The sequence below is a fragment of the Canis lupus genome, chromosome 9 (assembly GCF_003254725.2).
Source record: "Canis lupus dingo isolate Sandy chromosome 9, ASM325472v2, whole genome shotgun sequence".
Lineage (NCBI taxonomy): Eukaryota > Metazoa > Chordata > Mammalia > Carnivora > Canidae > Canis > Canis lupus.
The window spans coordinates 52,507,727-52,616,206 of record NC_064251.1 but is presented as its reverse complement, the minus strand read 5'-3'; the positions used below and the strand labels follow the sequence as shown (position 1 = coordinate 52,616,206).

Below are 108,480 nucleotides of genomic sequence, written 5' to 3'. Positions count from 1 at the left end.
AGGCCCGGGGAGCGCCGGGGTGCTGCGTGCGTGCAGGGGCGGCGAGCCTTCGAAGCGCAGTCTCCTCACGCCTGCGTCTCCAGACTCGACTCCACTCGGCCTCCGCGCGGGGAGCAGCGGGGGAGCCCTTCCCGGAGCCGCGCGTGCAGGGCCGCAGGGGCCCCCCGCAGACCCGCCGGAAACCCACTCAGCGCCGGGACGTCCCACGCCGGAAGTGTGTCTCGGGCCCGCCCCCGAGCCGTCATTGGAAGGAGCCCCGGGGGGGGGCGGGTCTCTTCCCAGTTCTGCTTCCTCATTGGCTGACGAGTCTGAGCTGGCGAGAAAGGGTGGAAGCCGGCTGTCCCGGGACGGGTTGCCATTGGCTGAAGTCGAGAGCTGGTCCGCGGGTTGCTAGGAGCGACATGCCCTTGCCCCGCCCCTCGGGCTATCTTCCTTCTTTTTAAATCCAAAATTGAGGCCCAGGTGGCCCTTCACCCCGCAGCCTGGGGGCCTGCCCGCGGGTCTGCGCTTCCAGGGGCCTCGAGTCTGGAGGAGCCCAGGGATACAGAGACTCGCGGGCAGCCGGGGCGCCCGGAACGATTCTCTCGCGGAACCATTGCGGCGAGGCCCCTCGGAGCACGCGCAGGGCCGGGCCGCGGCGGGCCGGGCCACAGGGGCAGGGATGGCGGCGACGGTGGCTGCGGCGGCCGCCGACGCGGGGCCGGGGGTCGCGGTGCCCGTGGACCTGCGGCGCGAGCAGCGCATGGTGTGCGTGGAGTACCCCGGCGTGGTGCGCGACGTGCCCAAGATGCTGCGGACTCTGGGCGGCGAGGAGGGCGTCTCCCGGGTGAGGAGCGGCCGGGACCGCGGGGTAGACGGCGTCTCGAGACCTCGGCCGGGGGGGGGTGGGCGGGGGGACCACCCGGGGGAAGCGCAGTTTCCTTGGCAACGGCGCTGGGGGCGGTCGCTGGACGCCAGTGGGCGGGCACCTACCTCCCCTCGCCGGGGAGGACCGCCTGCCGGGCGAACGCCGGGAAGGGGCTGTAGTGGAGACCTGGGCGGGGCGTCCTTTCCATCCTCTTCTCCGGGATCCGGGGAGTGCAGCTCGGCTGCAGCCCCCGCGACCTGCTGGGCTGCCCCTCCCTCCTTCATAGAGTAGACCCAGGCGCGGGAGAGGGGACCAGGGGCTGCGTTGTTAGGGTTAAAGGTGGTAATGAGGAGCGCCGCCTCCTTCCGCTCGGGTCGTGACCTCAGGGTCCCGGCATCGAGTCCCACGTCCGGCTCTCTGCTCAGCGGGGAGTCTGCTTCTCCTCTCCCTCTGCCCCTCTCCCTGCTTCTGCTCTCTCTCTCTTTGTCAAATAAATAAAATCTTAAAAAAATAAAGGTGGTGATGACCAATGACGTCTTCCGTAACAGTCGCAATTCCAGGTGCTTTACTCCTATATCATCCTCATTAGAACCCTGCTGGGTAGCAAGTGACGTGGTCTGCATTTTACCCAGGTAACTGAGGCAGTTTGTTCAAGGTCTCTGGAAAAATGGGGGAGCTGGGATGAATTCTTACCTCGTGCAAGGCTGGGGGGAAGTGATTTTCATGCGTCAGAGCTTGAACCGTCTCTTCTGTAGAGAGTCCTTCTCTGACTGCTGTAATTGAAGTGGCTTCTAGTAGTTCGCATCTGGCTCCTGGACCTGTTAATCCCACCCTCCCCCCACCCCTCTCTTGTAAAGATTTGGTTTATTAGAGCAGCATGCCTAAGCACAAGTGGGGATGGGGGTGGAGGGGCCAAGAGAGAACGAGAAGCAGACTCCCAGCCAAACAGGGAGCCTGAGGCAGTGCTCATCCCAGGACCCTGGGATCATGACCTGAGCTGAAGGCAGGTGCTTAACCAGCTGAGCCATCCAGACACCCTGACCTGTTACTTCCAGCCTGAAATTATGTTTTAACATGTTTATCGTGTCTTGGCCGTTTGGCTCTGAGACTGTAAACTCCATGAAAGCAGGACCTTGTCTCATTCGCTTCTGTAGTCCTAACATCCATGATAGTACCTTCTTCCAAAAATATTTGTCAGGTGCACGACTGAATACTCACGACAGTCTAATGAGTTAGGTACCATTATTCCTATTTTTCAGATGAAGACTCAGGTAGGCAAAGTTGGGTCAGACAGTACAGTAGGGATTTGAACTCATGCATGTCTCCCCTTTGAAGTCTGAACTCTTTTACCTGCTGCTTTCTCATCCTTAATGAATATTGAAAACCTGTCATTGAACACAGGAAGCCACAGAGGCAGTTAGTCACGTTTGGTTCTTTTACCCTGACTTACTCATTTTACCGTGGCATTGACAGGACCCTTGCTCCCACTGACCCCAGGGGTATTTGTATCCGGCTACAATGTGAGCCCTTTGGAAGAGACTGGTCATTGATTCATTCTGTTCATGCTGCTTGTGCACTTCCTCTGCCAGGCCCGCATCTGGGATTATTCCCAGCCTCATGGTCTCGTAGATAATGTGTTTCATGAGAAGGGAATCCTGAAGGTTGAGGCTTCTTTTAACCTTCTTTCCCTCCATGTTTTCTGAGCACCTACTAAAGGCCAGGCTGTGTCCTTAGTGTTGGGAGCCAGCAAGCTAGAAGGCAGATGCTCTTGGCCCAGTGAGCATCGTTGAAGCTTTCATACACACACAGCTGACACTTACAGGGTCCCTCCTGGCCTGTTCAGGGCAAGCACTTGTGGGTGGGTGACCCATGTAGCATGTTCATCACGAGTTAGACACCAGACTAAGCGTGTTACATATCCAACGATTCAGTGATTCGTTTAATCATTGTAACAATCCTGTGAGTAGGTACTAGTCGTATCTCCATTTTAAGGAGAAGGAACCAAGCTTTGGAAAGGATAAGTGATATCCTGTCAGAGTCTTAGTGCTTGCTACTAATTAATTTCCTTTGGACCTGGAAACATTTGCCTGTGAGACTGAATAGCAAGACCCTTTGGGGCAGGTAGTTCCTAGAGTAGGAAGTCAAGACAAGCCACCCACCCCTGCCGGCCTCAGTCCCCTCCATGGTAAACCCGGGGTTGAAAAGACCACCATGGATTGTTGCCAGAGGAGGCTTATGATTCCCGGCACTGAACAGGCACAGGGAGGAGGCGGGAGGTGGGGGGAGGCTTTACTTAGTTGGCAGTTAGTGTCTCCAGCCTATTAGAAGGTAGAGACTATCCTTATTTTCTCTGCTAGGTAAACACTAAGATACTCAGGTTAAAAAAAAAAGGGTCTCTTGAGAATTAAAAGCTCAGAATGAACCATAAGCCTCCTGGCCCTTCCCTTAGCAGCCAGGTCACCATTAGGCTTTTGCTGAGAGGGGAGCAGCCCCCTACCAGCTGCTTAGCTGGTCACTACTTCACTGTCTTTGTTGGCCACAGATCTATGCAGACCCCACCAAGAGGCTGGAGCTCTACTTCCGGCCCAAGGACCCTTACTGCCACCCCGTGTGTGCCAACCGCTTCAGTACCAGCAGCCTGCTGTTCCGGATCAGGAGGAAGACCAAGCGGCAAAGGGAGGTGTTGGGGCTTGAGGCCCAGCCGGAGGTCACATTTGACATCGAGATTCTTGGCATCATCTCCACCGTTTACAAGTTTCAAGGTAACTGCAACTTTCTGCGTTGGATTATGTCAGGGCCTGCGTCCACATTCCTGCAGGTGCTCTGTGGGTCATCCACAGGGAAGGGGGCCAGTCTGTGCCCAGGAGTGAGGGGCAGGGGAGGAGCAGAGCGGGGCAGCGCAGGCCCAAGAGGCACACGTTCCTCCCTCCATGCAGCAGTTCTCAGTGGACTGTGGGCTCACTGCTGCCTCATCTTCCACATCCCTAAGGAATCCCTAAGTCTCTGAGTCCATTATGTGGGGGCCAAATACAACTGCTTAGCAGGTCTCTGGTTTTTGACCCTCAGCGTTTTGGAACCCCCACTAAGTCTTGGCTGGTACTGGTCCTGCTTTTCCTCAGCAGCCTTCCCAGATCACTCAGCCTCTTGGGACCTCCTGTTTCTTTGAAGTCTTAGCCAATTGGTGTCTTCCCTGAGGTCCCCAGTCAGTTTGCTACCCGTAGGGAACCCCAGTGAGGAGGCCGTAAGGGGTTGAGTGGGACAGGCAGTAAGAAGGAACGAAAGGGCAGGGGCAGGGGCTCGGCTTCCCTCAGCCTTGGGCACTTGTCTGTAGTGTGGGGCCCTGGGTTTCTTAGGCCCTTGTGAAGGGTGGGGGTCAGGGGGATGGTGTTAAGGGACCGGCTCATGCACACAGGAGGCACTTGGCAGGTTACTAGCGAGCCTTAGGGATGCACAGTGCCTGCTGCTGTTCTGAGAGAGAACCTGCAGAGAACACAGATGGGCAAGGAAGAGGGGCTGGAAAGTGGAAAGAAATGAAACCAGGACCAGGGACCCTGCACTGTGCATGTTGAATGTCAGTCATTCTGGTGGAACATGGTATCCCCCTCCCCCCAACAGAGAGAGGGCTGCCCCTCCTCCTGGGGGGAGGTCTCTCAGTGATGCATTTTCCATCTGTCTGATTGAGCCGGCACCCCACTGCTCAGTGCACCAGCAGCACCCGCCCCCCCACCTGGGAGCTTGTCTGAGGCACAGCATCCCAGAGTCTTTAGCTAGGTCCCAGGTAAATCGTGTGTGCTCTGTATTTCAAGAAGCACCAACCTAGACCAGACTTTTGCACACTGCACCGCCCCCCGCCCTTCTAGGAGATGCCCAAGCACATGGAGTCAAATGCATGGAAGTATTTCGTAGGTGCCATTTCGGCTCCCACCCCCATTGCCCAGAAGTGTCCACTGCCCAGCTGTCTTGGCACCCCGAGAACATGTGGGTGTTGATATGCAGCAGCTGCTGTTTCCTGGGAAGGTGTAATAGGGTGTCCACCGTCTGGCTGCCTCTCTTTCCAGGGATGTCCGACTTCCAGTACTTGGCTGTGCACACAGAGGCCAATGGCAGGCACATGTCGATGTATGACAGAGTGCTCATGCTCAAGCCTGAGAAGGAGAGTTTCTTCCACCAAGAGCTGCCGCTCTACATCCCCCCGCCAATCTTCTCCCGGCTGGATACCCCAGTGGACTATTTCTATCGACCAGAGACGCAGCACCGGTAAGCCCCTCCAGTCCCCCTGCTGCTGCAGCATCAAGACTCAGAGCAAGGGCTCTGTGGTTAGAGCTCCTGGGTCCAGGGCTCAGCTCTGCCACTCCCGAATCAGGCCCTCAGCACTGCTGGCTTTGCAGGCCTGTGGCTCCAACACCTCTGGAGGTGGCGTAACTGGTACCTGTGCCCCAACCCAGAGATCTTGCTCAGAGGTCCCAGGACACGGAGAGGGTAACAGGATGTCACCTTAAGACTTGAGAGACCTACGCCCAAAAGCATGTACCCGAAATACTTAGAGCAGTGAGTGTTCATTGATAGAATGAAGTCATCAGTCCATTAATAGGGATGTGGCTGATGAATTTACAGCCCCTCTCTGCTGGGGAACACCATGTAGTGTCTGAGAGAGCGGGCTCGTGGACCAATGTGGCACTTGCCCAGGGTACCCTGCTCTATGAAAAGGCAGCACCTTTTGTGGTATGGAAATAAATTGTGGCATGACAATAGAAACCTAGAAAAATCTGGAAGGTAGGGCCCAGAGCAGTTATCTGTGGAGGGGCGAGAGGATGAGAATGTTCTCTTTCCTCACTAAATGTTTTCATCAGCAAGTGCTGACCACGGGTCATGGATCCCGGCATCGGCAGAGAACAGACCTGGACCACACTAGGCTGGGTGGGGTGCTGGATGGCGCATGAGTGAACCGTGAATGAGCGATGGGCCTGTGGTCAGGTGTGTGTCTTAGAGAAGACAAAAGGGGTGCGGGTCATAAGGGCAGTGAATGGGGTGAGGTCTCAGCACCCTCGAGGGGCTGACGTTTGAAACAGACCTGAATGATGACAGAGCTGGGCAGGTAAAGATCCGGGGAGAACGTTCTAGATCAGGGGACTGGCACCAGCTGAGGAGTGGTTGCAGAGGGAGTCCAGGAGAGTGGTAGGGCTAAGGGTCTCAGACTGAGGTGAAGGGCTTAGATTTGATTCTATGGAGAAGGTGTATTGTCCCCTTTAAAAAACACAGAGGTTCCCAAACACAGCCCGAAGTAGGAGAGTGGCTCCGTGGAGGCCCAGCTGTGGCACAAGCTTCAGTGATGGGCATCTGTCTGCCACTTGCCACACCTGCCTCGGCCCCCCGCTTCCCAGTGCATCCTCGAGAAAGCGGTCTGCGTGCCTCCCACGGGGAAGGACTCATGTTCTCCCACGAGCCTGTGTGCTCTTGCCAGGGCCAGGGACAGCACCTGACCCTTCCTGACCACAGGAGCTAGTGGTGGTTTGAGGGGCAGAACGTGACAGACTATAGGAACAGAGCAGGTCAGGCCCCACCGCCCCCAGCCGAAGCCCTCCATGCGGGGTGGCAGGGTTTTCTGCATGTGTGGTACTTGGCACAGGAGTCTCAGGTTGGTGGAGGACAGACAATTTGCATATTTCTGAAATGCTTTGAGTATTTCCCTCATGGCCAGAAACAGACACGAAGCATTTGCCCTCATGGCCAGAAAACAGACACGAAAATAGGCAGAGGAAATCAGACCCTCCGCACTCTGGGTCCTGGCAGGGGCTGGAGCAGCTGAATCCCCCCACTGTCCCGTGGGGCTGGGAGGCAACTGCTCCCAAGCCTCTGGGAGGGGGACAAGGGAGGAAGGCCACCTACCCTTGGACCACACATCCTGTTCCCCTCCCCATGTGGCTTATTGATTTTCTAGCAAATGGAAACAACCTGCCTTTTTTCCCAGGGCCACTATTGATTTCTCAGCTCTGCTGGCCTTCCTGGATCTGCCAGGGCTGGCGGGGAGGCCAGGCTGCAGCCTTGCTGGACCTCGTCTGTTCTCTGCTGATGCCAGGCTCCACGACCCGCGGTCAGCACTTGCTGATGAAACACCCCCTCTAGGGTTCAGGACGTTGAGCCTCCTACAGGACTGTGGGCAGAGGACGGCCTGGAGCCTGGCCTGAAGGGGGTCCTTCCTTCCTCCTTGAGGGAGTTAGTAGGGCAGCTGGCGAGGCAGCCAAGGAGCCATTTCCCCATGGTGACAGGCCCCAGTGGACTACCTGGGCTGGAGTCAGTCACTGAGGCCTTCCCTCTTGGGGGTGTCCAGGGTCTTGGGGGATGTCTTTGAAGACAGGGCAGTAGTACACCTGTTCAGGGTGGTTTCTAATAGAGTCACTGTATAAAAAAGGCACAGACTCGCTCCCTTCTTAGTCATTTTATTTCCCAAAGTAAAAAATCACTTTGTCTTTTATAAGTATGCAGGTAGTTTATACTCATGTTGAAAATTAAGGTAGAAATGAAACAATTTTAAAAGGTAATAATCACCGGGGGGATGGGGGGGTGCCTGGGTGGCTCATTTGGTTAAGCGTCCAACTCTTGACTTTGGCTAGAATCATGATCTCAGCGTCATGAGATCAAGCCCCAGGTCAGGCTCCTTGCTCAGGGTAGAGTCTGCTTAAGACTCTGTCTCCCTCTCTCTCTGCCATCACCAACCCCCAAAATAAATAAATAAGTCTTTTTAGAAGTCTTAATTAAAAATAAGTGAAACAGGGATCCCTGGGTGGCGCAGCAGTTTGGTGCCTGCCTTTGGCCCAGGCGCGATCCTGGCGACCCGGGATCGAATCCCACATTGGGCTTCCGGTACATGGAGCCTGCTTCTCCCTCTGCCTGTGTCTCTGCCAATCTCTCTCTCTCTCTGTGACTATCATAAATAAATTAATTAATTAAAAAAAATAAGTGAAACAATATATTTCAAAATAATTTTGTAGGTTTGGAGTAGGGTATGGATGAAATTAAATTGGCTGTGTGGTGATAATCATTAAGGCTCACGATGGGTTGTGAGGCTTCTTGAGACTCTTCTCTCTGTTTTAGTATGGGCTTGACATTTCTGACATCCCACCTTTTTTTTTTTTTTTAAGATTTTATTTATTTATTCATGAGTGACTCAGAGAGAGGCAGAGACACAGGCAGAGAAGCAGGCTCATGCAGGAGGCTGATGCAGGACTCAATCCCAAAACTCCAGGATCATATCCTGAGCCGAAGGCAGACACTCAACCACTGAGCCACCCAGGCATCCCTGACATCCCACCTTTTAAAAAATACATATATATTTTTTAATTTATTGATTAGAGAGAGAGAAAGGGCATGCACAAGTGGGGGAGGGAGGGGCCAAGGGAGAGGGAGAAGCAGATTCCCCGCTGAGCAGGGAGCCTCATGTGGGGCTTGATCCTAGGACCCCAGGATCATGACCTGAGCACCCCCAGCTCCTCTACCATCCCACAGGAATAAGGTAGCCACCTTAGCATCTCAGCCTGGCGCCAAAAGAGAGGGGCCTGTGCATAGCTGGTGCTTAACCCTCACTTTGCCCTCTGTACTGCTCAGTAATGTCCCTCATTCCTTCACCTAGCTGTTGTCGAGATGTTTCTGGGTCAGACATGCTCTGTCAGAGGTGGTAGGTTGGGGTTCTCAGGGCCCTGGAGTCCCAGCTCTGTCCTCATGAGCTCTGACTCAAGGTAGGTATCTAGCTGCTGCTGGTTACTTCATAGGAAATTGATTCCCTTCTTATAGGATTGTTTTGAAGGTTTAGTGAGTGAGTCGTAAAAGTCAGCAAATGTAGGTATTGCCTGCCAGCTGATGAAGTGGGTCCTGTGTAGCCACACCATCCTGAGCTCACCATTCCTGCCTGGTGGACACTTGCACAGTTTCCAGTTTCCACAGGCTATATGGCGCTGTGCGTACACTTCTCAGACCAGCAGCCTCACCCCTTTTGGCCTCCCTGAGCTGTCCTCGGCAGTCGCTGTCCCTGCTCCTGCCTGGCCATCAGCCTGAGAACACAGGTGCTGAGAGTCTTCCCCAACCCCTGACCCAGGTTCCAGGGAGGGGCCCCTACATGTGTGCTGCTGGCATCATCACGTGGTGGGCTCCCTGCCTGGTCCGGCCTGGGGTCTTCCCAGTGCTGCAGCCCACACCAGCTCTCTCTGTCTCAGGGAAGGCTACAACAACCCCCCCGTCTCGGGAGAGAACCTGATTGGCCTGAGCAGGGCCCGGCGCCCCCACAATGCCATCTTTGTCAACTTTGAGGAGGACGAGGTGCCCACGCAGCCGCTGGAGGCTGCTGTCCAGACATGGAGGAGGATTTCCACCAACCCCATTGACCAGAAGGTGGAGGAGGATTTGAGAAAGGTGAGCTTGGGGCCTGCCTCCTCACTGACCACCTCCCGTTTGCCCACCTGGGTCCCTTCCCTCCTTTTGCTGTTGGCTGTAGTGACTTTAAAACTGGTTCATCAGCATATGGGAACGTCTCCTCTTCAGATGTCACATCTCAAAGCCACATCAATATAAGCCCTACATTCCCAGGGTTGAAAATACTTCTTAGAATTCTTGAAAGGTCCCTTAGGGGGTGGTAAGCAGTCGGTGCATTGTCTGCTCGTGACTTCACAGTGGAGCTTTGGGGTTCAGGAAGCCTTCATTTCTCTATCACTGGTGGTAAGAAACCAGATGGAGCACATACTCTATTCCACCTGATGCTTCGTCCCTGCTAGTGCTGGAGTAGACAGGAGTGGCCTTACACTGTCCCCCCAGCTGGCAGGTCCTGGGAGGAGCCTGCAGTGGCCTCTGTTACTAATGCCTCCACAAGCATGGATGGCAGGTTCTCAGTGAGGCCACACTGCAGCTGACTGAAGCTCTCCTCTGCCCTTGTGAAATTGACTCTTCCCTTGTGGTATGGGGGCATATTTCTTAAAAGACGTGTGGACACCTTACTGGTTTCCAGCAGTTGCTGGACACTGGAGGGGAGACGTAGGGGACCCTACTTGTCTTCTGGATCCAGCCCAGTCTTCTGCCTGGCTGGAGCCCTTCCTGCCATGGCCCCCTACCCTCCAGCCACCCTGGCCTTCTGCACGCCTTCCTTGGGCCAGGCCATCCTCTTCATCCTTCATGACATCCCAGTTGAGGTTCCACCCTTGAGTTTGGGGCTCAAGGTCTCAGAACTCTGGCACGTCCCCCTCTTGGCCCTGCTGTGGCTCCTTTGGTTGTCTGCCTCCCCACTGTCCTGTGAGTTTCGTGAGGACAGAGACCATGTCCTTCGTGGTCATCTCAGGACACCCAGGCCGGGCAGCAACAGCTGATCCAGGCGTGCAGTCCCCTTCTGAGGGTAGGGAAAGTGGGCACAGCATTTCCGAGAGGCCACTCCTTGCCGGGTCAGCCGCTGATCTCCACCAGTTCCTCTCCCCAAAGGTCTGCTGGGGGCCAGATGGGCAGGAAGCAGCTGGTGCTCGTCTCACTCTCTGCCTTGACAACCCCCCCCCACAGCTGTTTGAAATCCGGCCCATCTGGTCACGAAACGCCGTTAAGGCCAACATCAGCGTCCATCCTGACAAGCTCAAGGTCTTGCTGCCCTTCGTGGCCTATTACATGGTGAGTGCCTGCCCAGCCTCTCACCTTGGCACCCACCAGGGCCGCCCTAATGGCTGATGTGATCTCTCTGAGCTATGGCAGGAGCATAGGCCTGTCCCTGGCCCTCCAGAGCCTCCTCCGTAACACTAGCCATACTGGGATGATTTTAGGCATAGAGAGTAATCACGTAACTCTTAAGTAACGAGATTATACATTTTTAAATGATCTTTTATTGAGAATGTTCTAAGGACCAAGCACTGGGTTAAGTGCTGTGGACCTGTTATATCATGTTTCCCTCCCGAGGGGTGACAAGCAGGATTCCCTTCTTACCTCAAGCAGAGTCAAGGCTCAGAGAGACACATAGAGACTCTGTGCCAGGGTCCTCTAGCCAGCATGGACAGAGCCATTTGGGACCCCAGCCTGTTTGGCTGCAGAGTGCAGGCCCAACCACGGGGCCACCAGGCTAGGCTCATTCTACCTGGGCTGAGTGGGTGTGAGGGTGGGAGGGGCGGATCCACCTTGGGCCCAGTCCAGGAGGGCCTGGAGATGAGGTGTCATTACTGAGGTTCCCAAAGGTGCTGGAGGAAGTCATCCTACCTGCCAAAGATCCCCACATGGTGCCCTGGGGAGGCAAGCCTGAGATGTGACCATGACAGTGATGACAGGTGGGGCACAAGGGAAGCTCATCCTTCCTGTGCTCCGACCCTAGCCTTCAGAGAGCTGCTGTCTGTCTTTCAGCCTTGGCTTTCTAGATAGAAGCACTTCAGGAGGACTGGTTGGGGACAGTGTGTCCCCCCATTGGGATGGCAGTAACACCGGGTACTTCCTGTGCTAAAGGCTCCCGGGGCATCATCTCATGTAGTCCTCACAGAAGTGATAGGAAAGGGGGTTTCTCTGACCTCCAGCAAGAAGACCAAGGCTCAGAAAGGCCAAGTGACCTGCCCTACGGCAGAGCTGAGGTGGGGTTCCAGAGCTGTGTTGCCATCTCTTGGGGTGTTTGGCTGCCACCACCACCACCACCCCTGCCCAATATGCATCTCTGAGGAAACCAGGGATGGACCTTGGCCCCACTTCACACCTTTCGTCTCCAGATCACAGGTCCCTGGAGGAGCCTGTGGATCCGATATGGGTACGATCCCCGAAAAAACCCAGGCGCCAAGATTTATCAAGTCCTTGATTTCCGAATCCGTTGTGGAATGAAATATGGTAAGAAATTACTAAGATCTTGGCTTTCTGAATTTCTCTCTCTCAATATCTTTCTTTTGCTGGCATTGCCTTCGTAATAAAAATGTATCTTGGTGACGGTAGAAGTCTTTCTCCCCTGGTGAGATGTATGCAGAATAGCATAGAAATGAGGCTCCCAGCTTGTGTCCTAGCTCTACCCTTCGCCCTCTGGCTCGGTACTCATCCCCTCCGTCCCCTCTGTTATTCTGCATTATTATAGTTCCTGTGGTGGGGGCCAGGCACCTAGTCAGTGTCCTGTCCCCGGGCCCTCAGTGAGCTGCCGCACATGGAGCAGCAGCACGCAGTCCTGTGGGCCGGGGGGGGGGGGGGGGGGGTTGGGGGGGTGCGGAATGGTGACTGCTGGCACCTGGGGGCACAGTGACCCTCTCTCAGGAGCCAGCCCCAGCAACCCTGGTGCACCCCCAGTGCAAAGCCAGTTCTGTTTGCCAGATGGGGCTCTGCACCCATTTCCTTGTCTGCAGGTTATGCCCCGAGTGACATGCCCGTCAAGGCGAAGCGCAGCACATACAACTACAGCCTTCCCATCACTGTCAAAAAGACGCGTGAGTGCCTCTGCTTGCCCCGCAGATTGAGGCTGATTTGCCCTCATAGAGACACCAAGGGAGATGGGTGTTGGGATGGTGGGGTGTGGTGGGGTGAGGTGGGGTGGGGTAGGATGGGATGGGGCTTCCCAGGGGCCGCTCCAGGGTACACAGGCCAGCACCCTGGGGAGGGGGATGGGGAACATCCTGCCGTATTCCAAGTACTGCTACTGTCCCTTGCAGCCAGCCAGGTTGTCACCATGCAGGACCTGAAGCAGGGCCTGGGCCCATCGGGGACAGCCAGCTCACGGAAATCCAACTCCAACAAGTACAAGCTCAAGGTGGGCACCCCCTAAGCCCCTGAGAAAGGTGGCCGCCCACCCAGTTGGAGGTCTGGGGGACAGTGGAGAGGAGGCCCCTCCGTTGTGCGGGGCGGGCACATACACACTCCCAGAGTCCTGGGTCTGGGCCAATGGGCAGGACTTTGAGAGTCACCTTTGCCCGTCAGGACCATTGCATGACTCCCAGCCTCTAGGAGCATTTTCAGGGCATTGACGACCATCTGGGCAAAGAGGCGGTAGCAAGTGTCAGAGGGAAATGTGACACTGGCAGCTGTACGTGGCTGCCTTATTTGAGGCTGTGGCCACCACCCAGATGGGCCAGATGGGGTGCTCGCGTGTGTGTAGAGCCACGGCAGACCACCGGGCCCTTGCCGTGGGTGGGGCGGGGAGCTGCCAGCTGCGCCCCCAGCCCTGGCTTCACTGCCTCATGCAGGGGGGCATGGGGGCACAAAAACCGGTGCTGTCAGCATTCTCTTCTCATGGGGGCAGCCACAGCATCGCCTCAGTGGCTGTCCTCCCCCTTAAGCACTCTCACTCTCACCATCCCTACCTCTAGAAAATGGACAGTTGGTCAGCCCTGCTTCTCAGAGGGTGGACTGCAGGGCCACAGAGCAGAACCTGTTGGTAGGAGGTGGTGAGGAATGAGGGCAGACTGCAGAGCTGGCGTGAGCCCACGCTGTAACACGTGCTGGCCACATAGCTCGTGGCTGCAGGGCGGGGGGTGCCTCAGAGCCTCTGCACACCTGCTCCTGGCCTCTGGCCTGTCCACACCCCCTGAACCCGGGGAGAGGTGGAGGAGAGCCAGGCCTGCCCGGTGCAGACCATCTGGGGAGAGCTCTGAGCTCCGGCTCACTGTCCCATCCTCCTGTTCTCTCCCCAGGACTCAGTCTACGTCTTCCGGGAGGGGGCCTTGCCGCCCTATCGGCAGATGTTCTACCAGTTGTGTGACTTGAACGTGGAAGAGTACGTAGTGAGGGGCCCTGAGGTGCCTGGGTAGGGCTGGGGACCAAAGCCTTCCCTGCAGTTCTTCCCCTACATTGGTGTCAGTGGGGCGCCCTGCCTGGGGCGGCGGGTGCTGGCACCCCTCCATCAGTCTGATGGCCCCCAGGAGCAGTTTCCAGGGTCTGCATGGGCCACACCTCCAAGCCACTGCGCTGGGCAGAGACCTATGGTCTTCCTCCTTCGCCTGCGTGGAGGCTTGGGTCACAGTCCTGAGCCTCCCGGCCACTGGAGCCCCGGCAGCCTCTCAGCCAACTCTTAGTAATGTTTAAAGAAGGGGCGAGGAGTGCTGGGATGGGAAGAGCAGGAGCACTTAGACACGGCTCGAGTTAGGTGAGAGCCGGGGTGCCCGCAGGGAAGTGTGCGTGGCCACAGCCCACATTGTGTGCGGCCCAAGGGAGGGAGGGTCCGGCGTCCGTCCACAGCTTTTCTTCGGTGCTGGGCTCGGCCCCCTGTGTGGCCAGCCGAGTGCTGATCCTCTGAGCACTGTACCGCCTCCGCTGGAGCGCGGATGGAAACCCTCCCAGAAACTCCGTGTCCTGGCGCCCAGGTTGCAGAGGATCATCCACCGCAATGATGGGGCAGAGAGCCGCTGCACGGAGCGCGATGGCTGGTGCCTTCCCAAGACCAGTGACGAGCTGCGAGACACCATGTCCCTCATGATTCGGCAGATCATCCGCTCCAAGAGGCCTGGTGAGAGCCGCTCGGGTGAGGGGAGGCCCCACTCTGGGGCCAGAGCAAGTATCCCTACAGGACTTGCTCCCCGAGAAATTGCACCCAAGAATCATCCCCCTCAGGAGCCAGATCTCCAGGCTGCCTGCCTCTGCCTGGGTGGGAGTCATGGTGCTCGGCCCTGGGCCCTCTGGCAGGAGACAGGCCCTGGGGCAGGGCTAGAGCTGGGCTGGCTCTGCCGGGAGCCACCACTTTGTGTCCTGGCACCACCCTGCCTCTTCCTGCTGCTTGTGAGCATGTTCAGTCTCCCTGTCACCCCCACACTGCCGGCCCCTTTCCCAGGACCAGGCAGCCCTGGCAACTGGCTGGTGGTGAGGACTGTGAGGAAAGGGAGCCCTTGCTAGGCTGTGGGCCTGATGAGGCGGGGGCTGGGGGGAGTGAGCAAGAGGGCCCCTCTCATGGCTTCCCCAGACCCCTCCATACGCCGCAGAGCTGGCAAGAGGAGGGGACAGGGCCCCATCTGAGAATTTGCTTGAGGTTCTGGACCCTCCCTCCAGAAAAAAGCACTTACCCAACATGTCCTGTGCATTCTCGGGGTCCCTTGGACCCAAGAAGCCGCCCAGCCTCCTCAAGGAAGTGGTTTTCCAAGCTGTTGGCTTCAGTATCTCCCTGAAGTGCTTGTTAAACAGTAGAGTGCCAGGTGCCCCAGGCCTCTGTACTTCCCGAGGCAGCTTCTCTGGGGCTTGAGCCCAGACACCCAGAGCTGTAGGTAGGCCTCCAGCAACCTGATGGCTGGTCGCAGGGCTGGGCTGTCTGGCACCTCTCTGGGCCTCAGACCTGCAGTAGCTGGGGATCTGGGGGCCACGCAGGAAGTCTGTGCTGGGACACACATGGCCTTGTCTCCTGGCCCCAGCTCTCTTCACCAGCCCGGCCAAGGCCGACAGAGAGAAAGAGCAGCTGACGTATGAGTCCGGGGAAGACGAGGAGGACGATGAAGAGGAGGAGGAGGATTTCAAGCCATCTGATGGCAGTGACAATGAGATGGAGACAGAGATTCTGGACTACGTGTGACACAGCCCTGCCAAGGCTGGGCCTCCTTGATCATGCAAGACTGACGGAGCCAGGACAAGCCGTGGCTCCCCAGTGCTGCCCACGGTAACCAGAACAGCCCTAGGAGCACCCCCAGAGGAAAGCTGGGGTCTTGGCACTGGGTGCATCTGACCCTGCTCCTGCCTGTCTGCCTGTGACACCTGCTGCTTGGGGTTGCCCTCGGGCCCCCAGTGCTTGGGGAGATCCCCAAAGGACTGGCAGCCATGAACCAGTCCATTGTCTAGCAGGCTGGGCCGGTGCATAGCACCTCTCTGTGGCTGAAAACAACAAAAGCTGGAGGTGGAGATGATGTGACTAGGGGAGGTGTCAGTCTTGCTTTGGAGCTTATGACTGATGGCAGTGATGGCTGATGACCAGTGAGGAAGCTGGTCCGTGGTCACAGATGGGCGAAGACTGTCCTTGGGTTTGCATCCCATTCATCCGGGGCCCAGTTGTCCTTATCAAATATACTTTTTCAAGGAGTCTCAGTGGCTCAGTGAGGGTTTTGGAGCCAGAGAGGAGTTTCCTCTTGCAGGTCAGGTAAGAGCAGCTTCGAGTACCCCAGACATCACGTCCCAGGGGGTCCTGTAGCCTCGACCTCATCCCTTGCTGTGCCAGATGTGTTCTTGAGAGGCTTGCAGGGACACGGTCCCTGTTGCTTCTCAGCTGCCTGACGTGAAACCTGTGGCAGTGCAGAGAGCTCTGGTAGGACTGAACCTGCCCTCCCACCCACACCATGGGGCAACTGTTCCACAGTCCTGCGGAGCAGCCTGAGCCAGAGATGAGCCCAGTCACCCCTTTCCTCAGCCAGCACACTGGGCACCTAGTGTGACAAGTCCCTAGGTCGCATTGATTCTAAAGTCAGCTGCCTCAGGTAAGCCCCAGCCCACCGTGCAGGCTCCTGGGGAGCCTCGGAGGATGGATCAGAGGCTTGGTGGCTCACGGTTGGCCTGCAGTGGCTAGTCCCAGGCACCTGCGTGTAGAGAGGAAGCTGGCCAGGCTGACCGTCCCCGATGGCCTGCTCCCTGCTGCTGGGGACCAGGAGAGGTCCCCTCCTCCCATGCTCAGAATAACTTCCTGTAGAACAGGTTCTCAGAATTGGAGCAGTGGACAGAAGACGTGGGTTCACAAACCCCTGTCCTTGGCTGGGGCAGCAGCCTCTCCCCACCTGTCCTCATACTGGAGCCCCAGCCTGGCTTGCACAGCCCCTCCCGGCTTCCTGACTCCTCCCTCCCACCAGCAGCTGCCCACCCCTCCCTACCTACCCCCTGCTTTCTCCAGCCTCTTGTGTACTCTGTGTCCCCAAAGATTTAGACTAATAGGTGGGCTTGGTGGCGGCAGTAGGCATGATAGAAGTGGAGCCATCGCCTGCATCAGAAGTGCTGGCTCTGGGGCAGCAGAGGGCCTGCCGGGGCCCATCTGAGGGGCCGTTGGCCCAACAGGGCTCTGGCCGTCCCCTGGCTCCCGAGCGTGCCCCCTCTCTGGAAATGGTTGAGCTATGGAACATAAGTGTCGGCCGTGAGCCCAGGAGCAGCCAACCTCAGAGGCACGATCACAGGCCTTATCCTTGGTAGCCTGCCTTGTCTAATAACCTCTGTTACCACAGTCCTGCACAGCCCCAGGAAACAGTGGTGGCCACTTTTGCTTTCCCCCTACTTCTCTGCTTGGTCTTCTCTCCCTCCCACTCTCTCTGTCTTGGTCTCTGTCCCATCCCTGGTCTGTTGGTCGGTCTGTCTCTGCTTGGCTTTGCCCCAGGATCTTTGCTTGGCCCACCTCTGGCCAGGAAGCGCGGCTTTTCCTTTTCCTTGAGGAAGCCCTCAGGACTGGGCTGGAGCCCCACTCCCCCTCTCCCTTGTCCACCTGAGCCTCCTGTCTTCCCATTCCAGGACTTGTCATACTGAACGTGAGTTCCCTGCACACCCCAAGGGCAAGATCGCCTGTGCTGCTATGGGTCCCCACACCTAGTTAACACTGTACACCCTGTGGGCCTTGGGAACAGGGTCAGCCATACAGCCATCTGTGCCCCAGAAATCACATGCCTGGTCCCCCACAAATCCTCTGTTGAGCTGGGGATTGGTGGCAGGTGGGCCACAGAGTCAAGCACGCCCATCTCTCTGAGGGTGGAACCGAGTCTTTGTAAATCAGTGAGCCAGAATGCAGTGCACTGCTCACCCAGCCAGGGCAGCCTTCTGCCTCATGCCATCTGCCTCTGCTCCCAGGTAGGCAGTAACCTGCACAGGTGTGCTGTGGCACCAGGGCATCAGGGGACAGCCAGTCCTGGGAAAGAGCGACTGTCCCTGCACCTGTGCTTGTGCGTGTGTGTGTGTGCGCGCGCGCACATGTACATGCGCACGCGTGACCCACTGTGTGACCTTGGCCCAGTCTGAGGCCAGCTGGAAACAGCAGCTGTCTCCTGTCCCCTGATACACTACCTGGAGAGTGGCCAGGCTGGAGGAAGGGGCAGAAATAGGAGGAGGGAAACGGGGCCCTCTGTGGGCAGCTGCCAACTCGGACTCCGGCCAGCTCCAGCCCCATAAATAACCTGTGGGCCAGAGGGAAGGCCACACTCGGGCTGGGCACACGCCATGGGGCGCCTAGAGCTGGTCGTCTTGGGGCTCACCTGCTACTGGGCACTAGCAAGCACAGCAAAGGTAAGCGAGGACCCAGCAGAGGGCAGGGGCGCCTCTCTCCTCTCACTAAGCAAGATCTGGAATCTGGACAGGGCACAGTGGACAGAAGCTGCGCAGGGTCACTGGCAGGAAGAGTCAGCCTGAGAGACACCCCAGTGATCAAAACAGCACTTCCCAGGCACTTCATGCTGTGTGTATATGCTCATTCACCTGATGATGGCCTGCCAGATAGAATACAGGATGCCACATTAATTAAATCTGAATATCATATAAGCCACAAAAGTTTTTGATGCAGGTATGTCCCAAGCAAAATTTGAGATCTGCCTTTTTTTTTGTTTTTAAAGGTCAATCTATGTGAAATCACATGTAACTGAGAGTCCTGAATTTTTCTTTGCTAAGTCTGGGAACCTGACCCACAGCACCCCTCTGGCTCCTTCCTCCCCAGAGGTGTCAATGTCGTCCCCTTTTTACAGAAGGGGAGATGGGTCCAGAGCAGAGGAGCACCTTGCCCAACCTCCTACAGCCACCAGTGGCTGCAAGCCTGGAACTCCGGTCTAGTCCAACCTCAGTCTGGCTCTCAACGCCACCCCCCTCCCGAGAGGGAGTTCCCCACCTGCTTGCTAGTAGCCAGTCCCTCCAGGGTGAGAGTCGAGGCCCCCTGGGGCCTATTTGCCATCTGCCCTGTATGAGGAACAAGGCAGGGAAGGTGCTTCGGGGTTGAAACCCCTGCAGACACGTGACCCGCATGCTGCTCACCTTCATCCTGCCGTCTCAGTCCCAGCTGCCTGGCACCTGCCCCTTGGTCCTGGAGGTTGCGGTGCTGACCTTGGGCCCCTGCTGCCCCCAAGAGGAGGTCACTGTCTCCCGGGGTCTTCCCTGAAGGCAGAAAGGACCAGGATTGCCCCCCGCTGCCCCAGGAGCCAGTGGCACCCTCCCACACCTTGCCCCTCACCCAGGGCCCTCAGGCCGATCTCAATTCTGAGAGGCAACTTCCCAGTCCCCAGGCACTGACCTGGCCTGCTGCCCCAGCCCAGCAGCCCCGAAGCCCGTCAGAGAGATTCCGGGAGGCCTGCAACAAGGCTGCTCATCCTGAGACGAGAGACGGGGTAGGGGTGGCGGTGGGGGAGCAGACCTGCACCTGCCCCTGGGCCCCTGGGCCCCCGGCCCCACCCCTGAGGCACCTGGCAGGGGTTGCTCGGGCTTCCTCTCTGCTTCCAGCCTGCCCACTCCCCTATTAGACTGGACCTTACAGGGTGCTGGGACCCCAGCTGGGCCTGGGGGGGCGGGGCTGCCCTGCCCTTGCCCCACCCCCGGGAAGAGCCGAGAAGCAGACACCTGCCACGGGACCAGACGGATGGGGAGGCAGCCCTAGGAGATGAGAGCCGGGCTCTGAGGTCAGGTAGCTCTCCCATCGGGTGACTTTGAGTGGGACAGCCTCAGTGCCCTTGTGGGACAATGGGCAGATGACCATCAGCCCCCAGGACCCTGGTGAAGGGTGGATGTGTTGTTCGCCATGGGGCCAGCTCCGTGCCAGGGCTGGAGACACAGCAGTGGTTCTGGTGGCCCAGGGGGCAGGGGTCTTGGCAGTGAGTGCAGGGACTGTGAGGACTTGGCACCAGACCACCGACTCCAAGCCAGCTGGACACTGGGGTGGCAGGGGGTACCCAGAGGGAGCAGACAGGCCACGAGGGGAAGCATTGTTGCTGCCCATCTTAGAGACAGAGACCGGGCCTTGTGGTCACAGCTAGGCAGCCACAACTGGGATCGGAACCTCCACCCTCCCTCTCCTGGACTACTTGGAAGGCTTCCTGGAGTGGGAACACACTGGTTGACCCAGCTTCCTCCAGCAATCAGGGAGCAGGACACCCTCGGGGACTGGGACCAAGGCAGTACGCTGCTTCTCCAGTAACGTGGGCAAGTGGCAGGGCCCTTGGTCTCGGAGGCAGATTGGCTCACCTTTGAAGCGGTGTCGGGGGAGCCTCTGGGCACCCTGGGGCCTGCCCAGCTTACCCTCCACCCCATTCTGGGGACCTGCCCAAGCCCGCCTGAGCCTCGGCCTTTACCCCCAGCTGGGCGCAGTGTACACGGAAGGAGGCTTCGTGGAAGGCGTCAACAAGAAGCTCGGCCTCTTTGGTGACTATGTCGACATCTTCAAGGGCATCCCCTTCGCCGCCCCGCCCAAGGCCCTGGAGAACCCTCAGCGACACCCTGGCTGGCAAGGTGGGAGCGGGCAGGTGCTGGTGAGGTCCCATGCCTGGGGAACCCCGGGGCGGCTGCCGTCCTCACACTGGCCCTGGCCACACCCACAGGAACCCTGAAGGCCAAGGACTTCAAGAGGCGGTGCCTGCAGGCCACCATCACCCAGGACAACACCTACGGGGAGGAGGACTGCCTCTACCTCAACATCTGGGTCCCCCAGGGCAAGAAGGAAGGTGGGTTCGCCCTCCCCACACCTGCAGGGCGCCACCAGGCAGCCCTGCCCTTTGGGGACTCCAGAGCCCAGATAACCCGAGATCAGCGCAGGGTGCGTGTGGAGGGGCACCTGAGGGGAGCATCTGGGGTCACAGGACCTGTCCACTCTGCCTCAGTGTCCCGGAACCTGCCCGTCATGATCTGGATCTACGGAGGCGCCTTTCTCATGGGGGCTGGCCACGGGGCCAACTTTCTCAGCAACTACCTGTATGACGGGGAGGAGATCGCCACGCGGGGCAACGTCATCGTGGTCACCTTCAACTACCGTGTTGGCCCCCTGGGCTTCCTCAGCACTGGGGACGCCAACCTGCCAGGTGCGCTGGGTGCTCTGGCCGCCGGGGAGGGGAGGCAAGTGAGCTCTGAGCCCCGTGAGGATGCGCCTCCGCTCCCATCCCGTTGGAACAGCTCCTGACAGGTCCCCTGAAAAGGCGCAGGATCCTATTTGCAGAGCTGGGGGCGCTGGAGATGCGCTGCGAGATGCAGGGGCCCCTTGGCAGCCGTTGTGAAAGAACAGAGGCTGCCAGACAGACAGACGGACTGGGACCCAGAAGCCCTCGGGAGCAGGTTCAGGGGCCCAGTGAAAGGAACAGAACATAAGACATTGAGGCGGTAACACAAGCCGCAGGACAGGAGCCAGACAAGGACTGTGGCAGGGAGGGAGAGAAGGGAGCAGGCTGGCCCTCCTGCTTCCCCAGCCCCCCCGGGCCCCATCCCCATCCCCAGACTGAGCCCCACACCTGCTCCAGCCTCCAGGGGACCCATCATTCCACATCCTGGGGCTCAGCCAGGGTCTCCACACAGCCAAGGACACACTCATCACACCCACGCGGATGGTGTACCTCGCGTGGGCCAGGCCCTGGCACCCCCAGCCTCGGCCAAGGGTCCCCAATGAAGGCCCATCCCCCACCCTGCCCCCAGGTAACTATGGCCTTCGGGATCAGCACATGGCCATCGCTTGGGTGAAGAGGAACATCGCAGCCTTTGGTGGGGATCCCAACAACATCACTCTCTTTGGGGAATCAGCTGGAGGCGCCAGCGTTTCTCTGCAGGTCTGGGGTCCCCAGGGATGTGGGAGGGGGCCAATGGGGCAGGGACAAAAGGGGCGGGAGCTGGTGTGTGGGCAGGGGGTGCGGAGCCTTGGTGACAGAACCTCTGTGTGTTGCAGACCCTCTCTCCCTACAACAAGGGCCTCATCCGGAGAGCCATCAGCCAGAGTGGCGTGGCCCTGTGCCCCTGGGTCATCCAGAGGAACCCCCTCTTCTGGGCCAAAAGGGTAAGGAGGAGCTGCAGGGGGCAGGGCAGGGGCCTCCCTCCTTCCCACGCTGTCCTGGACTCCATCACCCTCTGCCCGGAGCACCTGTCCTCACCTACCTGCCTACCTCTCACTCCAGATTGCTGAGAAGGTGGGCTGCCCCTTGGACGATACCGCCAGGATGGCCAAGTGTCTGAAGGTTACTGACCCCCGTGCCCTGACGCTGGCCTATAAGATGCCCCTGGCAGGCATGGAGTGTGAGTGGAGACTGCTGGGCGGGGCCCCGGGGGCTCCGGGTCAGGGGAGGGGAGGCCAAGCTCCAGGAAAAGAGAGGAACTGCGGGTCTGAGGCTGGCCCTGTCACCAGATGGCCGGCGTCCCCAGGCAGCTTGCTGCCGCCACCGCCCTTGCAGGCTCAGTGGCTCCGGCCATTCTTTCTTCTTATCCTTGGTGGGTCACGACCCCCGTGAGAAGCTGAAGAATGAGTGGGTCCCGGCCCCTGACAAAGCACACATCTGGGGTCACCTGTGTGCAATTTGAGGGAGATCCATGAACCCAAGACCAAGAGCCTTTGTCCTAGACAGTCATTCGTTCTTGCTGCAACTCATGCATTGCACACTCACCCACTGAGCACCCTCGGGAGCATCTGGCCCCCCCAGCTCTGCTCCTCTGCCCCTCAGGATGCCGGGGACCTCATCAGTCCGGCAGGCTGGGATCTGCTCTTGCTCACCCTTTTGATGCTAAGAGGCCCCATCACTTGCTTCTCTACCTGATGCAAATTCAACCATAAGCGCTAAGCAAAGCACAGAAGCAAAGCAAACACGTTGCTGCAAACGCAAACCAGTCATTTCCTCTGGTGTGAACTGGAAAGGGAAGCCAGCTGGGCTGGGCCTCATACAGGCCAATGTCTCTCCCTTCTGGGGCAGTTCTATGGTCCTTTTGGGGCCAGTTTAGGGGGTCTGGAGGGCAATGTGGACTTCACACAGTTTCTGGTGAACACCCCAGAACCCAGCCCTGAGAGGGGGTGCCTCTTTCTCTCTGGGTCCTCTCAATACTTCCAGGTCTTCCTTCTCCCTGATTTAGGCTCACTGAGAAGAGAGGCTGGAGGGAGGACAGGCTTGGCCTCTAGACCGGTGGTTCTCAGCCTGGGTGGCTTTGCTCCAGGGCACATGTGGCAGAGTCTGGAGATAGTTTTGACTGTTACAGCTGCAGAGGGGGTGCTACAGGTACCCCGCGAGCTGAGGGGTGCTGCTACACAACCTGTGTCCTGGACAGCCCCCACAACAGAATTATCCTGCCCTAAACATCAGTAGTGCTGAGGCCCAGCAAGTTTGGTCTAGATCAGAGGAGGCAAGAGGGCTCCCCTGCAGCCTTGTCGGGATGGCAGGATGGCTCCAAGCCCTGCCCCAGAGGCTGAGGGGAGGAGCAGCGGGGACCCCAGGTGTCACAGCCTACTACTCTCCCACTCAGATCCCATGTTGCACTATCTGGGCTTTATCCCTGTCGTGGACGGAGACTTCATCCCTGATGACCCCATCAACCTGTATGCCAACACGGCCGACATCGACTACATAGTGGGCACCAACAACATGGATGGCCACATCTTTGCCAGCATTGACATGCCGGCCATCAACAAGAACAAACAGGAGGTCACCGAGTAAGCAGCGGGTGTGGGGCTCAGGGCTCAGAGCCCAGGGGCGGCGGAGAGAGGCCTCAGCCCAGGAGGTCAGCACCATGGGGGGGAGGGTGGCTATGGCCCTCTGCTGGGTGGGTGGGTGGGGGGCGGCGGCACATACTCTCCCACCAGTGCTGGGTGGAAGGTCCAGTGCTGGCCTGGTCCCTGCAGTGAGGACTTCTACAAGCTGATCAGCGGGCTCACCATGATCAAGGGGCTCAGGGGCGCCAACTCCACTTTTGACGTCTACACCAAGCCCTGGGCCCGCGACGCAACACAGGAGACCAAGAAGAAGACTGTGGTGGACTTTGAGACCGACATCCTCTTCCTGGTGCCTACCGAGACTGCTCTGGCCCAGCACAGAGCCAATGCCAAGTGAGGACCTGGGCAGGATCCCTGGGGAGGCCCACCTGGGATGGTGCACCTGCGCCATGAGGGCTCCCGGGAGGGTGGCTCTCAGGTGTCGGTGGGGCCTGAGGCCTGGGAAAGCTGGGCTCGGGTCCCCACCCATGCCTGCACCACCTGCCTTGCCTAGGCCTGACAAGACCTGAGAGGGCCCCTACTTACCTCCCAGCCTCAGGGGGCTCTGCAAGACCCTCCCATGATCCTCTGCCCAGCCCAGGACTGTGTGCGCCCCCTCACCCCATGGTCCTTCCCATTGAAAGTTCTTGAATCAACCTTCCACCCCTCACACTGTGTAGAAGGAAAGAACAATGGATGATGATAGTCTCTGTTGTGGGTTTCAACACTGGCCAACTTTCAAAACAACTTACGATTGGGACCACATTAAAAGTCTCCATATAATAATAGCCAGCAAAGTTTTAGAAAGTTAGGAATGCTTAGCAAGGAGGAAGACAATATCATACCTAGAATCTAGAACGAAGGCTTCGTGGCAACTAAGCCATAAATGTAGCTCTGAGCTTCCCCTCAGTCAAGGCAAAAAGGGAGAGACATCTGAGGGTATGTACCTTGTCCAATTAAATTAAGAGACAAATAAATTTGCAGAGCAAAGAAAGATCTTTCTTGATACTGAATTGCAGGAGGAAGCTGCCTCAGTGTGTTTTATGGAGGTGAATTATAAACACAACTGAAATCGTAGAAGCCCTGAATCTGTGGATTTGGCCCACAGCTCTCCCTTCCCAGGTGTCAGGAATCCTCCAGACCCCCTCCCTGCTGCCACCTCGGCTCCCTCTGGGGCCCGTCCCTGTGCTGGTGGCCCCAGGTGAGCGCCTGGCCAATTTGGGTGCTGTCCCCTTCCTTCCCCAGGAGTGCCAAAACCTACACCTACCTGTTCTCCCACCCTTCTCGGATGCCCATCTACCCCAAATGGGTGGGGGCTGACCACGCAGATGACATCCAGTATGTCTTTGGGAAGCCCTTCGCCACCCCCCTGGGCTACCGGCCCCAAGACAGGACTGTCTCCAAGGCCATGATCGCCTACTGGACCAACTTTGCCAGAACTGGGTAAGGCAGCGGTGAGGCTGAGCCTAGGGCCCCTGCCACCTTGCCCTGCAGGCCTGGGTTGCAGGCCCTGTTCCCTCATTTACACTGAGCCTCCCCAAGCCTTGGTGCGGCAGTCTGTCTGTACATGAGGATAGAACTACTGCCTGAGGCCTGAGCCAGCACCTCTTCGGGCTCTACCCAGCCAGTGTCCAGGCACCATACAGTGAGGTGCTGCGATTGTAAGGGTCCGCATAGATGGGGGAGGACTGTGCAGGCAAACCAGGGCCAGGTGGGCTAGGGGCACAGGTGTCCAGCCTCCTGTGAGCCCCCAGCCCCCACCCAGACTTTTCCTCTCTGCAGGGACCCCAACATGGGACATTCGGCTGTCCCCATCCACTGGGATCCCTACACCGTGGAGAGTGGCAACTACCTGGAGATCACCAAGAAGATGGACCACAACTCCCTGAAGCAGCACCTGAGGACTGATTACCTGCGCTATTGGGCCGTGACCTACGAGGCACTGCCCACCGTGACCGGAGATGAGGCCACTCCCGCTCCCCCCTCTGGGGACTCCAATGCCACTCCCGCTCCCCCCTCTGGGGACTCCAATGCCCCTCCGGCTCCTCCCTCTGGGGACTCCAATGCCCCTCCCGCTCCCCCCTCTGGGGACTCCAATGCCCCTCCCGCTCCTCCCTCTGGGGACTCCAATGCCCCTCCCGCTCCTCCCTCTGGGGACTCCAATGCCCCTCCCGCTCCCCCCTCTGGGGACTCCAATGCCCCTCCCGCTCCCCCCTCTGGGGACTCCAATGCCCCTCCCGCTCCCCCCTCTGGGGACTCCAATGCCCCTCCCGTTCCCCCCTCTGGGGACTCCAATGCCCCTCCTGCTCCCCCCTCCGAGGACTCTGAGGGGGCTCAGATGCCCATAGTCATTGGCTTCTAATGCCCTTGGCTCCAAGAAGACCCAGGGGACCCACCTCCCCTCCAGAGCTTTTCCTGAATAAAGCCTCAACTCTCTGTCTCGTGTTTTCCTTTGCCCCCGAGGCCCCAGCTGGAAGAAGCAGGGCTCTCAGCTCCGTTGCAGTACTAGCCACTGGGCCCACCGCCTTTCCCCATGGTGTCTGTCTGGAGAACCACCCTCATTCTAGAGAGGAGGAAACAGGTTTGAAGAAGTAAAGTGTCAGAGCAGGACTGCTGGTTCCCAGGGAGCAGGGTGGGCCATGGCCACAGGGGAGAGAGGAGCTCTGCAGGCTGTGGCCTCCCCTGCATGGGTGGATCCAGTTGTACCAAGTTCTTTGGGGTGCAGGCAGTGACCTCTAGGTTCTAACAAGGGCCTGGGTGCCTGGCCTGCAATGAGAAATCTACTCTGCTTCCAGCTGGATGTGAGTTGAAGACAGAATAAAGCATCACACTGGAAGGTCAGAAGCAAAAGTTGCAAGAAAGCTGAGCATGGGGATCCCTGGGTGGCGCAGCAGTTTAGCGCCTGCCTTTGGCCCAGGGCGTGATCCCGGAAACCCGGGATCGAGTCCCACGTCGGGCTCCCGGTGCATGGAGCCTGTGTCTCTGCCTCTCTCTCTCTCTCTCTCTCTCTCTCTCTCTCTCACTGTGTGCCTATCATGAATAAATAAAATAAAAAAAAAATTTGAAAGCTGGGCATGGGGTGGCTCGGCAGATTTTGGGGGCAGGAGGCAGAGGTCAGAGTCAGGGCCATACCCACATCCAGGAGTCTGAGCACAGGCATCCTGCAGAGACCTTGAGCAGCCTGACATCACCACAGCTACAGGGGGTGGATGCTGAGGGGGGGGTGTCACATGCCCCAGGTCATGAGAGCAAAGATTCATACCCAGAAACTCCAAAGCTAGTGCCTGAAATGATGTTGGGGGTATCTTCCCCACCCCTCACCCATTCTTCCGTCTCTGTGGGCTGGTGCTGAGGGCTCAAAGGAGGGAAAGTTCTGGAGTCCTGAGCAGCTCTGCCAGGTGAGGTGGGGACAGCAGCCAGCATGTGTTCCCTCTCCAGCCTCAGATGGGAGACGGAGGTCTGAGGAACTGAGCTGCACAGAGGGCAAACCTGTCCCCGCAAGGAGAGGGTGCGCTCTGACTGGCCTGTGACCACCTTGGCCACCATGGGCTTCCTGGGTTGGTCATGGCTCTCAGGTGTGAAGAGAGGATTTCTTGTCAAAAATGAGGGGATAGACCCTCATGGCAGGGTGGGCCTCTCCTGGTGACCATCCCTGCTCTTGGCCAATGGAAGTGCAAGGATGCAACAGTGTGACCCTCCTCTGCCATGTTAGTATGAACAGGACTTCTCTAAGTGTCCCTGTCTGCTGGCAGGAGCCTCCCGGCACTACAAGAGAAAACCTTGGTCCCCGGTGCCTCTGACTGGTCCTGGGCGGGCCCTGGGATGGGGTGCTTCTAGCCCTTGTTGGGGGAAAGTACAGCTGTGCCTGCCTGTCATTCAGAAAATCACATCTCTGGTGGGCTATGCCACATCCAAATGTTGGTGGGGGGCATTGGGGTGGTTTTCTGGCAGAGGCCAACCTTGCTGTATGTCTGGGGGACATCTGCCACTGTCAGGTCATCTCACAATTCGTCAGGCTTTTGCTTTCACAGTCTGTAGGCAGAGGATGAAGTTGAGAATACAGCTGAACTCTGAACAACACGGCGGTCAGGGTGCTGACCCCCCACACAGTAAAAAATCCACATATAACTTTTGAGTCCCCCCAAACTCAATGTCTAACAGCCTTACCGTTGACTAGAAGCCTTACCGATAGCATACACGATTAACATGTATTTTGTGTATATATTATAAATTGTCTTACAACAGGAAAGCAAGAGAAAGGGGCACCTGGGTGGCTCAGTGGTTGAGCATCTGCCTCTGGCTCAGGTTGTGATCCCGCGGTCCGGGGATCGAGTCCTGCATCGGGCTCCCTGCAGGGAGCTTGCTTCTCCCTCTGCCTGTGTCTCTGCCTCTCTGTGTCTCTCATGAATAAATAAATAAAATAAAATAAAAATCAAGAGAAAAGAAAATGTTAAAGTCACAAGGGAAAGAGAAAATACATTTACAGTCCTGGACTATACTGAGAAGCCATGGGAAGGTGGCCGGCAAAGTTCAAACAGGTGTTTGCTCAGGGGTCAACTCTAATGACTGAGGTGCTGTCCACGGTCCTGGAGGTTCCCCAACGATGGGCCAGGAGTTAACCCTTTCTGTTAACCTTTCAAGGTGAAGCCCAAGGACAGCGTATGGGGAAACTGAGGACAGCCCCCGTTTACCACTCTGGTGACACGTGTCACTATTTTGTTGGCGAGGCTGTGCCCTAGGGTCTTGGCAGTTGTGGCGGGATTCCTGCCCCTCTCTCCCATGTCTCATCTTTCAACCCTCCCTGCAGGAAAGGTTCAAACCCCCCACCTCCTCAATGACATAACCAAATCACAGACCTGACCAAGAACACAGCTGATCTCTACTGTACTCACCATTTGCTTCGATGTGGATGGAACTGGAGGGTATTATGCTGAGTGAAGTAAGTCAATCAGAGGACAATCATTATATGGTTTCACTCATATGGGGAATATAAAAAATAGTGAAAGGGATTATAGGGGAAAGGAGGGAAAATGAGTGGGAAAAATTAGAGAGGGTGACAAAACATGAGAGACTCCTAACTCTGGGTAGTGGAAGGGGAGGTGGGTGGGGGACGGGGTGCTGGGTGATGGGCACTGAGGGGAGCACTTGACAGGATGAGCACTGAATGTTATATTATATGTTGGCAAATTGAACATAGCCATCCTAGGAGGGTACAACCTCTAAGGGCTCTGGCCTAGCTACCTTCTAGGACAAGTCTACACCAATATGACTGCGGCTATAGGTAGGTGGTTGCCCAATACGATAGGCTTCAGAACTACGTGATCCCGGAACTCATACTGGCCAGTGAGGGGGAGGGAATGTGGTGGTCTTTCATGGGAAGGACTCAGCACCCTTAACCTCACCAACCAGCACTCAGCTGGGATTCATCAGACCCCAACCAGGATGAGTGACCACCATGTGCCTGGCAGAGAGGTGGGCAGGGTGGGTGAGTGTTTCCGAGTGTTTCTGGGCAAAATCAATTCTATGTAGGATTGTGGGGAGGCTGGAAATCCTAGTTCATAGGTAGCAGAAATACTTATGGAATAAGGCTGCCCTGCACGTCCTCCTTGGGCTTCACCATGAGAGGTTAACGTAAGGGGTTAACTCCTGGCCCATTGTCGGGAGCCTCCAGGACCCTGGACAGCTTCCAGCTGGCGCCTCAGTCGGTAGAGTTGACCCTTGAGCTGTAGCCTGGAGCCTGCTTTAGAGCTCTCTCCCCTGGATTCAAAGCAAGCAGAAGGTCTAAGGACAGGGGTGAGGATGCCGGGGGGCGGGGTTCCAGTCCAGGTAAAGGCCTGACCATGGGCCCCTACACAGAACGGAGGATGCGGAGGCCTGCCTGACCATAGTCCACTGGCTCAAAACCTCCCCGCGACCTTTTCTCTCCCACATTGCACTTTTTGATCTGTTTACAATCCCCACCCCCACCACTTAATGCTGATGGAATTCAAATTTAACCCTAAAATCTCCAAGCTCCTAATTAGCAATCAACAGGAACCTCAATAAAACAAGCAGAAAATGTTTCCTCTTCCTCCAAAGCTGTAGAACAACAGCAGCCACCGTCCTGGGTCAGGAAACGGTCCTTGCAAATCTTCTCAAAATCAGCGTAAAATACATGTAACACAAAATATGCTGATTTAACTACTACTGAGTTCGATTTAGTGACATAAGTGTTGTTCACACTGTTGTGCAACCATCACCACATCGAGTCCGAACACTTTTTCATCACCCCCAACTGAAACTTTGTACCCATTAATCAATACTGCTCCCTTCTCCCTTCTTGCCTCCTGCACCTGGTGGGCTCTTCTACTTTGTGTCCCAATCAGTTTGCCCATTCTAGGTGTTTCTTGTAGGTGGGATCACAGCGTCTTTAAGGGCCGCCCATGTTGTGGCATGCGTGTGAGTTGCATCCCTCTCAATGGCTCACTTGTATTCCAGTGTGTGTCCCAGGCACACAGTCAGGCATTCCCCTTCCTTACAAGCCATTTGTTTCTGTACAATTGGTAGTAATGTTCCTACTTTCATTGCAGATTTTAGTACCTCTTTTTTCCCCCCTTGGCCAGTCTCTCTAAAAGGTTTGTCAGCTTTGGTTGCTCTTTTTCTAGTTCCTTAAAGTGTATTGTTATTAGGTTACTGACTTGAAACCTTTTTTCTTGTTTAACGTAGGCATTGGCAGCCAGAAATTCTGCCATTAGCACTGCGTCTGCGGTGTCCTGTAACTTGTGGTACGTTCTGTTTCTATCTCCCCTTGTCTCAAGGCATTTACTGACATCCCCTAGGACTTCTCTGACCCATTGGTTATCAAGGGGTGTGTTGCTTAATTGCCACATACTTCTGAGTCTTCCAGGTTTCCTTCCACTGTGGCCTTCTGCTTCTATCCAATTGGAAAAGATACTTTGTAGGACTTCAATCTTTAAAATGTATTAGGACTCGTTTTGTGGTCTCATAGTGTGTTCCAGTGAATGTTCTATTTGCATTTGGAGACGCATGTGTGCCCTGCTGCTGCTGTGAAGGGTTCTGCATCTGTCTGCCAGGTCCAACAGTGTGGTTCAAATCCTCTATCTGTAGCCATCTTCCGCCTGAATTTTTCCAGCCATTACTGGAAGTGAGGCAGTAAAGTCTCCGACTCACTTCGAAGATGTCAATTTTTGCTGTAGGGATGGATGTGTACAATTGTTATTTTTTCTTGATGAATGGAAATTTTTGTCAATGTATATGGACCTTGTCTCGATACTTTTTTGACTTAAAATCGATTTTGTCTGATAATAATATAACCACCCCCAGCTGTTTCCTGTTTTTGTGGAATATCTTTTCCCACTATTTTACTTCTAACCTTTTTGTATGTCTTTCAAAGTGAGTCTCTTTGAATACAGCACACTGGTGGAGCACATTTTTTAAATCTATTCTGCCAAACTGGAGAGTTTTATGGAGAATTTTATGTGGAGAGTTTAACCTAAGTATATTGCAGTAATTACTGATGAGGACTTGTTTATCAAGTCCATTAGCTATTTGTTTTCTGTATGTCCCATATGCATTTTGTTCAATTCCTCCATTACTGCTTTTTATGGATTTAGCTGATTTTTAAATAGTGCACCATTTTGATTCCCTTTCTTTTTGTATATATTTCTAAAAAAAAAAAAAAAAAAAAGATTTTCTTATTGGTTACCTTTGGGATTACAATTAACATTTTAAATTTAGAACAACCTAGTTTGAATAATACCAGCTTCATCCGGTAGTATACTAACACTCAGCTCTTATAAATCCTCATCCCCACTTTGTGTTGTTATTGGCACAGATTATATCTTTGTGTATTCTGTTCCCATTAACACAGATTTACACTGCTTAATACATTTGCTTTTCACATGATATAGAAAAAAGGAGTTACAAACCCAAAGTAAAACGTTTCCAGCTTTTGTAATGACCTATAACTTACCTCTACTAGTGGTCTTTATTTTTCATATGGCTTTGAGTTACTGTCTCGTGTTCTTCCATTCAGCCTGAAGGGCTCCCCTGTAGCATTTCCTTTAGGCAGGTCTACTGAAAACAAAATCTCTTAACTTCCTTTATCTGGGAATGTCTTCATTTCCCTTCCCCCTGAAAGGATAGTTTGCTGGATACAGAATTCCTCTTCCTTTCAGTACTTTAAAAATAAATATGTTATCCCACTGCCTTATGGCCACCATGGTTTCTTTTAATCTTATTTGAGGACACCCCCTTGTACATGATGAATTGCTTCTTTCTTGCTGCTTTCAAGATTTTCTCTTTGTCTTTCAACAGTTTGATTACAATGTATCTTAGTGTGGGTCTCTTTGAGTTTATCCTGCTTGGAGTCCACTGAACTTCTTAATGTGTAGATTTATGTCTTTCATCAAATCTGAGTTTTCAGCCATCATTACTTCAAATAATCTCTCTGCTCCTCTCTCTTCTTCTGGGACTCTCAGCATGTGCATGCTGTTACATTTGATGATGTCACCCAAATCCCAGAGGGAATTGTTCATTTTTCTTCATTCTTTTTCCTTTCTGCTCTTCAGTAGAATAATGTCAATGGCCTTATGGTCAGGTTTACCAATTCTCTCTGCCTGTGCAAATCTGCCATTGAACCCCTCTGTTGTTATTATACTTACAGCTCCAGAGTTTCCATTTGGTTCCTTTTCATAATTTCTATTAAATTTCCTACTTGTTCTTACATCATTTTCTGGCGTTCCTCTAGAGATTATTTGCTTTGTTTGTGGTTTCCTTGAGCTCACTGAGCATATTTAAGACTGTCGACTTAATGTCTTTGACTAGTAACTTCAATGCCTGGGCTTCCTCAGGCAGTCCGTCAAATTCTTTTTTTCCTATACCAGCACCGGGTTCCTATTTGTCTGTATACTTTGTCATTTGCTGGGAGCTGGATATTGAGGATGACAATGTGGTAACTCTGGAAACCAGATTCTCCTCCTCTTCTGGGCTTACTTCTGTTGCTCGAGAGCCACAGTCTTCTGTTTCTATGGTGACTTTTCCAAACTATGTTGTCCCGCATATTCCTTGTTGTTCCGGGATTAAAGCTTCTGTCCTGCTGCCTTGGTAGCCAGTGTGAGGCCTGGCAGAGATCTCCTTAACTGCTCAAGTCCTGAGGCTCTGTTCGTCATTAAGCACTCCCCCGACTGTTGTGCTGGATGAGGTTCCAGAGTCCACAGACTATCCAACCTGATCATTTTTCCCTTCCAGCTGAGTGAATGATCTCTATGGAGAGACTGACCTTGGAGCTTCTTATTTCACAATTTTCTCTCACAAATGTGATTTTTAAAGACACTCGAGTTTCAGGGCTTGTTGCTATGCCCTGTGAAAGCGCCTACAGCCTTGAATCCCAGGGGTGCTGGGGTGCTGACCCAGCTTAGTGCCCAGTTTAATGACTCTGAGGTGAACATCTCTGTGAAATCAAGTAGGCTTGATGTTTCCTTAAGTGAGCCAGAGAAGGGTTGCTGGCTCTTTCCGCTTCTCCTGCATACAAATAAACTGGTAACCATGCAAGACTTCCTATTTGAACACAGAATGGGAGTCTGTATCTCATTCAAACTAGCACAGGAAGTGAAAGAAGAAAACCGCAACTCTCAGGTTATAGTAGAAACTGGATTTTAATATAATATTCAAGTCTAGCATTTGCTATTTACAACAAATAAATATTGCCCCTCCCCAACTGGTAAACTTTTTTTTTTGTTTTTTCCTTTTATACAAATATTCAACATCCCTCCCCTTCCCCCAAATTCTCCTTTCCCACTAACCCCCGTCTCTTGTGGTCTCGTGAAGCCCAGGGTGCAGTGATGAATGGCACTTGCAGTGTCTTGAGATTCGACGTGAATGGGACTCGTCTGAAACCATTCTCACTCACCAGGCGGAGTGTGATCTGTGAAAAAGGGTCCCCCTCCTCCTCTCCTGGGGGAGGGCTGGATGGGGGTGGGCGAGACTCCCTCACTCTGTTGGCCCCAATGGTGGAATCTTTGGTGCAGCCTGGGAAAGGCTAGCGTGGTGGAAAGAGGGGCCAGGACCCAAGAAGGGCGCGGGCCGATGCCCGTGGGCATGAGGAGAGCAGTGCAGTGGTCGGACCCAGTGGATGAGTGGGTGCCCTGGGGTGCTCATGGGCACAGGTGGCAGTGATCCACACCTGAGCAGGTGTGAGGGAAATGCACAGAGGGCAGTGCCCAGCAGCATGCAGGGCTCCATGCCCATTGGCAGTGCTCCTTGGCAAAGTCAGCTAGTGCTCTGGTTCCAGAGAGCGGAAGGCACCTAAGGCAGCGAGTGGTCCACGGGAGGCCAGGTCAGCCTTGCAAACAGCAGGCGTCAATCCCGGCAGCAGGAGAGATTCAGGGTGAAACTGGAGTCTGGGGGTGGCCTGAGCTGAGTTCAGACAGCAGGTGCCTGCCTGGCCTGGGCCACTGGAGTCTGTAAGTGCTTAGTTACCCAGCCTGCCAGCCCCTGACAGAGCGGTCCTGTGGCTGGCCAGTGCTGGGGACTCATTAGAAGATGCCCTTGGCTATCTTGAGTCCTTTCTGCTTCATGCGAGGGAGAGTTGAGCTGGCGCCATGCCTGACCTTTGTCCCCTTTGTGAAGGTCCGTTTCTTTAGGACAAAGTCATAGTTGGCCGTAGAGTTCATGGCGTAGAATACGTTGGCGTTGTCAGGGATCTTCAGCTCTGGCGGGAGAGGGACAGAAGGAGGGTCAGTGATGCTTGAGAGCCCTCCCAGGGCTAGCCTGAGACAAAGACCTGGGAGCCCCCAGTGCAACCTCAGGAGTACCAATGATCACTCTTAGTGACACCTGCTGAGGACAGACTGCCGGACACTCAGGAGATCCAATGACTCTTATTTAAAAAGGGACTCTGAATGAAAAGTCCTTACCTCAGTGTGGAGCTGGCAAAGGGTCATCCATCCCAACCCCCCTGCAGCCTTCAATGACCATGATCTCAAGTTGGAAGAAGCTTCCTAGAATCCAGAATAGCTCCCCTAAATCCTGTCCTACTCAGGATCAAGGTTGGTGGCCTAGCAAAGGGCAGGCCTTGCCCTGGGTCTTTTGTGCCAGGGTCTAGGAGGCCTCCCTGACCCCCTGGGTAGCTCCTCTTCTCCCCGACCTGCTGCGGATGGGAGCCTGCAACAACCCGGACCCGCTGAGCTTTGTGCTCCTGCCTCACCTTCCCTACCCTGCCTTAAGCCTCAGTCCTCCTGTCCTGTAAGATGGGGGTCACACTTGTCCTGCTCCTCCTCCCCACCAATATGGTGTGAGAAGGTGAGAGAAGGTTCAGGAAACAACTTCTGGGGATGCTGGGGGTCACTACGAACTGTCTGAGCTAATGGGTGGCAGGTCATGGGAAAAAGTGGGTGAGGGCAGTGTCTACAGTCACCTTTACTGCATGTACATCTAGGTGTAGATATGGATTAACCCCTGGCTTGTTATCTCCTTTGTGGCAATGAGGAAACAGGCACAGATGGCATAAGGGCCATGCCCAAGCTCTCCAAGCCCTGCCATCCGGCTCCTGGTCTCTGCTGGCTCTTGGTTCTGTCGCTTTCCCTGCTCTTACCCACTGAGTTATATCCTCGTAGCCTGTTTTTAGTGTCTGCTATGGTCTGATTGTTTGTGTTCCCCTAGATTCATGTGGGAATCCTCATGCCCAAAGTGAGGCTCTGGACCGTGATAAGGTCGTGGGAGTGGGAGCCTCAGGAATGGGACTGATGTCTTATAAAAGAGGCCACCCAGGAGGCCCTTCCTTCTGCCACGTGAGGGCACAAGGAGAAGGCGGCCATCTGCCCCCTAGGAGAGGCCCTCACCAGAGCCTGACCACACTGGCACCTTCCTTGTGGACTTGCAGCCTCCAGAACGGTGAGAAATAAATCTCAGTACCTTATCAGCCCTCCAGTCTATGGTATTTTGTTATAGCATCTGCAGCGTACTTAGATAGTGTCACACGTGCATGGATTTTTTTGAGGCTTAGGTCCACAGCAAGCATGACTCTTTCGGAAACATGCATTTCCCATTTCAGCCACGGTGCCCCTGGGAATGGCCCACGGGCTTGGCCATCTGGCTGCTTGGCCCTGGAAGAAAAGCCTTCTCTCTCTACTCCGGGTGCTGCTAGCTTTGAACTACAAGGGCACATGCCAGGGGCTGGTGAGGAGGGCAGGGCAGGGTGATGTCGGGGCAGTATCTGGGAATGTCCGCCTGGGGCCGGGGTGCGGCGTGTGGTGCTGTTTCCCCCTGGCCCACCCGCCTGGCCCCCCACCTCGCCAGCCCTGACTTACTTCGATCATCTGAAATGACTTGCACTAGCTCGTAGTCATCTGGCTCGTCCTCATCCAGGTTGTGTTTGTCCATGGCCTTCCGGATTACGGCCGGAGCCTTATCTTGGCTGGTTACCTAGATTGGGAAAGGGGGAGACTGTCAGCCAGGGGCCTGGAGAAACCCTGCCACAGGGCAGCAGCAGGGGCCCTGCACACAGAGGCTCAGCTTCTGGCTGGGTGCTAGGTTTGTGGGGGCCTGGCCGCCTTGTCTGGCCCTGGGAGGCCTCTGTGTGGTCACAGGGGGCTTCTCCCAATTGTTCCTGTCCCCCCATTTTCCTACAAGCCTGCCACCTCCTCCCGTGCCACCTTGGAAAACTGCCTGCTCTGGGGGGCTGCTCCCCTTGATCCTGCCCCCTGCAGAACAATGGGACCAGTGAACTCAGGGGACAGACAGCATCTAGGCCCAGCCCCGGAGGTAAGAGAGGCCCTGGCCAGATGCCCTGTGGCCGCCTCTGGCCAGGCCTGCAGAGGCTGGAGGCTGCAGTAGTGCGGTGGGTTGCACAGGCCGATCCCTCTTGCCTCGACTCCAAAGGCCAGAGTGCAGACAGGCCTTGGACATGGGATCATACGGGTAACTGTTAATGGCAGTCAAGCTAGCACAGGGTGGGTATGTAACGGGGCACCTGACCCAGTGTGAGCGGATGGGGGCCTCTGGGGAGTGCAAATAAACGGCTCCTCTGCAGGGTGAGTTCTGGAACATGAGAGGAGTCCCTCCTCTTGCCACCAACACACACAGTGTCTAGAGACACATCCCCTTGGCTTGATCTCAAGCCCTAAATGACATCCACTGCCTGACACTGCTGGCCACCACCACGGCCACCAGCCTGGCATGGTCACTGCCCACCCTGCCCACACTGCCTCCTAACCAGCCTCCCTACGTCTCCTGGCCCCAGCCCACCCCTAGAGATAAGCCCTAAGTTACGACTGCCCCCTGTCTGCTCCAACCACCGGTGGTGCCCATCTTCCTCTGAGGAGATCCAGGCCCCAAGCCCTGAGCCCTTGACCTCAGGCTTCTGGTTGCTCCTCCAAGCCCCACAGCCTCCCTGCCTCCCTGCTTCCCCAGAGGCGCCTTCTTTGTGGAGCTCTCTCTGGCCCTCGATCTCCACGGGAGCTTCTGACCATTTGTCCTCCCTGGCTCCTGAAAGGTTAGCTCCAGGACGGCGGGCAGGGGATGGCGCTCAAGACACGTGCTGCCTGGCAGAGCAAGGGCGCCCTCGTGGCTCACCAGGATGCTCTTGTACATGTTGCCGTTGTCCACGTCCAGGCTGACGCGGATGATGCAGCAGTCGCCCACCTGCTGGTTGTAGAGCGGCAGTGAGGAGCTGTAGCTGCAGACCCCTGAGACGGAGCGCTTGTGGGTGCGTGTGGCGGACACGGGCGTGGTGGAGGCTGAGGAGGAGGAGGTGCTGCTGGAGGCTGAGCTGATGCCGGAGGTCTCCGGGGATGACTGGGAGGTGGACTCCCAGAACTGTGGGGATGGCATGATCAGCAGAAGCCCTGGACCCTGCAGGGCACCCAGGGGATCCTAGGAGCTCTGTTTAGGAGCTTCTTGGCTACTTGTGGGTGGGGCGTGGCGACCTGAGCCCGGGCAGGACCATCAGGGGGAAGGGGTGGGGCAGTCACCTTTTTTTCCTGACCGTCGGGGGACTCTGGGACAAAGCTCATGTTGATCTCATCCACATCAGAGCTGGAGGAGCCGGCTGAGTGGACGCTGAGTGCGTCGGCAAGGTCCCCGCTGCTGAGGTAGGGGCCGCACCTGAGCTGGTCGCAGGACTTGGAGTGAGAGCTGCCACTGGTGCTGAGCTCTGTGCTGGGGGCCTGGCGGCTGCATGGGAGGATCAGCTCACTGGGGGGCCCTCCCCCGGGAGAACGTGCCCAGGTAGGGAACGGTGCCCTGGATGTGCCCGGGGACACATCCCACCCCAGGCCCTACGCTCCACATTCCGGGCTCTGCACCTAGTGCTCGGTCAATCACCAGCCCCGCATCCGTCCCTGTTTTGGGAGTAGTCAATTTAGGATCACTCTACTTTGCGGAGGAGAAAGCAGGCCCAGAGGGGGAAGACAAGGGGGCCAAGGCTTCCCTAAGCCAGGGGGGAGCCCTTCCTGCCAGCCCAGGCACTCACTCGCTCCAGCGCTTGACAATGGCCGTGTTCTTCTTGGCTTTAAGGGTGTTGCTGGCCGACTCGGAGGGGGGCTCCAGCTCACAGGACAGGTTGTAGCTACAGGACAGATGGGAGCCGTGAGGCTGGCAGGGGGGGCACACCCAGGTCCCCCTCCTGGAACCTGCCCGGCAGCGGAGGTCCAGACACCCCAATCTAGCTGACCAAGATCCCACACCACTGGCTCCCTGGGCTGGCCCGGTTCCTGCGCAGCTATACCTCTCCGTCTCGCTGAGCCGCTCCATGGCCCGGAACCAGGCCCCAAAGTGCTCCTCGGGTGCGATGCTGTAATTGTTGCATGCTGACTGGAGCAGCTTGATCTGGGCGATCACCTCAAATTCCTGGGGCCAGAGGGAAGGGCAGGATGGTGCGAGGTGTGGATGGGGTGCAGGGTGTGGCCTGGGGCCCTGGGTCTCTACATCCCCTCCTGCTTTCTACTCCTTCCCGGGCCTACCCTGTCCCTGGAGCTGGGTCCAAACAACCCTTTCCAGGAAGTCGTCCCTGCCCTGGCCTCCCGCGCCCACCCTCCTGTGTATCCAGCTCTCCCAAATATAACAGGAATCGGGGTGGGTGGGTGGGTGGGTCTCTGGTTTCCACATCCTGGCCAACACCTGTGGCCTGCAGCTGCTCACCTTCCTCCTCTTCTCGAAGTTAATCAGTCTTCCCTGGAAGGCAAACAGCCAGAGACCATCAGAAAGTGGCCCCTTGCCTGCGACCACCCTTCAACTCCTCTCCGGCTGCACTACCCACAGCACACACCAGGGGGCAGGTGGGTGCACATACCCGTGGCCCTGGGTCCTGGGGGGTGGTGGGCAGAGTCTCAAGGAACTTCTTGCCCAACTCTGACGAGGGGTGGGGATACTGAGGCCTGGGGCAGGAAGGCCCAGCTTGGCCACACCGTGCCTGACCCTGGAGGGCGGGGGCCACGACCTGAGGGAGGGCTGTGTGGAGCTGGGCCAAACCCTCCTGTAGCTCTAGGCCTCACCAGCCGGGCACCTACCTCTTCACACATTGGTGAGGCGGGCAGGTGCCCTGGCATGTGGTACCTGTGAGGTATGCCTAGAGCTGAGAGCTCCGGGCTCAGTGGGAGTGCTTCCCCCTGGGGCTCTAGGACCCCGGCCCTGCTCCCACCCTGGCCAGGCCCCCAGGGCTCACTCACATACAGATAGTCCTTCATCGCGGTGTCCAGCATCACCAAGTCTGTGAGGAACGTGCCCAGGTAGGGAACAGTGCCCTGGATGACACCCTGTGACATGAGGGTAGGGCGGATGAGCCAGGGCCAAGACTTCCCTCAGCCTCAGCCTCACCCTAGCCTCCCACTTAGAGCTGCCTGGGGACCTTTAGCTGCCTCCCCCAGACTCTCCCCTAGTGTCCATGGACCCCAAACTCCCTCTCATCACCTGCCGGGCCTGGTGTCTTGCACACGGCCAAGGTTCTGTGGCTCTCGGACCCTCCCCACCCCTAAACCCACCATGAGCTTGGCCCTCCTGGACCATTGCCCTGGTGGCCGCCACCAGCACCGTTAAGTCACCAGGTGGTCAGGGTGTGCCCCCCCCACCAGGGCCCAGAGGAGGTCAGATGTAGGGGGCACAGCAGGCACTGCAGCAGCAGGGGGCGGGCTGGGGGTGACCTTCCTCTCCTCACCCGGAGGCCGGCCCCTGCCTCTCTCCAGATTTGCGTACACTCACCGTCTCCTTTGGTCGCTTCTGGGCTCTCTTGGGGTTCATCTCCAGAGTGGCAAACTTGGAGGTCCCCTCCTGAAAGGGTTGAGGGCAGGGTCAGTGAGGCCTTCCCCTCCTCCCCAGCCTGGGCCCCGGTCACTGGTACAAATGCTCTGCCACCACCCGGGTGGCACCTGGCCCTCACTGGGTGTGGGAACGTGGGCCAGCAGCCTGGCCTCCTGGGGGGCCTCCAGGAACTCAGCATCCCATCCCACGTCTGTTCCTGTCACTGTTCTGCCCTCACCCGCTCCGAGGTGGGGGCTCTGCACAAAGCTCCTGTGCATTCCTTTTCTCCTTGCACCTCATTGCCTCCCCATGAGTCCTGAGACCAGAGGGGCCCCAAGCTCCTCATTCCTCCATTTTCCGAGACGGGCAGTAACTCAGAGGAGAGTCCCTCCCGGCGGGAGACCAGCTTCTGCTAACTGGTCTTCCGGCTCATTTGGGGCCCTGTGGTGAGAGCCCAAGACTCCCTGGGATCCTCTGTGGCGTCTGGCCCAGGGCAGAGTGAGGATCCCCTAGTGCACCCAGAGCTGCCTCCCGGGGCTACTCATTTGGTTCCAAGGCTGGTCAGCCCCTTTGGGATTTGGCCTCCCTCTGTGGTTCCTCATCCCTGGGCAGGCAGGCAGGCAGGCAGGCTGGCTGCCCTCCCCTTGAGCTGCAGTGTAGACAGAAGGAGCCTCCCACCCCTGGCCCATCCACCCAGCAGCATGGAGGAAGCAGGAAACCTACTAATCCTGCCAGCTCACCCATCCCTTCTGGAACACCCCAGCTGCTCCCACATCATCCCATTGCCAGGGCCTCCTGGTCCCCAAACTGCTCCCCACCAATGGCCACAAACCAAAAAGATCCTCCTCTCCCCAAAGTCCAGACAAGACAGGACTGGAGTTCTTCACACAAACTTTCACTGAGAACTTTCCTCCTCTGGCCAGGCCTTACCTTGATGAGCAGCTCTCTGCTCAGAGAATAGTTGTTCTCATCCGAGAAGATCTCTGACAGCTTCTGGAAGACTCGGAAACTGTCCCTGACGGAAGGAAGGACAGGCTTGGGAATGGCACGATGGGCATGAGCACTGAACTGTTTCTAGAACCCACAGACCCGAACTGCCTGGACGGGTGGTTTGCACCCAGGGTCCTGCGGGGCCCTAAGTGCTCTGTGGACCTGGTGGGGGAGAACTCCGTGTGTGTGGTTGTCCTGATCCTGTGTGTCTGTCACCAGTACACACAGGAAAATCTCCAGTGTGGCTCTCCCCGATAGCTGACAGATAACTGAGTCCCAAGGCAGAACTACTGGCCTGAGGCCAATGGATGCTTTGGGGTCCCACCAGCAGGCCCACCCCAGAATTCGCAGCCTCCTGGCAGGTCCCGGGTCCCTCCTGGTGCTCCTGCAGAGAGATGCCTGCCCACCTGGAAACTTCCTCCCATGTCTTCTTCAGCCGGTGGACAGAGTTGCTCTGTAGGGCTGACAGGATAGCATAGAGTGACGAGAAGTTCTTGAGGACCCGGCACTCCTGGCGGAGGGACAGAAGGGCCGAGGTATGGCTTCAGTCCCTACAGCCGGGACCTCCCGTCCTGGGTAAGACGGACGCCTGCCCGCAGAGCCCCCGGGATGCCCCTGGGCCTGGTCAGGAGAGGAGGATGTGGGGTCAGCCTAAGGGAGGGGGTTACAGGGGAGTGAGCACCCAGGTGGCGGGATGTGCAGGTCAAGCCTGGCGTGTCCCTTGGAAGGATGGGCCTGGGGTCTCTGCAGGGCCTTGGAGTTCAGACCACAGCCCTGGGGTCAGATAAAGTGAGAAGGGGGTTCCCAGGGTCCCTGTGAGGCCTACCCTGGCCACCTCGATCCAGTGCTCCACTACCCTGGCCCTGTCCCGGGCTGTCACACTCCGGTCCCCCAGGCAGGTGGTGATGACACAGTTGGCCACACTGTTGAACTGTGTGACAGTGGCGCGGACGGTGGGTGCCAGGTGCTCCTTGCCCTTCTTGTCCCGCTGGGACCAGATGGAGCCCAGGCAGTGGTAGGGCACCACCTTCTTGAACAGCTCCTGGGGATCATGGGGAGTGTCACCCGGCTCTGCCACAGCCCAGGGCAGTGTCCACGCCTCCCCAGTCCCTGGCAGGGTCCCTGGTCAGGGCTTGAGCCTTGCAGGGCCGGGGGTGGGGAGGGGATGGTGCAGGTCCCTGGACTTTGTTCTCTGCCCACCGTGCGTGCCCAGCATGAGTGACCCAGGATGACTCGCTGGAGGAAAGAGGCTTTGGCATTTTTGGCAGCTCATCCTCACTAACTGCAAGCACAGAGGTGGCTCACTCATAGCTGCGCATACTGGGTGGCACCTGCCACTCCCTGTCAGGTCTCAGGTCTGCCCCCCTCCTGCACCCCCACCCAGATGCGCACTCGCTGTGGCTGCTACGCCTATGGGCTCCGCTGTCTGCCATAAGCTAGTACACAGCAGGTGCCTCATAAGTGCTGAGGATGGTGAGGTCTCAGGGAGATAGGAGGGCGACCCGTGGAGCTGGATGCACCTCAGTGAGCTCCACTCCTCTCCCCACCCAGCCTTCAACTGTCTTGCCTCCTGTAATCCGCAGTCCCTGTGTGGAGGGTTGGGCTGGGGAGAGTCCCATCTATATGTCCACAGTCCAGAGACCACACGCTGAATCCTGGTGGAACTGGGACATGGACCCCGACATCAGTTCTGGACCAGGGAATGGCAGGGAATGGACCGGATGCCAGGGGAAGGTGCCCTGCCTGCCCTGCCCAGGAAAGGAGCTCACCGCATCCATCAGTGTAAACTGCTCCGCCACCAGGTCGGGAGGGAACGTCAAGACATGAGGCTTCTCATTCAGGCCATTTTCTGCAGCCACAGGCGAAGGCCAGGGAGGCTCGGGTGCGGGAGCTGCCTCTAGCTCTAGAGTTTGTGACAGAGCTGGCTCTAGCTCTGGAGCTGGTGCTAGAGCTGGTTCTAGCTCTGGAGCTGGTGCTAGAGCTGGTTCTAGCTCTAGAGCTGGAGCTGGTTCTAGCTCTGGAGCTGGTGCTGGTTCTAGCTCTGGAGCTGGTGCTGGAGATGACTGTAGCTCTAGAGCTGGGGCTGGGGCTGGTGCTGGAGCTGGTGCTGGAGCTGACTGTAGCTCTGGAGCGGGCACGAGAGGTGGTGCTAAAGCTGGCTCTAGTTCTGGAGCTGTTTTTAGAACTGGCATTGGAGCTGGCGACAGAGCTACAGGAGGAGAGAAGTCTCCATGTGTCTTTGCAGAAACAGAACATGTCTCTGAGCCTCCCAGGGGAGCCACAGTCAAGACCCCTACAGAGGTGTCCCCGCAATGCCGTCCCCCAGCTGGGTGCTCTGAGCCCGGTCTTGGATCCTGGCCCCACCCCAGCCTCTGGGGGCTCCTCCCTGTGGGGTCCAGCACCCACCCATGCTCAGACACCCACAGACACCCTGCCCAGCTTCTCACCCTCAGGCTCGGCTTCAGTGAGTTCTGAATGCTCCAACTGGGCCAAAAGAAGGTGGGCACGGCGCTCCAGGTCGGAGCCGGGCATGTTGAGCTGCACATAGGCCACCAGCTGCTTAAGGCAGGGAAAGTCTGGGGGCTGACAAAAGTCTTCCGAATACTGGTCCAGCCAGGTGCCCAGAATGGAGGAGATGGCACTAGAGGCAGGAGGGCAGACAGCAGCTCAGGAGCCTGGCCCTTCCTCCCACACAGACCCCTGAGCCCCTGGGGATGGTCCAGCCCGACCCCGGGCCCACCCCAGCCACCCCCAAGGCCACCCAGGTAGGGGCAGGTCTGGGCAGCAGGCGGGGCTGGATGTCCCCACAGCGGGGAGCCCTCCATGCATGGTGTGAGCGCCCCTGCCTGCCTCAGGGGAGCAGACCCCCCTCCCCTTGTCTGAGTCCCCCCTCTGCACTGGAGATGCCAGGAGGGTGGACTGGGGGCGCTCTCTGACTCCTGTGCTCCTGCAGGAGAGGCCCCCACACCTCTGCCCTGCAGCAGGAATCACAGGATATGGGGGGCCAGGCTCGGCCCAGCACCCCTGCCACCCCAAAGCCCCGCATGTCCTCCACCTGGGAGACAGGGGGCCCTCCCATCAGACCCAAAGTCCACTCACTTTTTTAACTGGTCCTGGGGTCCACCGTCTTCATCAGAATAAGGGAGAATGCATCCGTATCTAGAGGAGGCCGTGAGGGCGTCACATCTACCGTACCTGCTATGATGTCTAGGGTTACCAGCTGACTCCCCCGACTAGAGCGGGAGCCCGGAGCCCAGGGAGTTGTGTCTGCCGTGGACACTGAATCATGCACAATGTCCTGAAGGGGCTTCATGTCCATTTGGCAACTGAATGAAGCCCACCCAGCAGCTTCCAGGTGGCTGAGTGGGTCTGGGGCCCCCTGCCAGCCCCCAGGACTCCCTGCTCTGGCGACACCCAGGATGGGGCCCCGGATGGAATCTGTGACCTTCTCACAGCCAGACTGTGAGGACAGCGGCTTTGCCCCGACACAGGATCCAGGGCCTGAGGCAGAGAGCTTCTCCGGGCGGAGAGGACCCACCTCAGCCCCAGGACCCCCCTCTCCATGGGCTGGCCATAGGGTCAGCACTGTGGGGGACTTGTCCCAAAGGTCAGACCAGAACCCTCTGTGTGGGGGCTCAGGCCTCATGGCACACAGGGTCCACACAAGACACCCGAGGCTCAGAGACGGCAAGTGCCAAACCAAAGACACAGCCAAGTGTTGAGTGGGGAGGTGCTGTGGGGCACAGAGGCCCTGCTCACCTTTTGAACAGAAGGTCCAGGACCTGCTGGGTGGTGGTGAAGGCTCGGTAGGTGCACAGGAAGATAGTGACGTAGGAGAGGTCGCTGCCCTGGAAGGCAGGTACCAAGTGTTCCACCAGCTTCTCCAGCGTGCCTGCCTTCACCGTTCGCACCTTGCAGGTCTCATACAGGTGCAGGGCCGACTCGTTCTCACACTGGAGCGGGGACAAAGGAGGGGTGTATGGTCAGTGGTGGCACCAGGGACTGCCAGGAGGGTGGCAGACCAGCGCTCAGACAAAGCCCCAGGTGCCCCGTGTGTGGCCAAAGAGGAGACGTGTGTGCCCCCAGCAGGAAAACAAGCTCAGCTTTGGAAGTGGAATTTGAGATGGGGAATCACAAAAAACACAAACACGACCGTTCCAGGTCAGTCTGTGGGCTGGACTGAATGACAGCACCTCAGTGGAAAAGCACTGCCCCCATGAGTCCTGGAAAAACATGCCCATTCTAGAGACGAGGAAACGGAGTCTTCTGGGAAGATACACGGGATGCTCAGTGCAGCACCGGGGAATGGCTGCAGCAAGGAATCAAGTCAAGGCCCTCAGCACTGAAAGGCCGAATCGCTGTGACAACTCGCCTCCCTTCTGGAATGTTCCGCAGCTAGTGGAGTCAGGCCCTGCCCCTGACCTGGAGGGGTCACATGGCTGTGCTCCAGGAAGCAGTAAATTATATAGGAGCCTGAGCCTCGGCCCCTTGGGAGTAAAACTAGCCCTTTTAAGTGTGGTGACGTGGAAGGCTTGCAGGTGTGCAGGGAGGCAGGCGCTGACTGCTAGCTACTACCTGAGACAGCGGAGGGCAGGATCAGACTGAGGCAAAATCCAAAATCACCTGGGGCCCAATGTGAAGGGGAAACAGTAGAAAAGTGTCTTTTTTTGATGTTCATACAAATATGTGCAGACTGACCTTTTTTCTTTCTTTTTTTTTTTTTTTGAGAGAGAGAGGGGGAGGGAGGGAGCAAACAGTGGGGAGAGGCAGAAGGAGAGGGAGAATCGTAAGCAGGCTCCACACCCAGCGCAGGGCAGACACTGGGCTTGATCTCACAACCCTGAAATCACCATCTGAGCCAATATCAAGAGTTGGACACTTAACCAACTGAGCCGACCAGGCGCCCCGGTGCAGAGTGACTTTGCTCCTGGCCAAGCCCAGGGCTGGACCGTGGGGAGGGGCAGGTTCCTTTGGGAGCGGGATGAGGGGCCCTCAGTGGAGAAGGCCCTGGGAGGGAGCCCAGCACAGCAGCCAGAGCCTGGAAGCCGGGGCGTGCCCGGGCGCACTCACCCCCAGCCAGCGCTGGCCCTTGTTGGCGCTGTGGTGTGCCTGCACTTTCCGCAGGGAGATGGAGTAGATGACCCCGTTGACCAGCTCCTCGCCGATCTCCTGTGTGCAGCTCTGCAAAGATAGTGCCCGGCCGCCGGGCAGGGGCATCAGGGGCTGCCCCCTGGGGCCTCCCTTCCCAGCTGAGGTGCCCCGTCCACACAGGCCCCCTGGCGGGAGTCACGTTGGGGCAAGCACTCCCTGTCTCACCCCCTCACAAGCTAGCTGTGAACAAGATGAGCCCCTCAGGCTCCCGAAGCCCCCAGCAACCTGCTCACACCCAGGTGGGGTCACCCCCCCACCCCCAAGATGGGTATTGGTTTTCAGTCATTTCAGATGAGCACATGGAGGCTGAGAGAAGGGCCTATGTCATGCCACTGTGGCTAAACGGCAAAGCCAGGACCCCAGGCCCTGACATGGCACCTCCATGTGGCCCTCCTCTTCCCTCCTTGGCCCATCCCGCCCCCACCCCAGCTGACCCATAGGTGGGGGCAGCTCCTCCCGGCGCAGCCCTGGAGTCAGCATCATGGGTCTGGAGCAGATGCTGGGTATCCCCAACAGCCACATCCGAGGCCACTTCCTTCCCTTTCTGCTCATTCATGCCCTTGTGCCTTCTTGGGCAACAGAGGAGTTCCCGGTTCCCTGTGTGTCATCACGTGCACGGGGACAGGGTGATAAAGTGACAGTGCAGGCATCTGGGCAGATGACTGGGGTTTCACAGGACCCGAAATCACGGGGCTTTGGCTGGGACAGGAAGGGGGGATCATCTGGCTGCTCCCTGGGCCCATAGCAGCAAGGAAAGGCCCTTGTTTTATGAGGCAGTGACTCCTCCCGCCAGGCAGGCTGGCCCGGGGGCTGTGACCATCAGGCCCTGGCTGGCTGAGGCCACTGAGCCATGTGGCCCTGGGCTCTGCAGCCCCCTTGCCCATAGGTCTCTGTCCCAGGAAGGGTGAGCCTGCCGTGGGGAGAGGGGCCTCTGAGTTTAGGAAAGAGCTGGGAGGTGCCAGCTGGCACAGGGCCATCGATTGCAGGGTCTGCACCAGTGGTTGGGACCGCGGCTCACTGCCCTAACCCAAGGCAGGCGTGGAGCTTACAGAAGACTGGGGAAAAAGTGCTGACTCAGCCCACCCACATCCTTCCCTGGAGCCCTGGGCCTTAGCAGGGCCCCTACTGCACCGCTGCGGCCAGCAAGGGGTGTCTGGGCCTCACCTCCTGCCCACCCGTGTGGGCCGCGCGAGGCCAGCTGCCCTCTGCAGGGCCACTTCCTTTGACCTGTGGCTGCCCTCCCACACTGGGCACTGGACCAACGGGGAAGCCTCTGCCATCACATTCTCTCCGGAAAAGGAGAGCCAGCCTGTTTCTGGGAAGTTAGCAGGGAACCCACAGGCAGAGGTCCCCCTGAGCAGCACCACCCACACCCACACCCCTTAAATAACCCAGGCTTGTGGAGGTCCAACCCCTCCAGCGAGGAGAGGAAACCCCTCCTGAAGCAGAAAAGCTGAGACGTATGCTCACGTTCCCTCCTCCATCTGGAAGAGCCCACAGAGGAGACAGGCCTCAGAGACCAGCTGTCCTCCTGCTGGGCGGGGGCCCCAGCACCCTGGCATGTCCTCAGGGGTCCGTGGCCACTTCCAGCAGAGGCCGAGAGGCTCGGCTGGAAGGGCCTGCCCTTCCTCCAGGGTTTTCTTAGCCATATGTGGTCCAGCTGGGAGGAACACCCGGGTTGCTGGCAGGGGGCTGGAGGCTTCCCCACGCAGGAACGGCCCTGCCAGAGGGCCCTGGACTTGACCTCCACATGGCACCTGGCTCCTTAGTGGGGCTCCATCAAGGCCCCTGGGCCAGGCCAGCCATGGCGGGGGCTGCGGGCAGGTGGCTGCTGTGCCCTGGCAGATCCAGATAGCGGGGGTGGGGTGGGGCCTGCAGTGAGCCATGGGCCTCACTGGCAGGGCAGCTGGCCTGCGCATCACATGGTCCTTGAGCCCCTCCCCCACCTCCCAGGGGCCCCCTTCTGCGGCCTTGGAAGGGGGGTGGGAGGCGGGGCGGGATGCCAGGAGCCACACTGGCTGGGACCCGGGACTCACTGCCCTGTCACACAGATGGGGAGCTACTCTGGCTCCTTCACACCGCTGCTGCCAGAGGAACAAAAGCAGAGCCTCAGAGCAATGCTGCGGGCGGGCGGCACTTAAACCACCTCCTGAGAGATGACACAGGAGCAGGCTCTAAAGCAAACTGCTCCTGGGCCCAGGCAGCAAGTGGCAGAGTGGGGCATTTGTTTCCTGCTCCTACCTCCATCCAGGGACAGAGCAGGGAAGCAGCCATCGGCCTGGCATCTGCCCCTCAGGACCCTCCAGGCCACCCTCTGGGCAGAGTGTACCCAGGCCCAGCAGCAGGGCCTGGGGCTCCTGGGGGACGATGGGAGTGGCCTACCAAACAGCAGATGTCCTGAGGGAAGGCCCCTGCAGGCTTCTAGGGGAATAGAATGCCACAGGGATGCCAGGTCCCCAGGGCCCTGGCACCCAGCTGACAGCTGTGCCTCACACGCAGCCTGGCCTTCCACAGCTTGAGTCAAGGGGAGTGAGGGTAGAGTGGTGTCCCCAGGCCCTGGTAAGCAGAAGCCAGCAAAATGGGTACCTTGGTGCCCCATATTCTGCTGTCCCTCTGAGTGCAGCCCAGAGCCTCAGGGACAAGGAGGAGAAGCAGCCCCAGTGTCACCTGATCAGCCTTCTCAGGGTGACAGGCCAGCAGGATGCCTGTCCCCAGATGACTGCAGGCCAGGCCCTGTTCCCTCGATGGAGAATAATGGGGTCGCCAGGGCCCATCCCACCTCCTATTTTGGGATAAATCTGAGGGGACCTGCTAGCTTTTCCCCAGGCCTGCCATCTCTCCCGGAAGGTGGCTCGTGCTTGTGCACATGGAGATGGCACCTTCACACTGATCGCCCCTTTGCTCTCCTTGGGTGCCTATAATGAGGGGCCATAAGGGGCCTCCGGACCCACAGGTGCCTCCCCTGCGGACTGGCTCCTCCTAAGGAGACCTGGTCCAGGGCCAAGGCACACGGAGAGGAAGCGCTGGATCTTGTACCAGCATGTCCTCCTGTCTCCTCTTCGGGCCACATGTGGAGACCCGCTTCCACTCGGGCAGGGCGGGGGTGGCTCCGATCATAGGGCTTCCACATGCATGAGATGGGGTCCTTACTGTATCCTGCTGAGCCACGGCCCAGAGGCCACCTTGGATACTGGTCAGCACCCTGCAGCCCTGGGCACATGAGGCCTCCCAGGGCCTACCAGACCCCAGGACTCTGTCTCTCATGAAGAGCTCTGACTTCCAGCTTTGCCAGCCTCTCTGCCCCTGGCCTCAGGGAGCTCACCTGTGAGATGGGAAGAGCAGCAGCTCTCTACAGGCCAACAGTGGGGGTCCAGAGAAGGCACACAGAACGCCCAGCTCAGCACCTAGCACATGAGGGCACCCAGGAAGCCAGAACAAAAGGTGTTGGGCACCACCTGCTGACCACAGCCCCCAGGAGCTGCTGACGGACACCTGGTGGGATGGGGAGTGGGGGCCCCTGAGGGCCCCTGTGGGAGATTCCAGGAAGGCCAGTCCGTACAGAGAGGGCGGGAGTTCTAAAACTGCCCGAGCCAGCCTTGCAGCTTTCAGACTTTCTGGTGTTTTGCTCAAATGCAGGAGCCACGAAGGGAGATGGATTAGAAGGCCTGATCAGCCCTCCCGGGCTCTGGGGACAGTTTAAATGTGGCATCCTGCACGCGGGTGCAGAATGGAGAGAGCAAGGCAGAGGGTCTGGGCCGAGGAGAGAATCCAGGATTTTTCGAGTCCAAGTTCTGGTTCATCTCTCAGCCCCTAAGCTCCAACAAGTAGAAGAGAAGAAAAAGCCCTGTGGCCTGTGGACACAGACAGGACCCAGTGGGGACCCCAGGTCAGCCCCAGATGGAGGTGGGCTGTACTCGGGACCCCCGCATATTGCAGCCCACAGGGGCAGCCGTGGCTAGGGACCTGCAGGTTCCTGGTTGCCAGGGCAACCAGGGAGCGTGGTGACCCCAGAAACTAGAGTTTAGGGACAAGCCTTGGTGAGCCCCCAAAGAAGCTGTCCCCACAAACCCTCTCCACCAGCCGGAGCCCAGTTACTCATTACCATGTTAAGAGGAAGAAGGATGGATTTCTCAGGTGGGGAGGTGTGATGGGACCTCCACGCTGGCCCTGCCCACCACCTGTTCCCTTGTCCATCCAGGGTGGGCTCCTGGCTGTCAGGCCACCACAGATCAAGCCTTTGAAGGAGTGTAGCTGGTGACAGCTGAGGAGGGTGGTCCAGTCCCAAGGGGGTGCCGGGCAGGGCCAGCTGAAGGTCCAGCCCCAAGAGCCACAACCACAAGCGTCTACCACCAACCACAGTGTCCCATGTCTATGGGCACTTCCTGGGTACCAGGCTTTTTACACACTTCTCACATTTAATCCTCCAACACCTGACTTGATGAGGGAAGAGCTGGGTGGGGAGCTCACTCAGGTCAGGAGCCAGGGAGTGGCAGCCAAGGCAGTGATTTTAACCACGGCCTATGAATCTCCCACCTATGAATCTCCCGTCTAGGCCTGCCTGCTGTCTTGCTCTTCTGTGGCTGCCACATTCACGACCTCAGAGCAGAGTCCAGGGCTGAGAAGGCCTTCCTCAGGTGACACCCCTGGTTGGGCATGGTGGGTGGTTTGCTGGGGTTCTTCCTGTGGGCCTAGAGGTCAGCCATAGGACCCAGGCCTGGGAAGCACCACACCAATGGTGCGGGGCAGCAGGGCAGCAAAACCCCAAAGCCCAGGGCACGGGCACTGCCCTGGTACCTGGTCAGACAACATAATCATGACAGCCGCCACCTGCCTGGCTCTGACACTGTGCCAGACACTATGGGGACTGCCTGTCAGGCTGCTGCTCTCACTCAGGCCTCACCTGAACCCTGGGGAAGAACTGGTATCAGGCCCATTTTACAGATGAGGAAACTGAGGCTCAGGAGTGGGAGAAAGGTGTCTAACGCTGCAAGGGGCCAAGCTGGCCTATCCCTGCAGCTCTCTGCCCTCAGAGCCCCAGCTCTTGGCCCAACCAGTGTGCACAACCCCGCCCCCTGGTTCCGAATGCACAGTGCCCTCTGAGCATCTGATGGTCCCTGGAGTGCAGAGGCAACACCCACACCTGAGAGCTCCCCAAATGCAGGCCCTTGAGCCGTGTGCCCCTGCCCTGCTCACCAAGCAATCCTCTAGCTGTCATGTGCTCCCTCCCAGCTGCAGGCCGCCAGAGTCGCTTCACTAGGGCTGCGTGTCCAGGAACACTGCGTCTCTGAGCCCTGGAGGCTAGAAGCCTGAGCCCAGGACAGAGTGGCCACCGCACGGTGTCATGCCCTAGGAGCCATCTGGGCGGCTGGCTAGCAGCCCTTGGGAGCCAGTCCTGACTCCTGGGCACGGTGTCCTGAGAGCACCCCCACTGGCTTGTCAGAGGCTGCCCAGGGCCCGTGCGTAATTAGTCCAACTCCTCCTCCCAGCAGTGAAGACAGGGCCTGGAAACACAGGCCCAGCTTCCAGGTTGAGGATGGAACTGAGCCCTGCCTGGGAGCAGGCACCCAAGCCTGTGTCCTACCACCCCTGCTGCTCCTGGGAGACAGCTGGCATGCTTAAATGTCTCCTACCTAGAAGGAAGGAGGGCCCAGTAGGAGCCAGCCTGCCTCCCCTTCCTCTTCTCCCGGGACCCCTGGGGAGTAAAGCAAGAGGGGACCCCCAGGGTCTGTGGGAGCCCAGCAGGTGGTAGTCAGCTGCCCCCAGAACTCCACAGGCCCTGAGGCCTGCAGTGGCCTCCTCACTGATTACAGTATGCAGATAGATAAAGACCCCTCACAAGGCTAGCCTCCAGGGCCTCCAGTGTCAAAGGCAAATGAGCCCTGAAGGTTAAACTGAAGAGCTATACAAAGTGTGGAGACACCAGATGACCAAGAAGGAGGCGGGGTGGGGAGGGGCACACGATGGGACTCTCCCATTCATTTCTACCCAAAGAACAGAGAAGCCCTCATTCCATTCCATCCAGACTGTGATCAGGCCTTGAGGTCTCACACGGTGGGGGGGGTCTGGGGGGGTCTGAGTCCTGTGTCTGCCACTTACTAGCTGGGTGAGTTTGTGCAATCTAGCCTCAGGGGATTCATCTGTGAAATGGGCAATCTGTAGTCCCGCCAGCAAAGAGACAAGACTGCACACAAATTACTCAGCACAGGGCCTCCCACAAAGCACTGGCTCACATCTGCTATGTTTCTAAACCTCTGCGGTCCAGCGGTGGGCTTGCTCCTTTCTAGAAGCTCTCCCCAGTGTCCTCTGACCCTGAGGACTTTGGCCTCCCTACCCTTCACTTGACCGGGGGCTTCTGGGCTGCCCAGGCCTGGTTCTGTTCCCCTGTCCTCCTCCATGCATTTAAAACTGCCTCGTAGCGTTGCCCTATCCTTCTCTGATCCCTGCAGTGGGCTTTTGCATACAGTAGGTACCCAATAAAGAACAGCCCACATTCAAATCCTGGGGGCACCTTAGCTCTGCGTACATTAAGATCAGAGACACTTCACTTCTCTGACCTCCCATCTACTGTACTCTGCAGGGCTGGTCAAAGCCAGCTGGAGTGAGGGGCGGTGCCTGTAACGAGGAGATGCTCCCAACGGGGACCTCCTCCAGCCTGGCCAAGGCAGTGGGCTGCTCAGAGACAAGGGCACAGGCTAGGTGAATTCCAGAAAAGCACAGAACCCCTCAGGCCAAGCTGGGTCTGCAGTGACTTGGATCAAGGTGATGAGCGGACGCCCAGATGTGCAAGGACATCTGGCAGCTCAGAGAGGGAAGGACTGGGTCGAGGCGTGGTGGGGAAATGGGCACGGGGGCGAGGGGCAGCCAGAAACTGTCTGGTGGTTTCCAGACAGGACAAGGACCACGAGCTGGGCCGCTTGAGCTCTGGCATGCTACAGAGACCAGGAAATCAGCTCCAGGATGGGGGGGGGGGTGTTGGCAGGAGGGACAGGGACTTCCCCAGCCCCCCTCCCTTCAGCCCATGGTAAATGGTCATTGTGTTTGGTTTCCGGCAGTGGCCTCCTCTCCTGCCAGGACCCTGGTTTTCCTGCCCCCAGCCAGAAGCTTCCCTTTGATTTCTAAACAGCAGCGGCTGTGGCCTGGATCTCAGTGCTGAGGCCGGGAGAGGGAGGGAGCTGGGAAGAGGGAGGGGTGGAGGGGAGGGGGAGGTGCGGGGAAGGCAGACCCCAGGGCTGGGGTAGGGCTCCTTTCCTCTGGGATGCAGATGGACTGAGAGGGAGGAAGAGACGAAGCAAAGGCCTGCCCCACCCAGGCCAGGAACCTGCCCGGCCCCTGTGAGCACGAAGGCCAGACCCTCCCAGCACACAAAGCCCAAGCCGCTGCCAGACATAATGAAAGTCAGATGAGTACTGGGCTGGTGTCAGGCCTCCCACCCCCATCCTCCCTGGGGGTCGCTCCAGCCGCCAAAGACTGGAGCTGTGGGTGGATGAGGGTTGGAGAGCTCGCCTGGACCCACTGCCAGCCAAGCTCAGGGGGAGTTTCCCTCCCAGGCCCACAGTTCCCCCACCAAGAGCTACCCCCACCCCTCATCTCCACCCCCACCCCCCCACCGCCCTCCCTCCCATGCAGGGCATGGAGACAGGCTTTGGCAAATGCGCATCTAGGCCCTGTCTAGGCAGTGGGGACACACAGGGGCCGGAGATCCAGGCTGAAACTCTTGAGCGATACAAGGCTGCTGTGACCTAAAGTGATGGAAAGGAGGGGACATGGGGCGGGTGGGCCTAACCCGAAGGTGGCTCAAACTTCACCTTAAGGTTCTGGCTTGGCCTAGATGTGCCCTGGGGCCCTGGACCCAGAGAAGGCATCTGTCCAGGTCCCATGCCCAGGCAGGACGTGGCGAGGGGGCCCACCCAGGGATTCCATCACCTCTGCTGAAGTCAGGTGCACAGTCAGGTGGGCGGGGGGAAGGCACCCCCCCAACCCCCTGTGACCCCGTGACCCACTGGGCCCCTCTGCCAGAGCACACCAGAAACAAGAGCCCCAGCCCTCACCTCATTGTCCCCACCCCTATTCCTGACAGGCACACCCTCCTTTTTCTGAAGCCTTCCAATGAATTCAGGTGAATTCAGGGTGTCGGCATATTTTCTAATGAGGCAGAAACTGAGTCACTGGTGGGCCGGGGAGGCCCTTCTCCCGATCTCCCTGCGGGGACACCTAGCCGCACAGGTTGGATACCTGTCTGCCCTCCACCGCCCTTCTGCAGGCAGCCCCAGTACCGGATCCACGCCTGCCCCGCGGAGGTACTGTCTGGGAGGCCCCTCTGGCCCCAGCTGCCCAGGAGGCGTCTGCCCCCCTAACCACGAGCTCGCCGCCCGCCCCGTGAAGCCTGACGCCTGGTGCAGGCCCCGGTTGGGCAGCGGAGAACTGCGGCCCGGCCCGGCCCGGCTGTCCCAAGTTCGCAGGCGCCTGCAGTGACCGCCCGCGGGAACGGGTCTGCCTGGGCTGTAGGCGCGCGGAGCCGGCCCACCCGGGATCGCGGGGCCGGGCCCGGGGCAGGTGGGGGCAGGGGCGCGAGGTCCCCCCACGCGGCCCCCGGGCTCGGCGAGGAGCGCGACTCCCCTCCGCGGCCGGTCACCCACCTCCAGGCGCGGCAGGTCGGGGTCGAGCTGCGTGAAGCTGTGCAGCACCACGGGGCAGCTGTCGGGGCCGCCCACCTCCAGGCGCACGGCGTCCCACACGCTGCGGCTCCGCCGGGAGCCCGGAAACAGCGGCTCGGCGGCGCCCGCAGGCCCGGCCGCCTCGGCCCACATGCGCTGCACCATCGGCGGCTCGCGGGCGCGCGGGGGGCCGGCCGGGCCGCGGGACCCGGGGCGGCGCGGGCGCGGGCGCGGGGCCGGCCCGGCGCGCGGCGGGGGCGGCGGCGGCCCGCGCGGCTCGGCGCTCCGCGAGCTCTGCGCCCGCGGCCCGGCCCCGCGGAGGTCAGGCCGGGGGCGGGGCCTGGGGCGGGGCCAGCGGCGCGGGGGCGGGCCTCGGGGCGGGGCCGCAGATGCCCGGGGCGTGTGTCCGTGCGCGCGCGCGCGCCCCCGGGGCCGGCCGGCGGAGCCCGGGAGTGCACGTGCTCTGCGTGCTGCGGGGCCGCGGGGCCGCGGGGCCGGCTGGGCACCCTGCGTGGGTGCAGTGTCCGCGTTGCGTGGGTGCTGACACGTGGTCGAGCCGCCCTGGTGTCAGAACTACTTCCCACGAATTCCAGTTAAGTCCAGCTCTGTGGCCTCCTACAGATTGCTTAACCTGAGCCCCGTTTCCTGCGTGCGCCTGTGCCTGTGCAAGCCCTCAGTGTCCTGTGTGTGCGTGGTGTGCGGGACAAGCCCCACCCTGGCTTTGTCTGCACTGTTACCCTTCAGCCCCACAGCTCTGCAGTGAGGACGCAGAGCAGAAAGGAGGTGGGGGTGGTGGGGGTCCAACACAAGAGTGGTCACCGGGGGTGAGGCCTTAGGGACACTCAAGAAAGGGGTCAAGGGGGACAGCTGCCTGTCTGAGCACCCATCACTGGCCTGGTCAGCTGCAGCCACTGGTGGCTTGAGGGCTCAAGATCTCAGGGCAGCAGTCAGGTGGGGAGCCAGGCTACAGGGCGAGGGAGCCTCAACTGCTCTCTCTAGAAGTCTGTGAGGTAGAGGGAGGCTGGAGGTTAACAGCAGGGTCGAGAGCTCACTTATTGAGGCACAGATGAACGGGACAGTCCTGCACACCTAGCCCACTGCTGGGGCCTGGCTGGCCTTAGCCCTCATAGAGCCCCGCCATTGCTGTTAGCAGCCCTAACAACACTACCAGCACCCCCAGAACCAGTATCTCACCATGGGGCCTCAGTTTCTCAGGAGAACCACGGACGGTGCAGGGCATGCTCTGCTCTGAGAAGAAAGCCAGGCTGTCGAATATTCTTTCAGAGCAGACGTTGCACACATGCATTCAACCAGAGGAGGCTACTTTGCCAAAGGGATGGTGGTTATTTCTGAATAGTATTACACATTTTTTTCTCTTCCGAGTTTTCTAATTTTTTCTACAATATTTTAATAATCACGCACATGTAATAAATACGGTTTGCTTTTCTTTTTTAAAGCAAGATGAGGAGATTTAGTTTGGGGTGAAGATCCCTAGGAGGCTGTTTAGGAAGTTTCGGGGCTCTACCCTGAGGGAGGGTGAGGTGGGGAGGCACAGTTAGAAGAAGGAGAATCTCAAAGAGCAACCAAAGGGTGACCTGGCCACTGGCCACTGCCCTCTGGCTAGAAGCTCCTCTTCCCACTCCTTCTCCTGGGGCCAAACACTCAGCACCTCTGGGGAATTCGGAGTGAATCCAGCACCTGCCTGCCGGCACTTATCTCTTTGCTCTGCTCTCTTTATCTCTTTCTCCCAGGGAGGGGCCTGGGAAGCAAGCTCAAGCCCATTTTACAGCATGGAAAGGGGCCCATGCAGGCCAAGTGACTCATGAGGGCCGGAGAAATGCACCTGATGTCCCCACCTCTTCAAAATTGAAGGTCCAGGTGCTGGGGTTGAGGGGCCCAGGTAGGTTGGACAGGTGAGGAGTAGGGAATTCCAGCTCTGCCCCCCTCCCCGCCCCCCAGCACAGCTGGCTGGGCTGCCTCCCATCTTGGCACTACCTGCACATCATCATCTGCGCGGAGGGGGCAGGATGGTGGAGGCTTTACTCAACTGGTCCTTCTACTGTGTTGCACCGACTTTGGGGCTCCCCTCTGGGGTCCCGGCAAATCTGCTCATGGCTCCAGTTGCACACACACTCACCCACCACACACCTTAGTTCCCTTAGAGCGTTGGTTTAGCAGAGGACAGGCTTGGCCACCTAGATGCCTGGGTTTGAAGCCCAGCTCCACCCGTTCCTTACTGGGTGACCCCCTTCTCCCACAGGCAAATTACCTCTCCTCCAGGGAGGCTTTCTCCTGTGCAAAGGGAGCATAATTAATGCGACAGCGCAGGTAAAGTACCTCACACAGGTGCCTGGTGCCCCCACATTGGGCAGGGCAGAGACTCTGCCCCGTACCGTCTGTGATGGGGCTGTGGCGGTTCATGGGGCACCTCTGGCACCCATGACTCTCCCCTGAGCTGCCACACATCAGCCTTCATAATCCTGCCCCAAAGTTGCAGGGCAGATCCCTTACCAAGGGCAGGGGCAGCCTTAAAGAGGGGACCAGGGTAGTAGGTGCCACCTGATAGACAAACAAAATCACCCACAAAGTGTTCTGGCCAAAAACTAACCATAAACCCAACCAGGCTTCTTGCACGTAACAGTGATTTGGGGAAATTACGGGGGAATGGAGGAGTGTGCTAAACACACCATGAGGATACAATCCATAAACTCCAGACTGTAGGAATATCTATGGGACAAACCACCCGGTTTCTTCCACAAATATGTTTCAGGGGAAAATAAATGCAATAAAGGAAGAGGACAGAGTTTGAGCCTCATTGTCAATGTCCCTGAGGCTCCCAGCAGCAACGATCTCCGGACCCCAGGTCATGGCAGGGGTTGCCTGGCCAGCTGCCCCACTTTTCCATGTATCTGACCTGCCCCATGTGCAGGGCACTCCTAGCCTCCTTATAACAAAAGAGGCCGGGGGCTTCACTTTGGAGGCCATGGCAGCGGGCTGTCCCAAAACCGAGCCACAGGGCTCATGTGGGGGGCTGGAGGCAGCTTAGCGACCTTGGGTGAGTGAAGGCCAAGGTTATAACCCCTGCCCTGGGAGGGTCTGCTGGGAGAAACAGCATAAAGCACTGTAGAAAGCATGGGTTATTAGGATTGGGAACCCTCCTTTCATCCCTCATCTTGGTCACACCTCGCCCCACTCCCTAGCACTTCCAGGTCCCTAACCTTTCCCTGGGGAGTGCACCTGCCCTTCCTCAGGGCTTCTTGTGAGCCATTACAGTGCTGTGCCATAGGACCGTTTTGTAGCCAGGATGCTGCCTGTAGAGGAAGCTTACAAGACAGGCTCAGAACTGACAGCCAGGGGCTGGAAGCAGGCCACATCCAACCCACACGTGTGTTTTGTTTGGCTTGCAAAGTATTTTTAAATTTTTGAGCCAACAGTAAAAGGTCAGGTGATTTCACATAAAAATCCACATTTGTGGCTTCTCCCATAACTTCAGACAATCCGGCCACATGGGGTCTGTGTTCCCGAGTAACAGGAGGCTGGGTGGGAGCTGACCGGCAGCTGTCTCCTTTGGGCAGGGCTTGTGCTTGTGGGCTTGCCATGGACCCCACCAGGCCTTCCATCACTCCCTGACTTGGAGGGCCCCTGAGCAGCCACCTCCAGTTAAAGGGAGGGGGTACTGTGGCCAGACCTCTGGAGGCCCCTTCTCCTTCCTGCTTCCAACCCATTGGTCCCCCAGACCATGGCAGCCCGAGGGGTCTTGACCCTTCAAAGGTGCCACTACCCTCTACCCTCAGGGCAAAAGGCCAACTGCTCAGTATGACCCCGGCTTGCATCTCGGGGTCCTCTCTCACCTCGCCCAGCCAGGTACCTCGTGCCATCCCATCTTCTACCTGGCCTGAGCTTCCAACCTGCCACCCACCCCTTGCCCAGCACATGAGGGGTGATTCAGGATTCGTAAGTGCTGCTTCAGCCATCGTTCAAATCAAGACCCAGCTCTGCCTTTGCATAGGGTCCTAGGGAATGGGGTTTGGACCCAGCTGCATTGCTGGGAAGGTCTCAGAGCCAGAACTGGGCTCAAGACAATGTCCAGGCAGCCACAGGCCTGGCCCATCACCTCCTTCAAACTGGGCTTGGCCAAGGCCACAGAGGGCGCTGATGGCCTGGTGAGCAATAGCAGCTGGCTACCCAGACTCAGGTCAGGTGTAGGTGGAAGACCTTTCACCTCTCTCTGGGCAGGTGGAGGTCCCCGTCTGTCCTTTGTGGTCTATATTTAGAGCCCGGGGAGGACATGAAGAGGGTGTAGCCTGGCCAGGTTCCTGGGTCACTTCCTGATAGCAACGTCACCATTCCTGGCCTGCCTGGCTCCTGGGCTGGCCTTCTGTGGGCGAGTGAGCACACACCTTGGCAGGAGGTGATACACCTGGGCCGGGAGCGTAGGCCGAACCCCACCTCCTCTGTTGCTGAGTTCCTGGGAACCTCCAGGAGCCTCCTTCTCTTCCTCCTCCTCCTTGGGGGGGAAGGGGTTTTCCCATGGGGCAGGAGGGTGTGCTAGGAGTTGGTCAGGAGGCAGAAAATGAAGCATCCAAACTTCTAGGAGACTATCCTGGGTGGAGGGATGTGACATCATCATCACCCCTAATCTCTGATCTCACAGGGCGTTACCATCCTGGGGCAACTAGAACAAAATACATCAACGCCGGGAGCCATGGAAACAGCCCAGGACTGACATGCCAAGGGTTCTGGATCAGCCTTGAACTTGCTCTGGGGGCTTCCTTATCCTCCTCTGGAAGTGGGCGCTCACCACCCCTGACACCAACTCCCAGGGTGTTGGGGGCCACCCAGAGGAGCACAGTGATAAACGCCGTCCAACACCGTGGGGAGCGGGGGCCACTCTGACAATGGTCCCCCCACTCCTAGAGTGCTCCTTGTCCAATACCCCAGGCTGCCCGTCTACCATGTGATGCCTGGAGGTGAAGGGAGGGGAGGATAAAGAAGCAGAAGGGGACACAAATAGGTAGAAATGCAAAAGAGCCTGAAAACACAGAGCACAATGGAGAGAGGGCAGCAGGAGAGGCAAACAGAGTCGGAGGCTGGGGTCCCGTTCTTCGCAGGGCCCGGGTCCAAGCAGCACCGGGCACAGGTGGCCGAGGAAGAGGCCTATAGGTTTGGGAAGCTCTCTCTTAAGAGCTGAGGCCTAGGGCAGCCCAGGTGGCTCAGCGGTTTAACACCGCCTTCAGCCCAGGGTGTGATCCTGGTCGGGTCCCATGTCAGGCTCCCTGCTTGTAGCTTGCTTCGCTCTCTGTCTGTCTGTCTCTCTCATAAATAAATAAAATCTTAAAAAAAAAAAAAAAAAAAAAAAGAGCTGGGGCCTAGGGATGCTTCTCTCTCTGCCTGTGTCTCTGGGTCTCTCATGAAATAAATAAATCTTAAAAAAAAAAAAAAAAAGATCTGGGCCTAGATTTGTGTTCAGGTCCCTGCTCTGCATCTTCCTGGCCTCAACTTCTCCACCAGGAGGATGGGGTGATACTAAGCATGCCATCGCCTGGCTCTCAGGAGAGCAGATGATAAAACAATGCACAGAAGCCCTTGGAAATTTGAGAAGCGCCATAGGAATAGGAGCTGCTAGGACAACACCTGGCTACCTGGCAGTAGCCGCCCAGGTAAGGGGCAGGTGGACAGGCCAGCCTGGGTGGGTGCACATGGCCACCACTGGTTGTGCCCCCTCCTCTCATATCCAGACTGGGGGTGGAGATTCCCAGTGGCTTCCAGCCAGGCTCCTTCAACCAGTTCTGAGGGAGGGGAGGCGGTCAGGGCAACCACCTCCCGGGCCCGGGCGGGCCCTGGCTGTGACCCACCTGGCCTCCTGGCAGAGGCACCGGTTGCCCTGGAAACTTACCTCGGTGGCTGCCGCTGGCACAGGTGCCAGCCAAGGTGTGGGGCTTCGGAGGGTGGTGCGGCGGGTGGTGGCCCAGCGCCTGGCGGTCACCACAGAGACACAGGCAAAGAATACCCAGCCCTTCCTCACCCTGGGCTCAGTGGACCCGGCTTCCCGGGCCATGGTGGCACGGGAGCCAGGCAGGGGTTGGGCTCCTACCCTCTGCCAGTCTGTCGGTCTGTCTGCCTGTCTGCCCTGTGGCGTGGAGCACCCAAGTGCCTAGGCCTGGTGTCACCCGCATGGCTGTCATACCTGCTCCCATGATGGGCAGGGCAGGAATTCCCGCTTGTGCCAGGCCATGGGCCAACCAAGGCTGTGCAGATGGAGCTCTGTCCTGAGGTAGGCCTGCAGCTCCTGCTCACACTGGCTCCTCTTGGGGTGGGCCCAGTTGTCTCTTTCAATACCCCAAAGCCCCAACCCCATTCCCCCTGCCTGCAGGGAACTCATCACCCAGAGTCAGAAAGGTGATGGGTAGGGGCACGTGGGTAGCTCAGTGGTTGAGTGTCTGCCTTTGGCTCAGGTTGTGATCCTGGAGTCCTGCGATTGAGTCCCACATCAGGCTCCCTGCATGGAGCCTGCTTCTCCCTCTACCTGTGTCTCTGCCTCTCTCTCTGTCTCTCTCATAAATAAATAAATAAAATCTTAACAAAGGAAAGAAATAAAAGAAAAGAAAGGTGGTGGGTACAAGTCACTGACATCAAAACAAGGCTCAGCCAGTAGGGCCACCGGGCAGGTGTGAGCCCAGCTAGGGGCTACTGGGGGAGCACAGGTGACCCACGCTTAATCCAGCTACTGCTTCATTCCCAGCACTGTGTGCTCGAGCTCCTCTGCCCTGGCACCCAGGCACAGGATCTCATTTTAAACTCCAAGGACTAACTGAGGGTTGCCAACTGTTTATTCTACTAAGTAGAGTAGTATAACACCAAAAACAAACAAACAAACAAACATCAAAACCATCACTCCAGAAAAGACACCACCAAAGGTAACTAGGAGGATGTAGCATCAGAAATACCGTTCATTTAGGAGTCGTTAAATGGATACATCAGCTTTAAGAAAAGCTAACAACCTTGTGCCCATTTTGCTGCAAACCACTGACGGGTCCAATACACCCATCTGACAAATGGAAAAACCAAGGCCCAAGGGGAGCAGGGACTTGCCCGAGGTCTCACAGGGAAAAGCCAGGCTTGCATCTGTCTGCAGCTCTGCAGAGCCCACAGATACTCCTTCCACCAGTGTTCAGAGCCCAGACCCCCAAACCCAGAGGTCCTAGGGCAAAGATAGAGGCCGAGTCGCTTCCTTACCCTGCTGGGACCCTGGCTGGGTGGACGTCCTGTGCCTGGCTGCCAGGGGGCTGCGGGGGCTGAGAGCAAAGAGGGCGTCACAGGGGTCCTGGAGCTGGCCTGCAGGCACATCAGGTCCCACAGCTGTGGCGGGGTGGCTGGGGCCCAGCATGCCACCCTGACACAGAGCCCCACCAGCACTTGCTCTACCTCTCGGAGTTTCACATCCTCTTCCGGTGGCTTTGTGGGATGCGGGGGACCCGGCTGAGCGGGCTGCTCCGAACTCAGGAGCCAAGACCTGGTTCCTGTCCCCACCCAGCCCTGCCTCCCCGTGGGACCTGCAGGTTCCTCTTCTCTCAGAGCCTCGGTTTCCTGATCTGTTATGGATGTGGGGGTGGGTGGGAGAGAGACGGAGGCTTGCAAACATGAATTCTTCCCAAGCCCTGACTTCATTGCCTCTCTTGACTAAATTCTGGAATTCTGATCACTGGGCCCCAGAGGTCATTTCTTTTATGGAAGAAAGAATCTCTGTGGGTGCACATTGGAAATCTCTGGGATGTGGGCATCTAGGGGTGGGGGGCTGGGTGGTTCCAAGTGGAACAAGACCCCCGTGCCACCCTTGTGCCTCCAGCCAGAGACCTGGCTCCTCTGCACCAAAATCCCTCCAACAGCTTCTGTCCTGCCCAAGTTGTCCCTGTTGCCTGCTGGCTGGCACCCCCCTAAGCTCGCCTCTACGCAGGCAGCCCCTACTGATTCTCCTCCGGCCACCATGGCCTCCTGCTCACGGTAATACTTAAATTAACCCTGACCTTTGAGAAATAGCAGAGGCGACTGGGCTCTGAATCAGCCTGCTCTGAGACCCTGGGCCACTGGCTTAACATTACTTACTGATTCGGTTTCCTCATCTGTAAAACGGGCACAAGGGTGCCTGGGGATTCGGCAAGAGCTCAGGAGGGGCCTGGCTGGTGGCTGGCACCCAAGGGATGTTCAGTCTGATCATTCCCGCAGTCACAAGCCTGCTCTAGTGCCTGGCACATAATAAACACTCAAGGGATGTTGGTGGCTACTGTTGCTGGGCTCCATGTCCAAGAACAAGCTCCAAATGGCAATCTGAGGCCTGTCCAGTGCTAGCGTGGGCCCTGCAACTGGGTCCCAGTGGATAACTCAGAAATGTTTGTCTACAAGGCTGCAAGGCAGCCCTGGCCCCCAGGAAAGGGGGGTCCAAGAGGGCTGGCAGAGGCGCCAGGTCAGGTCCGCTGCTCCACAGCAGGCACTCCCCACCCCTAAGGCCAAGGTCAGTAGAGCGCCAAGGAGGGAGATAGCCCGGGAGCACGCAGGCTGTTCACAACCTCAGCCATTCAGCCCTGGGCTGTGGCTTCCTGGCTGTGGGACCTCGGGCACTGCTTGATGCAGTCTGGCTGCCCTCTGTGTGTGCCAGCGAGTTTTGAGGGGCATTAGATGAAATGAGGGGCTGGGAGGGCCTTTCCTGAGGCTTGGCCTCCTCATCTCAAGGTGGGTCCCCGGCCTCAGTGCTGTGGGAAGGGTCAGTGGATGGGAAAGTACTTCCAACTGGGTGAGTCCATTTGGGGGTGCGGGAGAGCTTTAAGAGGTCCGTGGAGGAAGCCTGCGTTATGGGTGGGGTGGTGTAGGGAGCCCAGCAGGTGTATCTGTGCATTAATGTCTCTGATTCCATAAGCATTTATTGAGCGCTTCCCAGGTACCAGGCTCCTTGCAAAGCACCACATCTCTTTCTGTAGCTCTCCAGTGTCAAACAAGGCTCTGTGCTCTTCTCCAGAGATTCCCCCAGCCGGTCACACCTGTTACCCTGCCCTTCCCCCAGGCCAGCCTTCCAACACAGGTCAGCCTGGCCTGAGGACCCAGCCTGGATCTATTTCTTTGGGAGCCAGGCCACCAGGGCAGGGCTTACCAGGAAGGCCCAGGCGGCAGGAGACCAGCTGCCAGCAAGAAAAGCGGGAGCCCTGAGGAGGCGGGGCGTGTCCACCCCTCCTCCCAGCCAAGAGGGGGAGAGCAGAGGCGCCTTTGTTCCCTGCCAGTCTGGTGTCACCACATGGTGCACCGCATCACTGTCACCGCCTGGGACGAAAGGCCAGCCACAGAAAGCCAGGGCTCTGGGGGCTGGGGACTGTTAGGGGCATTCCACCTGCACTCCTACCACGTTGCCACCTCCTGGGGCTGGGCCCACTGAAGACAGAAGCACCCACAAACGTTTCTCATGCACCCATTGTGCACAGAGCTCTGTGTGGACTCTGCATCGGGGAACCTTCACACCATCGCTGAGATGCTTGTCCCAGGATGCGAGGTCTTGTGACCTGCCCAGTCCTCGGCCCTGCCGACTATACCAGATGGCCCTAGGATAATGCACCTGGCCAGCCACACACAAGCCCAGACATAGCAAAACCCCACTCCGGAACATACATGCATGCGCAGGCATGCTGCTACTCCCCGCCACCCAGACCCAAGCTGTTTGGCAGGGGAGGGATTCCTGGGTGGGCCTGATGCATTCCACATCTGGGGGGTTCCTCTCACCCTTTGTGGGCTCCTGGGGGCAGGCCCTAGTGGGTGCAAAGCACATTGTTTATAAACACTACATGGCTGTCGCTAGGAGCTGTGACTCAGAGCCAGAGTAGTGACTCTTTTCGAAGCTGTTTACCCGGCACAACATCCTGTCCAGGAAGCAGATAGGAGAGGCTTGGCTGGCTCCAGCTCCTCCTTCCTGCAGCCTCCTGACCTGACTTGGGGTCCCGCCGGAGGAGGCGTGGGACAGCCCAGCTCCCTCCTCCCCTCATCTCTGGGGACCTGTGGCCCCTCATCACAAAGTCACTGCCAGCCTGGCTCTGATAGGTCAGGTGACACTACAGCCTTGCACATGAGAGAGACCAGCCCTCAGAGCTGGGAAAAGGGCTCAGAAGCAGGGTACATCTACTCTGGCTCCCCTTCCTCTTCAGCTAGTGAGAGGCCCAGGACCCAGTGCACTGCAAACACCTACTGCCCTACAGCCAAAGGCAAAAGCATGCCCATGCCTAGAAGCCCAGGAAGCAAAAGTGGCTCCTGACCCCCTCTTGGCCCCTGGAGCCCAGCCTGGCTCTGCCTTTGACGCTCCTTGATGGGGGGCAAAGCACTTTTCCATGTAGCATCTGTCAGACAGATGCAGCCCTAGTGATCACCTCTGTTGTAAAACTGAGAAGACCAAGGCCCAGTGAGAGCAAACCACTTGCCCAAGGATGTACAGTAGGGTCAGTTTCAAGGCCAGGTGCACACCTTGGCCTGTTGACCCCTAATGCAGCTCAATGTCCTCTACTCTGCCCCGGGTTAAAGATCACACGTGGATTTGTTCCTGGCAGCACAGGTGGGCTTGGGGCTGCCGGGTCCCTGCCAGCAGGGTGGGTGGTCTGCCCCCCGTATGAGGCCCAGCTTGGGATTCCAACTTAGATTCCCCCCGGAACTCTGCCCCTCTAATACAGGGTCTAAGCTGGAGTCGGGGACCTCCCCCGCCTCAACATTTCTACCATTCACTGATGTGCCAGTATAGATATGATTTGAGTTCACGATGCATGAGGCAGAAGTACAGGTGATCTCAGGGACAGGAGCTTGGGGACCCATCAAACTCACCCAGTCATACAGGAGTCTGGCTTAGAGGCTGGTGCTCTCAGCTCTTTACCTTAAGGGCAGAAGGTGATTCTATCCTCGCAGTGCCCCTCTGTGGGCAGGGGACCTCTGCCTTCATAGAAGAGCTGAGAGGGGCCAGAGGAAAGCCATGAGGAGACCCGGACACCCCTCAGATGGTGGAGTCACAAGAAACACCTGCCAGGAGAGCTGGCATGGAGAAAGGTAAGGAAGGGCTAGTTATTTTGGCAGCTGAGGCTTGGCCCTCCTCCAGGCAGAACAGTAACCCAGCGGTAGGTGGGTGGGCTGCTCCAGCTGCTGATTCACCCACCGCCCAGGGCTCCCCTCTGCTGGCTGCCCGCTGGCCAGCCCTTTCTTACCAGCCCACTGAGTCACACAGGTTGCCAAGAAGCTGAGGATCCGAGAATTGAGGCCCTGCCCCAGCTGCTCTGGCTTGGCTCCACACCCAGCAGGATCCAGCACGGCCAGGAGCACCACCAGCCCCCCTCCCATGGCAGTCGGCAGTGGAGGACAGCTCCCTGCCCCTTTGGGCCTGCCCCCAGGCCCATCTCAACAAGGAGCCTAACATCTAACCTTCAGGATTAGAGCTGGGGCTCTGGGTAGCCAGAGCCCAGGTTCAATCCCCCCATCCTGCTGTTTGCTGACCCTTCTCCTCCTGGCTTACACATGGGGGTGGCCTCTGCCTCCAAAAGATTGAAATATTGGATGGAAGAGCTGAGGATAGGACCCGGCATAGGCCACATGTTCAAAAAAACATTACCCTGAAGTAGCCTAGGATGCTCTGAGTCAGGAATAGCTGATACTTAGTAAAATGCAATAGAAAGTCCTCCCGGCAAAGTCAAACTGCCACAAAACAGTTTCAATTTATCCCACATCCCTGAGGACCAGTAGTAGTCTGTGGCACACCATCGCAGGGCATGGCAGCCCCAGGGCACAACCAGAGCATCTGTGCTCAGCGCCCCCGAGAGTGACTGAGCCCTTGCTCAGGGTCAGGCTGGGTGCAAGTGCCGGTGTTACACCAGGGAGCAAGACAGGCCCAAGTTGCCTCTGGTCCTGGGGTATAAGAAGTAAGATGTATGTTGGAAGATGAGTATGTCACAGAAGAAAAAACAGAATTGGGTAAAAGGGTTTGAGCATTCTGGGCCATTTGATAGGGTGGGCGAGCTAGAAAGCACCATGCAGGGGTAGACTCTAGAAGGGGGTTAATGAAGCAATTCACAGAATGTGGGCTGGCTCTGTAAGCCCCTCCCCCACTGGGCTCTAAGCTCCCTGGGGGCAGCAGCCACATCTGTCCTGCTTACCCCTCATACCCAAGAGCCAGAATGATGCCTGGCCCATGACGCATCCTCATAACTGCTAACGGGTAGGCGGATGACTATACCGCTCGCGTATGTACACGTACCCTCGTAGGAGCAGAAAGAGCGCTGGCTGTTAAAACCAGTGTGTTTTCAGTTCTTCCCTCTTTTTAAAAATTGGAAGGGGTGTAAGCTCCTTGAGAGCAGGCGGGGACTCTGTTCCCTGATGTATCAATGCCTGTAGCCAGTGCCTGGCTCTCAACAAATACCCGGATGCCCAAGTAAATAACCTCGATGGTCCAGACACTTCCTCCAGTGTCAAAGTTCCTGGATTTGGAAATATTCAGAGTTTGGGGCTAAAGAGTGGCTTGTGAAGAGATCACCAGGAAAGCTTCCTGGAGGAGGCAGCAAGGCTGGAGAGGAGCCCGAGGGATGGCAAGGAGGAAGGGCACAGGAAGGGCAAGGCCTCTCTGCCAACCTGCTGTTCGAGTGCTTTCCAGAGAGGGAGGCTAGGAGCAGAGCCTGGAGGCAAGCCAGGCTTTCTGGGAAGCAGGAGCCAGGAGGTTCCCAGAAGCCAGCCTGCCGTGAGATTGTCAGGGTGGGGAGGCAGGCAGGCAGGCAGTTCGGCTCTGGTTCAACCTGGGGTTTTTTTTCTGCTTCTGAAATTCCTGGCACAATCATAGTTCTTGCGGAATGGGTCTCTGCTCATCGGGTAAGTAGAGGTTGCTGGGCTGTGGTCTGGCCTGTGTGAGAAGCCTGCCCCTGTAGTACAGGCAGGGCTGGCTGAGGTGGGGTGGGTAAGGGGGAGCCCAGCCCACAGTCAAGCCCCTGTGCCCGGCAGGGCCTGGTCACTTGGGGCTTCAGGACTGGGGGGAGTTGGGACAAATGGGCCCTTGTGGTGAGGAGGCCACCCGCCGTGCCAGGGACACTGTGTGCCCGGTGCCACCACCCGCCCGCTGCCTACATGCAGGGGGCCCGGGGCCTGGGAAGCAGGGCTACCCTTTCAGAGGGGGACCTCCTGAGCTGCCCTAGCCTCTAGAAGGGAGCCGGGGCTGCAGCTGGCTGCCGGGAGGTGGTGGGGCTGGTGCCTGCCGTCCTCTTTCCTACAGTCTTTCCGCAAGGAAGTTTCCCTAGGCCGGAGGAGACAGGGAGGATGGGGGCAGGGTCTCGGGGCTAAGCAACGATTTCAGAGGCACAGCCTCTGTACCCCCACCCCCTGACCCTTTGCCAAGCCCATGACTTTGCTCCTTCCTTGGTTTCTCCTCCTTGGGCAAGGTCCCTGGGCCTCTCCCTTCTGCCTCCACCTGCTTCTACATGGGAGATGTGATGAAGAAGGCCCGGCACCAGTTGGACGCCCCTGCCAGGGACCCCTCCAAGGGCTGTACAGATCTCCACACCACCATCAGGCACAGTGCTGAGCGCTTGAAAGCCTCCCCAACCTTGTGAGCTGTGCACACTTAATAACCCCCTTTCACAGACGAGCTACCTGCTACGGAGATGTTGAGGGGGCACGGACACGACTTGGGCCAGGCGCTTTGAAAAAGCAAGGTGCAAACATGCGCACACCTATACACACCACTGCTGGCACAGGAACACATGTGTGCACTCTCATGCCATATGTGCATGACTCCCCCCACCCCCATGCTGTAATCAGCCATGTGTTTCCACTCGCAGCACACGACTCCCTTCACACGCAGGCTCACTCGGCCACCGCTGGGCTCATCATGCACACCGGTGGCACAAGACGACGCACGTGGTCACATATTCACTCAAAAGTGCACGGTCACCCAAAGGCTGCCCTGCGTCCCCAGACCCAGTGCGCATGCTCCCTCAGGGCCCGCCCCATGCCTGCTTCTGGCAGGGCTGGTGAGAAGGGAAGGAGAAGGATGTATGTGCTTTGTGCAAGGATTTCCTGGCCCCACATGGCTGTAAAGGAAACTCCTTGACATACTTCAGATTTGCAATCCTCTGGTGCCGGGGGGAGGAGAGGGGGGCAGGCAGGTGACACTGCCAGCCCAGCCCTCCCACGATGGGCACTGCCTGCTTACCCTCAACTCACCTTGCTGTGGAGCCCACGGCCGTCCCCTGTCCAGTGCCTCAGGCCAGGTGGACCGCCTCACCCTGAGCCAGTAGAGGGCCAAAGGGCACCCCCAGGCAACTTCCTGGGCAGTATACACCCAGCACACCCTAGAACTCTGGCCTCGGGGAGGAAGGCGATCCAGGTGGGGCTCGCCTTCAGGTGTGGCCTGGCAATCTACTCAGCTTCTCTGGTCCCCCATGTCCCCTCCTAGAAAAACATATGGGTTCAGCTCAGGGCCAGCCCCCAGCTCCCCAAGGGCAGTCGACACTGCCTGCCTTCACAGCTGGTGGACCACACCACCATCTGCCTTCCTTGGAGGGGAACATACATTTCCTGCCACCTGCAGAGGGCTTGCAGGTGAAGGTCCCAGGTACTCCAGGAACGGTTCACACACCTTGACATCCATGAGTCCACAGGTGAGGCAGCCAAGGCAGAGGAGTTGAAGTAACTACCTGACTGGGCTCCTCTCCGCCACCCCCCAAGCCCAGCCCAGCCCAGCCCAGCCAGGTGCAGTGAGTGGAGCAAGAATCTGGCAGATTCAGTTTAGGTGGAGGCAGCTCCCAGGGCTTCAACATCTGGTCCTCCCCACGCATCCTTGCCCTCCCAGTTTTGACCTGCACCTTTACAGGTAAAGGACCTCCTGGAACGGAGGCCTGCACTCCGCAGGATCCCAAGGGGGCAGGGGCTAGGCTTCCGGACTCAGCCCCTCACCGGCCAGGACCACGCCCTCCCCACCGCAGCGCGCGCGCAGGCCAGGTGGGCACACCTGGGACCGCAGACGGTGTGCCTTCCCCGGGGGAACCCATTCCGGATCCCAGCCCAGAAAGGCGGAAGAACCCGCGTGCCCTCCAGCCCCGGGGTGGATCCCGCTCTCAGGCCTGGGAGGTGGTGCCGCGCTCTCCCGCAGCGAGCGCCGCCGCCGCGTGGCCCTGCCCCCACCCCCGGCCCCGCGGGGCTGGGGCTCACCTCGTCCGCCCGCACGCTCGGCGGGGCCACCAGCATGAACGCGGACAGGGGCTGCACCCCGCCTGGGGCCCAGGGCAGCAGCGCGCCGCCTGCGGCCGCCGGGCGCCCCGCCCCGCTCCGGGCACTGCCGTCGCCACCGCCACCCACCGGCCCGGGCCATTGTCTGCGCCGCCCTCGCCCCGCCCCTCCTCCCGCCGCGCACGAGTGACGGGCGGCCCGGCAGAGTGGGCAGGGGCGCGGCGCCCAAGCCACCCGGCCGGAGCCGCCGCCCCCAAACCCAACCCGCGAGCGGGCACAGTGCCACCCGAGCCTCCTCCCCACGCCGGACGTGGGCACCCCCCCTCCCCTTTTGACGGATGGGGCCTGGGGGGCCAGGGGGTGGGGTGATGGCCCAAGATCAGAGTGAGTGAATGGTCAAGGTCAGACTGGAATCCCGCCTCCCGGACCGGTGAGGGGGGGTGACCCCCAAGGTCACCAACAAGACCACCCATCCCTGCCCTCCCCAGAGAGAACACCTGAGGGTCCCTGGGCCTCACACCCTTCCCAGCTCCAAAATCCACTCCTTGGGGCGGTCTGGACCCCAAAGGCCCCCTGTCCTTCATTCCAAGGCAAGGCAGGGGGCTCTGGGGCCTCGCTCCCACCCTGTGGATACAACACTGCTGGGTACGGAGTCAGAGCCCACAAACGGAAGCAGGCCCTAGCAGCCCACAGGGCTGGATGTCCTTCTGTCGCTGGGTTTTGCTCACAACTGGAGAACAGCAAGGCTCAGGGTGGTTTAGCACTCATTCGAGGCCACTTGGTGATACGCACTGCGCTGGTGTCCATCTCTGAAGCCAATGGCCTTCGCTGTGAGGCTGCCTGCCTCCCCTAGTACCCAGGTGTAGAGCAGGCCAGCGGAGGGGCAAACACAGAGGCTGGTCTGCTCCTGGCCCCTCACCAAACCCCAGTGGGTGATTCCTAGGGCAGCGTTCATGCCCCGAATGGTGAACACATGGGTACTGGGGAAGATGGGGCCACAGATGGGGAAACTGAGGCCGGCGACATGCCAAAGTCACAGAGCTAGTCAGTTTCAGCTGGCTCCGACCAGAACCACAGTCCCCCATTCCACACCTTGCCCTGCCCCCGCTGCCCCCAGGCCCGGGTCGCCGGTGGCTGCAGGGGGTGCAAAGTCCAGGGCACCAGGCCTAGCTCCCTTCACCCTGGCTGGCACCCAGCCCCATCTCCGGTGCCCTCTGACCTGACATTTTCTGATGTTGTGCCACTATCAACTGTCACTCAGGTATCCAGGAAACAGCTTCTGTTGCTAGGGGGATAGCCTGACACAGGTGGCTGGCTGGCAGGGTGGAGCCGCGGGGAGGGAGGGGCAGACTGGGGTTTCCCTCAGAAAGGATCTAGGGTGGGGATGCTGGTGGGGGGGGTGAAGGGGGGATCAGACTGCACAGCTATTGGGTCCACACAGGGGCCCCTGGAAAGCCCCAGTCCCAAGCCTTCCTGCAGGCAAGTATTTTGGGGGCCTGTAGTTGCCAAGCAACTGCTACAGGTTACCATGGGAACTCCCCCTCCTTCCCGGGCTTGTCATTTCTAAGGGGATGCCCTCTCTTTTCCACCTCCTCACTCTGACTTGGCTGCCCTGGGAGGAGATCCCTAGGTCCCGTAAGCTCACTCCCCAGCCCCCAGGGAGATGTGCTCTGCAGTGACCCTAAGTGAAGACTGAGCATCAAAAACCCAGAACTCTGAGAAAATGCAGAGCTCAGAGCCCAAGGCCTTCATTAGAGTGGGGAGAGGACGAAGGGGCTCATTAGCTCTGTTTACGTCTCCATTCTGGCTGTTAACCATCACCTTGGGGCCTGCCCAGCCCTGACTTTGGAAGCTCACTGCAATCACAAGGAATTTGGTGCCAACACCTGTGCCCTACCCCTCCCGGGCATGTCTGCACACAGGGACGTGTCCCCACCAGCCCTGCCACCACCCAGCTGGGGAGTCCATTCACCTTTCAGGGCCTCAGTCTCCCCTTCTGTGTATGAAGACGGCAGAGGTACCTATGTTGTGGCTACCGTGAGACATTGCAGCCTAAGGCCAGGCGTGGGGAAGGCACCACTCCAGCAGGAGTGTGGGAGGGTCTGGGGGTTCCTCCGCAGAGCCCAGCCCATGGCTGGTGTGTGCCGATGGCAGACTGGCCACGACCTCAGGTCCCCAGGGTCCTGGCCGGGTGCCTTCTCCTAGGATCTACTATCTGTCCTCCACCCCCATTCCTCTATTTCCTCTCCATGGCCTCACCTTCTCAGATTGGAGCCAAGGCGAGGCCCCTGGGAAGTGAGTATCCGTTGTGAGTGACCCACTGTCAAGGGCTCGTGGCTGCAGCCTCGTGGGACCGAGGAGCACCCAACTGGCTTCACTTCTGGGGCCAACAGCATGGGCACTCTGCTTCATTTCATTGATGCCCCTAGGAGCCTACTGTCCCTGGGGAACCCAGGACCTGTTCCTCAGCCCCTCCGGCCGGTCTGAGGACAGTGCAGAACCCCACCAGGTGAGCAGCTGGGCAGCACTGCCCTTCGTTGGGCAGGGTCTCTGGGGACAGGAACCCCTCAGGTCTGGACAGCCCACCCATCCAGATGGCTGCCTTCCCTGTGCCCCTCAGACCCAGCCACCCTGCCTGGCAGCAACAGATGAGCTGCCAGAAACCACAGAGGGTAACCTGAGCTGCCCTGGGAGGAGCCCAGGGCCTTGGAAATGGCTTAGAAGGGCCCGCTCGGCTTGCAAGTGAAGAAGGAAACACTAGCTCCTGACCTCGGGAGGCCTGGCCCTGCTAGGTTCCCTGGTGCGCTGTCCTGGGCGCCACCGAGTCACTACCCCTTGGCCCCACCTTGTTTCCTTCCCGGTGTGTGTCACCCCTGAAATGATGGTGCTCCCAGTGCGTTTACAGTTGGCTGCTGTCTCCTCGCAACTGGAAGGTGAGACCTTTGTCTACCCAACTGGTGCTCAGAGCCGGGGTGGGGACACGTGAGGGGGTCACAGCGCCACCTGCTGTTCCTGATAGCACACCCTCAGAGGGCACTCACAACACAACCTGGCCAACCAGATGGGTCCTGGAGACCTCCCCAGACCCCCAACGGCTCCCCCCAGCCCCCTGGGCACCTGGGTACCTAGCCTTTGGGGCAGGAATTACACCAGTGCTCCTGTTGTGGGTTGAACTGTGTCCCCAGAAAGCATGTTGAAGTCCTAACCCTGCACCTGTGAGCAAACCTTACTTGGAAATAGCATTTTTGCAGATGTCATCAGGTTAAGATGAGAACACACTGGACGAGGTGTTTTTATAATGACTGGTGTCCCCATAAACACGGGAAACCTGGACACAGACACACAGAGGAGGCCGTAATGAGGACAGAATCAGAGTTGGGAGCAATGTGCCTGAGTTGAGGAATGCTACGAGTGGCTGGCACCACCAGAGGTTGGAAGGGGTAGGAAAGATCCTCTCCTAAGAGCTTGCAGAGAGAGCGCGGAACTGCCAAAACCTGATGCTGGGCTTCTGGCCTTCAGAACTGATGGAGAATAAATTTCTTTTGCTTTGAGCCACCCAATTTGTGGCACTTTGTTACCGCATGAACAAAAACTGAACACAACCCCTCCTCCAGTACCAACCCCGACCTCAGCCACCCTGGCCAGGTGCAGCCAAGCAAGCGTTTTAGGCGGAGCCCCAGGAACCTGATGGCGACGCAGGAGGTGACCTAGGGCAGTGAGGACGGGGAGCCTGCGGGCACACAGTAGATATAAGCTCCAATTATCATCCTCATCGTCAGTCTCCCTGCCTCGAACCAAGCCTGACCACAGGACACTTCTTTCTGGAATATCTCTCTGCACCCACTCCTTGCCCAGATGAATCCTGCCAATAGCAGTGTATGCTCTTGGAGACAGACCCTGCCCCAGTCGAGCCTGGGTGGAGGCTGCAGCCTCCTGAGCGGATCTGGAGGCAGAGGCTCCCAGCTGAGCTGAGCCAGGATTCTGGTACAAGAACCAGGATATGGTCCAAGGAAGGCGAATGTGTCCCATGGCACAGACAGCTAGTACATATTTCCAGGCTGGGGTCTGGCCCTGCCCTCCTCCCTCCAGAGCTGTCTCCAGCTCTCTCTTAGCTCCTCTCTGCCTCCGAGGCTCTGCAGCTTTGCTTTTCCCCAAAGCACACTGCTTGTAGACATGTGCAGGACTGTGTTCCTTTTGTTCTTCGGCTCCCAGCATCAGGGTCACCCTGGAGGTCTATAAGACCCCAGCCAGGGGTTCCTGCCCACCCTCCTTCACCCTGCCTCACTTCCCTACAGCGCTTGCTCTTCCCTTTCACCTGAATAGGCTCTTGTGCTTTGGCCCATCTCCCCTTCTGGGCTGTGAGCTCCTGCAGGACAGGGAGCGCGGAGAACCTCTCAGCACCACCCCCAGAGCTCACACAGCCCCTGCTCAGGGTGAGTGTGAGAGGCACAGTAGCTGAGCGGGTCCACGAGAGAGTCTCAGAGCCCCGTCCTGCCTCTGAACAGCTCACATCATGGACATGGAGGCTAACAGTCAGAAGTGCCTGTTGGGGTGGGGGCAGGGGATGCCCAGAATGACCCCTGGGTGTCCCTTCCCTGCTCCGCTGGCTTCACTGAGCACAGTGGGTACAGCCTGCCCCCTCGTGGTCAGCCTCAGCATGGCAGCCCCAGCAGGAAAACCAGAAAACAAAACACACACCTTTGTTTGGGTGTAGCCAAGGCAGCGGCTCTCCCTGGCCCTAGAAGGTAAAGGAGCAGGATCTGTGGGCTCCAGGGTGGGTGTGAGAAGCCTCAGAGGCCTCCGTTGTCCCTGCTTCCCTCTCCTGTCCTGGTGCTTGGTGCATTCATCAGACCTCCTCACCCTGGCCAGAGCCCTGACTCTGGGACCTCTTCCCAGTGGGGGCCCCGAGGCCACCATAAGGAGGATCTCGACCTTGGCCCCAGCCCAGGGGTCTAGTGCTCTGCCATGCTCTGCATACCCAGCTCCTCATTCCCCTCAAGCCCCCAGGCTGCCCTCTGCTCAGAAGGACCTCCAGGCAGTCCCAAGCATGTTCCCTGGCCTGGGAGCGGAGTAAGTCAGGGATGGAGATCCAGGGCCAAGATATTCTTCCACAAGCCTGTGGGACCCTAGGTGCCCTGCTCTATGCAGCCCAACCTTCAGAGGAGTAAGCTGAGGCCTGTCTCGTAGCCCCTCCACCTAGGCGGGTGTCTCTTCCTAGTCTAGGTGCCCAGGATGGTGTGCCAGGACCCCAGAGCCTGTCCTCCCCAGGTGCCCTAGGAAAGTGTCCAGCCAGGCAGCCCCCTGGGCACCCTGCGGAGCCCCGGTCATCAGCCGGGCATGTCTCCCCTTGCCACGTATGAGCCCTGGACATCCTCCCAGGAGACTGGATGCCCCCGCCCCATGGCTGCCTCCAATCCCTTTCTTCTTTCCCTCTTGTCACCTCCGCAGTGTCCACTCCTCCTCCGACCCCATCCCATGGCCCCCATCTGTGAAGTCAGTGTGTGTATGTACCTGTGGGCGCGTGGGGATGTCCTCCCAGATGGGAGGGGGTGAAGGGGTCCCCAGGATTCCCACTGGAAACCCCATAGGAGGGGCGAGCCCTGGCCTGGGAGACCAGAACCTCTCCTTCTCTGGACTCGGCTCACCTCTCCCCTCGCGCGCCCCGGGCCAATCCCCGCCTCTCCTGGTCTCAGTTTCCCAGTTGTACCAGGAGGGGCTGGACGCGGAACTGCGTAAGCGCGCGCTGAGCGCGGGCCCGGCGCCCTGCTCCCTCCTCGCCGGATGGGGTGCGGGCCGGGCCCTGCGGTCCTCCGCCACCCCCCCGGCCGGAAGCGCGGCCGGGGCCGGGGCCGGGGCCGGGGCCGGGGCGGGGCCGGGGGGGGCACTCACCTGGCAATCTACCATCATCCTCAGCCCTGGCAGCGCATCGCCGGCCCCAGGGCGGGGCCCGGGGCTCGCAGAGGCCGCTCGCCTCGGCCCGCGCGCGGCGCAGGGGCGCGCCCGGCTGCGGGGCTCATGGCGCGGCCTCCCGTCCCCGCCGGGCCCGGAGCTCCGCAACCGCCGCCGCGCGCGCCGCTCCCATTGTCTGCGCCGCGCTGCGCCGCCGGCCGCTCGGGCCCCGCCGCTCGGTTCCGCCCGGGCTCCCGGGCTCCGGCCGGGTGGGCGGGGACAGCCGAGGCCCCGCCCCGCCCCGCCCGCCGCAGGTGTGAGCGCGGGCGCCGCCGCGCGAGCTCGGGGCCCGGGGCGCTCGGGGGTCGCGCCCGCCTGCCCCGCGGGCCGTGGTGGGGACCGTCGGGGCCGCCGGGCCTCGAGTCCACGGCCGCGCGCACGCGGGGTCCAGCGCGCCTGGCGGACCGCGCCCCAGGGCCCAGCGCCCCCCGCCTGCCCTCGGCCCCGCACGCCCGCTGGGACCTCGCGCCGCCCCAAACCGAGCCGGGGGCCAGGGCCAGGGCCAGGGCCAGGGCGAGGGCGAGGAGACCGGGAGGCGCGGGACCGTGTCGCCCGATAGGCAGCCCGTCCCCCGTCCTGGTCTCCACACGTAACCTGCGGGGGCCCGTGGTGCAGGGCTGGGCTGGGGACCTGCGGGCGGCGGGACACGGAGCCAGGCAAGGAGGTCAGTCCGCCCCTCTCTCCTCCTCTACACCTCTTCTCCTCGTCCCCCGGCAGGACCCTGGACACCAGGTCCGGCCCTGGTTGCCGTCAGGGGGGTGGGAGCCCAGGGAGGAGGGAGCCCACCACCCGTCCCGGGCATAGTTAATGTTGCAAAGGGCACCCCCACCCCCCACCCCCACTTGGTGATTTCACCCCTTTTTGTACATGAGCAGAGATCAAGATCACTCAGCTCTCAGCGACCAAGTCCAGCTGTGAACATGAACGGGGGACTCAGGGTCATTGCCCTTCACCCCCAGCCAGGCCACACCCTGTGCCCCCTGCTCACCACCCCCACGAGGTCCTGGTCAGAGACTCCATTTTCAATGAGGCTCTGAGAAGCTACCACAGGAACTTGCCTGTCACAGGGCTGTGACATGGCCTTGCTGTGCATTTGAACCTTTTGGGTCTCGTCATAGACCCAAAAGCTGCGCTTGCACAGGTGCTTGAGGAGGCGGTCTCTGAGCCCAGCCTTGGATATGGGGCCGTCTTGGACGGGGCCATGTGAGGAAAGCCGTGCAGCAAAGGCTTAGTGGGCTCCCTAGGGGAGGAAGCCCTAGGGAGGCTGGAGTGGGGTGAGGGGTCCCCGCTGGGGAGGGCATCCGCACCAGATCACACAGGGCTCTGGAGGCTGGACAAGGAGTTGGGGGTCACTGCAGGTTGGAGGGCGTCGGGGACACCATCCCGGCAGTCTTATCACAGCCACTCCTCCTGGACCTGTAGGGAGCTTGGTGGGCATGTTATTTGGCCCCACTCGAGCATGGATCCCCAAAACCAAATAGGAAAGAGCAGGCTGCCTGTGTACTCCTGTGAGATGGGGGCTGTGGCGGTCATCTGCCTCCTCCCAGGGTGGGGCAGGCTGCCTGGAGGGAGGAGGCAGTTGGCCACAAGGGACAGGAAGCTTTAGTGTCAGGAGCCTCCAGGGTGGACATTTTGTATTTGCGATTTTCTTTCTTAAGCGTGTTTGCAATTTAGAAAACCTCAAAGCCCCCAAAACTGAGGGGCCCTGTCAACAATGCTGCCTGTGGCTGAGATCTGATCCCTTCAGGCAGGGGTGGAGGGCTGCTGGGCCTGTCTCTGGGCCCTCCCACCTCCCTTGGCTGGGTCCCGATCCGTCCTCCTCCACCCCTCCCGACCCTCACCAGGCTCTTCTCCCCTGTGGACAGCTCTGGCTCTAAGCCCTCTGCTTTGTTTTAGAAAGTAACTTGGACCCGGGTTTGGTTCCAAGAGCTGGGTCTCGTCACTCCCTCGACTTTTGCCCTGCGACGGTGACCAGGGCCAGCCATGTTCCTGGGGGTCTGGGCCAAGGCTGAGAAGGGGAATCAGCTGGGTGCAGGAGAGGCAGGGGCTGGGAGGGAGGCAGGGGCTCCCCTCTCCCCTGCAATCCTGCTGCCGCCTGGGCCTCAGGGCCGCCTCCCCCCTGAGGCCTTCTCTGGTCACCATGCCAAGGTGCCTCTCCCTGCCTCAATGTGGAAGCTCCTTGAAGGCAAGTCCCGCTTTTTTCAACACGACGTGCGTCATGGGGCAGGTCCTGATGCCCAGTCTCCCCAGTGGGACACAGGCTGTGGGCCCACCCTGATCCCTCATCCAGGAAGCACCCTGGCACCTCTGCCTGACTTGTCTTCTCTCCAGCCCATCCATCTCCTCTGCTCACACTCTGGCAATCTGTCCTTGCTCACTGGCCAGAAGTCAGGCTACAGGAGGAGTGGGCTTTGGGCTGACCCCCAGCTTTGCCAGGGGGTGGCCAAGTAGGTGGGTGCCTGTTCTTCTTTATGTGGCCAGAGAGTACCCCTCTGCGCCCTCTGTGGCCAAGGTGCCACTGCCCGCAAAGGAGGGAACACTGGGCCACCCAACCCTGGACCCACGCCCTGACCCATCTCTGTCCCGCCAGGCAGATACAACCACGGGGTGGGGAGGACAGAGTGGGGGGCTTTGGAGTCCCTCTGGGACTACTGTGCTGGGGGGGCTGCCCTCCCAGGCCCTCTAGTCCCAGGCCTGTACCTCAGCCTCGGAGCCCCACGCCCACCGATGGCCTCACAGGGCTGAGAGCCAGCAGACACGTGCCTTATGGGCTCAGGGACTGAGTGGCCGCATGGTGGCCAGCCGGTGGGCCTGGCTTCCCTTGATTGTCGGGAGTATGGCCTGTCCGGAAGCACGTGATCACTTCACCCTGCTCCCAGGAGGATAGGAGTGAAATTCTGTTTGTTGCAGCAGTCAGCTTAACTCCAGATTTTCTGGAAAGCTGGGCACCCCCAACCCCCTCTGCAAATTGACCGTATTTAAAATCCAGGCTGCCTGGACCCCCAGGGCCTGGCCGCACAGACACTCGGATATGCAGGTGAAAATCCCCTGGTTGGGGCTTAGCACACGCCAGCTTTTCTTTCTTTCTTAAGATTTATTTATTTAAGAGAGAGCGTGCAAATGTGCACACACGTGTGAGTGGGGGAGGAGCAGAGGGAGAGAGAGAAGCTCAACCAGACTCGCCCACTGAGCAAGGAGCTGGATGGGGCAGTGAGGAGGAGAGCTCTATCCCAAGACCCTGAGATCATGACCTGAGCTGAAACCAAGAGTCAGCCGCTCAACCGACGGAGCCATTCAGGCACCTCCCACACCACCTTTGTTAAAAGCTGCCCAAACCCTCTTACAAAGGAGGTGGTTGGTGCCAGCGAGTGTGGCCCACCATGGGGCACAGGCTAGACCTGGCAACCAGAGGGAGCCAGGCCTGTTCTGCTGCAAAGGCTCACTCCCAGGCTGAGCGAGGGATTGGCTCTGTGTGGCTGGGGGACTTCACAGTCCCCAAGACCCCCGGCAGCCAGAGAAGAGGGGTCTGGGATGCCTTTCACAGCAGCGGCTTAGAAGTGCAACTTTAAGGGCGAGAGGCAACAGAAGGGAGGCACAGGTTGGGTCTCAGGCACAGTGTAGGGCTGACTCCAGGGCCTGCCCCAAAGGCACATCTGCTGGGTGAGGCTGCCAGGCCCTGGACTTCTTCACCCGCCTCCCATCTTCCTGATTCTAGGGCTGTGTGGTCTTTGCCTTCCCTCATGGGGAGGCAGCCCTCTACAGTGTACGAAGGCCTTTCTGCATCCATTTTCCAGGTGAGTTCTGCTAACAGACTGAGTTAGGCAAGACTGGACTGGTCTCACATGAGGCTCGAGAAGGGAGGCACTGATGCAAGGTGGCTGCTGGGGCGAGCTGGGTGCTGTGCTGGGGTGAGCTGGCTGCGGGGCTTAGGGCCCCATTCATGGAGCCCTGGCTCTGCTGTCAGCTCCTCAGCCAGCTGGTGGCCTTGTCCAGTGTAGAAAAGCGGATCAACTTCAGGCTAGGTGGCTGGGGCTTCCTGTCATCCCAGAGGTACTCAGGGGACAGCACTTTGGAGGGCTTGTACGAGATGAAGCGACGGTTCAGGTGACTCTCCTCCTGCCAGGCTGCCATGATGCCATTGGCCTTGTCTGCCAGGATGGCCATGTGGCAGCCTGTGGTAAACTCGTACACCTTGGCCACCCGCCCCCCAAAGACCGCCCCACCATAATAGAAGTCCCCCTCGTTCTCTGCCACAAAGGCTGTGGAAATATGCCTGCGCTCGTAGGGGAACTGCTGGCGGGGTACAGCATAGTAGCCTGGGTGAATTGCAGCCACTAGGTCCCCCAAGGTCTCGGGGCCCCATGGGTTCCGGAACACCATGTCCACGTCGACACAGAAGAGGTAATCCACCTCGCGGTGTGCCCTCTGGGCAATATGCCGGCTGATGGTCTCCATCCGGCGCGTGGAAATCTCCTCCCAGCGGGAGTGCCTCTGGATGGGGATGATGCTGAGGAGGCGGCCGGGGCCCAGCGGGACCCGAGGAATGGCTGCAGGGTCATTAGTGAAGATATAGTAGTACACCTGGTAACCCTGCATGAAGAACTGCTCAGCCGACTCCAGGAAGTGCTGGACGAAGCGGGTATACCTGGGGTATGAGGAATGAGGAGCTTATCATCTGCTTTAGCCCCACGGGTCACTGCCCAGGGTCCCCACTGTGTGTGGGCACGGGGCCTGGGATCGACAGGCTGGGGTCCACCTTCCTAGCTTCTTACCTTGAAATGCAACTCAGGTCTGAAACCCCGGGGTTCTCTGGTCTCACATCCTCACAGTCACAGTACCACCTCTTAGGACCATCACAGGAAGGATACTTAACGGATTCTTAAATTCACAAACTGAGCTAACTTTTAGTGAGCACTTGCTAGGTGCCAGGTGGTAAGGGATTCTTAGCTCCTTCGGGACTCAAACTCGGTAACGGCAGGCACCATACATAATCCCCATTTTAAAGTTTATTTATTTATTTATTTTTTAGTAATCTCTATACTCGCCATAGGGCTTGAACTCACAACCCCAAGATCAAGAGTCACCCAATCCACTGACTGAGCCAGCCAGGCACCCCCCATAATCCCCATCTTAAAGGCAGAAACACAGGCTCAGAGAGAGGAAGGTGAGCACGTGATGGGTAAGTGGATACATCAAAGCAAGGTGAGTGGTGCTGGGGGCCTGGGGCTGCAGGTCCCAGGTGGAGGAGAGTATAGGCCGCCCCTGCCCACGTGAAAGGTGAGGGGACCAGGGGCATCACCTGAAGCAGGTGGGCCTTCTGCCGCCTGGCCAGCACCCAAGGTACTGAGGCCCCATCATAGTTTCTCCCTCAGGAGTCCCAGAAAGAGACCCGAGGGCGGCTGCGAGGTGGTGGCTTCTAAAGACAAGGCCAGGTGGGGTGGGGGAGAGGAGAGGAAGATGGGAGGCATCCAGAGAGAAGGCAGGTCCAGAGTGGGGGATAGGGGGAGAGGGCCCTGAGGGCGGGGCTTGACCTGCCTGTGGCCTGACCATGGGCCCCCAGTTATGTGACATGGTCTTGAGCATTTCCAGCCCTTCATACCTGCCTGGATTGTTCATGGGAAGCAGAGAGGGGCTAGGCGGCCAAGGGGGTGTTGTCCCAAAGGTTCCTGCTGCTCCCTCACCTGGGCCACCTCCCTCCTTCCATGCCAGGGCCAGACCCCCTCCTCCAGGCAGCCCTCCTGTCATTACTCTCTACTCCCTACCTTCCCACATGCACAGCCTCTGGTTCAGGGCAGGGTCCTGGGTCCAGGTCCTCTCTCTTCCCCCACTGTAAGCTCCTAGGGCTCTATGACAAGCACCCACCCAGCCCACTACTCACTTCCCCACGGCAAACACTGTGAGCCCGATGGTCAGGTTCAGAGGCTGGTAGATGTGCTGCAGAAGCTCAGGGTTGAAGGTTCCCTCGGAGACAATGGGCGCCAACCAGGGTGTGAGCGTCAGCAGCTCAGTAGGCCTGGCAGCAGGGGAGGCCATGGGGACTGAGGCCCTTCCCTTGGGAAAGCCTCAGCCTCATCCTGGCCCTGCCTCCCATGCTGTGTGACCCTGGGCAGCTTCATCCCTGTCTCTGGGCCTCCATATCCTCATGTGGGAAGTGGGGATGATCATAGCTCCTTCCCGGCTTGGTTGAGAGGAGGAAGAGTTAATGCACATCAAGTGTCTAAGGGAGCCTGGCACTCCATGCCTGCTAAGTGCCTAACAGGTGAGGGGTGGCCCTATTAGCTGGGAAAGTGGAGTGAGCACCTACTATGTAGGTGTACCTTTTTTTTTTTTTTAAGTAGGCTCCATGCCCAGTGTGGAGCCCAATGTGGCACTTGAACTCACAACCCTGAGATCAAGAGTCGGACACTCAAATGAACTGGGTGCCCCGAGCTGTGCCTTTTGCAAACCCCATCTCATCTAGTCCTCCATTCAACCTGCTATGGGATGGGTATGATTATCCACTTGTACAGAAAAATCTCAGAGCAGTTGGGTAACCTGCTCAAGGTCACATAGCTAGTGACTGACTACCTGGACCCCAAGGCCACCTGACACCCCCACCACCCCAGCTTCTAAATTAGAGCTCTGCCTCCGTCTTCATGTCCCCACACCCTTCCTCCTGCCAGATCTCTCCATTCTGCACCTAGGCCCTACCCAACACCTACCTCTGCTCTAGGAGCTTGGGCTGAGGGTGCGGTGACCTGCAACATGAAGGGCCAGTGGTGAGGGGGGGCAGCCCCCAGGGTCACAAAGGGGGAAATGGTGGTCTGCTTACCGTGTCACAGGCTGGAATGGCTTCTCCCCCTTATACTGCAGTTTCATGTTGCTGGTGGCAGAGGCGAGAGAGAGAGAGAGAGCTGTTAGTGCCAGGGCTGGGGACTGAGATGCTCAGAGCAGGAAGGACAGAGTGGAGGGTACGCAAATACCCCCATGGGGCAGGAACCCATCCAGGTTCCAGGCCCACTCCCTGAAAGCTTCCCCACGCTTTGCCCGCTCCACAAGGGTTGTACTCCTCCAGAAGCAGTCTCTCCGGGTCACTGAGGGGCAGGGCAATGAGCTGGACCTTGTGCCGTCCGTCCCCAAGACTGACGTTTTCTCAGACACGTCACTCTGTAGGGGCCTGGCTGTGGGTAGAAGTTTTGAGAGGCTGCAAAGACCTGGTAAGCCCTGTTCTGCCTGCCACCTTCCTGCTTGGGGACCTTGGGTGAGTCCCCTGAGCCCACGGTGATGGTCACTTGTAGCACTGAGCACACAAACACCCATCAAGGCGTAGCTTCGATGGTATTTTGTGGGTGTGATTACCATCTACCCCAGCTGCCCTTAGGTAAAGATAATCCTGCATGGCCTGGGTGGGCCCTCTGGAATCAGGTGGGAAGGCCTGAAGAACAGAGCTAAGGTTTCCGTGGAGAAACTGTGTCAGCACCTGCCTGAGCTCCAACCTGCCCTTGCTGGTGCCTGCCCCCCCCCTCCGTTCTGGGTCTGCAGTGGAAACCCTGACTGAGCCCCCACCCTTCCTCATCTGCATAAAATGGGTAAACTTCTTTCACCCTCAGAGCTGCCCTGAGAGTCAAGGTATGTGCCTGTGCCCAGCACAGAGCAAACACTTGTCCAGTCCAGGCATCTTGTTCCCTTCTTGGCAGGCAGCCCCTGTGGCCAGCCTCCACTAGCGTCAACCTGGGTGGAGCTGTGAGAAGGAGGGTCCTCAGGAAGCAGGTTGCACAGAGCCTCTGGCTCGGTCACAAACTGGTTGGAAGGACCTGGGGCCAGACCTGTGACTGCCTCCAATAAAGTCCTTCCCCAGAGGGTGGAAGTGAGGCCCAGAGAAGGCAAAGGCCTTCCCGCTCGAGGCTACCCACGCAGTTGGAGCAGCTGCAGAAGAGGCCTGGGGCTGGCTGTGAGGCCAGACCACCTGAGGACATGGCACCTGCCATTCACTGAGGGACTTTCAGTATGGCATCTTTGATGTTACCTTTGGCCTTCTTAAGTTTTCCTACAATTTTAGTCCCTGTTTCTCTCTCTCTTTTGGTGGCAAAATGTACAAAACAAAGATTTACAATTTTAACCATTTTTAAAGAAAGATTTATTTATTCATTTTAGAGGGAGAGAAAGAGAGAACATGTGCACATGAGTAGGGGGAGAGGGACAGAGAGAGAAAAATCTCAAGCAGACTCCCTGCTGAACATGGGGCCTGATGCAGGGCTCGATCTCACGACCCTGAGATCATGAACTGAGCTGAAGCCAGGCGCCAGACGATCAACCGACACAGCTACCCAGGTGCCTGCATTTTAACCACTTTTAAGTGCACAGTTCAGAGGCATGAAGCACATTCACACTGTCATGCAACCATCTCCACCATCCCTCTCCAGAACTTTCTCATCTTCTCAAACTGAACCTCTGTCCCCATGAAACACTGACTCCCCTCAGCCCCAGTAACCATTATTCTACTTCAGTTTCTATGAATTTGATTATTCTAGTGATTTCATATAAGCGGAATCCTGTAACACTTGTTTGTCCTGTGATTAAACTCTTGAATCAACAATTTTTATCTATTTAAGGTTCAAAAAATTTATTTATCTGACAGAGGGAGAGAGAACAAGCAGTGGGAGCAACAGAGGGAGAGGGAGAAGCAGGCTCCCCACTGAGCTGGGAGCCCCATGTGGGGCTTGATCCCAGGACCCCATGATCATGACCTGAGCCGAAGGCAGGTGCTTCACTGACTGAGCCACCCAGGCAGCCGTTGAATCAACAATTTTTAAAAATGAGTCCATCAAATTGGCCATCTGCCCTAGTTTCCACACAAACAAGCATGTCAGGTTCCCGCTCAGGAAGTGAGGGCACTCTGCAAAGGCAGCAGGTGAGGAGGAAGAGCCCTACCACAGCCCTGGCAATTGGCCTCCGCCTCCCCCCAAGCCCAGCCACACTCTAGCCTCATTAAACAGCTTGTCAATCATAAGAATACTGAAGCCACAGATGAGCTGGAGCCAAAAACAAACAGCAAACAGACAACCCCCCCAAAAAAATACCCAAAACAAACCCGACTTCACACTCATAGGTAGGGAAACTAAAAGTAAAGAAATCTAGATGAAAAGATGGGAAGATGCAATGACCATTTAACACACACACATAAATTCTTCAATCTATTAGAAAAAGAGCTGAGTAGAACCAGAAGATAGACAAGCTGGAGAAAGAAAAAAAAAGTAGCAAATACTTTTGGCCAAAGGTGGTGCTAAACAACCCAACACAGGCCTGGGAGAGAAGGCCGTGGAGCAGGTGCATCAGGGAAGAGGAAATTTAGTTCTTGGGAAGGATGTGGGAGAAATGAGGGCCTCAGTAGGAATTAAAGAAATGAAATCAAACCCCAAGGGATAGCATTTCCCCATCTCTCCAATCAGCAAGGTGGTTTGGTTTTTGCTTTTCCCAACACCCAGTGCTGCTTCGAGGACTGGCCTGGGAGTGGCATCTGTGTGAACAAGAGAGTGTGAGCATGTGGAAAGCAATCTATCAAGATGGATCAAGAATCTCTCCATATCATCTGGCCCAGGGTGGGAACTATTAAATGAAAGGATTTTTAATATGGAAAAAGCTTTATATCTAAAGCTGCTCATTACAAACTCATTTAGAAAACTGGGGGAAAAAAAAAGAAAGAAAGAAAACTGGGGAAATTGGAGGGGGCGCCTGGGTGGTTCAGTTGGTTAAGCATCTGCCTTCACAGCATAGTCATGATCTTGGGGTCCTGGGATGGAGTCTCATGTCAGGCTCCCTGCTCAGCGGGGAGTCTGCTTCTCCCTTTCAGCCCCTCTCCCTTGCTCATGCTCTCTCTCTCAAATAAATAAGTAAAACTTAAAAAAAAAAAAATCCTGGGGAATTGGAAACAACCGAAATGCTCCCTGGTCATTGGTGGGAAAAAGGTAGGCATTCAAGAATTATGACACAGCTCCTGGGGTGATAAAAGGATGGTGACCACAAAAGAGTATGAACACACGCTGATGAATATAGCCAGTTTTGGGAACACAGGCTAAAAATCTCAAAAACATATGATCGTAACTATTTTCAATAGCAAGCAGCCTTTTTGGTTTTAGAACCAAGTAAGATGCACAGTCTGTTCAAAGTACAGCAACCAGGGAGTCGACCATGAACTTTGGAAGCAAAGTATAACTCAGACTGGCTGGACACAAGATGTGTTTGTTTCTTTTGTCTTTTCTGCTTTCCAGCTTCCAAATTGACTATACTCTGTGTGTGTGTGTTTTTAAGATTTTATTTATTTATTCATGAGAGATACACACACACACACACACACACACACACACAGAGAGAGAGAGACAGAGAGAGAGAGAGGCTGAGACAGGCTGAGGGAGAAGCAGGCTCCCAGCAAGTAGCTTGATGTGGGACTCGACCCTGGATCCTGGGATCACACCCTGCGCCAAAGGCAGATGCTCAATGCCTGAGCCACCCAGGCATCCCATATACTCTGTGTTTTTAACAGTGAAACATGCCTTGTGGTTAATTAGCAGTCCATGATCTAGATTTTATTTTATTTTTAAAAGATTTTATTTATTCATGAGAGACACACAGAGAGAGGCAGAGACACAGGCAGAGGGGGAAGCAGGCTCCCTGCAGGTAGCCTGATGTGGAACTCCATCCCAGAACCCTCCGGGATCACGACCTGAACTAAAGGCAGATACTCAACTGCTAAGCCACCCAGGAGTCGCTATGATCCAGATTTTAAACTTGACTTTAGCTACCATGAAGATACCCCCTTGAGACTGACCCAGCCCACTTTTTCATTCTTAACTATCAAAAAGTCAGGTTTGGGGCAGCCCCGGTGGCACAGCGGTTTAGCGCTGCCTGCAGCCCGGGGTGTGATCCTGGAGACCCGGGATCGAGTCCCACATCAGGCTTCCTGCATGGAGCCTGTTTCTCCCTCTGCCTGTGTCTCTGCCTCTCTCTCTCGCTCTCTCTGAATGAATAAATAAATAAATCTTAAAAAAAAAAAGTCAGGTTCGTTATGTAGCGGAAGACTGGCTACATGTTAATCTGCTCCTCAAATACACATTGCACACAAAATTTAGCAACAAAGTCCTAAGAGCACGTGTCCCAAGTACCTCCCAAGTGGCACGTGCTACAGCAGACTGTTTACAGGTGTTGTCATACTCTATGTTCCAGGTGGCCTGGGTTGGGGGGAGAACTATCCCATTTTACAGATGAAGCCAGTGAAGCTCAGAGCCCTGTAGCACCTCAAGCTCAAAACCTGGTGCAGGGGGGCGGGGAGCAAGGGTTTGCCAGGACGCTGGAGGACTGACATGGGCATTTTACTCCACATTTGTGGCAGCCCATAAATGACCCAACGCTTATCAAAATAACCTGCGGAGGGACCTGAAAACTCTCCCAGTGTTCCCACTGCAAGCGGCCCAAAGGGCCCAAATTCTCCCTGCCCCATACTTACAAGATCTCTGGGCAGGGGAGATAATAGGGGACATAGGAGAAGGGCAGCCAGGTCTCCATATAAATCCTGGAGAGGAAAAACACTTGCTGATTGTCACGAGGCTGAAAACCCACTTGGTGCACGTTAATGGGCTCAAAGGCCCCCAGTGGGGTGCATTTGGGGATCCCCTGCCACTCTGGGTCTGGCTGACCTCAGAGGTCAAAGCCCTCTGGGTCTTCTGCAGTGTGGCCACTATTCACCCAGTCATTCATTCCCGGGACAGGAATGTTCTTGGTGCCAGGCCCTACACATGGGGGAGTAGGGTGTGGTGGTGGGAGGACTACACAGAAGGAACACGTGGGGTGAATTTTGGTGTGTGAACAGGTGGGCTTCATTAATGGGGCTAGAAGGATGGTCCAGGCAGAGGAATGAGCAAGTGCACAGGCCAGGAGGCCAGTACAAAGCAAAATCCAGAAACCAGAACTAGTTTGCTCTTTCTGGGGCTGGGGTTGGGGGACAGGTGTGCCAAGGGAGGAGGGTGGGACCTAGGAATCTGTAAAGGGGCCAAGGTTTGGGGGTTGAGATGCCAAGAAAGGGAGGAGTCTGGGGTGAAGGGAGGGCCCCACAGGGGCATGCTCACCACAGGGACCAGAGGGCAATGCCCGACAGCAGGCTGAATCCGAGGCCCAGGGCCAGTCTGCGGCAGCGCATTGCTGGGTGAAGCCTCTGAACCCGGGCACCTGGGGAGCCTGACCGGCTTGGTGAGTCGCCCCCCTCTCCCAGGGCTGTCAGGCTCTGAGCCGGGGGCTCCGGGGTGGAGGAACACCTGCAAAGGAATGCTCCCCATCCTTGCTGCCCTGCCCTCCCCTGGGGAGCCCCAGCGGAGACCCCTCCAGTCGGTGGACATGGGGACAGAGGCTCAGGGCTCAGCCAAGCCTACGGCTGTGCCTCGGGAGGGGCCGCCCGCCCGCTAGTCCCGGCTCTCGGGTCTCCCTCCCCGGCCCCGCCCGCCCTCGGCGGGGAGCAGAGCGTGGCCCGGCCAGCAGGCCCGGCCAGCCTGGGGACTCGGGCAGCAGCGCAGGGCGGGGCTTGGGGAAGGATTCCCGGGGCGAAGAGGGGGACCCCGGAAATGGAGCCCGAGTGGGCCCCGCGGGGACCGGCCGGCCGGGGCGGGGGCTGCGCCGAGAGGGGCGGCCGTGATGCCCCCGCGGCGGGCTGCGGGCGGGCCTAGGTGGCAGGGACCCTTGCTCCGGGCGCCGGGCCTGGGCTCTCGGGGGACGGCGGGAACGCGCTGCAGCGCTCACTCGCTCGGGAACCTTGGGCAAGTCACTGTCCCCCCCCACCCCCCAGCTCCCGTGCCCCTCGGCCAGGGGGGCGCCGCAGCCGCTGTCCGGGCCGGGACCCGCAGGCGACTTCCGCCCGCCGCTGCGGGCCGGGGCTCAGGGCGCTTGCGGGCGCCGCGGCGCGGGGCCGGGGAGCGCGACTCACCCTGCGGCCGGACGGGCTCCAGGACCGAGGGAGGGGCGCACCTCCACACGCAGGCCAGGGCGCGGCTCGCCGGCGCCGCGCGATCCCCGGTGGCCACGCCGCGCCCACAGCCGCGCCCCGGGCTGACCCGAGGGTGGGGCGGGCCGCGGGGTTGGGGGCGGGGCCTGCGGGGGGCGGGGCCGGCGGGGCGGGGCCTGCGGGCGGGGGCGGGGCCGGCGGGGCAGGGAGGTGCCCGCCGCGCCCCGCCCCGGTCCCGGGGAGCAGATGGGCCCTGGGCTCCTCCCTCTGCTGGGGTCCTGCGGCCTCTCCAGCCCGGGGCCAAGGCCCGCAGAGAGAAGAGCCCATCCGGGAGCTCAGGGTGAGCGTGAGGGCTGGAGAAATCAGAAAAACTTTCATGTCTTTAGAAGAACGGAACAATCGCAGGAAGGAAAACCCAGCTGTACGTTCCGCTTCCTTTGCGGTTTAGGCTTTCCCCTTGCTCCCGGCCTCCGGGCTGGCGGGCTGGCCTAGGGCACAGCCATGCGGTTTGGTTTTGGAATCTCCCTGAGTCTGCCCTGTTCCCGCCCTGTTCCCGCCCCAAGGGAACTGCCGTACTTTCCTCCTAGGGCTTGTTGGGTAGCATTTAGCACCGACCCTCGTCCCCCGGGGCGGGGGCGGCCCTCTGACAGCTCACTGAGGGCCCGGGGCCTGGGGGCAGAGGCCTTTGCTTGGGCGCCGTTGAGGGACATACACAGGGACGAAGAGCGAGGCGCCCAGACAGTGAATGAGGGCGCGGTAAGGAGGACGCTGAGTGGATACAGCGAACCACATGAGAAAGAAGGGAGGACCATCCAGGCTCCCAGAGGTCACAGGTTTGCTCAGGGTCACAAGGATGCAGCCTGCAGCTCATAGGCCCAGGTCTTCCTGACCCCTGGGCATAGCTGCCCACATTCTTCAGGGGTGTCGCCCTATAAGGCAGGGCTTGTGTCTCCAGAGTGTGGGGGAACTGGTGAGTGCTGGCTGAAAGGCTGTTTCCATTTTTAGCTGCAAACACTGGTTCTCTGGGAGCCAGTCTGGAACTATTTTTTTCTGAAGTAAGCTCTACCCTCAACATAGGACTTGAACTCAAGACCCCGAGATGGAGAGTCACAGGCTTTACCAACTCTTGACGTTTTTGCTGATTCTAGTTGCAGCTGTATAACCAAGGGAGATAGCGGGGAGATGCTCTAAGGGCCTGCAGGCTGAGACTCAGGAATCATGGTTAGCACCACCAGAGTGACCTGGACACATTTCCACCTCTGGGTAGCCAGGTGCGAGCTGGCTTCCAACCTGAGCAGTTTTCTTCACCAAATTCCCCGCTGTGCCTTCTGGACAATGATTCCTCCCTGGTAATTAAGAGGCGAGCCAGACAGGGCTCACCCAGCCCCATGGCCGTGGCAGGCAGGCCGGCACTCTGCCAGGACCATGGCCCTCTCCTGACCCAACCAGCCCTACTCCCTCAACTCCCAGGAGAAGAGAGATTCAACCTAGGACAGCCTCAGGGCTGGGCGGAAAGAAAGGTGAAGGAAGATGGGAAGGGATGTTCATGACTTAAAGCATATGGCACCAAAAACTGGGGAGGGGGCGGAAGATGGGAGGGAGTGCAGGGCGTGCATTTGTGCATTTGGACGCCTTCCTAAAGGGAGCATGTAGGTGGCTAACCTAGGAACCCAGGCAGAGACACCCGAAGCGCTCAAGGGAGCCAGGAGGAGAATCTGAAAGAACAAGAGCCAAACAATGAAAGCAGAGGCAGAGGGAGCGGCCGGAGAAATTCGTACACTGGATTTCCACCTGCCCCCACCCTCTCGCTTGCTCTGTCCATATATATATATGGAATTAAAAAAAAAAAAACCCTATTACTTAAATATCTTTTTAGGATGAGGAGGGCCATGGGGGTTTCACGCTCCCTTCCTGGCTGTGAGTGTGAGTGGGGGCGGCATCTGAGGTTCACTATCTCATTCTAGATGTCAGCACACAGGGAGTGGACGGGCAGATGGATGGACGAATGGACAGGGCGCCAAATGCATACGTGAACGCGTTCACACATGGACAGTTAACACAAGCGATTTCTCATCTGTAATAGAACAGGACCTTACATAGATTCATTTGTCTCTTTATCCAAGAAACTGTGTGTGCTACATGTTGGCACTGTTCTGAGGGTTCGGGCTTACAGCAATGAAGTGACACAGTTCCTACTCGCAAGGAGCTGACCCAAGAAGGGGTTAAATGATAAATTCTGATCACAGGCCACAGGCCAGTGGTCTTATTGCTGGGATCAGCTCCTTGTCCAGCAGCTTTGGACCATCCCAAGTGAGGCCTGTGGTGGAGGGGCTATGCCCGTGCTACCCTCGATAACCAAGGGACCATTACCCTCACCTGTCCTCGGGCTTCCCATCTGTAAAATGGGAGTGAGTTCACCAAGGGGATTGGGCAGCATCCCAGGGAGTGGTTCCTCTTCCGGTTAGTGGCCAAGCCGGGCTGAGAGTCCGGGCCTCAAAAGCTGATCCTCAGGCTCCCCACGACCCACAGAGTTTCACAGTTGACCCCCTGCTGTGACCTATCTCTGGGATCCTGGAGGATGCCTCAGAGTGTTTCCCAGAAAGAAGGGGCTCCATGGTGGAACATGCCTTGGAGCCTTGGAATGATCAGGAATAGCAGGAGACAGCAGGTCCCTGGACCTCAATCTCCAAGGATAGGTGGGAAGGTGTGCAGAGCCTCCAGTGCGTGGACCTCTCTTTTTTGACCTTGAGGAACAACCTTTTGTCTGGAGCAAGGGCCAGCCTTTTCCCTGGGAGCCCAGCAGAAGGCCGCAGAAAGCCCAGGTTAGACCCAGACATCCATCTTAGCCCTGTGGGGTCTCGGTGCCACAGGGTGGACAGCGACAGGTGACAGGTGCCTGAGGACAGACCCTAAGTCTCAGCCCACCTGCTCAGGGTTCTGACCTCAATTTTCTGGGAGATCTTGGATGAAACCTGCTTCTCCTGGTATAAAAAGAGGCAATGGATTCCTCCCATTCTTCCTCTCAGAGCCCCGGAGGGATGGGGCCCTGGGGTGTATATGGCGGGTGGGGGATTCCAGGCCTCATCCCAGCATCACCCTGAGCAGCTCTGTCCTGTGTTTGTGACACTGGGCTTCTGCATTCAGTATCATCAGAACAACATACACCTGACACCCCAAAAGAGTGAGGTTTATTTATATTTATTTTTAAAAAAGATTTTATTTATTCATAAGAGACACACAGAGAGAGGCAGAGACACAGCAGAGGGAGATGTAGGCTCCCTGAGGGGCGCCCGATGTGGGACTTGATCCCAGGATCCTGGGATCACCACCTGAGCGGAAGGTAGATGCTTAACCACTGAGCCACCCAGGTGCTCCAAGAGTGGGGTTTTTAGGACATGTGTGGGCTGGTGAGCACTGGGCCAGTTCTGACCCCCAGGGACCCTGCTCTTCTGTTCCTTGTTGTCCTTTGTGTTCAGAGGAACAAGGGGGGGTGCAGCCTGGTGCTCAGTCTACCTGGAAGCCAGCTGAATCTGAGGGGCATTCTTGTTCTAAATTTTTAAAAGATTTTATTTGTTTATTTGAGACAGAGAGAGAGCGCCAGCGAGTGCATGAGCAGGGAGAGCTACAGAGGCAGAGGGAGAAGCAGACTCCCTGCTGAGTAGGGAGCCCTGTGCAGGACTCCATCCCAGGACCCCAGGATCATGCCAGGACCCTAGAATCATGACCCAAGCTGATGGCAGCCGCTTAACCAACTGAGCCACTCAGGCAACCCCTCCCCCCACTCTTTTTTTATTGAATTTTGAGGGTCATTCGTTAATCAAAGTCCCATCATGCCACACTAGCTAAGGCCTGGCCTGGCCCCAGGCAGAACCCACTGCTCCCCTGTTTGGCATCAGTCTGGTCACGGGGAGCAGATCCACCAAGGTCTTCTGAGGTCAGCATGCTTGTACCCTGGAGCAGACCCGGGGAGAGAACAGGACAGCACCCCACAGGCACAGATCTGAGCCCCGGCCCTGCATCCAGGAGAGGAGCTGCCCGGCCGGGCACGGGCATAGAACCCGGACCCAGACAGGACCCAGGGCATGTTCTGAGAGGCCTGTGAGCGCCGCAGGCTCACCCCAGGCTAGAGAGAAGGGCTGGCGCTTTGGAAATGGCCAAGAGCGACAAAGGTCCAGCCTCCTTCGTCATGTGAAAACAATATAAGTAAATCAATGTCATCTCCCAACTACCAAGCCCACACGGTTTCCTCCCCAAACCCTGAAACTTGGAGCCCTCGAGGCGGCCAAGGGAGTGGACACTCCCTCCCGAGCGCAGGGAGAGGTCTGCTCTCTTCCTGGCATGTGACTCCTGGCATGAGATGCCCTCCCGGTTGATCCACTTTGTCTCCTTCCAGGAACCAGAGGAAGGGCCTAAAGACATGCGCCCAGGTGTCCCCTGCACATATGGGCACATCTGCCTGTAGCTGAGAGCCCCACAGGAGATGCCTCCAGGGTGCAGCAGGGGGCTCTGGGGTCCCTGGCCGATACCACCGCTTGGTGGGCCACAAACCCACTTAGAGGAATAGACCGAGGTTTCTAATGCAGATAGAGAATGTCAGAGAGCCGCTCTCCCAGGAAGAGTCAGGGTCTCATGGAGTGTGTGTGCGCATGTGTGTACTTGGTGTTGGATGTGAAGTGTGTTCTGGACGTGGCATCGGCCACGGTGTGTGTGTGGGGAGGGGACTGAGATATCCCAGGGCCTCTGACATCCCTGCTCAGGAGAAGGTGAACCAGCCAAAAGGGAGGACATGCAGGGAAGGAGCGGCCTTGTGCCCTCAGAGCAGGGACACCTGGCTGTTACTTACAACCCAGGAGAGTCCTTGGCACCTCAATTTCTGCTCAGAGCCGGGGGAACCCCAGTCCCCATGGGAGAGGTTCCCACACAGATGAATCCAGTTCTGCCCTCGGGCTCCGGCTCATGTAGAGGCAGCTGGGGTGACTACACCCCGTGGCTCACCCGCGGTGGCCGTTGGGGGTCCTACCACACATGTGATATGCAGGGCGGGCAGGAGAGGGGGACCCAGGTCGAGACCCCCATGTGGCAAGGGGAGGCAGATGCTCATGGTGCGGGGGGTTCCCTGTTATCAAGCACCCGGGGCATGGCTCCAGGCTCTACCACAGTGGACGCTGGGTCACTCGCCCGCTGAGCACTTTGTGGATGCCCCTAACCCTCTCTGTTCCTTGTTTACAACCTTGCTACACACAGAGTAGGCCCCCTCCCTGCCTGAGGGCTCCCTCCTGCACCAGGGGGCCTGCGCTCCTGCCAGCAGCTGCCAGCCTGCAGCCTGGAAGGCAGACACGGCCTCCAGCCCTGGGGACAGAGCCCGTGTGGGTGGGAAGTGGGCTCCCACTGGGCCCGAGGGCCAGGCCCCCGCTGTTCCCTCTCCTCCCTCGGGCTCTCTGACCCAAGTTCCCCGCTGCTGGGGGACCTCTCTCTGCCCACACTCCACATGCTGGGACTGGGAGCAGACCTTCTGGACCCTCCAGACTCGTGTGCCCATGCCCTTGACATGTCAGAGGCTGGCCCCCCAGAGTCCTCAGAGGAGGCCAGCTCCGGAAGACGCTGGCGCTGCAAGGAGAGATGCCAAGTGGCCACTGCGGGACTGCACAGGCCTCGCACAAAGCACGGGACTCATGAGGTCCAGGGAGGGATGTGGGGAGTCCTGGCCAGGGTGTCCCTGGCTGGGGAGGTCCCTGAGGGGGCCCAGAAGAGGCAGGACACAAGGAAGACAGCAGGACCGAGCTTCCCAAGGGGGATGACGTCCGGGTCAGAGGATCACAGGGACCCTTGGGAGAACAAAAGGCCCTGGAGATATTGGCAGAAACGCTGTCATTTGGTCAGAAAAGTTGTGTCACAAAACCCCACTCAACACTGGATGAGGGACTCTGTTGGTTCCAGGAATCAGTGTGTATGAGCCATTGTAACACACATTGCATGGAGTCTAGGATATACTTACTTGTCCTCACTAGACTAGATTCTTCTAGAGGAAGTGCCCAGCTTGAGTGTCTTCATTCTTTTGTTTGTGCAAGGGCCTCTGTTTTCAGGAGCAGATTCCTGGTGTTCATCACCGCTGCTAACCCTGAGGCCTGCCCCTGTCACCTCCCACAGTGGACCTGAGTGTCATGTGGGGGGGGGGGCATTGGGGGCGGGGGTGCACACTGTTGAAACCCCCAGTGTTTGGTGCACAGCAGGGACCCAGATCCTCTGGGTCTACTGAGGATGGGAGAGAGGGAGGGAGGATGGAGAGGAAGGGAGGGGAGGAAGGATGGGATGAAAGGGAAAGAGGGTGGATGGGGGAAGGGAAACCACAGAAGTGGGGTCCATACGCCAGGAGCTAGTATTTGGGGTGAGGTCCCAGGACATCACAGCCCCGGCCCTGGATGGTGGCACAGGCCCTGAGCAGCGGTCCTCCCCGTACGGACCTTCCTTCTCCTGGACCTGCCGTCATCCTGGATCCTCTCCACCGCCTCCTCCAACAGCTCTGAAGGTGCCCAGGGGCCGGGTGGCAGGAGGGGACTCAGGAGGGCCTTCCCGGATCTGTGCCCTGAGGGGTGCGGTGACAGTAGCTACAGGGCCTCCAGTCAGGGGGACTGGGACCGGGGATGCCACCCACCTCCTCGGGCACCAGTGTTGTCCCTTCCCTGCCATCTCCCCGACCGTCGTGATGAAGGCTCCTGAAAATACACCTTTGAAAAACCGTGCCAGGGTTTCCGGGGGGTGAGTCTGAGGCCGAGAACGGCAGGTGATGTGTGCACCTGCTGGCTGGGATGGGTGCTGCTCCCTGTTCTCCCAGACACGGGTGCCGTCACCCTTCTCTCCAGTGACCTGCGGGGGCCTCTGTTCCCTCACGTCCTCACCAGGGGCCGCTGGTCCCCGCACCATGTACCTGCCGGTCTGAGGGTGACCAGCGCTGCCCCATAGGGTTTCCTTTGCCAGAGTCCCTCCCCGGGAGCTCCCGTCTCTGACACATACTCCCTGCGTCCTCCCCTCCCCTTGCACGTGCGTGTGTTGGTCTCTGTTCCTGTAGACCCCATGGACATGGAGCAGTGTTTGCACCAGAGGCTTGTGAAACCTTTCTCTGGCCTTGGGTTGTGACAATGCTTCTGCCCTCCGAGGGGTGTCTTCCAGCTTTCTGCAATTCCCCTGTTTCTGTGTTGGCCACAGGAGGAACCCACTGTCTGGGCTCCTGCCTGGGGTCTGGCTGTGGGGTCCCAGAAGGATCAGGGTCTCGACCACTAGAGTGTGCCCATATTTATTCAAGGGGCCTCTGTTATGATCTCCTCTTTCATCCTTCAGGGATTTCAGTACCGAAATAGGGGAATTCTGGGTCAAATACACACACACATACGGGGTCCTGTTTGAAAATCTGTGGGCAGCCAAAGGTACCTCCTGGGTGATTCCACTTCAGGGAACATCCAGAACACTTAAAGGAACAGAGAGAGAAAGCAGCTTAGGCTTCCAGGGGCTGGGCTGGGTGAAAAATGGGCAGGGAGGGCTTCTGGGTCAGGGTGTCCTTTGGGGACTGAGATATTCTGTGACTACACAGTAGATGCAGGGCATTCTAAATTTTATTCATGCTAGTAAATAGTGAAGTTAAATAAAATGTACTTTTATTTAAAGCCTAAAATGTATGATTCTAAAAAAAAAGTGAAATAGAAAAAAACAAAAAATCCTGCCCCTAAGAGAAACCATAATAAAGAAGAACATTTCTTCTCCTTCTCCTTCTTCTTCTTTCTTCTTTCTTCTTCTTCTTTTTTTTTAGAGGTTTTATTTATTTATTCATGAGAGACACAGAGAGAGAGGCAGAGACCCAGGAAGATGGAGAAGCAGGCTTCTCATAGGGAGCCCGATGCAGGACTTGATCCCGGGACCCTGGGATCACGCTCTGAGTCGAAGGCAGACACTTAACCGCTGAGGCACCCAGGGGGTCACAGATACATTCCTAGGGGGACATCAGGGTGACCTTGTGGAGCAGGAGGTACATTCAGGGTGGTGGCAGCTGGCGCCCCCTGCGGGTCTACCCCATCCAGAGCAGGGCCTGGTTTCCTGCAGGAGGAGGGGGACCAGGAGCCAGGAGCTCTCCCTGTACAGGTGGCACCTGTCCCTGCACCCCTGTCAGGACACCTGCTGGCTCCAGGGCCCCTGCAGGAGTCTCTGTGGACAGCCCCTCTCCCCCCAGAGCTCCAGATGCAGGAGCAGCCTCTGCAGGGGGCCCTCTGGCTGTAGGACAGTCCTCAGGTTCTGGAGGGGTGCAGGCTCCCACCCCTGGTCCTGGCTGCTCCACCTCTGTGAGAGGGGTCGTGAGAGGGGCTTTGAGGGGTCAGATGGTGACCCTGTGTGAGAGGAGAGAGACCCCCCACATGCCTGCCTCTCTGTGAGCCCCTGTAGGGACAGACCCAGTCGAGGGCCTCCCAGAGGGGCCGCAGCCAAGAAGGAACCTCACCCCCAGGATGTCTCCCCTACGGCTGTACCCCAGCTGGGTGCTCTGAGCCCAGTCTTGGCTCCTTGCCCCACCCCAGCCTCTGAGGCTCCTCCCCGTGGGGCCCAGCCCCTACCCCTGCCCAGACACCCACAGATACCCTGCCCCAGCTTCTCACTCTGGAAGTCAGTTTCCGTGAGTTCCGGCTCTAGGACCAGAGTTCAGTGTAGGATGACCAGGGACGGTGGCCTGGAGACCACTCTGTGGAGACTCCGTCCCCACGTCCACGCTGGCCCTGCTGGGGGGCGGGGCACAACTGTACCACTGGAGGGAGGTGGGACCTGGTGTCCCCCACCTCTCACCTCCAGCCTCTGCGGTGCTCTGCAAAGAGGGGGACGGGCAGCCACCCGGAGGCCTCACAGCCCCGCCCGGCCCTCCTCCCTGTGCTCCTGCCCACTCCCCCTGTGCTCCCAGATCACACACAGAGCTGGGTGTGAACAGCCTTGCACCCGGGACACAGCGACCCATCCTTGCAGGGCCGGGGTCAGCCCTGGGCAGAAGGGCACGGCCCCCCCCACCCTATCCCACCAGGCAGCCTGGACCTGGGGAGTGAACAGCACCTGCCCACCAAGCATCTGTGCCCTCATCAGCCTTCTCCTGCTCAGGGTGGGCGCACCCTACATGACCCCTCTTTACTTACAAACACACACAAAGGAGGGCGATGGGGCTGCTCGGTGGGATCACAGCAGTGTCTGGCTGGACTGGGCCTCTCTGTGTTCCTTGTGGGCCCCTCCAGGCACATGGCGGAGCCATCGAGGTGACAGGTCACCTACAGTCTGTAGCATGGAAAAGGCTCTCACTGCGGGCTTCCTGAGAACACATCCCGGGTCACGAGGTCACAGCAGGACAGTAGGCTGCTTATTTGAGCATCTCCAGCCAAGTGAACTGGAAGGGCCGGGCTGCTCTAGAGCGTGGGTGCCCGTGGCGAGGCACCCTGGGCACCCACTGACCTTCAGCCTGGCATCTCCCCTCCTCATGCCACGGTCCTGGGCAGTTCCCAGGAGTCAATGCCCTCATCCCACGGTCCAGCTGCCTCCTACCTCTTCCTTCTTTCCCCCTTATCACCCCCAGGGTCCACTCCTCCTTTGATCCCACCTGGGGAGCTAGTTCGTGTGTGTGCAGGCACAACCTTGTACCTGGGCCCACACGAGGATGCTCAGAGGAAAGGGCCCCATATGGGAGCGGTGCGCAGGGGTCACCCAGGACCTTAGGGGCTCTCATCCCCAAAGGAAATCCCCCCTCCCCAGGAAGGTGAAGTCTGGGCCTAGGAAGAGGACCCTTCTCCAGCCTCTGCTCACCCGGTGGGTCCCAGGCCAGTCCCTGTCTCTCCTGACTTAGGTTCCCAATTGCCCCAGGAGGGGTTGGAGGAGGAACATCATCATGTCGCTCAGCGTGTCTAGGTGGCACCTACCGTTTGAGAGGGTTTGACGCAGAGCACTCTGGTTGGGCGCTGTTGTCTCACCAACGGTTGGAGGCCGGTGGATCCTGCACAGGTGCACGCAGACCAGCAGAAAGCATGTGCATGGGACCCCACCTCGCAGCGGGCATGCACCGCCATGGGGTCGCTGAGGGGTTAGTCCCATGAGTCCTTGTCTCCAGTCCTTGTGCTCAGTGACCTGACTCACATCCTCTTAGGCTGGGGCCACCTCCAGTCCTGCCAGGCAGGGCCGCTGGCCTGAGTGGATATGGAGACCTAGGGACAGAGAGACAGGAAATATCTCCCACCTGCCATCCTGGCCCCCACGTGCCACGTGGGTTCATGACTGGGTCAGGGGAGGTGGAGGTGGCCTCCAGTCTGGGCGGGGAGAAGGTCAGGCTGCCTTTTCCTCCTCTACATCCCTCCCTCTGTTCCTGGCAGCCCCCAAGTGCCCCACAGTCCAATACTTTGGACACCTTCATCTCCTGCTTTAGTCCCCAACACACCCTCCTCAAGCAGGAGTCACTGACAGCATTCTCAAACTAGGAAACGGAGGTCCCAGGAGCTACCACAGGAGCTTCCCGGTCACAGGGCTGTGACATGGCCCTGCTGGGGGTGTGAACCCAGGGCAATCTGGCCTAAAGTCTGAGCTTGCATACAGGTCTGAGGAAGTGGCCTCTGAGGCCAGGCTTGGAGGTGAGGCCAACCTGGAGGGGGCCATGGGGACAGGCAGTGGTGGCAGGGGGCTCTGAGAAACAAAGACTTTGGCATCCCTGGGTAGTAAGTCCTAGGAGGCTGGAAGGGGTGAGGGGTGCACACTGTGGAGGGTTGTTTGGACCAGATTATGCAGGGATCTCTGGAGGTTGGGCAAGGAGTCAGGGGGTTTGGAGGCCCAGGGGACATAGTCTGGACAGTCTTACCAGAGCCACTCCTCCTAGATGTGGAGGGAGCTTTGTGGGCATGTTATTGCCCCCACTCAAGCATGGATCACCAAGCCACTGCCAGGGATGAGGCAGCTGCCTCAGTTTCCTTCTGTGCAGAGTGGTGTCCATGTGGTCTTCTGCCTCTGCCCAGCCCTGGACATGCTGCCTGGAAGATCCAGAGATGGCCTCTGGTCAGGGTAGCAGCTCCAGTGAGGCCAGTACTCAGAGAGGCCTGAGTGAGGCTACCGGAGGGACTCCCCACCTGCCAGTTCACCAGGACACTCTTGTACCTTTTGCCGATCTTCACAGTAGGGCTGACACGGTTCAGGCATCATCGCCCACCTGCTGCATGCAGAGCTGCAGCGAGGAGCCATGTATGCAGATCCTGAGACACAGAGCTCCTGTGAGCCTGAAGCTGCCAGGAGTGTGGTGGAAGCTGAGGAGGACGAGGTGCTGCGTGAAGCTTAGCTGGTGCCTGCGGTTTCCAGAGGTAACTGGGAGGTCAACTCTGGAAGTTGAGGAAAGGAAAGTTCAGTGGGAACTCTGGATTGTGCAGGGCACCCCCTGCCAGCATCTAGCTCAGAGGCTTCTAGAGACTGTGTCTTCTTGGCCCTTTGTGGGTGTGGATTGGGGCCCCAGGCCCCAGGAAGGGCTGTCAGGGAGAAAGGGCAGGACAGTCACCTTCTTGTCTTGGCCACCAGGAGACTCTGGGACAAAGCCCATGTGGGTCTCATCCTCTACAAGGGGCTGAGGGAGCTGGCTGAGTACATGCAGAGCGGGCAGGCAATGTCCCTGCAACCAAGGAGGGGCTGCATCTGAGCTGGCCACAGGACTTGGAGTGAGAGCTCCTTTGGGTCTTGGGTGCTGTGTTGGGGGTCTGGTGGCAGAACTGAAGGGCTGGCTGACTTTGCATGGATTGGACACCATGGGTGAATGGGTGCTCTCGGGTGTCCGTGGCCACAGATGGACCTGGAACACACAGGGGAAGGTGTGAAGGAAGTGCCCAGAGACAGTGCCCGCAGCCATGCAGCATTTCCTGCCCGTGGGCAGTGCTTCCCGGCAAAATGTAGCTAGTCTTCCTGTTCCCACAGCACAGAAGGTGCCTGAGTGAGTGGTTCCTCAGAATCCAGGTCAGTCTGTTGCTGGCCTGGAATGCCTATTAAGGTAGTAATTGCCCAGGTAGCCTGACCCAGTCCAGTCTGTAATTGCTTCTCTACCCAACATCCCAGACCTGGAAAGTTGCCCTCTGGCTGGTGCCGCAGGAATGGTTAGAAGGTTCCTCTGAGGGCGGCCCCGGTGGCACAGAGGTTTGGTGCCGCCTGCAGCCTGGGGTGTGATCCTGGGGACCCGGGATCGAGTCCCACATCGGGCTCCCTGCGTGGAGCCTGCTTCTCCCTCTGCCTGTGTCTCTGTGTCTATGAATAAATAAATAAAAAAAATTTAAAAAAAAGGTTCCTCTGATTCAGTAGGAGATCAAAGTTACTACAGCAAAAGAAATTATGAAGATTGGAATGGACATAAATGGAAGAGAAGAACACTTGAAGAAATCAGTGACAAGAACAGTTCTCTCTTTTGCAGATTTTACCAAAATTCACAAGGAGACAAAAATGGAAGCATTTTATACCGGCAGTTGCCTACTGAAGTGACGTAGATAATTCTAGAAGCACACAAACTACCAAAACTGACTCAGAAGAAATGGAAAACCTGAGTAGACCTATAATTAGTACATTGACGGAAGCAGTCATGAGAACTTCCCAACAAAGTAAAGCCCAGAACCTGATGCTTTCCATGCTGATGTGTCCCACACATTTGAAGAAGACATAATACTCATGCTTCTGAAATTCTGCAAAAAGTACAAGAGGAGGGCACACTTCCCGACTCACCCTAGAATGCCAGCATTGTCCTGATTCTAAAGACTGACAAACATCTTTGAGAAAAGGCAACCGCAGCCCAGAATCCATTATGAAGAGAGATAGAAAAATCCTAGCAAACAAGATTCTAGCAGCACATTGACAGGACTCTACATCATGACCAAGTATGATTTAGGCCGGGGAGACAAAGGCTGTTCTCTATACTAATCAACGTCCTATGCTACATCAGTAAGACACATCCTCTTAGTTGTTGTAGGATAAGCTTTGACAAAATCCAAACCCTTTCATGATACATGCTCTCAAGAAAATAGAAATAGAATTCTCAATTACAGGGAAGGAGGAACACCTGGGGCACTTGGTTGAGTATCTGACTCTTAGTTTGGGCTCAGGTCATGAATGCATGGGTGTTGAGATCTAGGACCCATTGGTCTCTGCCCTCAGAGGGGAGTTTGATTGGAGATTCTAACCCTCTGCACCTACCCCCATTCATGTGCACACACCCTTTCTCTCAAATAAAGAAATAAATCTTGTGGCTGGTGTTGGCTCTGGAGCTTGCCAGGCTCCAGCTGGGAACTGGAGGCAAAGCTAGTACTGGACATGAGAGTGACTTGAGCTGGTTCTAGCTCTAGATCTGGTGCTAGAGAAGTATCTCTGGTGCTTTCACAGGAATTGGTGATCAAATTTCCTTTCTGGCATTCGAATTTGAACTGGGTCTAGTGTTTTCTGGTCCAGTTTCAATGTGAGAGCTGCTGCTAGAGCTTCATCTACCTCAGGAGCTTGTCCTCGAGATACCTGTCCACAGAAGCTGCTGTAAGAAGTGCTCTAACATGGGCATGGGATGGAACTTTGGAGCTCAAGCTAGATCAGTGCTGCAGCTGGCTCCTCCTCTGAACCCGGCTTTGTCTGTAAGTCTGCAATTGGTTTGGACCTTCTTCGGTCTCTAGATGAGTCCTGCTGCACTTTCCTCCTATGCAGAGCAGGGGGCTATGACATCCCCCTTTCCAGGAAGTCCTATTGGGATCCTTTACAAGGAGCCTTTCAGAAGAGGCCTGCTCTCAGAGAGGAGGACCAAGAGGAGGAGGAGCTGTGTTGGCACAGTTGTGCCAGAAATCACAGGGATGATGAGGAAGCAGACACTGGGGTGGGGGATCGGTATGATCAGTAGATTCTCTGGATCCTGCAGAGCACTCCAGGCTGGGGTCCAGCTCCAGGGCTTCTAGAAGCTCCATTTAGGAGCTGGGGTTTCCTGGCCCCTTCTGTGCAGGTGGAGTGGGGGATCCCTAGCAATTGGAAGGGCTGTCGGGAGAAGGGATTGGACAGTCAGCCACTTTTCCTGGCCATCTGGGAACTCTGGGTCACAGCTCATGCCAATCTCCTCCATGTTGGAGTTAGGGGAGGTCATGGAGTGGCAGTGTCCCCAGTACTGAGATCTGGGCCCCATCTGAGCTACTCCAGGCCTTGTGAGTGGGAGCTGGCCTTGTCCCTGGCCCAGGATGTTTGCAGGGGCCTGGTGCCTGCAGGGAAGGTGAATTCTGCAGTGTCCAGGCCAGGTGGGGGAGAGGTGTTCTGGAGTGCCCACAGAGATTGTGGGACCTATACCAGGAAAGTAGGAGAGAAGTGTGGAGTCAGCAGTAAGTGGAGCTGGCAGGGCTCTGTGCCCATGAGCAGGGCTCTTGGGCAAGAACAGGCACTCCTTCAATCGCAGATCAGAAGTCACCTGTGTTTGGTCCTCGGAAATCCAGGTCACTCAGTTGAGAGCAAGGCATCATGCCCAGCGGCTGGACAGACCCAGCCTGATATTATTCCTGAGGTGGTCTGACCTGGCAGGTTGAGGTAAAATTACCTGGATGGTCTATGTCACTCCAGTGATGCCTGCTCATTTTGGGGGCCTCTGCAGGGGGGCATCCAGGGTGAAATCTGGGACCAGGCAGCCCTCCTGTACGTGAACACTTGCCCGCCCGTGCTAGTCCACGTCCCGTGCAAACACAGGCACAGGGAGACAGGTTCCGGCATCCACCTGGCCTCTTCCTGGGGCAGGTGAGGGTGCATGGCAGGGCGTCCCTGCTGTCCTCTGCGGGTGCCATGTGCCCATGAGATTTACAAGGTGCAGGGAAGGGAGCACCGGCTGACCAGCACCGCTTTAACTTGCACACTTCAGAATGAAAATCCAGATTTCAGGAAGGTGACCTGAGGGTCCCTCTGTGGCTTTTACCAGATGGTACTTCACGCTGCGGGAAGGACATGGCCCTGAGGTCTCAGGGAGGTGTTGGCCCCCCACCGCTCGGAGCTGCAGAGAGGAGCCAGGAGACCTCAAAATGCAAACACAGTATACAACCCAGTTGTGAGCAGCGGTTCCTGGGGGTGGGGTGGGGGGACAGAGGCATGCCAGGCTGCAGAAGCAGGCCCTGTGGGGAGGGGCGGCCCAGGCTACCCCCGGGACTACTCAGGTCTGGGCAGCATAGTCAGCGACACGAGGAGGCCCCCGTCCTGCCCTGGATGTAGGGGCTGGGTGCAGGGCAGCGGCCCCCACCCACACCACCGAGGATACTGTGCTGGTGGCCCACCTGGCCCTCATCATCCCCTGTCCCCAGAGGCTCCCTTGGAATGCTGCAGGGTGAAGGCTGGTGAAAACCCAGGGGTAATGGGACTTGTTACTGGTCACCGCTATGCTCCTGATACTGGGGGTGCTGGGGACACAGGACGGGGGAGGGGGGGAGCCCCTGCCAAGTGAATAGCAACCTGGACGCGCAGCCACACTGAGCAAGACACTTTCAGGGCACTAAGGACCCAAAGGCACGGGCGGGCTTCTGGGACAGGCAGGTGGGGTTGGGGTGCTCCAAGAACATCTAGGGGGCCCTGGGGGCTACTTGTAAACCGACAGAGAAGGATGATCCTGGCAGGAGGGGACCTGCAAGGTTGCCACCCTGGAGATGAACCCCAGGAGAGCCCAGGCAGCCAAAGGAGAAGGTGAGTGTGCTTAAGGCCAGAGAGAGGCAGGGGCCCGCCTCCGGGTGAGGAGAGGAGGGTCGCCCCCAGCCCTCCCCCTGCTGCTGCAGTGCTTGCTGAGCCCGCTCTATCTACCTCTGGGCCCCGGCGGGGGCGCACCCTGACCACCTGGTGACTTGACGGTGCTGGGGGCGGCCACCAGGACAATGACCCGGAGTGCTGGTCGGGATTCAGGACCACGGTGTGATGAGTGCCATGCCACCAACCAGGGGCCGGGGAGCTCAGGGGGCTGTGATGTGGAGAGGTCCCCAGACCCTGGCTTGGGGAGGGCCAAGGGAGGGCCTCCTGCCACAGGTCATCCAGGAGACTGACTCCCCGGGGTTCCCCAAGGGCTTTGCCCCTCATGTGGCCATGACCTCAACCCAAGGAGTCTGGGCCGCTCCCTCCGTCCAAACACACCCTCCCCACCCCGGTCAGCCCCAGCCCTGACCAGGGACAAACCACTCTTCACACACGTGTAAGATGATCCGAATCACCTGTTCACAAACAGTTGCCCTTCAGGAGGCGACAGGAATATTTTTGCACGGTTTATATTGTGAAGTGTCCCTCCGTTGTCCACAGCTCAGCCCCGTAGTGACAATGAGTCAGCCCTGCAGGTGGTGAGAGCCCGAGGGTGTGGAGGTCCGTGCTGCCACCCTGGGAGCTGCTGGAGCCAGGGCAGCGCCCTCTCCTATGTCACCTGTCCTGTGGCCGCCCACGGAGGGCCCAGGGCTGAGGTGGGTCCTTTCCGCCCCGGAGAAGCTCTCTGCCTCAGGCCCCGGATCCTGTGTCGGGGCAAAGCCACTGTCCTCACAGTCTGGCTGTGACGAGGTCGCAGATTCCATCCGGGGCCCCATCCTGGGTGTCCCAGAGCAGGGAGCCCTGGGGGCTGGCAGGGGGCCCCAGACCCACTCAGCCACCTGGAAGCTGCTGGGTGGGCTTCATTCAGTCGCCAAATGGACACGAGGCCCCTTCAGGACATTGTGCATGATTCAGCGTCTGCGGCAGAACACAGCTCCCTGGGCTCGGAGCTGCCGCTCGAGTCGGGGAGTCACCGGGAGCCCTGGACCTGGGCCTGGTGGCCTCCTCTCCACAGGGATTCCTCTGCCTCTTTGTCAGAAGGTTGAGAGACCCGAGGACGAAGAGACCCCGTCTCCGAGGTGGGGGACATGCGGGGCTTTGGGGGTGGGGGGGGCAGAGCCTTGCCCCCCACATCCTGTGATTCCTGCTGCAGGGCTGAGGTGTGGGGGCCCCTCGTGCAGGAGCACGGGAGTCAGAGAGCTGTGGCCGGGGTCCCGCAGCCAAGGGAGCAGCGGGGAGGCTGGGGGCTGAGATTGTGCCTTGAGGGGAGTGGCCCCTCCACTGCCCACCCCAGCCCGGCCTGTCCTGACCCGACCCTGGGGCCCCCCACTCACATCCAGGCCTCACACCTCAGTCCCCCAGCCCCGCGGCATGTGGGAAGTGGACGGGGTGGGGGCTGCGTCACCCAGAGCAGCTTCAGGGAGAGGAGGAGACCCCATGTGCCCCGAAGGGAGTGGGACAGCTGTCGGTGCAGGGGCGGGGCGGCGAAGGGCCCTGACAGGGACACTGGGCAGGCTGCGCAGGGGATCCGCCTGTGCCTCCCCCTCACATAGAGAAGTAGCAGCACCTACTGTGTGCGGCCAGGGCAGGGACAGGACAGACCCGGTGCCCCCTGCCCACCCTCCTGGCATCTAGAGTGCAGAGGGGGGACCCAGACAGACAAGGGAGGTGGGAGGGGGGTAAGCTCCCCTGAGGCAGGCAGGGGCGCTCACACCATGGATGGAGGGCTCCCCCCTGTGGGGACATCCAGGCCTGCCTGCTGCCCAGGCCTGCCCCTGCCTGGGTGGCCTTGGGGGTGGCTGGGGTGGGCCCGGGGTCTGGCTGGAGCATCCCCAGGGGCTCAGGGGTCTGCGTGGGAGGGAGGGCCGGGCCCCTGAGCTGCTGTCTGCCCTCCTGCCTCCAGGGCACCTGGCGGGACCGGTCCTCGGAGGACCTCTGTCAGCCCTCAGACACGTGTGTGTCCGACCTGGGAGCAGGAGGTCGGGGCGCAGGACAGTGGAGAGGGCCAGGCGGGCTGCGATGCCTCCAGGGGGGCTTCCAGGCACTGTCTCTGCAGAGCGCCACACAGGAGATGGGCAGGGGGCTGGGCAGCGGACACCTGCTCCAGCTTCTGGAGGGAGGGCAGGGGCACCACCCCGCCAGTGCAGGCCAGTAGAGGCTCAGGATGGGTGCAGCCAAGGAAGGGTTTCCAGATCCAGGGCCCGGAGAAGGCCGGGGAAGTCCTCCTGGCCAGATGCTGCCCGGGTCACTGCCTTGCTGGTCCTGAAGCTGACTCTGCTCCTAGAGGCAGAGCTCACGAGGCCGAGCCTGAGGGTGAGCCCAGGGGTGGGGGGGCTGTGTGGGTGAGACTGTGTGGACAGGGGTGGGGGTGGATGGTGAGCAAGGAGCCTCTCGGGTGGAGGGCGGTCAGGGGCACCTGTGAGAGGAGTAGTTGGGTGAGAAGGCCATGTTGACCTCACCTCCCTGACCAGACACCCCCCCCCGCGTTTTGGAACCGGGTAACCAGGCACCCGCATTCCAGAGGCAGGCCTCTACATGCTCACTTGGTTGGAGATCATCTATCCAAGAGCATGTTTTCCTGCTGCTTCCACATGTCTGGATGTTGCAGAGGGAGGACTGCACGCCCTGCCAGCAGTGCCACCCGCGGGGAGTGTCCTGGCAGGGCTCCCCGACGCCTCTGGCCACTTAGAAAATAGGGTCGAAAGGTAACACGGGACCCCAGGGCCATCCCGCCAGCCCCACACCCCTCTGACCAGACCTTTGCAGCCCCGGGTCCCCTCCCCGAGGGTGCATGTGGGAGGCGGCAGGGGTCATGTGGCATGCGAACGGGAGAAGGCTGATGAGGGGTCAGAACCTGGTGGGCAGGTGGTGGTCACTCCCCAGGTGCAGGCTGGCTGGTGGGATGGGGTGGGGGGGCCGTGCCCTTCGGCCCAGGGCTGACCCCGGCCCTGCATGGATGGATCGCTGCGTCCCGGGTGCAGGGCTGTGCACACCCAGGTCTGTGTGTGATCTGGGAGCACAGGGGGAGTGGGCAGCAGCACAGGGAGGAGGGCCGGGCGGGGCTGTGAGGTCTCTGGGCGGCTGCCCGTCCCCCTCTCTGCAGAACATCAAAAATGAAGTGGAAAGGAGGCTGGCAGACCCCACTTCAACCCTTACCGAGGGGCAGTTGTGCCAGGCTGCCCAGCAGGGCCAGCATGGAATCCGACCCAGAGTAGCCGCACATGGCTCCCCTCACAAGGGACCGGGGCTTGTCTGGGAAGGCCTGTGACACTGCCCAAGCCACTGTACCTGGTCCAGGTCCTACACCGGACTCTGGTCCTAGAGGAGGAGCTAACAGAGGCCGAGCCTGAGGGTGATAAGCCTGGGGCTGGGGAATTGGGGTGTCTGGGCAGGGGTGGGTGCTGGGACCCACAGGGAGGCGCCCCCAGAGGCTGGGGTGGGGCCAGGAGCCACAGTTGGGCTCAGAGCACCCAGCTGGGGGATGGCAGTCGGGGAGACGTTCCATGGTGGGATCTTGGCGGCAGGCTTCTAGAAAATGCAGTGGGATATTCCTACTCTGGAAAGGCCCTTCTGGAAGGCAGACATGTTGATCTCCTCTTGCAGCTTCATGGTCGCCTCAGCAGCTCGTGGTGGCTGCAGCCACAGATCCTCTACAATCTGAAGATCTCGATCCAGCCGCAGAAGCAGCAGCAGAAGCAACGCCAGCTCGGGATCTACAGGCATTTCCATCAGTCCGCGTCATGCTTCCTGCAGCAGCAGCTCCGCCTCTAGTGCCCGCCTCCTGCAGGGGCTCCAGAAAGCAAGCTAGAGCCAGGGCAGGATCCACCACCTGGGGACCTGGAGCCAGCTCTGCACCTCCTTTTGCAGAAGAGATGGAGCCAGCTTGGGACCCAGCAGCCCTCAGGGAGCGCCAGCCCTGGAGCTACCCTCACTGCCAGCTCCCAATGCACGGTTTCAGCCCGATGCCCCACTCAACACTCTGTGGAGTGTTCCTCTCCTCTATTGTGCCTTCTGTTTGCTTTTGTGTTTGTTTTTGCTTTGTCTCTTTTGTTTTTGTTTTTTCACATTCTTTCTGCTGTTCTCTACTTTGGATTTTAAATAGATTAAGTTATTTTCAATTGAGCAACTCATGGTTACTACAATTAAC

At 58.3% G+C, this 108,480-nt stretch overlaps 4 protein-coding genes and 1 long non-coding RNA gene across 17 annotated transcripts; 3 read left to right on the top strand and 2 right to left on the bottom strand.

Moving 5' to 3' along the window:
• The first annotated feature begins 436 nt into the window (after positions 1 to 436).
• On the top strand, positions 437 to 15,812 carry GTF3C5 (general transcription factor IIIC subunit 5). 2 transcript variants are annotated; one of them, XM_025475636.3, is made up of 11 exons: positions 437 to 826; positions 3,390 to 3,609; positions 4,906 to 5,104; positions 9,055 to 9,250; positions 10,379 to 10,483; positions 11,554 to 11,668; positions 12,169 to 12,249; positions 12,472 to 12,569; positions 13,450 to 13,532; positions 14,119 to 14,261; positions 15,154 to 15,812. In XM_025475636.3, exons 1-11 carry the CDS (start codon positions 662 to 664, stop codon positions 15,309 to 15,311), a joined length of 1,563 nt encoding a protein of 520 aa, XP_025331421.1. In that variant the 5' UTR covers positions 437 to 661; the 3' UTR covers positions 15,312 to 15,812. The 2 variants fall into 2 exon arrangements, with proteins under 2 accessions (XP_025331421.1, XP_025331422.1); XM_025475637.3 differs by lacking the exon at positions 437 to 826 and adding an exon at positions 1,004 to 1,479.
• Positions 15,813 to 17,819: 2,007 nt separating this feature from the next.
• Positions 17,820 to 25,814, top strand: CEL (carboxyl ester lipase). Its single transcript, XM_025475635.3, has 11 exons — positions 17,820 to 17,980; positions 20,029 to 20,179; positions 20,269 to 20,391; positions 20,548 to 20,745; positions 21,350 to 21,480; positions 21,597 to 21,704; positions 21,823 to 21,940; positions 23,153 to 23,339; positions 23,529 to 23,732; positions 24,624 to 24,821; positions 25,161 to 25,814. The coding sequence occupies exons 1-11, from the start codon at positions 17,915 to 17,917 to the stop codon at positions 25,738 to 25,740; spliced, it is 2,064 nt and encodes a 687-aa protein (XP_025331420.1). The 5' UTR covers positions 17,820 to 17,914; the 3' UTR covers positions 25,741 to 25,814.
• Positions 25,815 to 33,015: 7,201 nt separating this feature from the next.
• On the bottom strand, positions 33,016 to 61,794 carry RALGDS (ral guanine nucleotide dissociation stimulator). Of its 7 annotated transcripts, none has more exons than XM_035720327.2 (18): positions 61,643 to 61,794; positions 45,672 to 45,782; positions 44,361 to 44,554; positions 43,701 to 43,796; positions 43,049 to 43,242; positions 42,371 to 42,810; positions 41,428 to 41,643; positions 41,009 to 41,112; positions 40,542 to 40,626; positions 39,573 to 39,641; positions 39,044 to 39,130; positions 38,517 to 38,549; positions 38,104 to 38,225; positions 37,849 to 37,944; positions 37,349 to 37,550; positions 36,951 to 37,193; positions 35,687 to 35,801; positions 33,016 to 34,089 (listed from the first exon to the last, which is right to left on the bottom strand). In XM_035720327.2, the coding sequence occupies exons 1-18, from the start codon at positions 61,751 to 61,753 to the stop codon at positions 33,914 to 33,916; spliced, it is 2,694 nt and encodes an 897-aa protein (XP_035576220.2). In that variant the 5' UTR covers positions 61,754 to 61,794; the 3' UTR covers positions 33,016 to 33,913. The 7 variants fall into 7 exon arrangements, with proteins under 7 accessions (XP_035576220.2, XP_035576221.2, XP_035576222.2 ...); XM_035720328.2 differs by having other exon boundaries at positions 43,701 to 43,760; XM_035720329.2 differs by lacking the exon at positions 61,643 to 61,794 and adding an exon at positions 60,303 to 60,504 and having other exon boundaries at positions 43,701 to 43,799.
• Positions 61,795 to 78,648: 16,854 nt separating this feature from the next.
• Positions 78,649 to 88,666, bottom strand: GBGT1 (globoside alpha-1,3-N-acetylgalactosaminyltransferase 1 (FORS blood group)). Of its 6 annotated transcripts, XM_025475643.3 has the most exons (7): positions 88,521 to 88,666; positions 87,673 to 87,858; positions 87,054 to 87,119; positions 82,386 to 82,436; positions 82,276 to 82,311; positions 81,453 to 81,587; positions 78,649 to 80,219 (listed from the first exon to the last, which is right to left on the bottom strand). In XM_025475643.3, the coding sequence occupies exons 2-7, from the start codon at positions 87,741 to 87,743 to the stop codon at positions 79,535 to 79,537; spliced, it is 1,044 nt and encodes a 347-aa protein (XP_025331428.3). In that variant the 5' UTR covers positions 87,744 to 87,858; positions 88,521 to 88,666; the 3' UTR covers positions 78,649 to 79,534. The 6 variants fall into 6 exon arrangements, with proteins under 6 accessions (XP_025331428.3, XP_048970347.1, XP_025331429.3 ...); XM_049114390.1 differs by lacking the exon at positions 82,276 to 82,311; XM_025475644.3 differs by lacking the exon at positions 87,054 to 87,119.
• An 11,047-nt stretch (positions 88,667 to 99,713) lies between these two features.
• LOC112677093 (uncharacterized) lies at positions 99,714 to 101,797 on the top strand. Its single transcript, XR_003146842.3, has 2 exons — positions 99,714 to 99,886; positions 100,975 to 101,797. It is a non-coding gene; the product is annotated as an uncharacterized LOC112677093 (long non-coding RNA).
• Positions 101,798 to 108,480: the final 6,683 nt, after the last annotated feature.

Coding starts and splice junctions, on each gene's coding strand:
- CEL (XM_025475635.3), top strand. CDS start 17,915: ATGGGGCGCCTAGAGCTGGTCGTCTTGGGGCTCACCTGCTACTGGGCA. Junction 17,981..20,028: donor CACTAGCAAGCACAGCAAAG/GTAAGCGAGGAC, acceptor CTTTACCCCCAG/CTGGGCGCAGTGTACACGGA. Junction 21,481..21,596: donor GCGCCAGCGTTTCTCTGCAG/GTCTGGGGTCCC, acceptor TGTGTGTTGCAG/ACCCTCTCTCCCTACAACAA.
- RALGDS (XM_049114933.1), bottom strand. CDS start 54,571: ATGGTGCAGCGCATGTGGGCCGAGGCGGCCGGGCCTGCGGGCGCCGCC. Junction 39,131..39,572: donor AGAAGCGACCAAAGGAGACG/GTGAGTGTACGC, acceptor CTCATGTCACAG/GGTGTCATCCAGGGCACTGT. Junction 38,550..39,043: donor CGATGAAGGACTATCTGTAT/GTGAGTGAGCCC, acceptor TTTGCCTTCCAG/GGAAGACTGATTAACTTCGA.
- GBGT1 (XM_025475643.3), bottom strand. CDS start 87,743: ATGCGCTGCCGCAGACTGGCCCTGGGCCTCGGATTCAGCCTGCTGTCG. Junction 82,312..82,385: donor CCATTCCAGCCTGTGACACG/GTAAGCAGACCA, acceptor TTCATGTTGCAG/GTCACCGCACCCTCAGCCCA. Junction 81,588..82,275: donor CCCAAGCTCCTAGAGCAGAG/GTAGGTGTTGGG, acceptor CCCTGCTGCCAG/GCCTACTGAGCTGCTGACGC.
- GTF3C5 (XM_025475636.3), top strand. CDS start 662: ATGGCGGCGACGGTGGCTGCGGCGGCCGCCGACGCGGGGCCGGGGGTC. Junction 827..3,389: donor GCGAGGAGGGCGTCTCCCGG/GTGAGGAGCGGC, acceptor TGTTGGCCACAG/ATCTATGCAGACCCCACCAA. Junction 14,262..15,153: donor CATCCGCTCCAAGAGGCCTG/GTGAGAGCCGCT, acceptor TCCTGGCCCCAG/CTCTCTTCACCAGCCCGGCC.